Source organism: Tympanuchus pallidicinctus, unplaced genomic scaffold, assembly GCF_026119805.1.
Source record: "Tympanuchus pallidicinctus isolate F22 unplaced genomic scaffold, pur_lepc_1.0 scaffold2, whole genome shotgun sequence".
NCBI lineage: Eukaryota > Metazoa > Chordata > Aves > Galliformes > Phasianidae > Tympanuchus > Tympanuchus pallidicinctus.
Window position 1 is genome coordinate 16,204,229 of NW_026294721.1, and position 139,068 is coordinate 16,343,296.

The 139,068-nt window shown below is 36.9% G+C and overlaps 2 long non-coding RNA genes across 2 annotated transcripts; one reads left to right on the plus strand and one right to left on the minus strand.

The window, feature by feature from the left end:
* The first annotated feature begins 73,222 nt into the window (after window positions 1-73,222).
* On the plus strand, window positions 73,223-87,488 carry LOC128080425 (uncharacterized). The gene is made up of 4 exons (XR_008206673.1): window positions 73,223-73,267; window positions 73,589-73,643; window positions 83,812-83,918; window positions 85,733-87,488. It is a non-coding gene; the product is annotated as an uncharacterized LOC128080425 (long non-coding RNA).
* Window positions 87,489-96,835: 9,347 nt separating this feature from the next.
* On the minus strand, window positions 96,836-119,562 carry LOC128080436 (uncharacterized). The gene is made up of 4 exons (XR_008206677.1): window positions 119,509-119,562; window positions 116,020-116,137; window positions 114,072-114,194; window positions 96,836-97,586 (listed from the first exon to the last, which is right to left on the minus strand). It is a non-coding gene; the product is annotated as an uncharacterized LOC128080436 (long non-coding RNA).
* Between the last annotated feature and the right edge of the window lie 19,506 nt (window positions 119,563-139,068).

Below are 139,068 nucleotides of genomic sequence, written 5' to 3' on the forward strand. Positions count from 1 at the left end.
GCAGAAAAGGCACTTAAGCATTTTTGCAGCTAGATATGAGACAAAACTGGAAGAAAGTGGCAATAGGAAGGAGGAAAAGGTGAATTAGGTTTATGTTGTGTTAAATGATGCAACATAACCTAATGCCATGCATGGATTGTGTTACTTCAGAGACTTAAACAGATGCTGCTCACTTTTTCTTAGGGCTGACTGGTCAGCTAGCCAAGCTTTCTTATTGCTACGCCAAGTATGATAAAGTTATTTTCACAAAATGAATGTGATCATCTGTGACAAATTCTACCCTTCTTCTCTATCTACAGTCATCTCAAATGTTCTGAACTTTGGAGCAGCTCCATACCTGAGGCTGAGAGGAAGGCATGCTGACAGAAATGTGCATTCAAACCTATTTAGTAGCTGATGAAATAAATAGTAGTCCTGGTGTCTGTCAGTCTGTCTGTTCCAAAGACTCTGAAATGCTATTCCACAGAGCTTGACATAAATGTGAAAGACGAAGTTGTAGCTGTCAGCATCTTTGTCTCCTGATACAGTTTTCTGGGAGCCAAGGAGTGGTGCATGGGAAGGATTCATCTTTTTTCATCTGGATCCAAGGCCCAATTTAATTCTCCCCATGCACAAAACAGTGCATCTGTCTTCCTTCTCTGCTTCTCATAGCCCCACCAACATAATTATTTGCACTGGAAACACTGAGGAGAGATTTTGTGTGCATCCAGCTCTGCTGTCCCTGCCTGAAGGGCTCATGCAGAACTGATGAGTAGAGACAGATGGAAAAAGACAGGTAAACCCTGAGACATCCCCAGCTCCCTCTCACCAGACAGTGGTTTTGTCTTGCCGACTACCCAACTGTGGAAGCATATTGTGAGTGCCAGAGGCTGTGGTCACTCAGAAAGAGACTTTGATTAGTTTTCAGGAGGTATAACAAGAATCTGGCACTCCTTTCTTTCTGAAAATATCCTGCCATCCTAATAACAGCTGAAGGGAGAGAAATATTTACAGAGAATACTCCAAAAATAATGCATTTAATTTTATTATGTTGGCCCATGACGTCAAAGGCAGGTGTCAGTGATATGGCAGTAGATAGAGACTGGACTTTCCCATCATCATTTTGGTATGTTACTTTGCCATGTGACAGATAGCAGCAGAGGGGTAGTCTGATAGAATGTCATCTGATATGGAAGCACTGATGAAGCAAATGTGCGTCATTTAATCCCTCCAAGTGGAAAAAATGGTACCCATTAACACCTGCTGCATATTTCTGGAGAACAAACAGTGGGTGTGAGCAGAGTGAGGAAGTGGGTAGTGTGTTTCAGTAGAGGTGACAGTGATCATCATGGCTAGTGCAAATTTTTATGAGAATGGTGTGTAGGCCACTGGTGGTAAATGGTCACTGGTACCAGTGTGCAGCAGAATTGCCAGGTCATAGCCTGAACCAACAGTTGAGCACCAGGCTCAGAAGGCATGGCTAACCCAGGGAGCTCAGGTGCAAGCAGTGCACCTGAGTAACTGGAAGTAGTGAGCCTGGATGTACCCCTCCTCACCCTCATTTCAGGGTTAGCAGCTGAGGGAGCAATGTCTCTTAAGATAGAGACTGCACTCCTCTCAAGCTGTTGCTGGTTGTTGGTAGGGGGTGAGCCAATTTCCCTTCTTTGTTGCCTGTTATTGCTCTATAGTGCCTGTATCCTATTAAAAGGTATACTGTCATTGCATTCTTTTGCTATACGTGGTGACTATGTTGAAAAACAATTTTTGTAGCTGAGAATTTGATTTAATGGTGTTATTGTTTGTATTTGTTGTACTTTCTGTGAAAATAAATAGAAGCTGTTATTTCTCAGCCTGGAGAAGAGAAGGCTGCGGGGTGACCTCAATTGCAGCCTATCAGTACCTGAAGGGAACCTACACCCAGGAGGGGAGTAAACTCTTCAAAAGGGCTGACAATAGCAGGACTAGGGGAAATGGATCCAAGTTGAGGGAGGGAAGATTTAGGTTGGATGTTAGGGGGAAGTTCTTTACAAGGAGAGTGGTTAGGCCCTGGAACGGGCTGCCCAGGGAGGTTGTGGATGCCCCGTCCATGGACATGTTCAAGGCCAGGTTGGACGGGGTCCTGGGCAACCTGATCTGAATGTGTACGTTTGGTGGCCCTGCTAGGCAGGGGGGTTGGAACTACATGATCCTTGAGGTCCCTTCCAACCCGGGTGTTTCTGTGATTCTGTGATTCCACTGAGACCTAGGTGAGTGTAAGTACAAAAGCATGCTTGGTCCTGGACAATGCTGAGAGTAACCCATGTGTGCTAGAGGAGTAGTTCTAATGTGTTAGTTGGTGAGAGAGAATTTCAGTCAAAAGTATTACCCCTGAAATATCTCTTATTTTTATTTGTCAGTTTCTAAAACAACTCTTGGCTTTATGAAATAACGTGATTCAGCTAAGACTTGTAATTTAGATAACATTAAAAAGACAAAATAAACAGAGGCAAAGGCATTTAGCTGATACTTTCTTCACAGTTTACAAACCCACATTAAAATAATCTCTTACTAGTTTCATGCACATCCCAAAGTGGAAGCGAAGGCAGGCTATTCAAAACCAAAGGTCTGAATTTTACTCCTGGTTCCCAGTTCACCCAGCTACAGAGCCTTACGTAGCCATTCAGCTAGAAGGTCATTTGGGAGGTGGGGGTGGGATGCTAGATGCCATCTTCTCTTCAATGTGGAAGATGATATTTATGGAAGAAGTATTTTTCTCTCAGATGTATCTCAAATATCGATTTTACCTTTCCAAGATCTCTCTTATATTAGCAAACTTTTTGATGGAATAGTCTTTTTGTGTAATAGGAGATGAACTGTGTTGAAGAGATAAGCAAACAAATAGTGATATTTTGCTTTGCCTGTTTGCCTCAGTGAGAATAAGATTCCTACAGTCGTGTAAAAATGTGCTGGTGCTGCATTAATGGTTCTACGTTCAAATTTTATTTAGCTCCAAAAAGATCAAAAGAAGGGTATAAAAGTCCTAGAAGTGGGTTAATAATTGAAATAGGACATTCAGCTTCTGTTGCTAGAAGGGATACTTGAGCTGTGGATCCACTGGGACCTGAGGGCAAGAGTTGAAATATATACTTGTAACCCTTCATCTGAAATAACAGAATGCAAAAGCCTAGGGATTATCTAATGTTTCACAGAACTATCTCGAGTTCCTGTTTAGAACCCCAAAGAGATGAAATACAGCTATGGGATCCTAGGAATGTCCTACTTCCCATTACAGGAAACATTGCTTGTAAATGCCTTGTCCTCCAAAGAAAGTTACAGTTAGACCTTACTTCAAATAAACTTGAAAAATCAGGATGGATGTCAAAGGAGATGTTACAGCTTTTACCTGGAAAAGGAATAATAATGAGTGAGTAATGACCTTGTGTATATTTTAATCTCCCAACTCCAATATGTTTTGGAACTAAATCCCTAAACTTTAAATGCATAGTTTGCTTTCCCACTCACTTGACATTCAGTGGCTCCCAATGCAGCCACTTCTCCTGTAAGCATGTCAGTTGCTTTACTATTTCATCTAGCAATTGAGATGTTTGCTTAACCACCAGCCTGACTTTCAATGGAAAGTCTAAAATTTCAGCTGTTAAAAATTCAAACAGGACTTGTCTTATTCACTCTTTTCTATTGATCACTGTGAATATGATCCCACGTTTCATATTGATGCTATCAGAATTGACTTTGGCTTTGTTTACCTGGAGTTTTGAAGCAACTCTGGACCAATCTTCTCCGTGTTCAATGCCAGGTGTCAATAGGTGTCACCTTTTCACCACTGCAAGCTACAGGAATTAGATAAGCAACAAACAGAGTCATTAGAAGCTTTATGTAATTGCATATACCAGTTTAAGGTTCTATGAATGAATGGCTACTACGTTAAAATGGTCTTGGCAGACTGCCTGAGAGGACATATGCAGAGGAGACTGTAGCAGATCTAATTTAATTTGCTTTTTTAAACAATCCTTTGTTTTTTCAGTTGTTGCTGATTCCATCCCAACAGATTTTGTTTTTATGAAACTGAAAAGCTGTTATAATGATTTGGAAACCAACATCACCTTCTTCCAGGGAAATTCCTTGCAGAATTTGAAAAGATAAGATGATAGAGCTGCCATTTCTGGGTTGTTTGTTTGTTTGTTTGTTTGTTTGTTTTTTCTAAAGGGATGTGAAACCTTGTCTAAAGTGACCCATTTAAAAAAGGAAAGAAAACAGGGACACTGCACCTCTGTTAGGGACATCTGGTCCCCTCATTTGTTACCAAAGGAGTATCTTCAGCATATGATATCTCTAAATACAGGAGATTTTATTATTTCCAATGATTACTTTCCAATGAGAGCAAAACAGTCTTTTAGTTAAATGCAGCTAAGGAATTAGCTCTAATTTTTTATTTTTTTTGAACTCTCAAAACAGATATAATAATATTTCTTGTATTTTTAATAATTGCATATTCATATGCCTAAGGCACACATTAACATAACGAGCGTCTTAATAAATACTCAGTTATGCCAAGTCTCTTCATCATTAGCTCTGTGCACTTCCCAGCTAACTACATACCATATTCAAACCTGTTCAAAAATCCATACAAGAGGTTTATTTAGTAGTGTGTTGGAATAAAGTGTTTCAGAGGCAGAGAGGAGATCCTTTGGATAGGCCATACATAATAAAGCACAGATATGTTTCATGTCCTCATCATTAACATAATCATATAAACTCTGAAGGAGAATGTCATTACGATCAGATATATCAGATTCGCATGTACTGCAGGTGCTTGAAAGATAAAGCTGGCATCTGAAAACTGTCTGAATTTTGGTGTACAAGAAGAGATTATTCTTTTACATTTGAACTTCTGGAAATGTTTAAAATGTGTTTGGAGAAAGCCATTTATCATTGAAATCATGATTTGAGCTGGCTTTATTACTGTTATGGAAGATTCCAAATTTAAGCGTATCTGCTGTTACATTGGACATCACCATACACCTGATTGTTAGGGGCATGGTACATATGACATTGTTTCCCAGCTTCATCAAGTACCTAATGAGCTCCATAATGTTGCATCTTAGGAACAACCTTTATTACTTCTCAAGTTCTATTTTAGTGAGGTCATCTGAGATCTGGTCAACTATAAATATTACTGATTTCTTGAATGATGAGCCTTGCAGTTCTTTGATCAGGCTTGTTGCTATAAAGAGATTGTCACCATTTTGCAACTTCCCTGTGAAACAGCATTAGTTTCTGTGGTACCTTGCCTCATTTGCCAATTTTGACTTCCTTTGATGTGCTGCAGCAAACACACCTAGATATCCAGAGGTTATTTCTCTGATGTCTTAGCAGTTCATTGCATCATTCTCCCTTTTTCTCCCATCTTTTCTTGGTACTCAAAACCCACATCCAGCTCATTCTTCACAATCTCTAGCTGTTTTTGTATTTCCTTTACAGTCTAAGCCTTTTCGTGCTAAGTAAGAATTTGAATTTTGTTAATGTGTATGTAGGCATTCTTGTATAATCAAGACAACAGTGATTTCAGGTGATACTCTACACTTTGATTCACTTTGGTAGGTGAGCCATACAGTTTTGCTAACTGGCTTACTGAACTACTATATTTTCTTTGCTTTCAAAAGTTTCGTCAGAGCTCTGCTAGTACATGACATAGCAGTCAAATCTGGGACAGCCTGTGTTCAACCTCTAATACTTATTTAGCCTGTGATCAGGTAGATGGATGTACTGTTTTTCATGTTTGTACTGATTGTGATAGTAAAGCTGCAAACAGTTATGAAAGTCAATGACCAAAGTTAGCAAAGTAGTCTTTAGAATGAAATCTTGATTTTATTAGCTTAAGAGCAGTGTGGGATTTGAGCCACACTGAGATAACATCGCATGGTAGGTCACACCTAAGGGCTGACATTATCTCTCATGAACACACACTCCTGGGGTGATTTATTAATTATGTTTAATTGCATGAAAATTAATGATCTTTTTCGATGACTACTGGACTACTCCACAGCTGCGCTTTAGCTTATGTTTCTTGGTATTTGAGCAGTTAAATGCTTTCACTTTATCTTCATTGACTCTCTACTCTCCTAGTATATAGCTAATTTAATATTGTTTATCAGCACCATTGCTTTATGCTTTCAGTAAGATTTTTTTTCTGCTGTTTTTATTGCATTTACAATCTGTGGGCAAAATGGCAAATAGGCCTCATTTCCCTTAAAATATCCCTTTATTTGAGAAAGGTTTAGAAATCATTCCCCATATGAATATCTAAGGGGCAACAACTATAACTGTTAGTATTCTGCTTAGTCTCTTGTAATTAGATAATATCAAGACAGCCAAGAAGTCTATAATCAGAAAGTGAAACAGACTAAAAATGTTGCTGGAAAACAAACTTCAAAACTGGTGTTAAATAGCTGTACTGAAAACCTACTACTTCCTAAACACTAAAGCACTAATATTAGGGAAGATAAGCTACAGAAGGCCAGAAGTGAAACCCTGAAATAAGAATCTGTACTTCTGTAAGTGTTTCCTAGCCTGAGGTCATAAATCCTTGTGTTGTTGTTTTTGAGGTTTTTTGTTTGTTTGTTTGGTGTTTGTTTTTTTTTGTTTGGCTTGACAGATCTTAGTTCCTTTTGGATATTTCTGTACTATATATGATAAATTCATGTACTCCATATTCATAGACCTGTGATACTTACTAAACAAATTTAACATTCAAGACATTTCTGTTTTTGATAACCTTTTTGTTGAATATAGCATGTGGCTGATTTTATGGAGTAACTGTAAAAAGCTGGAAGACGTGATGAATGAATCAAGGAAAACGTGCTTTGAAGGAAAAGGGATGATGCTGTGCTCACTGCTGAGCGTTATTCATTATACTCTATAAGAACGGCTGCAGAATATTTAGTGATGAACAATTCTCAATTCCAGTATATCTACAGAGAATGAGTTTGAGCCTTAAATATTTTTTTTTGTTAATTTTTTAGCACAAACTGCACATTTTTCCAATCAGACAATCAAGCTTCTTCAGAAATACCCTTTTCTCAACAATTCAAAATATTTCCATCATGAATCCCACTTTTAAAATCACTATCTCTTATGGTAAACACAATACTGAACACCTGAATGATGCAGTGCAGCCTATGTACCTCTAGCATTTATTCTTTGTAATAGCATGTTGTTAAAGCTGTGACTCATAAGATAATTCAATTGAAAATATAAAAATTTTATATGAGTGTAGAAAAAATGAATTTAAGACTTCAACTGCTTTTTTGTTGTGGTTGTATAACATTCTGCATTCCTTTTAAAAACAGCTGGAAGCTTGATGCAGAAGTAAGAGTGGGGAAAAAAATATAACAGAGTTCAGGTCACTTGAATTAATGATTATGTGTATACCTGTACTTAATGATAAACTTTTTTTGGTTTAAAACAGCATAAAAATATGAGGAGCAAAAATTCTTATAAAGCTTTCAGTTTATTACTCCTTCATTTCAAAATGGCTATTTAAAGCTTATCTCTTCAGCTATTTAGGAGGTGACTTAATCAAGTACCTACATGTAGCAGTCTTATTTGATAGCAGACAGCTCTTTAACCTATCAAAGACATTAGGAAGTCAAATGACTAGAAGCTGAATGTTGTCCAAAATGTCTTACGCTTTCTTTGTCGTGGTGGAGTCTCCATTTGTAGAAATCGTTACATCAATATAGAATATCTTCTTTTAAGAACTTGTGTACTCAAAACAGTTGCTGACTAAATGCAAGAATTTTGATGCTCCTTAGCCTATGTCAGCTCTGAAGTCAAACTAGTATATTTTATGAGCCTCTCATGGGGTTAGAATCTATTAATTTATATATTTTGGCCTACTGCAAAGGAAAGTTTTATTAAATACACTTTTTCTCTGGTAATTTTTAATACTTAATTATGGCTTCATCATTCTAGGCCACTGGATGCTAGTGAACCGCCTAATGATAAATTATTTCCTGCTTACTAAATTAGCTGTGGCACACTCTTCAGAAAGTCAATAAATTTACCATGGATGTAAAATGTCTTATTGGAGTCCCCTTTCACAATACAGCAGCATGTCTAACTTCTCATGTGCAGATCTAGAAAATATGGACTTGAATTGCTTTATCTAAGCAGCACCTAAATTACATGTAAGGCTCTTTTCTTCTAGTCAATGATGGAAGATAAGATTTGAATTACTTTCCATTGATAACTATCTTTTTTTGGATTGGAGTGATTTTATTTCTGCATCTTATTGGATACATAAATTAGGATTAAATTAAGACTTTAAGTTAAACTACACCACTAGCTGTGAAACGGAAATCAAGAAAGGAATAGATAATGTTTCATCAAACATGTTTCTCTGCTGTCCTATGCAATTTTGCTTCTCTCTCAGTCAGCTATTATTTACATCTATAGAGAAGATGAATTCTTAATCTCAAAGAATGTCTGTTTCTATATCCTAAATCTGAATTCATTTTCTGTCAGATGTCACAAAATCTATCACCTTAACTGTTTTCCAGAAATTTGTTTCACCCTGAAGCTTAGCTTTTTGAATGAAAGGCTTTAATTTTCCCTCCACAGCCTCAGGGACAGATGCACAGTGTTTATAAAATCAGACTCACCTAGGTTGGAAAAGACCTCTAAAATCATCCAGTCCAACTGTCCATATAGCACCAATATTTCCCACATCCCTCAGTACAATAAACCAATAAACCACATCCCTCAGTACAACATTTAAATGTTTCTTGAACACCTCAGGGCATAGTGAGTCCACCATCTTCTTGGGAAGCCCATTCCAGCATCTGACCACTCTCTTGGAAAACTATTTCAGCTTGAATCTCCCCTAATGGAACTTCAGGCTGTTCCCTCTAGTCCAATCACTAGTTACATAAGAGAAGAAGCTGAACCTCAACTCACCCCACCACAACCTCCTTTCAGGTAGTTGTAGAGAGCAATATGGTCACCACTGAGCATCCTTTTCTCCAGACTGAACGATCTCAGCTGCTCCTCAAAAGATTTGTGTTCCAGACCCCCCATCAACTTTATTGCTCTTCTCTTAACACTTATATTTATGTTTCATTTGTATTTATATTATCCCTTCCCTTTTATCAGTGTGAGTCTCATGTTTCAGAGTTATCAAAGTGTAGGTTAAGATTGGTCCATAAGGATTGTATTTTACATATCACATGACTTAATGTGACCTATAACAGATGTATGCATCTTTTTTAATACAGACTACAACAAAAGGCATTCCTTTACTCATTATGTTTGGAACAACTAATGATTTTAAAATGATTTTGACCAGACACTGTGTATGATGTACTGGGGAATGGTAATACTCAGATTCCATCCATAACAAAGAGCTATGCTTTTCAATCATGTGATCTTCACAAGGCAGAGTTTTGGGATGTCACTGATATGTACTGGCTGTCAGGGCATGCTGAAGTTAGTGAAATTTTTTCCATCAGGCAAAACTAACTGGTTCTTTGGTGAGTATTATAGGATTTTCTGACTGCTAAAACCTGCAATCAAATGTTTCCCTACTCTGTGTTGCACAATAGAGCATTGTTCTGAACGTTCTCACACCAAGCTAGACATAAAACCTGGCTGAAAGTGTTTTATTTTCTCCTGCATCCTGTACACTCTAATTAAATATGGACAAATTCTAAACATTATATTTCTGTTCTGCAATGGACACAATTTCTCAGATAATATGCTAGAGAGACATCCTAAATGGAAAGTGCAAGATGCATTTTGAATTATTGCTGAAAAAAGTACTCAGAATTTCATCCTAACATATTAATTAGGTTGGATTTTTTTTGGACAAAATTCATCTGTTAAGAGAAAATGTACTGACATAAAAAGAACCTTTAGGAGCAGGTCTGCCTCATTACAAAACTTTTTGATTAAAAGATATAATTGAAGAAATATTTAGGTTATACGCAAGTTAAATCCTAAAACTATTCTTCACAAATCATTTTCATGTATTAGTGACCCCATCACTACCTGATAGAAGGACCACTTCATGGAGACGTCCTTGGACGTGTTCAAGGCCAGGTTGGATGGGGTCCTGGGCAACCTGATCTGAATGTGTATGTTTGGTGGCCCTGCTAGGCAGGGGGGTTGGAACTACATGATCCTTGAGGTCCCTTCCAACCCGGGAGATTCTGTGATTCTGTGATTCTGTGTGATCTGAGATGCAGCTCTTCTTGGTGACAGTATCTATAACCATCTATCTATGACATATGGTATTCTATGACAGTGCTGAAATTGCCTTTTACTTCCTTAAACTGTCATTGTATTGAACCATGTAACCAGAAAATCACAATGTAGTGATCTTTCTGTATGCTAATCTGTCTTTGAGAGCTTAATGACTTGTCTGTTCATCTTGGAGATAATAAACTTCACAATGGAAGGAATAGCTGTCTCAATGACTTTGCATAAATCATTATTTGTAAAAGTGAAGGAAAACCTATACACTGGAGCGAAGCAATGAGATTGCTCACCTTTTTGATATCAACTCTGATAATTGGCTTTAAAGCATCTGTAATGTAGGGAAGAAATAGATACAGAACAAAAAAATAAATATTATCCAAAGATGTAATCAATAAGATCTCCTACGTAGTCAGTAAAATCGTTGAGTATCTCAGAATGATTGACCTTTCCTAAGGAAAGCCATACTGTGTGCTTGTAAATAACAGTATTTTGTTGAAAGACCAGAGATTATTTCTTTCTACTATGTATTGCATAGAGTTCAACAATTCAATAACTGATTACTGAGTTAATCACAATTACTGAGGTAATTGTTAAACTTTGTTACAGGAAAATATGAAGGATCTGAGTCTTTTTAAGTAGGAGAGTTGTACATTGTGTTGTGATTTACAGTGTCTGCAGAAAATAGTGCTTAGGATATCTTCCAGAGAAAACACATCTGTAATTAATTGAACAAATGCAGCAGAAAGCATACCTACTATGACTGTTACTAAGAAAGCACAGGCTTTAGAGAAAATTACCCCGATGTGTATGAGTTGTGATATTTGAACACCCATTCAACCTGAATTTGAACAGCAAATAAATAAAATTAGTAATTTTAAATCCAAATGAGAATTAAAAGGCTCCGTTCTTTTTCTTTATATACTGACTGATTTACTTTTGCATTCCTGCCATTAATCAAATAGATTCCAGTTTTGTTCTTGTGTACCTTTATTTTTTAAAAATTGAGGCAGTGATATTCCCCAAACTGTGAACACAGTTAGCAATGCATATGTGTGTTTCAAATGGGTCTTGCCTTAGCCATACCTTGTTCCACATTGTCTGTTATTCTCTCATTGGAGCTTGTCTTGAGGAGTTTATGTTCAGCATTAGGGCTGTATCTTTACTAGTGATTACACAGAGCCAAGGGTAGAAAGTTCAGCTTCTGAAGTCAAAGCAGTTTCTGGATGTCTGATTGCATTTAGTCCATTAGCAGAGACTCAACTCAAGTGAAGTGCTTCAGACATCTTTGCCAATATCTTTAAACTGTTTTGAGCCATATTGGAGTATAAGTCATCTTCCCTTTAATGCCAAAGATTCCACGAGTTATTTGGGTTTTGGTATGCTCCACACAAGACATTCTGAAAAACTTTAAGCATTCTCCAGGGAACAAAACGCCCCATAGTGTATAGTGTGTTTCCTGACAGAAAAGTCTGCAATAACCTTTTTTTTTTAACTGCTATGCACAAAAAACTGTATGTTCAGAGGCAGAACAGAAGAGCATTATTTTTAGTTATTACTAGAAGAGAGAGGATCACATCTGACTTTTGAATAATAATTTTGAGCAATGAATATACAGTCTTTATTTTCCCCTCAACATGTCTGTATAGTTCCACTTTATGTTAATGCACTTTACACATAGGCTGAATGAACTCCTTAGTAAATAAAAAGCACTGGGCCTTCTCATCAGTAGCAAGTGGTAATGAACTCTAGGAGTGCTTTTGTATAAAATGCCTAAGCAGTACCCTGGTTATCTCATATTTTCTTAGAATTTGTAAAAGGTTATTTTACACTGATGGTAATAGTTAAAAAGCTTTTTTAAATTAGCTAATTGCTTTGAGCAATTAATAGTTTAAAAGTCGAATACATCCTGTGGATACTCACACTCTGATTCTGAAACCCATTTTAGTTTCATGAGGATATAGTATTCAAAGGCAAAATTTATATCCAAACAATTTAGTTATCCAAAATGACTTTATTTTCCTCATTTATATTGTCATGCATTTGAAGTGTGCCGCGCTGTCATGAAAAAGTTATGGAGGAAATATCCTCTCCATAAAATCTGCAATCAAAAGCATTTATCCTGCAGGCTGCTCTTCATGGGAGGACCTTTATTCCCCCAGTGGAATTCCCCCCAGTCTTTTTAAACATGTCCCTGGAATAAGGAATTTATTTTTTTTTTAATAAAAAAATGAAGAAAGCTGAAGGAACAGGAAGCATAAATAAGAAAGATTGTTTAATTCAGTGATCCTCTAGAATTCATCACCACACTCTGAGATGCAAGACAGATTATAAATATCTTCAAATATATATATAAAAAAATCAAAATATAACCACCTATTTCTAATTATTATAATTACCTCAAAAAGCACAAATTTAAGAAGAAGTTATCTGTGGTGCCAAACTAAGCTCAGAAATGCCAGATGTAATCATCTATGTGGTGTTAATTATGCCCTACCTCTGTGCTTACGTGGACCTGAAAGAGGAAGGAGTTCTCTGCATAGGGTTTTGCTCTCAAAGCATGTGAATAAGACCTTCTTCAAGATGCCTGGCAAACATAAATAGATGTTCCTAATCCTCCTAGGGATTCCCCATTATAAATAAATGGTGGTCTTTTAACATCAATCTGGCAAAAAGTTTTGTTTTAAATTCTCAATGCGCGCAACCACAATGTATTTCTTGTACATCATTAACTGTTGCATCACAGATGTGAAGTTTGGAAACTGGCATACTGGTGTTAAATCAATCAGCTGCCAATGGAAAGTAACTCCTACTACAGTGGTAGAGAGAATTATCAGAAAAAAAGGCCAGCCAAGTTTCAACTGCATGTCTGTCATTCCTAAGCAAGTGCCTAAGTACCTAAGTAAATACTATGTCTGATATATACCTAACGTTGTGTTGGTTACAGCCTCGGTCCAGACCTTCAAAATGTGCACTGTCAACACATCTGCAGAAAGCTAAATATTCCTTTAAAAAACAGGTGATGAAAAATGAGAAATTGATACTTCAGTTAAACACAAATGGAATTTTAAGAGACAAAGGAAAGGTAATTCTATAGTTCAAGACCTTGTTTATTGCTGCGTTTTAAGTACTTGCTACAAAGAATACAAGTGATAGCATTCTTAAGAAAACTTATTTTTCTTAGCAAAATCTTTTATAATAAAAGTATTGAGAAATATATAAATGAGTTACTGCTCTCTTTCAAAGCTACCGGACTTTGCAACCCAAGTAACACTTTTCTCAATGTAGAGTTTTTGTGGTAACTCTAATAAGCAGTCACATAAGGATTTGGAAAAATGTCAGCAATTCACCTTTCTTATCTATTTGAAGATACTTACCTTTGATTTTGTGTTACAACATATTCACAGCATCCGTCTATTAACACATGACTTCTAGAAGCTTACCAGTTTTTACAGTAATAGAAAAACTGTTGGTTTTATTTCCAGCTGCAATCATAATTTTAAGCTTAGTCTGGCTGCTTCTTTCTTCTAAGCCTCATTTTTTTCCAAAATGCAAAGTGTCATACTAACTCTCCTTTACAGTCGCCAGTAACAGCTGTAGGTGAGAATGCTGTACAAAAAACTGTATTTTCCTGGTGCTGTTCTCATTTTCCTACTTTCTAATGGGCATCATCATCTGCCTATACATAGATGCAGTGAGTAGTCCTCACACCACACTGCTGATAGGAGCCTGGTTTCTGCTTCCATTTTTGTTTTATGTGTAAAATAAGATAGTAAATGTTTCTTTAGGAAAGTGCCATGGCCTTTAATGCAGCATTTTGTGTTTCTCTGGCAACTTTCAGTCATTATTTTATATTATAAGACCTCAAGTGAGAACTATTTAAGATTTTAAAGTAAACATTCAAAGAGAAAAAAGTGTATTCAGACTGATCCTTGGTCACGAAGTGCTGCTCCACCACTGCACTGCAAGTTTTTCAGAGATGCCTTGTAGTCAGCAGTGCACAGAGGAACTGATATTTAATAAGTTCATTGTAGATACCTTTTCAGCAGCCATCTCTAGGACCACATCATCAACTGTATTTGTTTGCATTTGTTTTTATACTAACAATTCTTGAAAACATTGACAAACTAGGAAAATACATGCAAGTAAAAAGACTTATTTTTCTGGGTCATATGAGATCAATTTCAAAAGAAAATACTGTGGAGTATTAAGTACCTAAATTTACCAAGGCTTGTTTTTTTCCAAGCTATAATCAAGTGACTCTTCACAAGCTTCTGAGAGAGGCAAAATGCATTGCTGAGTCCACACCAAATTGGCCTGGGATGGAGATGTTTTATGACATTGTTCAGGGTCCCTCAAGCAGGAAGGGAAAATGATGAAAGCAGCTGGATATATTCAGTCCCCATGCAAGTAGTTACATTTTCAAGGATTTTAGGTTGCATTGGCTAGTAATTATTCTCTAAATCTTTATAAATTACAGTAAAGAATGCATATGTCCTATGCCTGCCAAAAATAAGCTGAAAAGAGGTCTTAAAATGTAAAGTGGATGTCCTTTTCCACTTATTCCACTAGAAAGGTTTGCATTTAAGTTTCAGACATTTAATTCCACATTCTAAAATGCCAATATGTTACTCTGGAAACTTCAGCTTGAAGCAATTATTTTTGGTGTTTTGATCACTGAATTTAATTTTTTTTTTTTTTTCCTAATGATAAAGAATATCCATATATGACTGTTCAGAAATCTGAAAGAAACCGTAAGTTACAGGAAATATGAATTAGGTCCACATTTTCCAAGATGAGCTTAAAACATAAGATTAATGATTGTACAAACTTGTTAAATTGTTCTTTGCATTTTTGTATGGATCCCATTATTCCTTGAAAAAATTTAAGGACATTTTAGTTTTTGTCAGAACTAATGCAACCTCTCTTATCAATGAGGCTGGGGTTCCCAGCTGTTGGATAGAGGATGTGCTTTTCTTATTACTCTCATCTGGTACTAAATGATAAGAGGGACAACACACTCCATTTTAAAACTAGCTATTGCAATGAAAATCTCCTATTGTTACATGGGGCAATGTTAGTTGTTAATATTAATCTTTATGAATCTAATAACCTAATGAAATCATTTGCATCATGACTTATTCCATATGCTGTTGCTTGCATTACATTGCCAGTAACGTGAAGAAAGGGCTTATTTTTCACAATTTAAGCGTCTTGTAGTTTAAGAGTATTCAGCAGATGCAAATGAATTGCTTTAAACAGTGAGAAATATCATGCCTCCTGCAAATGAATTGATTTAGACAATGAGAAATACAGCACTTCTTGAATGAGTCAATTTGAAAAGTACTGCAAAATTCTCAAGTGCTAATATTTTTAATGAGTCTCATGTTGTTTGTATAGGAATGTCTAGAAGATGAAGCAAACCAATTCTCACAGCAATTTTTCCTTTTCTACTCAACCTTTTATAAATACTGAATACCCATTGTCAAGCTAGTTATCAGATGATGAAAATCCAGTCCATTATCTTGGAGGTTGTGTTGCAACTGTGGTGGTTTGGATTAACCCAGACAAAAAAACTGTCAACTCTAATGCTAACTTGCTAATTGTAGTGCTGCCCACAATCCTCTCCTTAAATAATCCACAGTTCCTCTAATCCTGAATTTCCACTTAAGGCAAGCTCAGAACTGGACTGTGCACTCCTGCTATATCTCATCAGGGCTGGGTAGAGGGAAGGATCATCTCCCCCAGTCTACTCTCCCTGACTCAGCCCAGAAGGCTGTTGGCCACTGTTTGCTAGAAGGGCACATTGCTGGCTCATATTTATAGAGATGTTTTATTTTTTCTACATTCATGATAGTGCTTGCAAAAACTGGAGCATAAATGTTGTAGTAAAAAGTTGATCTATAAAAACTATTCACTAACACCAAAATACTATAAGAAGGGAACTCTAGTTTTTCAGGACATATGATCTTCACTAGGTAATGAGAAGCTGTCCTGTTCATTGAACTGAGCCAGCTGCACATTTGTGCTTACTATTTGTACAGTGAGCATTCCTTATCCATGGGGAGATGTTGGGTGACAGCACACAAGTACAGATACTAAATTTTGAAGACCATCCTCTGAGACTCTGATTTGTAGGTTACAACACTGGCTTAGTTCTTGGGTGAGAGCTCAGGTCTGCTCTCCTTGACATGAGGATCAGGTGCTATACTTCTGTTGATGTTGATAGATAATTTGTAAATTGCGTTGTCAACACAACAGTTAATCTGCTCCAGACAGCTCATAAACAGTTCCATGATTAATTCTTCCAGTCTGTGTCTTCTGGATAGGATTTACAGCGTTCTACTTGTTTGGATGAAAAATAGAGAGAGACAAGCTGTCACCACTGAGAAAAAGAGTATTTTTTTCCTTTGCTTTGTAGCTTAAGAGTCATTTTATCATGACTTTACTGTATGAAAATGGCAGAAGATTTAAATTTGTGACTGATGATGCAGAAGCTGTAAAACTTGATGGACTCAAGAGTGTTCATACCATATTACCACAAGCTACACATATTTTAGGCTGGGAACATCCAGTTCACAATGCAATAGCAATTTGGAAGTGTTAGTGCATGATCAATGCATAGGATGATGTTAGCCAATGACATTTGAAAGAGCTGTTTATTTATAGCCTCGGCTGAATATTGCAACACAGCTGGAGGAAAAATGAGTAATTTCAAAGACAATTCAGGAGATATGTTGTGGGTGAGGGGCCGGGGGGCACTGAATTTACTGTGTCCAGATACTGAATAGCATTAAAACAAAAAATCCGAAGGAGTAAGGCTTGCTTTACTGACCTTGTCTTTGGTTATCATATTAAATTTAACTTACAGCTTGGAGGATCGTGTTACTTTGGCACTGGAATATTTTTCATTTATATGTACCTTTGAATCAGCACACTACTACTGTTCATTCAGTTCAGCCAAGACATGAGCATAATTCTGGAGCTCTTTTGACATAAGGTTCTTATATCATCCCAAGCACAATTACTGACCGATAACTAGAATTTGAAAATTAGAAACTCAATGCCACTAAAGTAAAACTCAATTCCTATCAGAATGATTGATATAAAACATATACAAGCAGTTTGTGACTGATATGGGAAGATTAAAGCAAATAGCTATCTATTAATTTCAGGAGTATCAGAAATGTAAATAAGAACCTTACTCACCAATTCCTTTTTGAATGCTAGCTAATTTCTGCAATCCAGCTCTCTTGAATGAAATACATTTTTTGAAATCTGCATTTTCAAGTTTGCATATCTACAGCTTTAACGTCAACTTTGTTCTACTTTTTCCTTTCTCTTTATTTTCTCCACTTTCTAAAACATCTGGAACATAATAAAAAAAAAACGAAAATTACTTTTAAAAAATTTTATTTTGCTACATGTATGGATGTTCATAATGTAAAGTAAGAAAGTTTGTTCCTAAGAAAGGATAGCAGTAGACTGGTGCTTGTATATAGTCTGCATATAACACCTAGGGTAATGCTAATCTAAATATAGAAAGTAATTAGACTGACCTTGATACCTTGATATTTCTCATCATTATCTTGCTTATAGCACAAATGTTTTGCTGAAGATGTCATCAAACCTGTAGTTTTAGATCTACTAAGAAGCTCCCTCTAATCATTGCTCTACAAATATTGTGGTTTAAACAATACCAAAGAATCAGTGTATCTAATAGCCATAGTTGTTCCAAGAGAGAATTAAGATGAACCTCCTTCACAGACTTCATTCCAATGACTTTCATGTACTTCTTCCAGTGTCAAAGCATTTAAAAACAGTGTTTTATAGAAGATTATCTTGTACCTGGGGAAGAAGAAAGAACAGAAAGAACGATTTTATGGAGTTAAAAAACCTGAAGTGCACTTCATTCTTTCACAGAAACAGATGTCAGAAATTGACAAAATGCCCTAATGTTTCCCAACTTGTAAGAAACATTTCTGATATACAAGGTACATGCCAACAGCATAGCTAAACACAGCACTAGCCCCTGAGAAACAAGGGGCTCATTCATCCACACAAAGAGAATATAATACACAGTGATTTTCAATCTTCTAAGAATGGCAGTGGACTATTGGGCTTATTCCATGATTATAAAGGCCTCATAATCTATGACTGCTGCAAGCAGAAGTGATTTATTGGAGTACTCTCACATATATGAGATAAACCTATAACTTGCTGGCAGCTATTTTTTTAAAGGAGAGTATTAAAAGAAAGGCGAGCAGCTTGCTTACTTTGTAGCCTCAGAAAGCAATGATTTGCATCTCCAAAATATCAGTTTTGATGAATGGTTTTAGTAAAATTATAACTGCTGTTATACAAAGAGATAAACTTTCACCTCCATGAGGAAAATATAGATTACAAAAACTGATTGTAAACAATCGATGCTTTACATTCCTTTTTCGTTACTGAGCAATTTTTGAATTTATGCCAGTCCAAGAAAAGCATTAATAATGCTTAGCCACTAGGTATCTGTGAAAGAGATTGGAAATTGTTTTTAATTTGTTAGTCTGGTGAGGCGATAACAGGCTGATTCAAGAAGGAGGAGGAATTGGTATTACGTGTTTGCTATTTGCATGCATAAATATAGAAACACACATATAAATGTATGTCCTCCTTCACGTATACTCACTCTTCTGCACAAAAGAAGATAAGTATAGTGAATACAGGAAGGAAAGTCATAATCAGTTTCTGAAAGATAAGAAAGGAAAGTAACTCAAAAGCAGAGGAATCTCCAATGAGTTATGAAACTTATTTCCTATGTATTACGGACATTTTCAACATTCCTTTTATATTTGATATATAGTTTAAATTAGACTTATTTTATCTTCTTATTGAGTCTTCTTCTGTTATCTCATCTGTAAAATATAGTGCAAAGCATACAGCCTATTTGCTCTATATAATCTATGGGATAAGATCTGCAAGGGAAATTTATTATAAATAATGGAGTTATATGCATTTTAAAAGCCTTGTCCTATTCAACTGAAGTTCTTCCCTCTGATTTCAAAATCAGTGAAAGGTACAGAACAAAGAAGTGAGTAATAAAAGAAAGAAAATCAGTACTACAGCTGGAGTGCAACTCTCAGTTTTGTCAAGACCAAATTCAAGAAGCAATGTGTTAAAATACTCAGATGAGAATCACAAAAATTCTTCATGCAGAAAATTTTACATGCTTTGAGATGCCTTCTTTTAGTGTAAATAAATCTGTGCTCTCACATTTAGGAATTCTTTTTGCCAATTTAGTTCATTTCAGCATCAAAAAAGGGAGATATCACATCTCTGTGGAGCACAGGTGATCTGAGGCCTGGAATTAAACAAAGCATATTTTAGAACTGAGTCCCCACAGATTTTGTAGTCTCTTTGAAATTAAAGATGGATGAGTACTGAAAAAAAATAGAAGGCCAAGGAAGAGCCCCGGGTAAGGCTAACATATTGGAATGAAGTATTTAAATAATCTTATACATGGGATAGACGAGTTATACACACAGAAAAATTAATCTGCATTACAATAGGATGTGCACTGGCAACAAAGCAAGTCTTTGTGCAGAAACATTTAGAGCTTGTTAAGTGTGAGGTAAGTTTCACAGGTTCCAAGGCTGGGCAAGGTTTTGCTGCCTTCTTAATAGGAAAAGAGAAAAAAAAAAAAAAAAGGTTTCTTCCTCTCTTTTCCCTTTCACCACAGCCTTCCAAAACCTTCAGAACGTGTGTTTACTTGATAGATTTGCCATGATTCCTTTATAGATAAGTATAAGGTAGATCCTACACTGTAGAATATATAATATCTATTTCGTCCTTGATACTGTATTCCAAATACAATGTCTAGAAGTGACTCACCTGCCTGAACAGGAGAGTCTCACACCATTTGACATGTCCTGGGTCACCTTTGTGGAGCTGGCAGGTGTGACCCAAAATCCTGCACCTTTCTGGACTGGCAGTTAGGAATCATATATCATCATTGTACACCTAGGTTAGCACAGCTGAATTGTGCCTCTAATTCTACATTAATACAATTGAAAATAATAAGCCTTTTCTTTTTTTTTTTTCAAGTGTGTTTGAGATGGCCTAGATTCACTCTTCCTGTTGCGCCTTCTACATGGCGGATTTCAAATTCACCTCATCCTTCCCAGAGGTGTCCTTCTCGGGTTTGGACCATGAGATATTAGGGACAGGAGATTCACAAAGCTTCCTGTTATTCTATATACAGAAACTTTGAGATTCAAAATTTTACATTATGAGGGAGCAGTGAGAGGGTGTCTGAGGGCAAGTGGAGTCCTTTCTGCCAGTGCAAAGCATGTCACTGCAAATTACAAAAACATTTGCTCCCAGGAGTAATATCTGCATCCACAGAGCTTCAGTTACTTCCATCTGCTTCCCTTGGGTGCATATCTCTTACTGCTTCAATCTGTGCAGTCAGTATTTACCAAGAAGAAGAAAGCAAAAGAGGGAGAAGCAATTTTACAACCTGCTTTTATCACTTCTTAATGAATTTTCTGACAAATATTTTGTGTTGAGAAAGTCTGGTTCAGAAAAATACTTTTTGTGTGTGTGTGTGTGAATGTATCATTGAAGCACTCATTCTTTGTGGAAAAATTCCTCAAACATAGGTGGACATTTCTGGTATAAGCTAATGTGTCCTATAACAGGGAATTACTTAGTGAAAATAATTTGATTAATTGCAGGATGGATTGGAATTTCTGCATTACAATCTCTAGGACAATACCTTATCTATGAAGACAATAGTTCTTCTGATACTGGTGTTTTTAGGCTTCTTCCAGATGACACTTCACCTTTTAGGAATGATTGAGCTTCCATTGTGAAGGAAGGACTGGCTCTAGTTTTGACCGTAGAACACTGGGGCACTAAAACTAAACCTTCTTTTCCATATCAGGAAGATTGGAGAACTTCCTCAGACTGAGGTTGCATGTGTGCTCTGGTAAGTTATTCCAGGTCATATTGGCCCTTGATATTTTGAAGGACATTTGAAATGATTTTGTTTTGTCTGAATTGAGAATTTGACATGTTTTCAAAATTCTTGTGGATTTCTGTTTGAACAAATCGTACATTTCAAATTATGGATATGTGAAAATTATTATATATTGTACATGTATTAAAGCTTTCAGGTTACTTCATAACAGAATTTCCGTAGCTCTACCAAAATAAAATAGCAATAAGGAAAAGATAAATTTGGAATCTTTCATAGTTGTAGTCTTACTTTGTACATACACCAAAAGAAAGTAATTAATTTTAATAATGATTCTGACCAAACAAATTACTTAATGGAGGGAGGGGGGAAAGGAAGGGAAAACTGAATGAAAAATTGAGAGGGACTGAATTTTTAAAATGTTTCACAAGTCTGATCAGTTTTTATCTTCAGTCTGATTTACTATTTGATGCATTTTAAAATTGTTTGTAACTTTATTATTGTAAATTGTACTGTTCTGTCATCTAGTTTCAAAGCTGTTATGACTTCCAAATAAATTATTTTGAAATTGTTTAATCACAGACAAACTAAATAAAACATTTGTTACTTCTTTCTTGTTTTGTACTCAGATGCTTTGGCTGGATTTTTATCAAAGCACAGGATCATATCCTATGAACAGACAGTCCCTCACAGCCATCAACTGCCCTTTTTTGGTCAGGAAACAAAAATAAGATTAATTATGTAATCTTTCAAAGAGAGATTTCCAGTTACACTTTAAATGAAATGCTCCCCCCTTAAAAGGATTTAAATCTGATTTAATGAGAAAGTTATTGTATGTTAATTAAATACAAACTGATTATTATGAATATTTATTGAAGTGTAACAATAATTTGCATGAAGATAGATGTTGAACAACTGAATTTCAGTAAATAGTTATTTAACATTCACTAAATTATGCAACTAAATGATTTTTGACGAAGATATTGAGTATTGATTATATATTATATGCCCAATTTTATCATTACCTACACAGGTGCAATCCCATTTAATTAAAACGGAAGTTGTTACATAGCTGAAGGCAAGATGTAATCATATATACCAGCTGATTACTAGACATATTTAATTATATTGAACAGCGGTACTGAGATCTAAAGAAATCATTCTATTGATTTATTTTAAAAAACTCATGAAAACTAAACTGAATGACCCAGCCAGAACCTCTCATTTCTAATATACCATATAACCATATGATCATAGGCACCATATAACCAAGCCTAGCCTTAGGATCCTCACTACCCATGGAGTTTCTCACCTACTCATTCATGTATCTGTTTTTTAAAGTTTTGACACCTACATAGTCATGCATATATCCAACTGTACTATTCTACCAAGGCTCACAAAAAATATCATGCAGAAAAATCCTACCTTGATTCCTCTCTTCTGCTGTTTTTGTAACAGTGAAATTGTGTTCACAACTAATCTAATTTACCTATATAAAATACTGAAAGCCAATTTTGGATATTACTAGTCTCTCTTCTAGGTGCAATATGAATTACAAATAATACTATGGCCCCTTGTTTGAGTGATTCTCGTGAATAATTTAGGAAGTATAAAGATTAAACATAAAGGAGAACCCATTTTCTGTAGGTCAGTGGTGAAAACATACATCTGGGACCAGAGAGCTTCTCCACCTCCACCTATTTATGAAATTCAATCAGTGTCTCTTAAATGTTTATTTCAAATAATCAGAACAGAGGTTCCCCACCCTTAGGCTTGCTTGTAAACAATGGAGATGTTACAGATTTTTTCCAGGAATAGTTTAATTTAGGCTAGTTTCAGAGCTTGCTACATACAACTAATATTTAAAATCTCAAAGGGAATCAAACAGGACAGAGAGAATAGACCCTGCAGTTATGCCTTTTGCACTTATTTGTTAGTCCACTTCTATATTTATTTCTCATGCTACATTGTTTGAATCAGCACACTGTCATAACTTTTCTTCCTCACATATGGCAGTGAAGCATTGGGATGGGTATTGGGATTTGCATGCTCACTGCACATCCAGTGCACTTCAGCTAGAAGTAGAAAGGAGACTGAAAGGTAAGATGTGCTTCTAAAAGAAAAATCTGTCAGTCATGGTGCAATTGTCATCCATCTCATTCCTTTCTATCTGTCAGTGCTACAAGATATGTGGAAATAGATTGTGTCTTTGAAATTTCAAGGACTTTATAAGAGCTACTAGAACACTGAAGGTTCCTATCCTTGGAAGAAAGTCCATCTGGAATTTTCTGCATCCACTGCCAAATTCCCTAAACATTCTTTAAATTACCATTATGAAACCTTATTTTGGTACTTACATGTGTCATGAAATCACCTCGCTTTCTGCCTTTATAATATAATTTATATTATACATATATATAGTATAGTATAATTTTTAGAAAACTAAAAAATGGAAAACACAGGTCTGAGAAGTTTTCTTAGTACAGCACTAAACTGTGTACATTTGTAGGGACAGCCCTGTAATTTAAGAAAGCTAATGACATTATCAGCTGAATGGAAAGTATAATTATGAAATGGGTTGCATAATAATGTTACCTCTGTTTAATAAGCTTTCTAAAAATTAAGATTTGATAACATCATCAATGTAGATGATATATTTTTATATATTTTTATATATCTGGTGAGTGGTGTTTGTGTGCAATTAAAACTTGAAATCCTGAAGTAAACCAGATATGACACTTAAGGATACTTAAGAGAGTACGTCTTTGTGGTCTTATTTTTTGTCATTAGCACTAGGCTATTTCATTCTTTCTGATGGCAGTAATCTATAAGCAAAATTTTAAGTATAAACACTGACAAAAAGCTGAGGTAGGCCTTGTCTCCCACTGCACTTTAATGAACAATTTTAATAATAAAGGATGTTAATCATAAGCTGATGTCAGTGGCTATAAGCTTTTCATTTTTTTTAATCAAATGGTTAGGGATAAACCTAGCAAAAGAACCCAGTTATTCAGTTAGATGCTGCCTGACCCGAGAGTCAACAGCTTTCCTGACCTCATGTAGTCAAGAGTTATGAGATGAATATGAAGAAGCCAGGAGCAACTAGAAACTCTGTCGGTTTTTCTTGCTGTTACCACGTTAACTGTATTTCCCACAAACTATGTTCTCAATACAGGTATCTTTGACAACCTTTCTGTTTTTAGATATATGAATCTTAGCACTTTTTCTGACACAAAGCAAAACGCTTGACTGTTCCTAGCCATGAGGTTGAAAGGTGTCACAGTTTCCAGTCAAGAGTTCCCAGAAGGGTTATTAGCTAATGTCCACTTCCATTACCTCCACAACTTCAAATCCTCAGGTGTAAAATTACTTTCAAATCAAGATCATGCAGCTTTTCTAGTGCTTATAAGAATATCCCCATTGTTGATAATTGCTAGAGTAAGGCGTTTTCAGTGCTTCCTTTTATAAGCATTTGTACAGGATTGGTTCTGTAACAAATGTTATTTCAGAAGGGAAGTATTACTGCCAGTGCTCCCTCAGCATTGCTTCCTTCAGTCTACAAGTGGTGAATGAAGGAAAGAGGGAAGAAAGGCATAGTCAAGAAATGAAAAGTTTGAGTTGCTCTACCATCCTTCATTTTCTATCCATTTTTCCTTTTTGTTTGGGATTCATAGACAAGGTAGTCCCATAAAACCTCTGTATGGTGACTGATAAGATCTCTCTTCTTGGAAACAAGTACATTTCTCAGAGGCAAATAATGCCCTAGTGTAAGGCGCTATGATCACATATCTCCTGCAGTGGTCTTAGGAGGTCAGGCTACCAAGGAGTGTCTCAGCAAAGGGAAGGCAAATATTCCAAGCTTTCCTAGTTTTGAAATAAACAATTGGACAATTTTTATATTGCTATTTACAAGCATGTGAACAAATGGAATGGCCTCAAAGGGCGTTGTACCATAGAATATTGAAAGAGGAATGGAGGTATTAAGCTCTTCCTAGGTATTCTCATTTGTCTCTTCAGTGAAACAGAAACAAGGAAAAAAATGATGAAAAATTACTAAACTGGTGAATTCAAGAAATATCAGATCTGATTTTTTTTTTTTTTTTTTTTTTTCCTTCTTCTTCTTCCTTTAATTCTCTTGAACTGTTATAATATAGAAAGATGGTGGGGAGGAATTTCCTTGCCAACACTAGTTCTTATATTTGTCTTCATTCAGGAAAGAGCACCAAACTTTGAATCCCTGTGGAAGGACCTATAGCTTTAAGCAAGGTTAGTCAAGAGCTAACTCTCTCCCCTGTGTACTGAAGTCTTCTGAAGAGAATGCAGGCACATAAATCCTTTTATGGATTTGGCCTTAACCTTGTCAAGTTCTGCATCTTGTTTTTTGTCAGCTCCCAGACAAAGAGGACATGTTTAGATGTGTTTATTTTCTTATTATCTGTTTTCTCTGTAAGGCTTCTGTTCTAAATCAAACTTCTTTTGGAGATCATTATTTCATGCTGTCATTTCCTGGAGGGAAGAGTGTAGATGCTTACCTGACACCAGGCTTGCTAAGTTGTCAAAGTGAATAGAAAGATCCCATGTCCTTATCAATTTTTGTCACTAATCTGGAGAGCAGACCTAGAAGCATCTAGGGCAAAGTGCTGCTCCCAGAAGGCTGATGGCCAGGTGTCTAAGAATGATCTGAAAAACCTTACTGCAGTCAAAAACAGGGTCAAAGGTGCAATTAACTTAGAAACTGCTGTAATTTGTATTTCATCATTATTTGTAAATCAATACAAATAGTCTTGCCAGACACAGTCAATTGCTTTTTTAATAAAAGAAAATTAGTAATGAAAGAGTATGCAGTATGTGGAATAAATACGTATGCAATAAAAACTTTTCATATTGATTCCTATGAAACCTTACTCTTAACATAACTTACCAAAAAAAACAGAAAAAAGAACAATAAGGCTCTGGCTTCAACACTAATTACCTGATGTGTGTACTGATTAATAGGTTTTAATTGTAACAAGATATTCCTAGTGTGCACCAGGCTTCATGAACATATGGAGAAGAAAAGAATCAGTGCTGATAAGAGCAATTAATAGAAGACCCCAGAAGAGTCAGATCATGGCTATCCCAAACTCATAAAGTACACACTGAGAAAGAGGGAAGAAAAGGTAAGCAGGTGGAAGGAACATCCATTTAGGCTCTGTCTGACTTCCAGGATCAGAACCTCAGCCCACAGGAATCAGAGGGTACTTTCTTACACAGCTGTCATCAATCATTTTGTCCAAAAAGCAGCTGGTAATGAACCAAGAATTTGCTCATAACATTAGATTGTAAATGTCCATGTTTATGAAGTAGTGTCACACAAAGTACTAGTCCTCATAAAATATTCTTGTCTTTTATTATTTTAAAATGACCACTTATATTCAAAATGAAAGAGACAATCATTTTAATTGCTTGCCACTTCCCGCCCTTTTGATATTGATCTCTGTTGCTACCTTAGCACGTTGTTTCAAAGTGCTGCTCTGGCTGTAACACAGCCAAGGCAGCTCACAGGTGAGCTTCTGCTGAAATTTCTCCACTGAAATGCTCATGTACCATGGAAGGAGAACTCACCCAACGTGGCCCTGAAAAGCTGTCATACAGAGGTGCTCTAGAAGTGGTAGTGAACACCTTAGTACTGTAGATAACCAAAAAGAAGTTAGAGATGAGACAGTTAAGATCATTGTATCTGTAAGGATCCCAGACAGTGATAAAGCAATTTGAAACTGTGGCTTTGCCTTCAAAAATTACAGAAGATATTTTGTGTTTTTCTTTTCCTTGATGTCTGCATGCATAAAAGTAACTGAAAGTCACCTTTGCCTTCTCTTTATCCTGTTTTAAATTCATCATTCCAAGAGATTTTTTTTTCTCTTCAATGTAGAAAAGAGACATTTCTGAGATGCTGAAATAAGTTTGTAAACACAGTGTTGATATTTATTCATATACACTGGAAAAACACACAGAATTTGCTACTACCACCATGAAAGACATCTCTCTACTGTTATCTCAGCTTTATGATATCATGTTTTGCGTGGGTTGAGACTTTGTGCATATATTAAAAGAAACAAAGACAGTAATTATTGAATCAGCACACCAAGAGCAAGAGTGGTTCTTTAATCACTCTCTATTCCATGAATACTGAGCAGAATACTACAGTAAAAAAGTAGCACTCATAACACTGCTTTTATGGGGTCATATTTCTGTCTAAGATATATTAGTAGATTGTGCCAAGATTTAGGTTGTGCAGCTGCAGGAACTTGAAAAGTTGCCTCTAGTGTATCAGATACAAAATACGCAACATTAAATTTTGTGAACTATAACACTCAGTTAAGTGCATGATGTCTCTTTAAGAAAAGAGATTCCAGTCTGATTCCATCTAGGGCCCACTGAAACAAATGTGGATTTTGCTTGTAAAATGACTAGAGCTCCAGGTCTTGAGCAGAAAAATGACAAGTTACATCACTTGATATCAGTTCCCAGCTGCTCCTTGGAGAGACAGTGCCACAGAAAACTGACCTCTATCCAAAGGGAATTAACAGGATAGAAACCTATTAAGGGTCTAGATATCAGTTGTTGATACCAATTCCATTACGTATAGTAAAACGGATTATTAAGGAGTAAAGAAAGAAAAGGATTATGTGGAATTTTAAACAGATATTCTAAAAAGCTGATTAACTCAACTTCGCATTTTGTTGTTTTATTTCTGTATCTGTTGATAGTTAATTCAGGATCTCAACAGAGATGCACTATGATACACAATTTAAAATGCCCCTATACTTTCTGTGTTTCTTTGATTTTAAACTGAGAACAAGGATTGTAAAAATTAGCTCTGCATACTGTAAGAAGTCATTCTATTATTTTAAAGTTTTACCAATAGCATTCATTACTGTTTTATTTAATGGTCTCAGATGCATGTTTGGAGAGTAATACACAGAAAAATAAGTCCAAAATGGCGTGCAGAAGGTAAGTAGCAGAGTTCCAGTGATATTTGTGGAATGCTTCTTCCTAAACTGTTTCAAAAGTAGATATGCAGAATCTCCTCAAAAATGTGGTATAATTATTATTGTTATTATATGTTCTAATATCCATTGTCAAATGTGTTCAAATTAGAGGGCCTTTCCAATTGCTTTCCTAATGCAGAATGTAAAATATATTAATTCTCTTTGCTTATAATCACTCAGATGAAGCCTTCCTCTTGCACACACACAGTGCAAGGAATCTCAGCACATAGCATTGTGGCATCCATAGTTTTCTGAGGGTGATTCCTAAGAAATCACTGGAGCCAGAATATCCTGAAAACTGGAGTAAAAATGGGAGTAGGTGAAAAATGGTCAATCAGTTAATAAGAAGATATTTGGGGAAATAATAAACCATTTTATTCAAGTGCAACTTCATTCTCTGGAAAGATTATGTTAAATTAATCAATAGAAGACAATCTGGAAAATAGAGAGTGAAGATTTCCTTGTTACTGAACTGATGGATGTAAAATATTTTGTTTATTCAGGATAAACACAAAGTGCAGTTAATATCTGTGGAGAAGCCTACGATCAGAACACAGATGGAGACCTGTGAATTTTTAAATGGGCTGAATAAACACATAAAAGGGCAGAGTTTTAATTTGTATTTTGTAGCCAATGATTGGTAGCCCTTGGCTACAGCAGTAGGCAGTAGAAGAAAGCTTCTTAGAGGGGTGTGATAGGAGCATGAACTGTCTTTCCAGTAGAGCCCTTCTGGAAGGCTAGGTGGAGAATCCTAGGTATGAAATCAGTCATCCTCCATTCTTGCTTTCTTTGGGGAAATCAGAGAGAGTGTACATTGCTTGCAAAAAACAGGATCCATTTTTAAAAGTCCTATTTCTTTCATCTAGCTCCTTTTTCTACTACATTCAAACAGTTCAGCCACCATCAAATTTTGGCAATCTGTTCTGGGCTCAAGCAGATAAAATGGTTGAGAACATACTACACAATCACAGTACCCTCCAGAGAGCAATGGTATCTCTGAACGTTGTAAATAATGCAGAAAGGGCATAAGATGCAGAGAGGAGGTAAATATTTAGTCTGAGATTGTCAAAGAAGCATGAGGGAATTAGACTTCTAAATCCTAATAAAATTCAGCAGGAGTTGGAAACTTTAATTCCCTTAGTCTCCTTTGAAAATCCCATTTGTAATTTCATATTTAAGGAGGAACACTGGCTCTACATAATATCAATTTCACTTAGAAGGCACCAGTCTATTTTCAACATATTTCATATCAAAAGACTTGATTTTCAGCATTGTAAATGTAACCAATCTAGCTGAGGTTTATGGGTCAAAACTAGACCCAAAGTGTGGGGTTACTTTCTGTACTGATTTATGCAGTGGATACTATAATATTTTTCATTTTGCTTTAGTTAACAGCTATACCACTGTATTTAGAATATTCCCCTGGTGTTTCCTACTCAAGCACTTTAATTATGAGATAAAGACTTACTGTTTCCTGCTTTGATAGGAATTGCTCACCTCTCTTGTAAGCTGAAGTTAACATTTTTTTCTCTTTTTTTTCACATTAGGCTTCCTTTATTAATTCCTTGCTTTAGTGCATTTCAGTGCAGTGAAAAAATAAAATGAAATATAGTCAATTATACTAAACTAATACAAAATCAATCATTATTATGTAGCATACCCATGATTTTTTTTTCTCCTTGAAAGACACATACTTTGTATAGTAGCATTTACTGTATTTTCTTCTTTGAACCCTTCAATTTTCTGATCTATCAAGTAAGCAATTATATTAGTTTTAACTAAAAATATTTAACAAATATCAGTGCTTGCATAAAGAACTCCATCTTTCTTCTCCTACCTGCCATATTTGTTTTCATTTCCATTTTCTGGATTGTTTCTCTCAGCTCTGTGTACCACAGAAAGCAATAGTGTGTACTTGTTGGCTCTGTTATTCACATGTGCAACAAGTGAGGCTGTGGAAAATCAACCCCTCCAGCCTGCACCTTCTCTCTATATGTTTTTACACATCACTGCAAGTCAAAACCCAGTTCTATTAAACAATACTTTTGGGGATGCAGCTGTGTACTAATTACCTTTTCAGCCAACCAGCAAAGAAAAAATGAAAGCAATATAGTGTAGTCCATTAATTTTACAAACGCTGGGGCAGATCTTCAACTGATATACGTGGACAATGCTGCAGTGACTTTATCTGATAGATTTATTCCTGCTGGGGATAAAGCCTCCTTTATTGACTTTTCAAAGCATTTCCAGATTTCAGGCCAAGCTCTGCAGTACAGTTTGATTAATTTCTTTTAGCTCATGTAGATCTAGCCCATCTTGTCTTCTGTGCAGATTATTCTCATCCTGCATCGGAAGTGTAAGATTACTACTGTATTTTATTTGCTGTGTTCTGCAAAGCTTCTCACTGATTTTTTAATCCATGGATCACTCCTATTCAGCACTACAAGTAGATTTACTGTATCTTAGAGAAATAGCTTATTTTTATTTTAGACCATATCAAATAACCTTAGATTTTGTTACAATGAGCAGAAGTTTTTGAGCTGCTAAGAACACTGACCGGCTATTGGATATATTCAAACCATTTCTTATTCTTTTTCTGCACTGGAATGGGCTGCCCAGGGAGGTGGTAGAGTCATCGACCCTAAAGGTGTTCAAGGAACATTTGGACATTGTGTTGAGGGACATGGGTTAGTGAGAACTGTTGATGATCAGTGGATAGTTGGACTGGGTGATCCTGTGGGTCTTTTCCAACCTTGGTGATTCTATGATTCTCTGATTCTCTTTCTTTCAGCTGTAATGAGCTAATCCACCTACATGAATACAAAGCAAGTATGAGGAAGAAAGTCTGTAGAAAGAAAGGGGCCGATATTCATTCATGTTTGTTTGGAGTTGAGTGAAATCCATAACTTGAAAATGCTTTTTAAAATGTACTAAATTGAACGTGTTTCTCAAAGAGAAGTTGAAATTAAAAGGATCCTGGACCAACAAGGATCTTGCTTTGTGGAGGAGGATTGGATAGTCTCATCTTTTGAAGTCTCTGTGGTAAGAGTTATGCCTGGCATTTCTCATCTATGTGTAAATTCAGTCTTAGTTCAGACCAGAGAGTTTGTGTGTTTTTATTGTATGAGGCCACAAGTAGAATCTAGACGGGACTCTTTGGGTGTGGCAGAGCTGGAGCTGACATGTGATGGCAGCACATACCCATGGCTGTCCACATATGCCCTCTGCTCTGAAATGGAACTGATCCAAAATGACTGGGAATTCCATTTTCCCAAGGAAAATCACTTGAATCCTTCCAAACCATGCCCCAGGGGCATCTTTTTTTTAAGGAGCATGGGCAAGTATCATTTGGCCTAAAGATCAGCCTAGGGGAGAGATGGTGATTCCTGTCTTACTTATCAATAGTTTTTCTACCAAAAAAAGTATAAAGTAAAATCATTAAAAAACAAATCTCCCACTTCATTTTTGATCCTAATTTCCCAAGAAGTAGAGAACAGGACAGTCTATGCCTAGTACTGTTACTGCTGGGTTTGTATCTGGAAATTCCACAGAAAAGGCAAAGCTCAGTTCTTAGATTGCTCCTTTTCCTTTTTTTTTTTTTTTTTTTTCCCTGAGGGGGGAGGAGAAAATGAAAATTCATTTAAACAGATAACATTCATTAGATATCCAAAACAAATACACTGCCTAATCAAGATGAAAGAACAAGAATACTTCTGATGTTTTAATCTGGAAAATAAACAATTTGGTATATTGATAGGACTTAATTATGTCCTTTCTTACTTAAATGACTTTCTGTATTAAGACTGTAGATATTAAATTATGCTAAAGTAAAATAATCCTTATCATTATTTAATGTTTCTTTTATACTTGTGAAACTTTTGTGAGGTTAGTCTATAAATCCACATCAAATATTTTAATACAAAGGATGTTGACTTAAACTCATCATCTGCTTAATCAACATTTTTAATTTATTATCAGAAAGAATCAGTAACCTTGATGCACTTCATCTTAATTTATGCTTTCATCAAATAGAGAGAGGGAACTAAATAATAAGTGATCACATTAGAAATGCATTGCAAAGTGTGCACCAGGAAAATAATTCAGCAACATTTGGCAGCAAATATCTTCATGCAACCAAACACTGACAATACAGGAACACATTCCTTATCAGAGTGCATTTCTGTTATGGGGCTGAGAACATCTATTACATTCTAAATTATGAGTATAGTTTTACCTGCAATAGCACTAGGTTATACTTGACTGTTAAAATTAGTTCTATCATCCTGATGAATGTTTTCTTAAAATTAATCTTTCCAGATTCTTTCTGATTCCTTGTATACGGTGACAGCAAGACAGTCCTTGAGGTGTTCTCCGGCACTTCAATTCTATGAACTTAAGGGCAAACTCAAGCTGAGATTGCCATGTCTGAAAAAAGCACTCTTGTGCCAGCAGCAGGCAGGTGTTGAGGGCCAAAAAAAAAAAAAAAAAAATAGGACTCCCCTACTATCATGCTGTCATGTAATAAAAAAGTATTGAACACTCACTTGGGTTTTGTTTGTTTGTTTTTAGCATAGCTTCAGTCTTCTAAAACATTGCTGAAAGCTTTAAAAGGGAATACTGCAACGAGCATTTGCCTATCTTCTGCTGTGCTTTCCTTGAAGTTAAAATACATATCCAAATGATGAACTCGAGAGGCATGTGCTTTTCTTTCATTTACAATAACTTGTTTGTCCATTTCTAATCTATTGTCTGTCCAAATGAAACACTGAATATACCACAAACTCAAAGACCAACATGGCGTAGTGACACTGGCTCTCGGTCACAGGGTTTCTGACAGGAGCAAAACCTGGGGCATGGTTTGTAGTTGAAGTCTCAGCAGCTTTGTATGTTTTAAAAGCCAGTTCTCATACAAGTGGCTCAAAGGCTCAAGTATTTCAAACAAAGCATTTAAAACTTACATATGGGGTTCATCCTCAGAGTAATAATAATTGATAATTAGTTCCAAGGAAAGAATTTAAACAAAAGACTGTATTTTTCAGAAAGTATCAGTTGTTAATTGCTTCTTCCATGCTGAACATTTTCAAGAACTCATTACTTCCTTTCTGACATCTTGTAGTTGCTGAGAATGCTTTGCCATAAATAAATGTTCTCAATGGCAACCCTGCACATAGTAGGGGAGTTGATCAAACTAGATGATCATTATGGTTCTTTTCAACCCAGGCTATTCTATAATTCTATGATTTCATCTATCAATCATGCTTCTTTATGCTTTCCTTTTCCCTAATGTATTTTTATTTTCTCATATCAGATTCCACGACGAAAGAAAATATTTGTTTATGACAAATGAAACTATTAACTTGGTTGCATAAAAACGGCATGAATTCAAGGACGGATTTAAATAAGGTAGATCTACCAAATCTCAAAGTAGAAGGAAAGATTAGACTTTGTGCTGGACTCAAACATTTATTTGTGAGAGCCAGGGGTGATGTTTGTTTTCAATAAAATCAATTTTCAAGTGCATAAACATAGCAGACCCCTAAATTTTTCAGCCAGAAATGATCTTCTAAAGACTTGTTTGATAAAATTTTTGGGAGATTATATATGTTCCTACTCATTTCAGCCAAACTGGAGTGCAGGTAATATGAATTCATACAACAGTCTACATGGATAGATGTAATCAGATGCTGCCCGAGCCATCAGCTGAGGCTGCTTATGCTTTTTATGAGAGAAAAGCCAATGGAAAATCTTAGTCAAAGTTTATTGATGTTCAAGCCATACAAAATCACTGTCAGGGCTGGAAGAAATAAATGGATACAGAACCCCATTCAATTGACTCTCTCCCATTAGATATATGTAAGTACTGGTAAAATCTGGATTAGTGAACTTAGTGACTATGAACAGATTATTAGTTTTTTTCTTTTTATCCCAGAAGGATGAAGTGAGGCTTTATTTTTTCATGTGTTCTACTTGATGAATGTGTTTTTCTCAATGTTATTATCTGTCTGTACTGAGAACATTTTCAGTAAAAATCTTGTTTAGGAACCACATGAAACTGACACAAAGCATATGCATCCCCAGATTTATTTGTCTTTTTGCAAAGTGTGTTTCGATTACTACATATACCCTTTTAAAAGCTGCTGAAGTATAAAGGCTTTTACCATTTGGTGGAGTAGCTATTTTACATTACTACTTTATGGAGTCACATTGTAATCTGTCAAGCACCCCTTTGTAATTATTAGTGAATCTTAAATGACAGAGTTCATTCCTTGACACCTTGTATGACAGTGAAAAATAAGATTTTTCATGTAAATCGCTTGCAATGTAGACTAATTGGCACACTAATTGACTTTTACTATAATTTTAGTTTATTGTTTATTGCTTTTAGATTGTTAGCTGACATGCATTTTTCTACTAGAACACAGTAGATATTGTTTTCGTAAAGACAAATGTGCTTTAATTGCACTGTAACAGTGAGATGTCTGGATTTTCTGTTTGAATAACCTATGTACCTCAGGTGTTTGTTTTTTGTTTTTTGTTTTTTTTTTTTCAGGGACTTTATCTCCAGTAAAGTTCAAATTGTATTTTAACCTGGTTTGTGAGCAACAGAGTATGTTGGCATTACATATGTAAAGAAATTAGGATAAACCAGACCTCAGCCGTACTGTTTGAAGTTCAAGCTCACCCGGTCTAACATTATTCAAGTACTAGGAACATTTACCATCCAATTAGTTTAGGTCAATCAGCTGTATGGTTTATTGGTCTCCAGATAATCCTTAACAGGTTATTTAAATCCATTAAATCCAAAAGTAAGTTTAAGTAACATTAAGAACTTTTCATAGGCCCAGAAATAGAAAAAAGTTCCAGATCAAATTTCAAGCATTCCTTTGTAGATATGCAGGAGGGAAAAAGACTTGATAGTATGAATTAGTCTCAGATTTAAATCTATATTTCTAGATTTTATAATGCCAATGTCAACCACTGATGCATTTTATTAAAATCAACTTAACAGCTGTGATTTATGTATATAGTATGTCAAGGGATCTAGCTGATAAATTCCAGTTCCTAAAAAAAGTAAGACCGTTTTTCGCTTGACATAATAAATCTCAGGATGGAGTACTGACCAATGCCTAGACTCTGTTCAGATTTTTCATCAGGAAAAACATCCTTTTTTATTTTATTTTATTTTATTTTATTTTATTTTATTTTATTTTATTTTATTTTATTTTATTTATTTATTTTTTAACATCATCAATAAAATCGGCCTGTTTCATTTAAAGCATAGTTTATTTTTTACTGTATACAAATATTACATCATCTTTATTTTTAAGCATCTATTCACAGTAATGTTGTTACCCATAAGTTTCATACTGGTAGTGCTGAGAATACTGAGAATTGTTTTCCCTTCATCCACACAGACAAGTTAAGTTAATTTTCTCATACTGCAGTCCACTTTTAACACCATATAGAATACTTAGACACATGTTTAACTGTGATGCGAATTATGGTGCCTAACAAAATAAATTACAATGACTATCTAGTACAAGGAGCTCACATTCTAAAACTCTGTTACAGCCCTTTAAAGCTCTGCTTAGAAAACTGGTTTGTCCTTATTATTGACTGGGGAGATAGATACAGGTCTATTTTTCTTCAGGGTTAACTGAGCCACACAAAATGATCAGTTAGAACTTGCGCAAGTGTGGCAGAGGTGGGAGTACAACTCCAATTTCTCCAAAAATAAAACTTCACTGCTTCTTGTGGATAAAATGTAGTTGTTTACAAATAATTTCACAACCTGTGGAGAATTTAAGTGTGGCAAATGAAAATACACGTGTAAATTCAGAGAGTGGCAAATAAAAGGATGCACACAACTTTTTAGTGGAAGCTTAGATATTTGAATATGAAACCAAGTATTCATTACAAATGGGGGAAGTTTAACTTGCTAGTTATTATTTTGAGCACTAACATTCAAAGTTCTTATTGTGGAAAAAGATTCAAAGCACTGATGGGCAGAGTACTTTCTAAAGATTAACTTCATGGAATAATTGACACAAAGAAATTAGAGACTCAGATATTTTATCATCTAGTTAAATTCTGGGAAAGCAGAAGGCAAATACTGAAAACTATGATGAAATTCCCAGTATAATTCCCACGTTTTTTTTTCAGTGAAGTACGTAGTCTGAAGAAAACAGAGCAAGATGAAAACCTGACTGCAGTAGCTTTTGAGCTATTACATGACTTTCAGTGACAAACAAAGCCTATTAAGCAGAATAAAATGAATGGATGAGTAAAGTAGTAAAAGTAGTACTTTCCTACTACAGGAAAAGAAGAACAAAGATATGGACAATTTATTCAGAGACAAGAGGAAATGGCTTTAAACTGAAAGAGTGTAGATTTCGACTGGATATTAAGCAAAAATTTTTCACTATGAGAGTGGTGAGACACTGGAACAGGTTGCCCACCAAGGTTGTGGACACTCCCGCCCTGGAGGCCAGGCTGGATGGGGCTTTGAGCAACTTGGTCTAGTGGAAGGTGTCCCTGCCTGTATCAGGGGGGGTGGAACTAGGTGATCTTAAAGGTCTCTTTCAACCCAAACCATTCTATGATTCTGTTCAAGAAGATTCATAACAAATACTGAGATTTGTATAGATTGTGAAAAAAGGAGAAAGAAATGTGTCTGACAAGTGCCAAGTACCTGTCACAACAAGTGCAGCATCAGACAAACAGAGAAACAGAGAGCTGGAGAAACAGAGAGCAACACTACAAAGCCAACCTGCTGAACTTTTCAGAGATGAAGATGTAAGTGTGGTTTCCTGAGTGCTCCTGTTGGAAAGAGACATGCACAGAAATCATTACTATAACAATATCATTAATAATTCCATTCAACATCATCATTAAGTGTCCACATATTTAATTTGCTTCTGGTGCTCAAGATGTTTTTCCAACCCTGGAAGTTCAAGGAAGATGGAACCTCCTATTGTGGTTGAGTTCAGTAGACTGTTTTTCAAGAAGACCATTTACATTCTGGTGAAGCTACTAGCATAAATCAGCCTTTCAATTTGATTAATTAAGCAGTGTGTTGGATTTACTCTTAAAACTGCTCAGACTAGAAGCCTGTATTTTTCTCAGTGCTGCTTCAAACCAGGGGATAAAAAAAATCATAATTTAAAAAAAAAAAAAAAAAAATTTAATGGAAGTGCTTTTATATCATCAAAGACATGCAGAACTTCAAGAATTTTAAATAAAATGAAAGGCTATCTGTAATATTTTCTGTTGTGTCAAAACACTTTCTGTTGTGTCAGAGAATGTGATACTTGAGAGAACGTATTTTATATCAGCTGTGTATATGGGACACTATTTTCTCCTGTACAGCCTCATGAGTTCAGCTCATGCTCTACTCTGAAAACGTTCACTCTGACCTAGGATGAATGCCTTTCCCACTGTGGTCTAGAATGGGAATTACCTGGCTTATCAGATAGGGTGCTAAGCTGTTGGGAAGCAGAAGGATGCCAGCACACAGATACATCTCATGGTTTTCCATGATACCTAATATCTCCTTGGGAATTCCAGTGGGTATTTGAGACAAAAACAAAATACACAGATGAAGTGCTTTGTGGCAGTGGAGGAACAGAAGAAGGCCAAGTGCTGGCTGATATGTCCTGTGTTGAAGCAAGGCCCTCTCCCAAGTGTGGAAGACTACCTCGAGCAAGAGGTTAAAGACAGGGATGTTCCAATGGTGGAAAAGTTGTTGGACCTGAAAGCAGAAAGAATTGAATTCCAGGTGAACAGGAGAGAGAAAACACTTCATATTCCTCTAAGACAAAGCTACAGATGGGTAGATGGAGGCTGAGGGGTAGGAGGAAGAGCTGAAAGGCAGATTCACAGGATAATAGGGTAGATGGCGTACATGGGCATCAGGAGGACCAAAATGAAAGCCAAGAAGCGCTGAATAGCAGCAAGAAAGTATAATCAGAGTGAAGCAGTGGTTGAAATTGACTTTTTAAGACCAAGCAAAGGATATTTGAACAGGGAGAAGATTGGCTGTCGTTCAGGAGGAAGGATGAAAGAACAGGATTGGAGGCCAGAGGAGATACAAATAGATAGAGAAAATTCTGAGGAAGAAAAGAATGCTGACTGTATCAAAATGAGAAACAGCGATAGAGGAAGGACTTTTGAAAGGGTAAGAGAATGGAAATCTCCAGAGCAGAAGGGGACGTTGTAAGTGAATGAAAAATAATGCTGATATGGCTGATGAATCTTCATAAAGGCATCTCTTCTATTCAAATAAATAGAAAATTACCTGCTGATTTCAGTGAGGATATCAATTCAGCTGTAAGGATGTGGAGACTGTAAAGTTTTGAACAGGGGCAGCACAGACTACACACTTGTCCAACAATTATGTACTGTTTTAAAATCATTTATTGGGGTCCTATTCCAAGTTTGGTAAAAATAATTCACTTGGGAATATGTGTGTATGTGTGTGTGAGAAGTTCTTCAGTTGTGTGTGACCCTAAGTGGACTATAACTGCTCCAATTTTAACACCTCAGTTACAGCAGATGATAATTCTTTACATACCCATCTGTCCAATAGCAGATGCCTGTGGCAAGATTTAAAATTTACCTCTAAAAATTGCCTTTTGGTCTAATAACATAGGCCTTGTTAATGTTAATTGATGTTTGCTATCTGAATCCTTGGAAAGCCACTACAAAGCTTACTTTCAGCCTTCAGTCTGTATCCTAACTTATCTTTAAACTCTCTGTGAAAGTATTTCTGGTTGTCAAGCAAATACTGTTTCTAATTAATTTAACTTTAAAAATTCTCTTTCCTTATATAAGCAGAGGAATATTTAGTTAGTGTAATGCCCCACATGTGAAACATTGAGTATCAACTACACAATAACTTTGCTCTGGGAAAACATTCTGGAGTGGTCTGTGTGTCAACTTTCATTATTTCTCATTAACCTTTTAGCACTCAACTTTCTATTTCCAGTATCAGAGAGCAGTATCTGCATCAGCCAGTAGTTCCTCCTGCCATTGGACACTAATACACACCGAGGAAACGTGTATTTTTTCATTCCTTTTAGACCACACACATTCGTTTATGACAACAACTGAAATTCTTGGAGAATTGCTACGGCTTTTTTTTTTCTCTGAAATGAATTCTTCCCTGAAGCATAATGCATGCTGCTACTTTGCTGAATCGTTTTTCTGCTAATTCTTTTTTCCTCCAGCACAAACTATATGTCTGCAACTTTTCAGTACTTGCAGTGTGCTATATTTTAAAATTCTTGGGACTGTTGATCATTTTTTCTGTCATTTCTCATCTATCTTGTACAATTTCCCTCACTTTATTCTGCTAAGTCTTACTCTTGCTACATCATATTACAGATTTTCAGTCTTTTTTACCCTCAACATCCTTGGTATTGAGTTGAATGAACTTCTTGCAGGCTTTTTGGAGGATAGTATTGTCAGCTGAAAGACTTCTAAGACTTCTGTGAATTGCCAGGTACCATTTATGTTTGCCCACATTAGTCATGGCTCTGGATTTTCATATTCTGTCTTCTGAGTTGCAGTCTCCTCTCTGACATGCTCTGTCTGAATCATCTCTATTGGTCTTGTGGGCTTTTTTTTTGTTTGTTTTTTCACTTTTGTCCCAGTAATTTGTTTTAAAAGAATAATTACTAGCAGGGCAGCTCCTACTGTAGTGGTAGTATGCTTTTATAATATTCTAAATTGTTCAACTTTGGATGTATTTTGTTAGTATCACACTCCTCTGAGTGGCTCACATTAACTATGTAACTGCTGTGCAATGTAAATACTCTTCTTATAAGAAATTTCATACAACTGCCAGGTTAGCCATGGCAACATTTTAGTGTTCTTGAAATTGTACCTGTGTTCTACCAATTTTAGTAAAAAATGCTTTTGAAATTGAATCAGTATGAATGTCTCATACTGATGTTTCATATTCATGTTTCACTGACTAGAAATGGTGAGCCATGCATCACAAATGCTACCCAGGCATTCTGTAATCTACTCACAGGTTGTGGTATGCAAAACAAGCATTTCAAATACCCACCATATATATTCCAAAAGTATATAGCTGAAGAAAATAATACCATGATATCTAGTATAAAATGACTTTCTCATTGGTTCCATTATATTATTAATCTTTGTAGCTGGTATTCATGGCGTATTTTCCTTTTTATTGCCTTCTATGCATTTTTTTATAGTTCACCTCAATGATATTCAGTTTTTATAATACCCAAAGTCTTGAATATGCCATATTCAAAATGTCTGCTCTTAGTTTCCAGGGTCCTGCCAACAAAATAATTTAACCTACACATTCATTTCACACTGCTGAGCCTTGGCTTTGCAGCTTTAGCAGTCGCTCTTCTGTCTGAACACATCTCCTCAGTTCCACCTTTTCATCATTTTTTTCTCCCTGTCCCACTTAATTTGTGCTCATTTCATGAGGCATAGCATATCTCGTAATGCAGTATATATTCTTCTGCCCTGACTTGTTTTACAGTAAGCATGCAAATGCACAGGTTTTGGTAAGCCTTGCTGATATCTTTTCTGAAACTATCCATGTGGCTGTAATTCTAGTCATTTTATAATTGCAATAATTAAAATGCTGAAAGTATACAAAACTTCTGGTTATTTTGTAATTTTATATGTTTATAATTTTATGAAGATGGGAAAATTATGTATATCAACACTATCACAGATTCTGTTTTATTTCTTTACCAAAGACAGTCATTTTCCACTAGGATATATTTTGTGGTCATATTATTTTGGCACACAAAGACTATCCTAATGCCACAGACAGCATTTGTAGTAACCCTTCTTAACCATTTATCAAATTATATGTATTTTAATGCATTTTGATAAAATTATCTTCTTTTTTTTGGTCACTGATAGAGAATGTGTGCATTCTCTTAATCTTAAAAATGTGCCTTCTTTAAAACGCAGCTTTTGTGATTTAGATTTACAGAGGGTCAATTATTAGATGAGTACTGCCATTTGACTGGAGTAGAATAAGAGTTACACACTCTCTTTCTTCAAATAGTGTATGTGTTTCTCCATGCTATCATTTCCCTTTTAATATTTTAATAACTTGTTTTTTGCACTTTCTTCTAGGCATAGCTGTTTACCCACAACCTTGCTTTCTTTCAGGTTCTGATCCACTTCCTCATCTTCTGTAAGCTACGAACTTCTAAATTCAGTTTGTAACAAACCTGCTACAAACTTTTCTAAATGTTCACTTGTCCCTCAGGAATTCAGCTTTCGTTTTATTTTCTCTAATACACATTGAACACCTTGTCACTTTGGTTCCATTATGTCCTGTCATTTATATTATAATAAGTCATTCCTGAGTTAATCAACATCTCTTCTACAATGCTTATTAATATGACGCATTGCGATGATCCTTCTTCTGTGACCATTAAATTTTAAAAGCGTTCCTATCTCTCTTTGAAAGGGATTTCTAAATTTTACTATTTGTTTTTCATTATTTTCCCCACCCTCCATGCTGTTCTAATTTCCTTTGTCTTACATACCCTTGTCAAATGAGCTATTTTTCTTTGCCTAGTTTTTCTGCTTTTTTGAGGGGGTAGGTGGGGGAAATAATTTTCTCGGATCATTTATCCTAATGGTACCAATAATTATTCATATGAAAGTAAAACCCATGAGACCCAGTAAGGTGAGCTCCTATTATCCTGAGTGCTATACAAACAGAGTTATTGCCAGAGGTCAACAGGACACAAAGTTTTGTATTTTGGTTGCACACAATGTAAGAGAAGGTGCATTAAGGGATCATAACAGAGCAAGATAAGGAGAGCATTAGATACACTTGGGCCTGAACTCATTAATTTTCAGCACCTGCACCTAGTTGAATCTAGTTACCCTGAGGCCCCACAGAGTCTACAAATACAGCTGGAATGAAGCACTTTGGCAATAGGAGTCTGCTGGCTACCAAAGTGACTTGATGTTTTAGTCCCTCGGAAGACCTGTAAATTCTGGAAAGCTACGCTCAGACTTGACATAATATAGCTTTTCAATGCAGGCAAATCCTTGCATTAAGTAATTTTCAAAAATTTTTTGTATGGCCGGTGTTCATTGCCATTTGTAAAATTCTTTGGCAGTATAAATCTGATAAATCTGGCATGAGGAAAGGAAACCTTAATTACTCAGCATTTTAAAACTCTTGATTGAGGTATCAGAGGAGAAAAGTAAGTGTTTTTATCATGTTTTCTTCATTCTTACAGTATGCTATTGTATTCTAGGTCAGTTTATGCAAGTTTAAAGGCAAATCAAGGGTCTTTTTATCATTGCTTTTGTATGCTCTTTGTCAGAGACGTTTTCTGACATGGAACGTTTATCTGAATTGTCTTATGAACAAATATAACTATAGAGTCTACCTCTTAAAATAAATTTTCCACTCTTCTTTCACAGATGTCCTTCAAATATTGGCAGAATGTCAACCCAACCTCTCTTCTTTACACTTTACTGCCTTATCTGAGTATGCAAAAGACACTTAGTGAACTTTGCAGTCATAGTAATGCCTGTATTTATACCTTTGTTCTGCAGAACAGGAAAACAGAACAAGTTTCTTTGCTTCAAATTCCATTCAACCTGTCTTTTAAACCACGCTGCATACCACACTGGAAACCCAGTCTGGGGAAAGTAGCATTCCATTATCATTTCTACTTAGCTTCTTCTTCACAGGCCAGTAGGCCCAAGCTCTCAGTAATTTTGTTGCTTATCACTGAGCTGCCAGCAACTTAATGACATGTATTTTATAATGCAATGCTTACAAATAAATATCATATTTCAGAGGTTATTGCATCAGAATCCAACTTGCAAAGTCAAAAATTGCATTTGATTTTTCATTGACTTATACTGTAGACTTGTATCTGCAGGTCAGGTCTGTACCTGAATGTTATGGTGCTATAATTTGGATGATGATTATGCTATTTAAAAATAGTGTGCACCTTAAAGTGAAAATGTAAGTATAGGGTACTTCAGATGGAAATTGCTTAATTCTGTTCCTGTGTTGAATATCTATATTGTTATGTAGCACGTTGGTTTTTGTAGGATAATGAACACTTGAGGAGGGTAGTACAGCTTTAAATATATATCATATATTTAAAGTGGGAGAACATGCACTTTAAGACAAGCTTCTTTGGTTTCTCTAATCACTCAGACTTTTCCAACCCTAAAAACTTCCAAGTTTTCACTTCTAGTTAAATATTTGAACTGCAGATCATTTTTTTTCTGAGGTATATTAGCTTTCATTTTTCCCATGTTAAATCTCATGGGCAGTTAGCCAGCTTCTTTATTACTCCTCCTATAATCTTTTAACCCTCCCTTCATTTTCTGCTTTCTGAACCCTTTATGCTAGAATCAAAGTGATTTCTGGAACATATGTGCACACAGCTACATCCATTTAAAATTGCTAAATGTACCTCTTTCCTTGAAGAATGGAATGGATTTGTATTCTTTGTAGCTTTGCACTGATGTAATGTCACTGGTTTCTAAAACACTGCTTAATGTGAGAGAAGAGTCAGGCAGCATGGTCCTGATTTGAAGCCTACTGTTGAAAAGACCCTTATTGAATTCAGTAGGCTTGAGATTTAGACATAAATCTGTGAAGCCAAATGATAGGGTCAATGGCTTAGTACTCTATAAATTTCATTTAATAAATGAATGCAAAATTTGATCCAAAATGTCTCCATAAATTTATACTCTCTTTTCACATCCTTTAAATCAATATGGATGCAACACAATGAATGTATCAGTGTCAAACTTCCAATAGCTCTGCCACTGTTGTCTTTTGTTTTACATGCCGTTTCTTTTAAAGATAGGAAAACAAGCACCTCTATGTTGTTCATTTTTAATAACTGTATAAATTCAAATTCTGAGTGACTTCTGGGGTTTTATTTCAATTATGTTTTAAAAAAAATTATTGTACAAATATTGTACAAATACACTCTAAGAAAAAAATAAAAAAATTTAACCCCTTGTAATGTATCTTAATGAAACAACTGTTAGAAATCTAGGAAATAAAAGCCTGTAATAGCAGCAATGACAGTGTTAATAATGCTATTGCATCATACAGAGCCTGCAGAGGGCATTTAGGCCTTCTTCAGAAAGTTATGGGAGGATGTTGATGTATCTCATAAAGCTGACAGGTCGTCGCTATCCATTGTCTCACAGAACAGATTAATAGATTCATTGGTTCTTACTGGACAAAAATTCACAGCAGATAGAATTTATCCTGAAAAGTTGCTGCATTCTGCTTGCTGGTACAAAATGCTCTTTAGCTTTCCATCTTTCAATTGTTGGCAGGTACTTAAATAAGAAACACAGAGAACCAGTTTACAGTTATGGGTCTCTGTCCTCACTCATAATTATGGTTCTTAGATAGATTTTTAAAAGCATTTTTGTCCAGAATAGAACATTACATAGACCCCGGGGGCGCAATTAATCATTCTCCAGATATGTCAACAGTGTGATACAAGAGTTGGAAAATTTCATGCTTTTTTTTCTTTTTTCTGATGTGTTGAATGGAAATTAAAAAAAAAAAAAAAAAAATTATTTGGCAGTACACCTCAGATCATTACAAAATAGTCTACTGTGGCACTCCAACCTTGACAGCCACAGATCAGGTCTGGAGAAAACTTACAGAGCCAAAGGGGACTGGTAAAGCCAAACTGATCTTCATTCTCTTATCCTAAATACTTTCATCTGAGGCACTTCAATATATTTGTTATAAAGAGGGGTGAAAAAGAGGAAAAAACTGATGTATTTACAGTGAAAAAAATAGAGAAGTGGTTTAATGCCTACTAACGTTGATAAAGATTTAGCATTTGTATGAGTGTTACTTCTGATGGGACCAAGTAATGAATGGCTCATCAAGGCCAAGTGTAGGATTCATAACCTGGTTCTATATCATCTTGGAGCTGATCTGAAAACTGTTTCATCATAGTCTCTGTGTCCAATGCTTTTCAAACCATGTATAAAAAAATTACAAAACCTCAGATGAGAGCAAGCATTGCTAGTTTATTCCCTGCCATTATAAAATAAATGCTATATATGTGGACTCACAACTTACTGGTTTTTACAACTGTAATCTTCTATTACATCACTCATTCCTGAATACTGGGAAATGTTTCGCAATAACTCTTACATGATATTACCAGTCTCACAGTGTTATTTGAAATAATGTCTTAGGTAGGCTTGATTACTGATTGCTTCTAGTTTTCTCTCTATGTATCTCTGTTTTCTTTTATTTAACTGAAGTGTGTTTGGAATTTAACTAAACTGCTTCCATGGAGGATTTTTGATCCCTGACTAGCTGGAGCACTAGTATTGGCTTAAATATCCTCTTTTCAATTCCATAGCCAAATCCTACTGAGTCATGAAAACAGCCTTCGTTAAAAAGAAGCCAAAGCAATGCAAGACATATTTCATTGCCTTTATTACCCTGCACGTAGCAGGTGGGTTGAAAGTAGATGATCATTATGGTCCTTTTCAACCCAGGCCTTTTTATGATTCTATGGCAGTGTATAGGTTACAGAATTTAGAAAGGTCTTGTCACAAAGTTATTTCTTCAATGCTAGTGAGTGTGTGGATCTTCTAAAAAGAGAACATTCATCTTTAATTATCCTCAGGCTATTGGGAAGTAACTAGCTAACTGGTTGTAAACTAGGGTGAAAAATATATTCTCTGAAGGTAAAGGATGCTTTTGGTGTTCTATTTTGATGCCTAACAGTGATACAGCAATTTTTAAATGCTATTTATTTTTTGGTGGAAGATCATGGTCAAACTAAGGCCATGGATCAATGAATTGGAATACAGTTTATGAAATTTATGAAGACAGAAAATGTTCAGGCTGTCTTCTGCTATTCTCTTGATTGTTGGCTGTGATGAAAACAGGATGTCCTCAATGTTAAGGAGTTGAGCTAGAGTTTAGAGTATCATCACTGAATACCTACTTTTCTCATACATTTTTTATACTGGCTTACATGTACTGTATGAAAACTAGGATAAAATATTCCTCTGATGTATAGCTTTGTACTTCAAAACTAAATTATGATTCTCAAATGCATTGAAATGTTGTACAGGTAGAAGTCAAATTAATGGTAACAAGTTGAGGGAATGGGGTATAATTTCTAAGTGATGTATTTTAACTAAAGTTTTAGGTCAAGCAGGCTCCAGTAAACACATACTCTCCAGCCTGCCAGTTCTAACCAGTGTGTGTTCTCATCAAAACATTCAGTGGCATGGATAGTCAGAGCTTCTAGGGCTTACCTGAGGCTCTAGTGCTATTTTTTACTTCTAGTGCTGCATCTTGCTCTCCGCCTTTAGGAAAAGTGAATATATGGTAATCATTTTGCTATTTCAGAATTACAGGAAAAAAGAGGAGGGAGGACTATACCTTCGGGTTCTTTAGTTCCTTCTGTTACCCTGAAACACTCCAATCTTTAAAACAAATACAAAAAAATGGAGTTTCTACTCATTGAGGGCAGCAACTCACAAAAAACCATTTGTTATTTAGCAAGCTTTTGACAAAAGCCTACATTTAAAAAAAAAAAAAGTAATATCTCCTTCTTCCTGCACTCCAGCCTTCAAATTGCCATCTGATAGTTCAATTCCACATAAGAGTTCCAGGTGGTTTATAGGAATCTAATTGCTCTTTGGGTAGTCTGTCCATCAACAGGGCTAAATACCTCCACCTCAGTAAATTCGGGTTCAGGGAATTAGAATAGCTCATTCGCCAGATCTGGCTAGGTTTGTGACTCTTCAGTCTGCACCTGATGATGTCTCTGAAAGGTGTAGCCAGAGATGTACTCTGGCTGTACTGTAAAATGTGTGCTGGAAGAAGGCTTTTAGTGATCCAAGCTTGTCTATCTTATCTCTTCTGCCAGAAAAATATTCCCTTTGGAATCCACAGCTTATGGCCTTCTTTCTAACCCATTTCAGTTACAGCAAGTCAGATAAGTGAGCCCTGTAATTTAAATAGGTTGAGCCAACCTGGCTCATCTTCAGAGAAACATGTTAGGGAATGATTATATGAGCAATTGTCAGGAGATAGGAAGCTGAGCTTGGGCAAGAGAGGAGGAGGAATAACCCCTAAGAGAAGGTCAGTGGTGAACAACTGTTGGGCACTGCAGAAGGGAATTGGTTGCACTAGCACATCTGGGTCTGGAAGACAACAGCTGCCCATACCTCAGAGGATGCTGTTCTAGGGGCTGAAGAACCAAAGATGTAGAATGTGTACCAAGAGATACCAAAAAGAATAACTGCATCACTAGTTTTAATGCCAGGTGATTCTGGAAAGTTTCTTAAGCATTCTTTTACATGGCTAGTAAGAACATGCTTACAGCAGGCAGCACACATGGCAAGGATGCCCTCTTGAATAAGAACAACAAGAGGCAGTTTTATCTGCTTTCTTCACTGCCCGTTCTTTGTGCTCTGGTGGAAAGTCCACGGCTCCCACAATCGACTGGAGAAAATGAATGTTAAGCATAATACTTGATGCATCTTGCCAACAAAAATGTCATGTAAGCCAAATGGATTGACTTTACACTGAAAGATGAAAGAAATGCTCATGCAGTCATGACTGCTGTTTCTATTATGGGGGTTGTATTCTTCTTTGTAAAGTGATAACTGGAGGTGACATTTTATATGCCCTAAATGTTGGTTTTGTTTTCCTTTTGTTCCAGTGAGCAGCTGACTAAAGGCTGACCCGTTTGTTTCTAAAACACTTCCCTGTCACTGATGCAGTTTCAGTGTGATCAGCTCTTTCATGAAGTCAAAACCTAAAGTAGTCTTTAGGGCTTTTACTGATGCACAGCACAGTAGGCTTTTCCTGGAAAGAACCAGAATGCAACTGGAATGCTGGCGGATTTGCCAACATCATGCGAAATATACTATTACAGAGAGTGATGTGACGTGAAAACATTTCCATAGAGAAGATGCATTTCTGTTCTGTGTTTCTTAGTGCCAAATGTTAAGGAAATGTGTTGAAAGCCTGGGCCTAGACCCAGGCACATGGAGGCAACAGAGCGATTCTTTGGTTCAATTTCAACATTCTTGAGTCACAAACAAGGTGTTGCAATGGCAGAGGTACAGCTGTGCTGGGCTGATGTTTGAGACTTTTTTTTTTTTTTAAAAGACTGAACCAAAGGAAATGTTAGTTCTTTCATTCTCTTTGTGTCTCTCTTTTTTAAGAGTTAAGAAACACTGTAACGTCACTGTGTTAAAGTATTTGCATTTCTTATCTAATTTTCTTCAAAATTTCCCAAATCTATGCTCTGTTATTAGTATCTCCTTTGCTTCCTAGATCTGTTTCATAAGCCTCTTTCACTTTATTCTTCCCTCTACTGCTTGTGTCTAATGGATACCTTCCTTTTCTTACTATTTAAAATTCTAGTTTTCCATAATTTTTTTCATGTTAGAGTATTTTATAGATGCAGATATTTAAGGAAAAACACATGAAGTTAAAATGAAGTTCTTCAGAACTGAAGCATGTAGTCACCTTCCTTCAACATTAAGTCAGTGTTAGCTAGCAGAACACCTAATAGTAATCCTTCCTTTATAAAAGAATTAATGAATTTTAATAAAAAACAAATTATCCTTATTATATTCCTTACGAATTTTCTTTTTCCTACTGCTTAGGGGAGTTAACTTGAAAATTGTATAATATGTATTCAGAAAGTGTCCAATGACACAACAGTAAACATGCAAACCATGCATCTGTGAAACCTTACTTGATCAGTACATTTAGAGTGCCAAAACATCCATTGTCTACCCTGCTACAGTACCCTCTGTTCAGGAATTTATTCATATCACCTGTTTATGAAATGCATTCAAAACAGAAACATCATAATTAGGCCTTTATGCCAGAGTTTCAAGAGAATTAAAATTCAGCTCTTCTCTATAATTTTAATCTGGCTAAAATCAGAGGCAATTGCAGAGCCAAAAGAGCTTATTTTGTTCCCAGGATCTGGTTTAGATGAACCCTTTGATAACATCATGCAAGAAGAGTTGATGCAAAGAGATTTCCGACATAGAACTGATAGTGACAGTGATAGGCAGTTGGAATTACCCATGATAGATGGACAGATAGGTAGGATAAGCATTTTTTAAACATTTTTTTTGTAGGAAATGAAATTTTCTCTCCAAGGATCTCCAGAGTAGTTTAATTTAGTTTCCCCTGAGCAACGCTTCTATCCCTTTGCTCCATGAATACAGCCAGTACTTTCACAGGAAGAAGTGGCTCCCTCACAATTTACCTCTGCAGAAGCTCCCTGATGCCCCTGTTGGGCTCCCTTTGGCTCTAGCCCCATGCCATCTCTCAAGGCTCCCACTGCCTCACAGCACATCCTGCCTTGCTGCCACATCCTCAACAGTGGGCAATTTCCTTTCAGACAGCCATCCCTTTCAGGTGCTGCCAGGTGCTGCTGAGCAGCTTCCCAGGCTGCAGCAGGACATGAGAAGAGTCTGTGCCAGAGCAAATGTCACACTGCGCTAGGACTTGACCCCAGGGTTTTCTGTAGTATAACGATAGTCGGGCTTCAAAAGTTCAGCGAGAAAATTGAAGATGAACTAAAATGGAAGGTGGGACAAATCTCTCATCCTGCTCTCTACTTTTATCTAACACACTTAGTTTGTTTTCACGCGATGACTTCAGTGTTTTCATTCCCCATGTGGAAAGTGTCATGATCTCATTTCTAAGATAATGATTCAAGGCAAAGGTGCACCTTTACAAAGGCTACTCCTACCCTGCAAAAGGCATCTGTCAGTCCCTTGGCAGCAGGCTAAGTGGCAGTCTGATTCATGTTCACATTGTTCAGGTTTAACCCTCTCCACAACAGACTGAATGCATCCACAATGACTAGCCAATGGCCCTGCACATCCTCTTGGTTCACAGTGATGGTCTGAACACATACATCTTTTTCACGTGCCTTTTATACTTAAAAATGCCTGAGAACTGTCTGAGAAATCTGAGAACTGTCACAGCCCACTAAAGTGATGCTTTTGACATGTTCCCAGGGATTCTGTTGTTATAGATAAAATAATAGATTCAGTTTGCCATAGATTTATCACCTTGGATATTTTACAGAAATACATTTGAAAAATTTTGTAAAACACGATGAGACAACTCTGGTAGTCTTCTCTATATCTGTTACTAGAGGGAACTTTCCCCAGATCTCACCCAAATTAGATCTGGGAGAGATCAAAATGAATTATTCCTGAGGAGTAATCCATGGACAAAGTAACATGCACACATATTGTTAATGATCAGTGGGCCAGAACCTGGGAATGAACTGGAAAGACAAGTTACTTGAGAGTGTAGCTACACTGCAGACAATAAGACTTTAATTTCTACCATCCTCAATAGCAGGCCAAACCTAATGCAGGATATGGATCTAATTGCTTGTCTAAAGGGCAAGTTAACCTACTCTAAACCACCAAAATATGCTTCAAAGGCCTGCAAAGTTACTAGCTACTGAAAATCATCTTATGCTTGTATTCAAATTATTTGGCAACATAGAATAAAAACTCCAGATGAGAATAGTGGAGTTTCACATGAAGCTTCACAATTCTAAAGCTAGTTAGAATGTGAGGCATGAGCCAAAACACTCTTGAACAAACTCTATCCACAAGAACGTCTGCAAATAGCAACCTCTACCATTTCTCTCAGATGCTTGCAAGGGACTCCTTGTTTTTCCTCTTTTTCTTTTCTTATTCCGTCTACCTGAAGTGAAAACAGACCAGGACAAACAAAGCAGATTAGCACTAGAGTACTGTCTCTCATCTTCCTGGGTTGATACACTGTAGGGAAGATAATGTTGGGCTTTCACTCATGATTCTTAGTCCCATAACGATGTAGAATTTAAGTTCAGTCCCTAAAAGAAATATTCTCTAAAAGCAAAATCTGCTAGAAAATCTGAATTTTAAGCATATCTGAAATCAATAAAAAGCACCAGGGAAAGTATATGCATGAATGTGAAACCAAACATAAGTGGGCTGGCCTGAGGATATCATTATTTATTGGAACAGATTTTTCTTTTCCTTATGGTTTTAGAAACAAATGGCAGGTGCAAACAAAGAATCAAATCAGTCATAATTAGTTTGTAGACTATCTTGAATCACACAGATGAGGTCTGGGCAAATAATTCACATTTTACTCAGTAAATCTAAAACCCAAATCCATTTAAGAGGGCTGCTCCGAAATTTATGCCTCTTATTTTATTATGTTGGCCCACAATGTCAGAGGCAGAAGTTGGTGGCATAGCAGCAGAGACTGAACTTTCCTACCACGTAATATTCCATTACATGTTGTTGCCGTGTGGCAGATGGAGCAGAGGGGCAGACTGACAGAACAGTGCCTGACATGGAAGAGCAGATGAAGGAAAGATGTGTCATTGAATTCCTCCAAGAGGAAGAAATGGCATCCACTCACATTCACTGACGCTTGCTGAATGTTTGTGGAGACCAAACAGTGGATGTGAGCACAGTGAGGCAGTGGGTGGTGCTCTACAGCAGCAGTGACAGCAATTATGATCACCTCTTCTGGTGTAGATTTTTATGAGCACAACGTGCAGTCTACTGTTGAAAATGCATAGCTAATGGTTGTGACTATATTGGAAAATAGTGTTTTGATGCTGAGAATTTTCTCTATAAAATCGTGTTATTGTGCTTTTTGTAGCTGTTGCAGTTTCCATGGAAATAAATAGGAGGCATTACTTTTGAGTAATCTATGTATTCTCAGGTTAACAGGTTGTGTCAATTAGCAAAATTATCTTACAACTATGGCAACCTTAATCATTTGCTATGTTCCTGTTCTTAAGTACAGTAGCATTTCTTCATTAGAATATTTATGTAAATGACAAGGTGAGTTTAGGCAAGTTTCTCTTTAAGGTCAGTAAAGTTTCTGGATTCCCTAGCCTATCTTTCCTCATACCTGCATAGTACTTGTGACATAACAGCACCAAATGCTGCCTCAAAAATCATAACCAAGTTTTCAGCATTTTGACAAACTTCCATTGCAATTTTTTGCAAACTGTTGACGAATTCTACTCCTCAACCTCATAGTCATTTATTGTCTTTCAGTCTGTAGGCAGAAGCTCTGACTTGATACAGGCATGTTTCTTTATATGCTCCAAAAGCGATGGGAACAATCTCACTGAGTAATTCCTCATGAAAAAACATGTGCTGGGGAAGATGTTGATTAAGGTAACTGAGCTATCTAAAGGAACCAAATGAATTGCTGAGCTGCTGAGGCAAAGCAGCTTGATGGCAGCTTAAGCCACTGGCAGAACCAAACAGCTGTATGCTGTTTAGTTATTAATTAAAATGTAGTAACTCACAATCACTCATGGTAATAAATGGATTCACATACCAACAATTTCACTTGGTAAATTTTTCACAGAGCCACCAGCTTCCTTTTACCAGGAAAGGTACTCTTGGTTTTAAAGCTTCAGGTGAAGTAAATCAACTTGGGGGGAGCACAGAAGAAAAAAATCTTCCTAAAAGCAGACCTCAGGCTTAATCCCTTTTGCTTCTAGTCCTAGCCTAACTTTGCATGACATTTCCTGCCCTATTTTGAGAAATCAAGAAACTTCTCCTTTAAAATATTTGTGGAACACCGTTATGTTGTCTGTTTGTTCAAATGTAGAAAGTAGACCAGGCTTCCTAAATACTCCGCTAATTACTCTGTACTTCAGATAATGGAAAAAAAAATTCCAAACTCTTTTTAGTGTTTGTCTCAGCCTCTTTATCCCCCTGGATGACTGGGCCCAGGAACCAAAGTATTCACAACAACAGGATAAGTAATTAATGATATATTAGCTAGCAATAGAACTCCATATTGCCAGCTATTCTAATCCTCCTTATCCAAAAAGCATATCCTTAGCAACTTGCATATCCTCATCAGTTTTACTTCCACCATCAAACCATCTCCTGGAGATTTTACCAGTGCAGTACAAGCTGCAGATAATTGATAAATATAGAGAATAGCACTAGAATGAACAGGAGAGTGGTCTTCAAATATGTATCTTTATATGCTTGTGTACTTAAACAGGCTATGGGATTTTGGGTGAATAATAGACCAGTAAGCTTTATGGGGGAACCTAATAAATTACATGAAATAATAACTTAAATCCAAGTAACAATGCACTGCGCTGGGGAGACTACAGCCAAACAAGGGCCAATCAGCACCATTTCTGCAGAGGGAAATATTGTTGTGTTAATATCTCCTAGAACTCCTTCAATATGTTAATAAAGAAGAGCAGCTAGCATAATTTATTCTAACCTCTCTGGGCCACTGACAAAATTCTTTGCGAGAAGCTACGAAGGAAGCTAAGTAGTGATGGATCAAGAAGCAGTGGGGGGAAAAGAGGTGAAGGGCAGAATTAAATGGTCAATTTCATCATGTCAAAGGATAACAGCAGTGAGCCCCAAGGTTCCTGCTCATCTGCTTATTTATTAATCATCTAGGAAGTGGGAAGAGCTGTGAGGCAGCAATTTGCAAGGAATAAAAAATAGTTCAGTTAAAGTTCAGAGATGATTGTGTGCAACTTCTGAAACAAAAAAAAAAAAACTGTGTGACCTACTCACTCTGACAAATGAATTATCAACAAAAGCAAAGGAAGGTACACCAGGTGGAAAAAATATGAATTACTCAACACCTCACAGAGCTCTAAATTAGCGTACCGGCTTTAGAAAGGGACCTAGTTATCCTTGTAAATTACTTCAGTAAAGACTTCTGCTTAATGTGCAGCTGTACTAGATAAGCAAACATATTAAGATGCATAAAGAATGGGAACTAATAGAGAAAGGATTAAACTGCCAATACCATAGACTGATCTGAAATACTGTGTGCAGTACCAGTGACTCCATCTTATAAACAATAATGCTGATTTAAGAGGGTTCAGTGAAGGACAATGGGAATGATCATTAAAAAGTTCTCTTCTAAAAAAAAAAAAAAATCAAAGACGCTAGGTCTGCTGACCATGAAAAAAGGGATGTCACATTTACAAGTGCTAATGAAGGATATAGGGAAGGTGTGTCTTACACATGCACACACATAAGGAAAGGCAATTAGAAAGGGTAAAATGGAAAAGTAAATATTTTCTCACACAATTTGCATTAGATTCTGAAACTGAGGAAATCACTGAGGTAAAGAACATATAAGCATTCACAAAGAGACTGCTTGACAGGTATATGGATGCCCAGGATTTTCAGAGGGAACAACAGATAGGACAGGCTTTTATTTGAGTCAAACTGAATTAGGGACGGCTACTGTGGTACAAATCATCTCATATCCCTGCTGTTGGGTTTCTCTGAGCACCTCTCTCTGAATCATCCCGTGTGTTGTAGAAGACAGAGTATTAGATAAGACCAATTTGAGATTGTTCCTACAGTCGCTATGAATCAAATGCTTTCACTTTACAGTGGAACCCACTTCCAATTCCTAATTGTGATTTATTCATTAGCAGATTTTTAACCTATTTCATTATTTTTTTATAGTGATCTTCACTGAGTCTGTGCAATGCTATTTTTTAAAATCACATTGTAACAGAAGTGCTAAAATTCATCACAGAGAGCTAAGTATATTATATTAAGACTTTAATCTTTATCACCCAGACTTAGATGATCTTATGAAGAAATGGCAACAGATTTCCTTGATAAGAAGTATTTTCCATAAAATCAAATTAACTGGCATAAACTACACTAAAATCTGAATTTTTTACTAATTGTGCTCCATACAAGCCCTTCCATAGCTTTAAGAGCAACTAATATCAGACGAGGTAGCCTGTAACTCCTTGTATCATCTCATTTCACTTTTTTAAAAGTAGTAACAATCGTTATTAGTTCTCTGGATCTCTTCTGTTTTTCACAAATCAAAATGTTCAAAACCAACATTAATATTCAGAGTGATCTTAAGCCAATTTTTTAATACTACTGGCTGCAAGTTATCGGGCACAGTAGATGTTAAAATGCTTAATGTTTTTTGTTTCACATCCTCCCCAGTTACTAATGGAATAGAAAGTATTTAATTAATCACTGTAAGAGATGAATACATCATGCTAATGATGAATACTTCTGTTTTTCCTGCATAGTGATTGACAATTTTACAATCGTGGTCAAGTACTGGATCTATGCCATTTCTAGGATTTCATTTGTTTCTGATTTAGTTAAAACATTCCTTCTCAACCCTTCTAGTCAGAAACTCTTTTTACATGCCTTTCAGCTTTCTTTGTTAATTGCCAGCTATTTCTGACTGCTACTATGGGCTCACTGTGATGAGTCTCCCTGTATATCCCTTTTTCTCCATGTGCTACTGCTCTTGTGGCAGCTGCTTCATTTTTCCTCTTAGCCAGAATGTTTTCTTACCCAGAGATGACTTTGGTGATGATTGTAGAAGTGCAGTGATGGAACCAGGACCTCAGACTCCTCCAAGGTGGAGACGTCAGAATTGCAAAGAAAGAAAAAGACTTTCTTTATATCCACAGAGATTTCAGTAGTCTCCTGAATGCATGAAGAGGAACAAGTGGTGCAATTGAAACAGATCTGTAAAGAGAAGCGGTGGGTGCTGGGCATCTGGCATTCAGATTGCATTTCTCAGGGCTCTTTCCTTAGGACCAGCTCCAGCCACAGTTGCTGCATGGAATGAGGTATATCTAGGTTTAGTGATTGGGGATCATCCAAAGACTCACTTCAGGAACACATTCATGACCTGAGCTGAAATACTAACGTAAAGGCTTCTTTTAATAAATAAAATCCTGACATGATCCAGATTTTTTTAAATATCTGCTGTTTCCAAATAATCCCAAAACCCACAAGTAATGATCTTTTTGGGGATTGCAAAATTGGTGAAAATCATCTTACTATTTCTTTTGACGATCTCTATTTATTCTTACACAATGAACCACCACTATTGACTCCAACAGAAAATACAAGCATCAGCTAAAACAAAGGGACAAAGACATGACCAAAGGCAATCTGCAAAAAAAAATCCTTCAAAATTGCAGATTTTAAAAAATTATTTATTTATTGGAGTTAAGATGGCTGAGAATTATCAAATGGGTCTAAATACAGAGAAGTCTGAAAGGGTTATAATAGGCAGATCTTGAGTTAGAGGTAGCAAAACATTAAGTAAATTTCTAATCAGGATAATTTTTAAATGACCTCTAAATCAAAAATAGTTTGATTATACACTGTTTGAAGAAAATTAATTATCCTTTTTTTTCTTCAAAGTATGGAAATTTTCAGGCCAAACCAATTTCCAAGCAAAAGTTAAAGAAGGGCGAAAATAGGACTTTAAAATCTGGCTGCAACCTTAACAACAGGGAGAATACTTTTTTTCCATAATAAAGAGAAGGTTGATGTGACAAAACTGCCTTAGAGGGCTATAGATTTTATAATAACAGGGGGTGAACAAAAACTTTAATAAAATTTAAAAAACTTAATAAAATCCAGCACCTACAGAGTTTAGCTGAAACTTCTTTCATGTGTGGTGTTGAATAGTCTGAAATGGGAGTAACACAGGTAGCTAGCTGCTCCTGGGATAAAGTTTATTTCCCAAAGGAAACTCTTCAAATGCTATGAGTGAAAATGGACATCCCAAAATGGGGTACTGCATTTCTTCCGCTCTGAAACATTACTCTGCAAGTAGAACAGAAAGCTGAATGTTTTCTGCTCCTATAAATTCAGCAATGCAAAGCTTGTTTCACACATGGAGCCCCTGCTTCTCATTCCAGTATCTTAAGTTCTTCTGTCAGTTGGTGGTGGACCTGTTGGATACAGATAAGATGAAGAAGATTCAGCCCAGGTGAAATAGCATGTTGCAGCTTAACTCAGACTTCCCTGATAGCATCAAGGCTGAACTTGACTGTTGGTTGCACTTTATGGATATAGTGATGAAATGCAGTCATTGAATTATCTTGACTCACCCATTCGCTGGGCAGTTCAAGTTTCTAAAAAACTTGATTATATATCTAAATACTGGGGAAGGTCATATATTAGCAACAGAGCTGGATGAATGGTAATTCATTTGTGGTTATTGGGCTTTTCTCTTCATTTTTTATTTGTCAACTTTGCGTGTGATTATTTGAATTTTTTTTGGTAGAATAATTTCTATAAATATATTTGGTATGCAGGTTATTGTAAGGCAATTTAACCAAACTATCTGATATTAGACATTCATAAGGGGATGCGATTGGACATATCAATCACATGTTTATTTTCTAATTGGATGAGAATAACTCTCAGAATCTTCCTGCTTGTAAAAATAATAGTAATTACAAATGCAAAGTCATTGCTGCACTGAATACTCTTGCCAATAAAACTGATATGCTGGAATATTTGTGGAAAGCAAACACAAAAAGGATGTGAATAGTAAATTACAGCTCATTCATTTGAACTATTTGCAAAAAATGCTTGGGAATATTCTGCCAAATGTTATGTGCTATAGTTATTGCTATCGTCTTCCTTCTCTTGTCTCTGAGCCTCCTCATTGGTTGAAGGACTGATGGTGGGAAGCAGCTGACCTTTCAGGACTCATCAAAACAACACAGTCATTGTGAAACCTAAGGTGAAGATATTTAAGTCAAACTTTTTGACGATGGTTTTTATTTCCCTGCATACACTATTTGCTTGTAAAAAAATATTTTAAAGGCATGTAAAATATATTTAACTAATTTCTACAAGATACATTTCACTCAGGATGGGTTTTCCCCACTCCTTATAGGAATTACAAAAACTGAAGTGTGATTTATAACAAATTGTCTCATAATTTGGAAATCCCAGCAGAATACATATGTCCCTTTATTTCATGGCTCTTCTGATCCTCTTTACAGATGATTTCTAGTTTAGCACATGGCCTAATTCAGAGAGTTACTCACTTCTATTCACTCATTAAAGTAGAACTGGGAGAAAACTACTTGATCTCCATCCATATCCAAACGCTTCTGCCTCGCAAGCAAGAATTCACTGATTCCTTCTGGATAACTATATCATAGGCCTAACTACATGGGCATCAAAAAAGCTGAAGATACAATCTGCATAAAATTTACACATATTTGCATACATATGCCTGGTCAGAAAATACAGCAATTCACATTTCCACATCATAAGAGGAGTAATGGAACTACTCTCTGTTCTTTTGGTGTGCCTTTCACTGTTTTTTTTTTATTATTTTTTATTTTATATTTTTTATTTTAAAGGCATCTGTTTCACTCACAATCTTTCAAAGTCACACCTATGCCCCATGATTAGAGATCAATTGTTTTCAGTTTTGTCCTTTACCTGACTACATCCACTTTACCCAACTTCTTTGTCCTAGCAGGATTCTTTGAAAAAGTCTTCATTCAGTACTATTTATGTATTTGAAACATTTTCTGCTTGTGGCATAGTTCCCCAACTTCACCCTTCACCATCTTAGATCTCTCCATTACTGCCTCCACAGCTCTCACAAGTTTTACTTCTGCTGTCGAACAGAAGAGCAGGATGAGAAAAATAGTGCTGTACTTAGGCTGTTGTCATTGAGGTAATTTTAGTGGCTTCCCTCTTTTTTGCTAGGATAATGCAGATGTCACAGATGGTGTGCTCGATGATATTCAGCTACCATCCTAGGTTTATTGGCTTGACTGTAAAACCTACAGAACGTATTGGAAAAATACTGAAGATGAAAAGAGAGGTTCAGAGGGACGGTAGTTAAACACACTTGGTGTAATCTTAATTTCTTCAATTTCCTGCAGTCTGGTCAGTTGAAGAGATTGTTTGATGAGAAGTCACCATAAAGACTAGCATATTAGAAAGAAGAAAAGGTAAGGGAAAGGGAAAGAGAAAGAGAATAAGGGAAAAAAGCTCCTTCTTAAAAACAAATTCAGAAAAAAAGCCATGACTTGGATATCACTGAAGTCTGCTTCATGTGCAGTCTATGCTAAAATATAAACGAAGTGACAGTGATAACTGTAGTCTTCATAGCAACAGAAAAACAAAAAATTGCATCTTAGCCTTTCCCCTTGGACTCCAAATCACATTGCAATAGATTCCCTTATTTCTGTAAGGACATCCATACCACAGCTATAGATGTGCTCTAAGATAGGACAACAGCAGCAGTATTCTTTAAGGGAATCTGTTTTCTTATGCAGACTTTCAGTTGAGTCTAACTGCCAAAGCTAATCATGTTGTTTTTCCCCTGGAGCCCTGATTCAGTCAATTCTGGGGCAAAGATTTTGTATAGAATTTCTTCCCCAATTAGAGATTTCCAGAGTCTGGTTTCAAGTGGCTAATGAAAATGTGCAGGGATTATAAACACACTTTCTTCTGGGTATTTTGGGTATGATTAATCCTGTTTCCTGAATTCAAAACACTAATGTGTATATAATGAATTCTTTCTACTGTTGTTCCCATTTTCTTTGGACTTCAGGTATGAAAAAAGGGGTTAAAAAAAAGGAATTTGATTAGAATTGCTTTTAGTATGAAACAATTGAGCTGGAGCTAGGAAGATAGTTTTGAACGGATTTTTCTGCCACTGTTTTCTACTAAAAGTAGGTTTATATATTCCATTTTGTCATACTCTCACTGAAAGACAATGACTGTATTCTTGCACTAACAGTTTAAATGTAGATTGAAGTACACTTTAAGAGTACTTATCAAGGTTACTGTTAAGTAGATCATTGCTTCTAACTGTGAAAAGAAGGTTGTGCATGTACAGTGTTCACTGAGTTTTTGGTTAATCGTAGAATCGTTTGAGTAGGACCTTTAAAGGTCATCTAGTCCAACTCCCATGCAATCTACAAGTGGATCAGCTTGGTCAGAGCCCCATGCAGCCTGACCTTGAATGTTTCCAGGGATAAGGTATTCACCAACTCCCTGGGCAACCTGTTCCAGTGCCTTACCACCCTTATTGTAAAAAACTTCTTCATTTCATTCAATCTAAATCTCCCCTCATTTAGTTGGAAAATATTTTCTCTTGTCCTATCAAAACATAAACTGCTGAAGAGCCTGTCTACTTCTTTCCTATAGCCCTCCTTTAAATACTGACAGGCTGCTCACGGGTCTCCCTGGAGCCTACTTTTCTCCAGGCTGAACAGCCCCAGCTCTCTCAGCCTGTCTTTGTAGGAGAAGCGTTCCATCCCTTGGTGCATTTTTGTGGCCCTTCTCTGGACTCGCTCCAACAGATCCATGTCTCTCCTGTACTGAGGACTCCACATCTGTATGCAGTAGTCCAGGTGAGATCTCACCAGTGCAGAGTAGAGGAGCAGGATCATGCTTCTTTTGATGCAGCCCAGGATACAGTTGGCTTTCTGGGCTGTGAGGGCACATGCTGGCTCACATCCAGCTTCCCGTCTACAAAAGCCCCCAAGTTTCTTTTGTCACAGCTTTGCTTTATCCTTTCATCCTCCAGCTTGTATTGTCAGGGGGGATTGCCATGACCCAGGTTCAAGATGTTGCACTGGTCTTTGTGGAACCTCATGAGGTTCACCTGGGTCTGTTACTTGAGCATGTCTTGATCTCTGGAGTATCAACAGCACCACACAGCTTGGAGTCATCTCCAAACTTTCTGAGGGGATGCTTGATATTTTCCAATGAATTAACTGTTTTGGGAAAATCTAACAGAAGAATCCTGTACCTTATCTTCACGTAAAGAACTCAAAACTTGTAAACTCATTCCTATTGCTAGAGCAGTACCTCTGAGTGAAAAATGACTGTGAAGTAAGTGAACAGTGCATAATGGGTTAACTATCAAACAGAATTATTATATGAATGTAATGTATTCTACTAGTGAATGTATCAAATCATATACCTATCGAGGAACAGATAAAAGATGGATTTCAAGTGCCTATGTATAAAGTGGTTGGCTTTCTTAAGGATGATTTAGAAGGAAGTGTGTAGGATTTTAGAAGATGTTTTACTTTCATGAAATGCATTGGGGCTCTTCTTTACATTCTTGTTGCTTTGGAATTAAAAGCACATTTAAAGCATTAATCTCCTACAAATACCTATTAAGAAAATGTGCTAAGATTAAACCTTTAGGAATAGAGGCAGTGAATCCTATCCTGTAGGAAAGGAATCAGTGACTCCTATCAAGACTATTAGATGTACTGTGTTGCAAACAATTAAGCCAATGTTCAACAATAATCACTTCACTGAAAATTGATGTGTCTCAGGTAAAAGACCAGCTTGGCTTTAACATCATCAGATGGTGTCACCAGTTCCATATGTGCAGCATATTTATGCTGTATAAACTTGTCCTATGTGACACTTGTATGTGTACTTGCTAGGAACTGCATTTGTTTTTGTATGTAGATTTTCTTGATAATTAGTATTATGGGAAATAATTTTCTTAAAAAGTTAATTTTAGAAGTTATGGACATGTATCTTGAGCCAAAACAAGAGAAGGTTTCCTGACACATATTCTACCTGATTATTTTTCCTCCCAGATGTAAAATCAGTTAATATCACGTTCCAGTGTGTAATCAGGAGTGAGTGAAAAAGGCAAAGGCTGTAAAATGGCTTATTAGCTGTAGGTGTTAGCTTTTGTTCAAAGCATTAGATCTAAGCCTTCAAGAACAACTGTACTGGTTTTGTGTGCATATGCTTATATTTTCCTCTCCATGCTCAATGAGACACTTTCCTCACTTACTGTCACTTGAAAAAGTTCAACTGAATCCATGGATCTACTCCAATTTTTTGAGCCCTAAAACTGTCATCTACTGCCTAAATTGTATACTCTACCTAAAAGGAGTAGCTTTTTATGAGTTCCATTACGCAGTGATTCACATCCATCTTCAGAGAAACACAGTGAGAGAATTTAACTGATTGCAGAGGTTAATTTGGTCTATATACTTTGTCAATAGTAGGTCTGAGGAAAATTAGCACCAATAATTATAATACTGGTGTAAGTCATGAATCTTATTAGAGTGATTTTTAGCAATTTAAGGACTAAAGGGTCACAAATGTCAGGACTTCAGTAATATCCTTGGCTTTCAATAAATGGCAAACGTTGTTAGAATTTAGGCTCCTTTTTCTTGCGAGCTTAATCAGTATCCAAGAACACAGAAGATAAAATTATCAATTTGAAACCAGTGTTACAAAGCTAAGAGAGTCAAGCCAAATTGGACATGGATATTATTAGACTGTGTTAATTGCAAAAGGGAAATACTTACTGATTTTTTCGACTAACATCAATCAGGAATAATTTTTCCTTTTGAGTGACTGTATACACAACTAAGAAACTGGGATTTCTCTGTGAGCACCTCATACAGGCCCACACAGAAGAACTTTGGTTTTTCGAGCAAGTAAACACCACATCATCAATAAAACTAAAATTCAAACACGAGACTTCAAACCGAATAATAATAATTTAAAAAAATGAATTTAGGTTAGAAAGTAGCGTAAGTGTAAAAATGCAGCACAAGTTTATTGGCAGAAATGAGAACAGCAAGGAAACAAACCAAAATGCACTTGATTAGACACATCTGCTTTAAGAAGACAGGATTCTGAGAGCATAATAGGTGAGCTACTCATTTGAAATTACAAGAACACAGTAAATTTACCACAGTTTTTCAGTTTTGCTTGGTGTCTTCTCTAGATATTTCCAGTGATACATAGGTCACTCTGAAAGTAATGGCTCCTACTTATTTCCATGGAAACTACAACAGATACAAACACAATAACACTGTTTGATAGACCAAATTCTCAGCTACAAAGCACTGTTTTCCAGTTCTCAAACATAGGTACCACCATTACGTATGCATTTTCACCAGTGATGAATAAGAACCTGGATGCTACAGTTGTAAAAAACTGTATGGCCATCTGGAACATGGCTTGTCTTTCACACTGCTATCACCATTGCTGAAACACACCATCCACTGCCTCACTGTGCTCACATCCACTGTTTGGTCCCCATAAACATTCAGCAAGCATTGATGAATGTCAGTGGGTGCCATTTTTTCCCAAACTGAAGAATTCAATGACACATCTTTGCTTCATACACATTTCAGCGTCAGACACCATTTTGTCATACTACCCCTCTGCTGCGATCTGTCACACAGCAACAAAATGTAATGGAATATTGATGGGAAGGTTCTACCTCTGCTGCCATTGAGCCAACATCCACCTCTGATGTCATAAGCCAATATCATAAATCTGGAGGCATTGCTTTCAGAGCAGTCCTCATAAAAGTATCCATAGCATTTATCTAAATGCTAGATTGATAATTTTCAATCATATGCATCTGATAAATTTCATCTATGAAAAAAAAAAAAAAAAAAAAAAGGCTAATGAAAACTTGAACCCATTAACAATCATACCTGAAAGTGTGGAAACCTGAAAGCAATGGATACAGGAAGGGTTGGAGATGTCCTTGCTAAAATATATAAATATTTTGTCTGTCTAATGAAAGAGAGAAAAAAGAGGAGTAATCCCCAAAGAGAGTGTAATAATTTAATAAATTTTAATAACCTGAATGAAAAACAGAATTTTCTTAAACCTGATGGAAATTTCACAAAACCATAGCACAACAACTGTACTTCTATCTACAAGAAAATAGAAGCCATGTAGGTAGGAAAGAGGATAAGCTATATGATTTATTTTAACTGAGTCTATCAAAATATGACAAGTTTTGTATAAGCAAATTAAGAAAATGTGCTCTAGACTGGAACAGTTAGAAGGCCATATTGGAAGGAGGAAATCACGATGGCTTTTTGCCATATTTGTGTTACGCTCCTACAAAGGTTTGTCCTCAGTCTAGCACCTATTCATACTTCCATTATTAGTGACCATAAATCTAGAAAAAAATATTATCACATTTTTATCACACCGACTGGGGCAAGACTTCCAGCATAGTGATGACCTGCTTAGAATCCAAACGTTCTGAACAAATCTCAAACTTTTTATGAAACCAATTTTCACAAAAATGAAGTGATGGAGTTGCCACCACCGTAAGTTCTTATGAGTGTATTAGAATTGCATCTGCCCGTAATGAGTTAGATACCAGTGATGTTCCAATCCAGTGACAAAATAGCCTCATGAATTCTTTTTCAGGTATGTACTTTGTTATAGTCTCAGACGTGGATTATGAATATGTAAATGGGGTAAAGGCACTATGTTCCTCTTCCTATGCCAGCAAAATTGTTGCAGGCATTGTAGAGTTCTTCTAAATGTAATAAACAACTTTAAGTTTTCCAGCATCAGCCTTTCAGGCACAAATGGTTCATTAGTATACCAGCATTTACCTTCATCAGACAAGTATGGTGCCTGCCTACACCGCACATCAGGGCCCTTGTATTTCTCCTACCCTGCCAGCATTTCAATCTGTTAGAGGCTAACCATACTGATTTATTTTTATTCTGAGTTTGAGGCCTCTATCTTACTGGCTTCTCTAGCTTACTGTTCCAATTTATAAATGAATTTGCTGCTTCTAAACGCACAAGAAACACTTCTGTAGAGACACAGATGCCTAATGTTTGCAACTACGTGTGATGTCAAACACTGACTTTGATTTGTCCGTAACAGATGGATTTCCTAGTTTCATTTTCACGTACATTATTTACAATAATACTTTTGCCCTACCTATAAGTCCTATATTCCTACTACTGTAAGCTTGATTTAATGTTGTGCTTGCATTTCTTCTTACTTTTCTTTTTTTAATAATTCAACTCTTTGAATACATGCTGAAGTCAAATCTTTCTGCCTAATATTGTCTCACCTGTTATGATATATATAGTACTTTTCTGGTATACAGACACTAAATTTTTGTTCTTGACTTGGAATACCTCTTGTATTCTCTTAATCTTATGGGATTTGAGCTTATCTAATTTACACCTGCTCTTCAAGGATTTCTATTTCTTTTATTTCCTGACACAAATTTGATGTTATCTCTAATTTGATCTTGGACTGATGTCAGATCTTTTCTCAACAGCTGTAGAACATATATACAGTCACTACAGCTAAGAGCTATCTCTCACAGATAAGACATTGAATTCTTTGGCTCTGTGATTTGACTGGACCCAAGAGTGTTTCAGTAACATATTTAGTTTTAGTGTGATTTCTTGAAACAAAAAGCATTCCTCAGAGAGAAAAACCAGACTGCACTGGTGTTCAGATATTTGGTGCAGTTACTGTGGGAAATGCAGAAGAAAAAAAAAAAAAAAAAAAAAAAGAAGAAGAAGACAATAAATCATCTGGCTTGAATCCACAATATAGCCAGCATCAGACAAAAATATTTTAAACCCTCTCCTTCTATTGGTTTCTCTTTTGCTTGCAAATAATACAATTTGCCCCACACTCACTGATCTTTTTTTAAAGTGTTCCCTATGAGAGACCTGCACATGTACTGGAGAAATCACTTGTACTGAATTTCTATATGAGTATTAATGCTTAATTTTGGCAGATTTCAATTTAAAAGTAATGGGTAATGTGGGGATAATGGCAGTCCTGAAGTTCATAAGTTAATGAAGGAAAGGAAAGACAAATGGGAAGAGAAAAGGAAAGAGGAAAGGGATATGATCCTCTGATAATATAGAGTTGCTGTCCTTGACTGTTCTGCCATTAAGACTTCCATTTAGATCTCCCAAAATACTTCTTAGCATTTCATACTGTGATGTCTTAAAAGGCGTCATTATTGTCTAACATGTTGTGAGCTGTATAACAATACCATCTTACAGACATTTCTATAGAAATAATAATGACATTAGTGTCAATGGGAAAATCACAGACCATGCATGCATGTATACACTGGCATTTAAAAGAAAAAAAAAAAGAAAAAAGAAAAGAAAAACTTCAGGACAAAATGAGATGAGGGGCATAGAAGTGGTTAAGTGGACTCAGATATATATAAACATGCATTCTCAACTGATTTTTTTTTTTTTGTAATTGTCTACTGATAAGGAGGCCATCTCAGAACTCTTTTGTGTATGCATATGTGTATGTTCACATACATCTGCAGTAGGGAGAAAGGATCATAGATATCTGGGATGAACCAGACCTGCTGATCACTAAACTTCTGTTCCCTGTCTTGTTCACAAGCTACGTGTTACAAAACTGAGGCATCCTCTTTAATGAGCACTGACTGTTTTCTGGAGCACTAAACTGACCGTAGTAACATTAACTGATATTACACCTAAGCTTAGTCTTAAAAGCATGTGCCAACTCACTGCACTTTTTGGACATATATTTTTAAAGAAACGTTACAGTCTTAAGGAGCAACAAATAGTTGCTCCTTAGTAGGCACAAATGCCCGGCAGAGACGTGTTTTTTGACTAGCCAAAAAAACAACTTTGGAAACCCATGGACTGTTCTACTGAATGGTTACTGATCTGTGTTTTGGAGATGGCTGTGTATGTTTGCCTGCAGTGAGAAACGTTCTCTCTTTTTTTTTTTTTTACCATATACCTTTTAAGCCAGTGATGTTAGTGCCTCGAGCCCTACAAAATGCCAAAGAAGATGTTGCAAGAAGGCAAAATGAAAAGCATGATACAGCAGTTCAAATGTTGAAGGATGTAGGCAAAGCCAATGGTGACAGATAAACAAAGGAGGAGTTCCAGGAAGGAACAGAATGAAAGAGCTTTTTGAAAAGGGCAAGGGCATGTGTGTTCTGTGCATGTGATTTGCACTTCCTTCATTCTATTCATTTCTGTGTTTTCTACTTTTATGGAAAAGTACTCCAAACCATTGCCTCAGACAATAAGCGTTATAAAAACTTTCATGCAAAATTATCCTTTATTATTGTTGAATTTCATTAAATACTTTTAAATTATTTCTCAATCATTAACTATTTGAATCTTAACAATTTATGAGGTAAAATGTAAATAAGATATATTCAACTCAAAGAGAGCTTGTAGGGGGCTCAGAAGAAGCTAACTGAAAAAAGCGTTTGTTGCCAAAGGGTCCAAATTTGTCATACAGCAACTTCCACTTGAAAATATTTTGGGATCTGCAGAAGAAAAGATGAAAACTGTTGATGTAAATGATACCAGAAGCATTAGCAATTTTGTATGGTTAGGGGCATATCCTTTTTACTTAGTATTTCAGGTTCCTTGTGAAGTGCCAATAGCTGCACTTGGCATTGTATAATATTCATGCAGCTTCCAGAGAAAAGAGAGTGCACTGAAAAGGAGACAGTCACAAAATAGACATATGCCTTGAGAAGCACAAAGGATGTTATAAGTAGGAGGGTTGACATTTTTCTCTTCTTTTATCTTTCCTGGACATCGTCAAGAAAAGGAGGCCTTCATATTGAAGGTTTATAATAGGGCATTTTTTTAAAAGGTGGATCCATGTTGTGACACTGTGCAAACAGGTCACAGCATTACAGGTTTGTAAAAACCTTTGGCTCTATTTGCATTGCTAATTTCAAGTACCCATAAACAGATAACTGCAGTACATTGTTGATTCCACTAGAGGGGTCAATTGTTCCTATATGATAAATGCTTATCCAGAAGACTGGTAAGTGAGCAGCCTCTCAATAATACCTGCTGGTTGCCACTTCTTCCCAATCTCTAACAGGCAAACACAAGTTATTATTTGCCTTAATAGACAGCTACTGGACTTCTGTATGCACTGTTTGCTTTACAAAGGCCATACGAAGGAATGTTTTAAGTCTTATGGCTTCTACTCTCATTCAGTGGTAACTACTGCCTTAGCTGAAGGTATGTGATAAGCTTGTAGCTTCTTCCTTCTTTGGAGCTGAATTCTTTGCTATTGGAGTAACTCAGGTCTGCTGAAAGGATTGGGATACTAAAGGCAAGATTTGGAGATTGGCCCTCTAAATGGAATATATCTGGCTTCAGGAGAAGTTCTGCAGAAATCAAGATGAAGGATGTCAGCCCAACAGTCCGGCTGAAAACAAGTACATGTAGTAGCTAGCCAGGAGGTCACAGTCTTAAAATACTTCTGATCATTTTTAACTTACAGAATTTAAAGTGCAGTTATTTGCCTTCAGAAAGCTATCAAATAACCCCGAGTTCATAATTACAGCTTTGCTTTGCAAAGCAAACTGCTATAAAACAGCTCAGGTAGATGCAGGCATGCAAAGATTCCATGTCTTTGTCTTCAAGAAGAAGTGGAAAATGGGCTCAGATTTCCTCTACTTATTCCCTCTTTTCCTAATCTGCTCTTCAACTGCAGCAGATGAGAAAGCACTGGAGAAAGAGGAAATGGAAATGCTGCAGTACAAAGCATGGTTAATAATATTTATTAATGCATGCGGAGAACTATTAAATTAAAAAAATTAATGGAGGTCAAAAGCCAGCTTCTAATTCTCTTCAGGCAAAGAAAGAATTTATTAAAAAGCAGAAAAGGTATCCACAGAGAAACTTTCCCCATTTGCTTTATGTGCATGAAATATAGACATCATCTTGACATTCAACTGATGAAAGAGAAGAAAAGAAAGTAAAATTAATGTTCAGGCAGTTAACGTTAGCCTCACTGGGAGGGGGGACACGGAACCCAGCACGCTCCATTTGACACGGGATGTTCTGGAGATCTGTTAAAGTTTGCAAAGTGCCATTTCTTAAGGAATCTTTTTTCAGAACCAGCTTTCATCACACAGTATCTTCAGCACAGATAATCTTGGCTGGCGTCATTTTACACAGTGTAGCAAGCTGAAAATCCAAAGAAAGTATATCCAGATCTTCTGGCTGTGTGGATCTGACACAAAAAATTGGAGCACAGAGCAAAAGAGTCATGAGCATGCATCAAACATGCTTTTTATTACTGGAGGCATTCTTCTCTGCTGGCAAAAATATTTGTTTAAATTTCCACATCAAGAGAAGATTCAGGTGTAGTTGATCAAATAACCTAAAGCTGCCTGGTAACTAAAATAAATTCTCAGGAAGCATCACTGGTATTTTTTAATTTTCTTTGTGCTGGAAACATGATTCTCAGTATGGTTCCCCTGCAGAATCTGCTTGAGGAGAGAAAAAGAAAGACGGTTTGAACCAACTGCTACGGAGACAGTATTGTGGGAAAAATATAAAAGAGAATGTTTTAAAAATGTCACAGTTCTGCTGCCACCAAAGCCAGTTGCAAACCTCCATAGTTTTCTCACAGAAACAAAATCTATACATGTGTCTAAGGAAATACAATGGCTGGTGCTGCCTGGATCTTGCTGAAGGTCTCAGAATAAAGGATTTATAGAGGCTTTGGGCAGGACCCTCTGCACAGAGGTGAATTTCTCCCTGGCAGCAAATCAGGACTACACAGGATATTTTTATATATTTTTCTTCGCTTAGTCTTCCTGGATTAAACAGTTTGTGCTTCATCAGTCTTGTTAAAATCTGACTTTATTTCCCTTTGATATTAACCCCCAATGTATCATTTACTCAAGACTGTTCAAGGTTTCATCTTGGGAGTAGGATTTTTCCTTTATCTATTTCCTTATAACTATCATTGATGCTCAGCTGAACATGAGCCAGCAGTGCCCAAGTGGCCAAGAAGGCCAATGGCATCCTGGCTTGCATCAGAAACAGTGTTACAAGCAGGAACAGGGAAGTGATTGTCCCCCTGTAATCAGCTCTGGTGAGGCTGCACCTTGAGTACTGTGTCCACCCGAATTTGGACCCCTCACTGCAAGAAAGATATTGAGGCCCTGGAACGGGTTCAAAGAAGGGCAACAAAGCTGGTGCTGGAGCACAGCCTTATGAAGAGTGGCTGAAGGATCTGGGATTGATCAGTCTGGAGAAGAGGAGGCTCAGAGGAGACCTCATTGCTCTCTATAACTAGTTGAAGGGAGGTTGCAGTGAGCTGGGTATCAGCCTCTTCTGTCGTGTAACTGATGTTAGGATGAGAGGGAACGGCTTCAAGCTGTGCCAGGGGAGATTCAGGCTGGACATCAGGAAATACCACTTCTCTGATAGAGTGGTCAGGCACTGGAATGGGCTGCCCAGGGAGGTGGGGGATTCACCAACCCTGGAGGTGTTCAAGGAACATTTGGACATTGTGTTGAGGGACAAGGGTTAGTGAGAACTATTGGTAATCACTGGATGGTTGGACTGGGTGATCTTGTGGGTCTTTTCCAACCTTAGTGATTCTATGATTCTGTGATTCCATGATCATTTTGTAGGAGTTTGCTGTGATCAGAAGTGTTCCTGAATTCATGAACACACCAGAAGATGGGGATTTTGCACAGTATTTATAATTGTGAACAATTAAATGTGGGGCCTGAGACTGGGAGCAGACCTTTAAGAGCTGAGAAATAGTGCTGGCAAGAAATACAAGGAACTGCAAGGAGCGGTCCAAGTTCAGTCATGTTCAAAATTTACCATACAATAGAAGGGCAGGTCTATCATTTTCACTGTCAGCCTTGGCTTGTATTATGTTAAAAGTAGTAGTTTGAATCCAGAAGGATCAGGCATGCCTTCATCACCTTCCACCATTCTTTGCAGGACCATGTGTCCCCAGTTTAGCATGCAGACATCTCATGCAGGTATATGGATTTCCCCCTCCCTGCTCTTCAGACTCCGAAAAACTTCACCCCAAAATACTGGACTGAAGGCAAGCATCAGCAAATGAAAGTTTTTCCACAAAAATTATCTGAAGGGGTATTCACAGCAAGCTCCCTGCAAATGTGCTAATCCAGTCTGTTGTGTAAATATTACGTCTGGGACTGAGACTGTGCGTGTACAGCACAAGACGAAAAACCTGGGGCGTCAGTCTGCATATGCACAGCAGTACATGCAATAGAACCCTTGGACAAGGGCAGTGGGAAACTATGAATGTCACCAATGATGTCACAGGCATCTCAGGGCACAAGGAACACTCTGAAATCATGCCTCCATGGCATTCCTTGGACAAACTTTAAATGCTGGTCTTCTCTGGAAGCTTTGTGCAGAAGCAGAAAGAAATCAGAAAATCTCTTGTACTTCATTTATATGAATTGAGTGCTGTTTCATCAACAAAGTGTGTTTGAGCACCCACAACTTAACAGGATTTAGAGATGTTGCATCAGAAAATTAAACATCCCAGTCAAGTTGTCTTTATTTCACGTCTATTTTCACAGAACCTCAGTGTGACTGAGGCTGGCAGGGACCTTTGGGTCCATCTGGTCCCACACCTGCACAGGTTTCTCAGGCTCATGTCCAGGCATCTTCTGAAAATCCAACCTCTGAAAATAATCAGAGTCAGGCATTCCAATAAATGCAGTATATCTCAACAGTAAAGCTCATTATTATTTTTTGAATATTTTGCTTGGGTTTGTGTAGTGTCAGAAAGCAATGGCCAACTCCTGCCCCTTGGATTCCAGACAAATTCTCCTCCTTACAAGATACATGAGGTGGCAAGAAAGATAGGTCTGGGAACAAATAATTCACCAGCAAAAAAAAAAATCTGCTGTAGAGGGTTGCCCTTAATGGTTCTCTCTGTCCTACTTGTGTGGGATTTTTCCATTACTGTACAAGAGAAGACATATGAGACACTGTCTGGCCTCAGAGATGCCACCACAGTTCATTACCTCCTGCTTCAACTTTACAGTCTCTCAGCTGTGTGTTTGTTTCTTCAACAGTTCTCCAACAAGTATGCAAAAGCGATATCGTAACCATCCTAAATATTAGCACGGCACCCAAACAAGGATTATTCCAGTGCGAAGCAATATGTGAGAAAATAGAGAACCCACGTGAAATCTTTTAATGTCCAAATGTGTTAACAAGTCACAAATATACAGACACACACATACAAAACTGCATGAAAGAAAAAAAAACCAACCTACCACTTTGAATTTTTGCTTTCCAAAAGATTGAAATATCATAGCGTGGCCACTGCGTATTTTCTTTTACCAACTGCTTTACATCTTTGTCACTGTTCCCTGCTCGCAATAGGGTAAATTACATAATTTTTAAAGTATTTGTCATCATATTCTGGAATAAAGCAAACTGAAAGTAAAGGTTTTTCTCTGTAAAGCTGTATTAAGTGTGTATGCATATATATATATATACATATATATATATATTCCAAAACTAACATTAGCTGTCATTTTTTTTCTAAATACCTTACATTTCTTTTGAGGTTATGCTTGGGAAATATTCTGAATTACCTGCCAGGAAATTCACATTTTTCTATCCAAAGCCTCCAGGCTGCAGTTTCATTCTTCCCTTTGTTGAACCATCTTTGTCCATAACACCTCCCTGGCAGCACCTTGCTGCCCAAAGGGCAGGTTCCACCTGTGGCACTTCCCAACAGCCCTTGTTCAGGGGAGGAGTGGCAGGGACAGCTCCCTTCCAGGTTTTAGTTCCTGGAAAACATTTATGTACACCCCTGGTCTATCCTTCTCGATTTTCTTTTTAGTTGTTTAGAGTTCGCCAGACTGGGAAGAGTTTCACAATCAGACTAAAAAAATCCCCAGATCTCACCTTTAATTCTCTCCCTCAATGGTTTCACATTTAGTATTTTTCTATATAGTTTTGTAACCCTATATATATTCTTTAAAGTCATGTTTACCACCCAATGTTTATAAGGAATTTCAGCATTGTTTAGTTGTTTAATTGTTTGTTTGCTTGAATAACAAAATACATGCATTTAAGCATTATTATATATATATTACATATATATTTATTATTATTATAACATTATTATATTATACATTAATTTAAGCATTATTGACTTTTCTGACTATATCTTTATGCTCCATAATAAAACCCATCTCTTTAAGACCTCTAGCCACTCACACATCCATTCACACTCCTTACCTGCAACCTTTTCTTCATGTCACTAATTACTAGATGGTTTGGTTGTTTCTGTTTGCTTTTCAAACCTGTTATTGGTAAGTGAATGTGAACTTTTCTTTGTATTGAACTGCTTATGACAATAGACTCATGTATCACAACTATTGAGTCACGGCCTGAACCAGTGATTGATCGCCCGAGGCAAGCATTGAGTCAGCCATGGGAGCACAGGTGAAGGCAATTCAGCCATGTGACCAGAAGGAGTGGAGCCTGGCTGCACCTCTCCTAGACCCCATTTAAGGGCTGATTGTTAGTGGGGAAGGGTCTCTTTCTGGAGATTCCTCCTTTTGGAGTTTTCTACTGTAAGCCTAGGATGTGGGTGAGCATTTCATTTTTGATTGTTTCTTTCTACCATGGTAATATTTCTAACTATAACCCTGTAAAATACCATCCTAAGCATGCCACTCTTCTAACTGTACATTTGTTAATTGTGCTCTCATAGAAATTTCTTCTGTCACATTTCCTTTTTGTGATAGAGTCCTCTATCAAATTAGCACCTCTCCATACACAGGGAACAATTTACAGTTTAATCAGATAATTCTGTTGTGAAGATTTAGCTATCTATGTCTGTTTTTCAAGCATTGCCAGATAAGTGGCTTGGACATCCTCTTTTTATTCTCCAGAATTATACTTCTGCATTTTCTCCTGGTGCCACTCTGCATTTCTGGAACTTGGCAGGTAGGCACCTGAGAAGGGCGTATGTCTGTATTCAATAAAATGTTTTTGTGATGTCCTTTGCATTCCTCTGGAAAAAAAAAAAAAAGTCTGTGTAGAGTTACGTGCCACTGATGTTAATGTAACTGGAGTTACATCACTCTAGCACTTGCATAAATGGCCTAATTTAATAATAATTATTATTGTTGTTGAATATCTAATATCTTCTCACTGATTTGAATGAATTTGAATTCTCAGATCAAACAAATTACATAAAAACTCCAAGGTGAACTCTAGAATATATAATTAAATCTAATCAGAAACCCAAGATGTAACTTTTTATTTAGCAACACTTTATCAAGGTCTGTTATTTTATTATTCATGTCCATCCCAAGCAAAGTATGAGATGATGTAGCTGCAACTTTTGTCTGTGTCATTGTACAATGATATGTAATTTGCACTCAGCACGTTAAAATTTATTAAACAAAATTGAAATTACTTCCATTATAAAGATGTAGCAACAATGTTTCAACTTGCTTCATTTTTTTAATTAGTATTTTAATAGGTCATTTTTCCCACTATTTTCCCAGCTCTGTTTCAGATTTGAAAAAGTACTTGTGATGAGCATCACTTGTCTGAAGGTGACGAATATAAACAAGCATAAAAGCGATGCTGGATAATAAACTATGGGATGCTTTCCCTATATGTCTTTTTGTGAAACATTTGTTGAATAACGTTTGTTTATCCTGTTGGATTTGTTTATGCATTTTTTTCATAGAAAATGGCTAAAATTTCAGCAGGAAAAATAAGAACAGACTTTAATAAATCGCATTGTTCAAATGTAATCTTACAGGCAAAGTCCTCTAAGGTATTTAATAAAGTAGGCCAGAGAACTCTCCTTTGTGGATAAAACTCTGTTGCAACTTCCAAGTTGTTGGTGAGATAGATCTATTACATTATTAGCTCTGGGGTAAGGTTTCCCAGTGCTGCTAAAATATGCTCAATTTAAATTCTATATTATATCACCCTGTCTGAATAATTTTATATCTATATTTTACTTTTAAATGCTTAGCTGACTCATGTATTTTAAAGAATTCCAAACATATTTTAAAAAATAATATACATCTTCATGTTACCTTTCTTTTTTATTACATTTAACTAGAATGTAAGGAGGATCAAGGCCAAGGTTAAAACTGGAGGTTGCACTATATTTACATTTTGCTCAATACCAGCACTTAAGAACAGAGGCCAGGCATTTAAAAATAGGCTGAAGGGGATGAAGAGATTTAGAGGGGAATGCCTGGCTGTCTCAGAAAATATCAGGTGAGTCACAGCTCTGCCACTGCAATGAGCTCTGGTCAGGGAAATTTGTACAGTTTAGCTCAGAAAAGGAAGGCAGCAAAAATACAGAAACAAAGCAGGGCTTTCTTTCCATAGTGTTAAGAAATCCTCCATTTAGACCTGCATCTGCAGAGCCTCCCAGCAAATCCATGCACATCAGCACAGGACTCTGGCACCAGGTTCTGTCAAGGGTGGATCTGGTCAGTAGCTCAGGATGCTGCCTTCCGGTCATCCATCTGTGCCTCTTCTGTGCCAGAGGCTATGGACAAGGCACGTATGTTCCTATACCCTCAAAGACTGCTTATTTGTACTCTAAGAAACCAAGAAGAAAGTTGTTTATGTTACTTGTCTCTAAAAAGGCAACAGGGAAGGCATATACAGTTGTGTCAAAGAATCCTAGATCTAAGGCTAATTCAGAAATTATTAGGAATGGATCTGGGAAATTTTCAAAAGTGAAATATTTTTGTTTGCTTTTCAGCTAAGATAAATTTAAAGTGGTGTTAGATCTGAAAGAGGAAGATTTCTTCCTCCAAAGCCCCCAACACACCACTGTAAATTATTCTAACAGAGGTTTCAATAAAACTCCAATATGTGTAAACTTCTCATAAGGAAAGGCTATATATAAACTCAACATCCTGGCCAAAGTTCAGCTCAGGTAATAAAACTGCTTTCTTATCCAAGCTAACTCACTTACAAAGAATGTACTTCTCTAGTTTTGTACTAAATCATTCCAGATTAGTGCCCAAAGGTGACTCTACTTTCATTAAAAATGACAACAGCAAAGAAAACAATTAAAATACTTGAAAATATATTGTTCAGATTGGACCAGGTAAAAGGCAAAAAGAAGAAAAATAAAATAAAAAGCAATGAAGGGAAAGAGGAGAGAAAGGAGAGAAAAGAGAATCTCAACAGTTAGTTTTAAATCTCAGCTCTTTGTTAAACAGTTGCCTTATAGCCAGGCTCTTGACTCATGATAAATGTGAGTTCCTTCAGGATTGCCACTAACCTAGAAGTCCAAAATGACCCCTGCTTTCTAAATCTATATCAAGTGGAATAAATGCCTTCTTCCACTTGGGTAGAAATAACTTCTCTCTGTGCTTTAGACTTCACATTGTTAGCACATAATTTTTTTTTTTTTCACTTCCTGGGGCTACTAGTGGCTAATGCCATTTTTTCCACCCTTTTTCTTTTTTCCCTTTGTTTCAGTAGTTCATTCCCTATAGGCAATGCCAGTATCAAGTCAAAATGTGATTCAAGCCCACAAAGTGGTGCATTATCAGCTGGGAGGTGGGGCTGATCATCTAATTACCTTCTGACACTTCCATGGTCTCTTTTTCATCCAGGTACAATAAGTAGAGTATTTCAATATCAGTTCATCCTCAATTTAGGCCTGTTTTGAAAATACAAAAGAATCTTAAGTGGTCTGTCCACATCATTGAAATACCAACCTTAGTGGGTACTTTGAAAACTCAAAGGCTTTACAAGATGAATAGCAAACTGTGGATGACAGCTCCCGTGGAGCCATTATTGAATTGCAGCAGTGATGACTGCATTGCTTTGGATTTAGATAAAAGACTCCATACAAGACAAATGGTAGGAGGACATCAAACAAGACTGTGTCCATGCAGTGACAGAAGCAATCCAATTGAAGAAGCTGTTGATTTCCCCAAGGCAACTTACTATTTCTTCTTGAGTAATTTATATTAAGCAACTAAAGATTGTATATTCATCTTCTATTTACACTTTTCTCTAAAAATACTGCTTCTAGTTGTCAAATAAGAGATTTACTTAAAGCATTAACTGGAAAGGAAATACCAGAATTGGAACTTGTTATATTTTTGCATCTGTGTTTTATTTAACCTCAGTATCGCTGTCTAAAGGTTATAGACTGGGAGTAACAATCAATTCTGATCACATAAAAAGATTAGTCAGCAAATCAATTACATACATGGTAACAGGAAGCACCATGCACTCAAGACAAGAATGAATACAAAGGGTACAGATAAACATCGTCACCTTTATTTAGATGAAAGCTGATTCTAGAGCAATTCCAGTATCTCTTTAATAATGCATGAACCTTCTGGAGTCTTAGTTTGCTACACAAGTGTAATGTAGATCTTGAATAAGTTTCAAAATGTGACCTGTTTGTACATAAAGTAACTTTATACAAAAATGTCATGACTGGGGTTTGCTAACAGTTGTGCAAGCTGTGTCATGGAAAAAATACTAACTGCTTGTGTAACTTTAAAAAAAAAAAAGTCTACATTAGTATTTGAGTCTTCCTTTCACTCCCACATACCGTGCCTTGCTCATTCACAACATGGATTGAGTTTGGCTCACACAAACCAGCTTGTTTCCTAACAAATTATGGATATCTGGTAAGCAAGCACACATTACAAACTGCAGCTGGGAATGGCATTCAAACTGCAGGGCTGGTCTGCAACTTTTCCTGGGCAGAAGTGCGTGAAATGCCTATAATACTTACTGATTTGCTACATGGATCCCCTTTTATTTGTCCATCATAATTGCTAAAAGAAACAAAGACTTGTTTTTCTTGTAGTAGAAGTACAGATGAGGGTTAGTATTTAGTTTACTGTCATTTCTTAAAGGTATATATTAGCATTTTGCAGATAAATTTTCTTTTGTGGGCGTTAAGAGACATATATATAAAACAGGTGTACATAAAAGCATCTAAAAATGAATTACTACACTGCTTATATATGGTTTCCTTGTATCCTATTTTTCAAAACTTACTATGCTTGCTTTCTGCTTAAAATCAGTTCTAGTTGCCATCCACTTATTTTCTTCTTTTCCCTGATGTGTCTTGGCATGTGGCCCTGGCAGCTCATTATTTAGACAGGTATACTCTTCACTGAGTGAAAAACTGACTTGATGGCTGGACCCAAAGAGTAGTGGTGAGTGGAGTTAAATCCACTTAGTAATCAGTTACTAGCGATGTTCCTCACGGGTCAGTAGTGTGCCCAGGTGGCCAAAAAGGCCAATGGAACTCTGGCTTGTATCAGAAATAGTGTACTCAGCAGGACAAGGGAGGTGATCATCTCCCAGCATTCAGCTCTGCTTAGGCCATGCTTCATGTACTGCGTTCCTCACTACAGGAAAGACACTGAGGCCCTGGAGCATGCCCAAAGAAGGGTAATGATTCTGTGAAGGGTCTGGAACACAAGTCTTGTGAGGAGCAGATGAGGGAACTGAGATTGCTTATTCTGGAGAATATGAGGCTCACGGGAGATCTTACTGCTCTCTACAACTATTTGAAAGGAGGTTGTGGCGAAGTGGGGAACAATTTCTTCTCCCAGTTAACTAGCAATAGTTTGAGAAATAATGACCTTAACTTGTGCCAGGGGAGGTTCATGTTGAATATTAGGACAACTTTCTTCACTGAAAAAGGCACTGGAGCAAGCTGCCCAGGGAAGTGGTGTAGTCATCATCCTTGGACATTTTCAAAAAAAGTGTAGATGTGGCACTGAGGGACACGGTTTACTGGGAAATGGTGTGATTGTTTGACAGTTGAATTAGATTACTTCAGAGGTCTTTTCCAACCTTAATGATTCTATCATTCTATATTTCTCTCTACCTGCTTTCCTCCTCTTCTCTTCTAACTTCTCCTTTCCCAGATCCTTCCTATTAAACCTAGGTCTCGGTGAATTAAAATAGCCCTCAAAGAATATATACTTTTTTTTCCAATCCTTCCATTTCTCCCTCTCCCACTAACTACTTCACAGAAAGAGCATAGTCAGCTGTCGTCAAAAATTTTATTTGGGAAGCCACCCTGCCAGGATGCGTGGTTCAAAATCCCTGCTCACTCTGATGCAGTAGTTATCTTTCTTGCTGAAAGCTTAACCTAAATGCCCAGGATTGTTAAAATCATATCCATTTTCAAATGACATTAGAGCAGAATGAGTGTTTAGCCTGTCATATCCTTGTAATGAGAAAAAGACTCCCAAATCTGAAGAGTTTGGGGAGCAGCAAATTTTTCACATAATCAAGAAACAGATCCACTCCACCCTGTCTTCAAATGTTTGACTAATTTAATGTGTGCACATGAGTCTCTGAACTCCTTGCAATGATCTTGGTCCCAAGAGGAATTATTCGCATCTGCTCCTTTCCTTTCAGCGTACTATGGGCAATATACTGAAGAATCTAAAGTCTAAGTTTGTTCTGAGCAGCTTCGTTGAAAAGAACAGGTCTCAATAAGTTAAACTTTAAAATAGCTTCAATAGTGTCTAATCTATTATTTCTGCTTGGCACTGTTACTTAGAACTAAAAACAAAAACAAACAAAAAAAAATTCAATTGATATCAGCAAAAACAGTTTTGTTTTGTTCTCTTGAAACTACCCTCATAATTCTACTTTGCATGATTACTTGCAGTATTTTTCCATCTTTTTTTTCTTTATTTACTTTTCAGAATTTTTGAGTTTTTCTAAGACACAAGTAAGTGGCAAGTGCAATTGTCAGCCTAGGGATAAGATCCAAACAAAATTATTCTCACTTTCTTTCTCCACTCAAATCCTAATGGGAGCAAGGCTACCATTCTCATTACATAATTTTTTCTTTTAATTAGCTCTTTCTACTTGCTGACACCTGCAATGCTTGGCCCCTGATTGGCAGGCACTGAGCACCTTCCCAGTTCTGCACTGGAGAATGAGGAACTGAACCACCTCTCATATCTGAAAAAGTACCACGGATACATATGGCTCCCTTGACTTCATCTGTATTTATGGCTGCCCAGCATCTCGAAAAAACCAACCGCTACAGTGGCGTTTATGTCTTGTAGACAAAAGCCAGAGAACTCCAGGCTGTTTAGCCCCCTCCAGGAGATCATAAATGCAGAACAGCATCTGTGGGTAATCATGTCCTTTTTTCCTGAGTAGCCATACATGTGCTGCTGCTTGAACTGGAAGAAATGTGAAGAGAACTGAATCAGCTACCTCTGAATCCTTTTTCAAACAAACATTTCAAAAACAGACAATTATGTTTTATTTCTTGTTGCAGAGGAAATAAAACTCTTCCAATATGAAGAACAGAATATAAACTCACTGGTGGTGATTGGGGGAAATTCCTGTGCAGTCTCTTTCAGAAAAAAATGAAGGAAGAAAAGGAAGAGCAAGAAAGAGAGAAAAGAAGAGAAAAAGCAAAAGAAAAAAAAGAGAGAGAAAAAGAGAGGAGGAAAGAGAGAGTGAAAGAAGAAAAGAAAAAGAGACAACAAGAAAGAGAGAGAAGGAAAGAGAAAGAAGACAGGAAAGAGAAAGGAAGGAAGAACTCAAAGCCAGCGTCAAATGCAGGTCTCCAAAGCATATGTTGATTTTACTCTACAAAGTCACTTTTAATCCCCTAGTCCCTCGTTTCTACTCCCCAAGAGGAATCAAACCGAACAGAGAACAGCTTACATTGTCAAGACCTGGGAGCTCGTTGTAAGAATAACTAGTTCTTGACATTTGAAATTACTCTGGTTCAAACATTTTTTGATCTTTCCTATTAGCCCTGTGTCTCGAGAAATAAAAATATGATAATCAGAAAGTACATAATTGGGTTCAGGGAATTCTGTGGACCCTCACTGGCTCTGGAGATAAAGGCACTTTGAAAGATTATGCAGAGATACCTAGAATTTATTCTGCACAGACTATGAAATGACAGATCTTTTTTCTTAATTATACTGGCTATATCAGACTAACACCTGTAATTAACCATTCTGTCCTGAGGAATCTCTTTTGATATGCTTTATTGTTCCACCAGAGATATGGCAAAGCAGCACATGAATATAAGGATATTTATTACTGCAAACTCGAAGGCTAATGCTTGTCACCATGCTGATTCTTGGTCTCCACCACATCTCCACCACCCCTGGGCTTTGAGGCACTATCCATAGGAGATGCCGCTGCACTTTGAAGCAGTACGGACTGGAAGCTGCAGTTTTACAAGGTACTGGACCCAATTACATGTGCATTAGCCAACCCACGCAACTTCTAATAAGACATTTTTGGGAGGGTCAGTCATGTGCACTCTACAGCTCTCAGCACTGCCACTTGAAAGCCGCTCCCGTTCCCGACTGCCCACCTACCACTAGCTCCTCTTCAGACCTCTACGAGTACCCTTGCTGCTGCAATGAATCACGCTGCAGAGGGCTTTCCACCAGCCAGGTTTATTGAGCTTTATTATAGGAAAATATATCTCAGATGGCCCAGCTGCAGCCAAAACAATCTGTCACTTTTAATTCTTTCTGTCACCTCATTTGTAGTACAGCTAGAATGACAGTAATAAATAAATAAATAAATAAAAAACAAAGCAAGAACAACAAAAAAATAATAGCTACAGCAAAACCCAAAGTACATTTCCTCAGCTCCTGATTAGATTTTAACATAAACACCAACACCAAAAGATTCATTGACAAAACATACGTGACTCAGTGTCGTATACAACAGAGTGACATGTAGAATGGTCTCAGTAGGCATATAAAGCAATTAAAAATAACTGTGCTTCAAAGCATTGTATTATAGCATAAAAGGTCATCCCTATAAACATGGAAAGGATGATTGTGTTTTTTCCAGCAAACAGGCAAACAAATGCTTAACTAGAGGTTCCATTCTCACAAGGGATTCTTTAAAAATCTCTGAAAATATGATATATCCTGTATCATTCTCCCTCAGTCTACGTCTGAAAGTAGTTAATATTTTAGATGAATGTAATCGGAAATAATATCAAGGCTAATGACACGTTAGAAAACAATACTGTACTAAATACAAAATATTTGCCCTGTGCATACATACGACAGAAAAGGAAACCCTGGATAATCATCTGTGAAAATGAAACGTCTATTTTTAACTCCTAAAGCTTGCTTGTTTTCATATTAATGCATTGAAGTTGTATTCCAATGGAAGCTGCATAGAGTACATTTTGAGGATTCTGATAATTTTTGCAGTAACACTCTGAGTTTGTGATAATAATATTTATGCACAGATGTAAGGAATGTGCTGACAGATTAAAAAGGAGTCAGTCAGTGTTTGCACGGCATTCATTTTTATGAAAGGGAAAAAAAAAAAGGAATACTACATCTGGCTATTGAACAAACATCTTTTTCAGAAGAGGAGATAGTTCACTGTGTATTGCAACTCCCTAAGCTCCCTGGACTAATTAAAAAAAAAATTTCAATGGATAGGTAAATCAGAGTATCACGAGCTTTTATTTTTGTGGCAATAGAGTTTTCTTTAAATAACTGTCATACTAATACTAAAAGGAACCTTAGTCCAGACAGCAGTGTTTTAAAGTAAGGATGTGTTCAAAAATGTACATTTGTTGCAGAGACAATCCTTGCTATGGAGACATTTTATTCTCCTGTGTTTAGACTGTATTCACATTATTTCTCAATTTGGAATGCTGTGATGTCCCCAAGGGTACACTGAATGATAATAAAAGTACAAATGTAGCATATGACATGCTTTTTTAAAATATGCATCTATGGTATTTGACGGCTAATTCATGTCCTGAAACTTCATATTTTACAATGCCACAGGATGGTTAGAGGTTACAGATAATGTCATTTGCTCTCTGACTGATGAGAGAAACTGCCCTGATCAAATACGTACAGAATTATGTAGCATCTCCACTTGGAGAAAACATACTGATTTGGATAGCAAAAAAAGGAAACAGTCATGAAGAAAACCAAAGCAGTGAAATATTCAAATTGGAGGAAACATTTATTTGGAAAGTTGAAGTGTGCAAAAACTTGCAACTTCACAACAGACTCTTCAGCGGCAGCAGGTAACCACAAGCAGTGCCTCCCTCTTTTGAAGAATTCACCTTTCAACCTAATTAGAGCAGGAGCAGAAAGATCAGATGTTCCTTGTTACTTTTCAAAAGTGACTGGGAAAAATCCACGTAATCAGGAGGTATTTATGATTTCCATTGACTTTCAATTTTCTTGGTTCATCTGTTCCCTTTCAGACCGTTTGATGCTAGTCTATTCTAAACTGTACGTTGAATTTGCTTTAATCAGGTGTCTTTGTAACAGGCATTAGGTCATTTACTGTTTGATTTTTTTTCTGTGAAAATACAGGTTTTCTTAGTTTCAAAAGTCTCCTTTGAAGAAGCCTGTAATACTCCAGGCAGAAAAAAAAAAAAAAGAAAAAAAGAAAAAAAAAAAAAAAAAAAAAGGATCAAGGAGGGAAGTAGGGAGCAGTCCTCTAAATCTGTTCTTTTCCCACAGTAATTGTGGGAATTGTGCTCTGATGCTGAGTGGAACCCTTTTTACCCACCGCTGTCCCCCATCTTGCTTTCTCCTATGATACAGGCTTATTCACTCATGCCAGTTAATACAACTATAACTTAATATTGCAGCAGAAAATTGTGTACAATGATTAGTGGTACATCACCTAAATGCCTCCTATTTCTGGAGCCTCCTCACACCTGTTTCCCTGGAACTCACAGTTCTCTTTTCCCTATAGCATATTTGAGTTTAGAGTCCCCGCCTTAATGGCACCTTATCTCCAGCTCCAAATTTCAGTTCCTTATCCAATCCCAACTATCTGCTGGCCATTGCAGCCACCTGAAATCCCCCTGTCTCAAGCTCTCTGCATTAAACTAAAAGTCCTGCTATTTACACAGATATATTACAAAGAGGGGTCTTAAGATGTTACTGCTTGGAAGTTAGAAACAATAAATGGTGTACTGTCAACAGAAAAGGTACTGAAGTAGCTGGTAGTTGACAGAGTTAATGAAGTATGTAAAGCAGGTACAATATAGATGAAGTTGTCCCCTGCAGGATGATTGGCCACTAGGGAAATAATGTGACAGTTGTCTTTGTATAAAAATAATGTGGTTCTCCTTCTTTGCCAGATCCTATCTACAGCAAGAGATGAAAGAGATCTTGCAAGGGTACCCGGGTGTTCCTATTGCAAATGCTGTGCTTGGAGCTTACAAATAAAGGACAAGGAAAAGAAAAGGTAAGGAATGTAATGGTTATTTGTAAAGCAGTTAAGTCTATTTCCTACAACCCACACATAAATTATTACTACTATAAGTCATAAGTTTACACTGCTTTCCATAATCCACTTTCATCTATTACAATACATTGTGGTGCTGACTGGGGATGACTAAGAGAAGAATCTGGCTGGCCAGTTTTCTGGAATTTGATTATTTTTAGATATTGTTTTAATAATTAACTAAGTATCTCTTAAGCAATACAATGGATTTAGACAGCAAAGGATATTTTTGAGAGCAATACAGTTTTTGTATTATTACCTCTGTCTCTTTTATGTCAATATCACCATTGAAACAGCAGGGAAAATATATCAAATGGAAACAATTTCTCAATTATAGCAAGCTATGTGGTCAGTACTTGTTCCAAAAGAGGTGTGTAGAATATGGAGTAACAAAAAACCACTGATAGCATCAGTTTGGTGTCTAACTAGTCTGATGTGATATCCCTACATTTTTCTTATTAAAAACACCTCAGAAGAGTCTGTCTTGGCCATCAGATCTCAAAACACTCTTCAGCTTTCCTGAATCTGTCAGAGATCAACAGTATTGTTCACGTCGTGGACAGATGAACATTATACATTTTTTAATTATTGAAGTTTTGGCTGCTGACATTTTCTTGGTTCAATATTTATCAGTTCATAATTCAAGTTCGTTAGTTACTAAATATTGGACTTTTTTTTTTTTTTTGCTGCCATTTTATCTTCATCGGCATCATTTAACTCATGAAAAAAAGGAAAAGTGTTTTACCCAAAATATCTTTTTAAACATGTCCTTCAAATAGGCAGCAGAGGAGATTAACGAAGTGTTCGTGGTGTCCTTAAAGGTAATGTTATTTACAGAGAAGCAATTTTTAGCAAACATCTGAGAACAAAAACAATTTCTAAGCATCAGATGGCAATCCACCCTTTGATTTCCATAGTATTTGGGAAAGACAGTAAATGGAAACACTTCTTCATTGTAGGACTTATGCTTTCTACAATCATGTTCTCTTTTTCTAAGGTTTCTTGTGGTTGTAAGAGTTGTAAAGGCATTTATTATTATGTTTGCAAGAATAACAGCAGAACTTCTTACTGTAGGGATTTGAAAATCATTCCCTTACAATTTATTAGGGACCACAGTTTAAAACATTTTTTTGTACCCAAAGAATCTCAGGTGATGCTATTAAAACAGTGTAAAATACCACAAAATACCAGGAGATCAAACCAAGTAGCAATTATCTAAAGTGTTTTTCTGGTATCTACCCAGATTTGCCTTTTGGGAGTGCTAACTTAGTAAATAATCACTATACATAAACAAAGCATTGGCTATAACTCTCAAAAGATCTTAAAATCTTCTTCCAGTGTTTTTCTTTGTTTGACAGAATACTCTTTGGGGATGTACTAATGGACAAAGCTAAAGATCCAAAGAAAGGGAACTTGATCCATTTGAAAGAGAAGGCTGAAGGAAGTAAATGTAAAAATATGCTGGTACTCACTCAAAAAGTGCTGACTTCCTCCTGTAGGTCATCTCACCAGTCCGCCTTTTACCACAAAGAGCATAATTAAAAAGTGCTGATGTTCTCTGTTGGCAAGGCTTGTCTTTTTTTTTTTTTTTTTTCCTCAACTTGTTTTGGACTTAATAACAAGGCAGTGTAAGTTATATGCAAGATTGTGAGTTTGTATCTTACAGACTGTTTTAAAATGAAAAGGTTTCTACAATTCCACAAAATCAAACGAGCCAAAGTAGTCCTAATCCATTAGCAATTAATAAACTTTGAAATTGTGTTTTATATCGCAAGGCTTTGAACAAAAATTCACATGATGTAGCTGTCATTAACTGCTGCAAGTACTTGCAGAACGCATGTGCAAGAATGAGATGATACCCACTTTCTCAGACAGACAGGATATCCTATACAATCCAAGAAATCGTCCAGGATAAAGGCTATTTTACAAATATCTAGCGAGAAAAAGACTAATAATCTCTTTCTCCTTTACATCTTCCTGTTAACTAAACTCTACCTTTTCAAACCTCTGAGCAAGTATCTGAAGGACATCAAGCCTGGGCCAGTTGTGAGGAATTAATAGAACATACAAAGGGATTGTGCTGTGTACAACATCACAATTAACTTACTCATTAAATAGGTAATAGCACTTGACTGTTAAATGGTGAAGGAATGTGTTTGCTAAATGAATTTTGCTACTTGTTTAAAGGATATGGTTTAGGGTCTCATTAAATAATGATGTTTCCAGGAAAGGCTGATTGCAAATCCTGCCCTTTCTCCTGGCTCAGAGACCTTCATCTCACAGAATCAAAGAATCTCATTCCCAGAGAATTTGAATGAGAACATGTATTTTCTCAGATTTGATGCACTGTTGGCCACAGCTATGCAGAGAATAAGCCATCCACAACCAGATGAAATCTGCAAGTATGATATCCTAAGAAATCAAGGAAAGGTGTTTTCTTTCACTCTCCAGTAAATAAAGTTTCAGATCTCTTTAAACAATTTGAGATATCAAACATACTTCTCAGAAGAATCAACAGAAGCATCATGTTCCTCAAAGTCATACTTTGTTTGTTCTTCCATTCCAGAAGTTTCCTTAACAACAAGGATAATCAAGCTTTGACAGGATTGTGCTCTGAAATGTCAGTGCTGTTTATTTTTTGCTCTTGACTTCAACAGTATGATCTAAATTATCAGATCTTGATCTATGGGAATCATAAATCATAGGAAACAGGTACCTAAAGAATTGAATAGTAAGTTTCACTTTGTTTTCAAGGTAGTCTAGTATTAGATATGGAGGTTGGTGGCCCTGCCTGCAGCAGGGCAGGTTGGAGCTTGTTGACCCTTGAGGGCCCTTCCAACCCAAGCCATTCTATGATTCTGTGAAATTTGAGTCTATAGCTCCACAAGTTTTTTGTCCAGTCAAATTATTGTTCTGTTTTGTTTGGTTTTGCTTTAATATTCTTTTTAATTGCTTAAAATGAAACACTGCAATATCTGATTTTCCCCAAAGTTTGAAGACAAGATATTCTGATCTGAAGTTCTGCTGAGGAATGTGTCTAATTTTAATTAAAGCAAACTATTACAGAATGTAAACGCTGCAAGTTTCTGTTCAATTCTCCCTTGGTACAGGCCATCTTATAAATACAGTGTCATCTCTTTGAAAGTGAGACAGACTCTCTAACCTCTTGCAGGATGCATAAAATCCTGCCCATATGTCATGTGGCTGCCACCTTAACTTCTCATGAGACAGGAAATCCTGGCAACCATTTCAGAACTTGAAAAAGCACTTTTTAAGAAGTTTGTTTGTTCTTGTTGTTGTTTTTAATATAAAAGCAAAGCTTCATGTTGTCTAAACCATCATTGAGTTTCTTCTTATAGGATAAACCCTTTCCTCAGTGCTTAGCTCATGGCTTTCAGCTGGATACTGGGGAGCTAAGTGGAAGAAAAGGAAGAAATATTTTCTTCATAAATTCCAAGCAAGATGTTGTTCTTTCTAAAGAAATTACATTGTTTCAGTGGCTTCAGCCTATTTCCAGCTTTCAGTCCTGTGAAAAACTGGCCCAAAATCTTATAATCAAAGAAAGCAAGATTTGGGAAAGTACTCCATCTACAAGACCCTGAGTGGATGAGATGTGTACTGATTTCCTCCAACATCAAGGTGTTTGATTTCTCTTACTTTGACAAACTTTTCAAAAACAGCCACTATTGACAGGTTCCAATGAACATAAGATCTTTGTAGAAAAGTCTGTGCTAATCCAAGAAAATTGATGTAAAGAATCACCTCCAACTGCTGATTGGTTGCACCATGAGAAAGGTGGAGGTGCCTTTCTTGAGTTTCTGATGTCAGCTGGGAAGAGTCTGGGACTAAATTACTTCTCTACATACTCTACCCACAATCAGATGAATATTTTTTAGAAGAAAGAAGGAATAAAATCATATCCTGCAAATAGCTTTTAATATTGTTCATCTTGTTTGCATAAGTTTGTTTAGTAATTTCTAAAGGTACTGATGCCATCAGCATCAGCAGTATCTAAATATCAGTATCTAAATATCTGGCTACCATTCATGTGCATGGGTTTCAATAAAATGAATTCAGCTAAGAATAAAAAATACCTTTTATACAATATATAGCAATTTTTTAGCAATGCATTGATTTAATGTACTTAGTTCAGTGAAAAAACTTTAAGTTATCTGCCATTAATTTCAATTAAAATATATTGATCTGAGTAAATGTTGGTTAGATTAAGTGTTGCCTGACTGTGAAAAACTATTTGTTTAAGCAAAAATGCTACGAGTATTTAGACATGTATTTTAGATGGGGGACTTTTCTAGCATCAGTAAAACTGGTTAGATATCAATAAATTTCTTTAAGCATAAATGAAAATATCCTTTCTGAAATGACAAAGGTGATTACAGTAACACTGGGACCATGCATGCTAATTCAAGTAAATTTCTTTTCTAATAAAGGCATTCAGATGAGAACACTGTAACAAGAAAATACTGGGTAGCTAAGCTCCTTTTGACGGGAAATTAGGCTTCCCAGAAAAGGTATTCTTTTTCAACCACAAGACTGAGATCACCTGGTATCCTCCAGTATCTTTTTTGGTTAATAAAATATCTGGAGGAGGACAACACAGATGCAGGATAGGTCATTGACGTTAACTACATTATTCATGGGATTAATTTTGACTCAGAACATCTAAAATACGTATGGAAATAAAAAGTCTGTAAGCAAGAGGGCTAATACACTGGTCCTTTACTAGTTCCACAAAGACTGGGAGCCCTTGGGACTCTGATCCACAAGCATCAGAAAACTCTCACCTGGCGATAAAAGCTGGAATTGCCTGCCTGCCACTGCCCTCAGCTGTGGCCCTTGCACCAGGTGATAACTCCTGGGCACCATCAGGCAGTGAGCAGCCTGGATTTATCCCACAGTATTCTGCTTGCAGCCATGAAGCAGCGTGGCACCAGGAGAAAAGTCTAGAGACCTGGACTGATTGTTGGATGTTTACACTTTGCAGACTTTCATTTGCATTGTTTACACTGGAATTGATTATTATAGACATGCATTTTTTATTTTATTATTGTATATTTAAGTAAAACATATGACTCCAGGTAGAAACTAATAGTGTTGTGGGTTTTTTTTTTATCTTCACAAGGTTGTTTGAGTGAGAGTTGCTGCCTAGTCTTCCTCTTTTCCTATATGGAGATGTATACAGTGAAGAAATGTTACATTTGTAGGTTTTGTACTTGCCACATGCCCTATAGTACAGTAGCATACTTTGTGTTACAGAACTGTACTGCGTGTGACAGTGCATCTGTATACAATCTCTATTCACTAACATCCATAGGCAGACAATTAAAAGCAACAGAGTAAAATGTTTTCTGGATGTCACAGGGAACAGCCAGCACCAGAAAAGCTCAAGTGTTCAGGCAACTCAGACAGGCACACACTATGCAATTCTGAGGGTCCAAGAGGAAAGGACATGTACATAGAATACATTTGAGGCAAATTTTTAGTGCTGTGCATATAAAGTACAGCCACATCCCCCATACTATGCTACAAATGTCCCTTTTGAATGGCAAGAAGGCACAGCAATGGATTGGTACCAGGTTCTGAATTAAAGAAGCAACAAGTTATGACTGAAGTTACAGAACCACTCCCCAAACAAGAAGAATTACTAACACCAACTGAAATGAAGCAAAATTTGCTCACTGTCTTCCAGAAAGTTTTGTTTAAATCCTACAATAATTAGGAGTAGTTACACTCCTCTACCATGTCCTTACATAGCAGAAATAAAAATTAATACCTGAGCATGTGACGTATTAAATTTTGCACTGGGACAGGCCTCTCAGATTGTATGTCACATCTTAGCAATTATAAGAGCCATTATCACCCAAAAGGAAAAACTAAGGAAGTGTGAAAATGAGAGAAGAAATCTGGATGCATTCCTATAAAGGAATGTATAGATCAGTGAGCAAGTCTTGGGGCAAGACAAGGCATGAAAATCAGCCAGAGCACTGAGCAACCAATATCCCACAAAGCGCTTGGTCAACTGTTAAGCAAAAAGTAAGATGTGAGCTTCAGGGAAAAAAAAAAAAAAAAACACAGATAAAAGACTGATTCTCAGTCATTGTATAGTCTAGGGCTGGGACATTCGCACAGTTCTATGTTATTTCCTTTAGCACAGAGTAAAAAAGGGAAGGAAGTCTCAATTCTTCTCCTTGATGTTCACATTTGCTTGCATTTATTAATGTTCTCAATAGTCTACACGTTGCTGATCTTGCTAAATTGCAGATAAATTTACAGTGCTAGCACAAATCTTGACTGGCTTCTTAACACAAGAATGTTAAGAGATTGCTACATGCCCATCCAAAGCAGTTATTTACCCCGAGTGACTTAACACTGTAAAAACAGAGAACTATCTACTAACCAGGAAATTGTGACGTAAGGTTAGAATATAGTCATCACTACCACCACCATGCTTTTCTTTTTTGGAGTGGGAGTTTCTGCCTGAATAATTAGAGACAAAGTTATCTTCAGAGGTGAAGAATTGAGGCTGCTTTTGAGGCAATGAGATAATGGGTACTTGAACACTCGGAGAACAAAGCTGCTTACTGCATGATCCCAGTCACTTAGGGAGTGAGTCTGAGACACGGAAGCCCCCTTAATGAAAGCCAGCCCCAGAAACCACAATCTCAGCAGAATACAGATGATAGAGAATAGAGAAAAGAAGGAATACTTATATTATAGGATTTACTTTAATCCATATCATAAAACTAGGTCAGATGATTATCTAAGCAGGTAAGGATTAAATAAAGAACAATAAATGCAACAAATAGGAAAGAAAAGAACCCATAGAAGATGATAGGGTAAAAGAGCAAGGCAAACAGAAGAGATTGTACCAAGCTGGAGCAGCAAAACATGCAGATTTGCTTACAGCTTAGGCAGAATTACATATATGTGTAGAAGCCGAAGGAAAAGATTCCAAAAGGTGACAGAGATTTTCAGTTTAACTAGTTTAAAATATTATCATTTACTGTTCACAGCAATAATACGTTGATGCCATCTATACCAGTTTGTAGCAGGAGTACCATATTCCTTTATTCTTTTGATATTTCATTGATTTTGTTTTGCCCAGGTAGCTGAGGTGATGTAGAATGACTTGATGTTAACTTCATGAGCCCAGGTTAGGGCGCCTGAGTCCTGCAAGCAAGGTTTGTTGCCTTTGGGATCATTCAGTCTTTGTTCATGAAGATATGTGTTTTACTAGAAGGCAAGATTTTCTTCATTTGCACATGTTCTTGTTTTATCTTTCCTAATTTTTCTAGTTTCAGTAAAGTTTTTCTAAAGATGAAGAGACCAGAATGTGGGCAAACATTCATGAGAAATGAAAAAAACTATTTACAGAGAAGCTGAGCTCAGAGAAGTGACTATTCTAATAAATGTCTGACTTTTCTCCCTTACTTTCAGGAGAGAGATTTAGGGTTAAGAAATAAAATGACTCAATTAAGCAGCTTAATAATTTCTGCATTTAATCTGAATTGGTAGCTTGTGGGAGTGCTTAAGGTTTACGCTAGAAATTCCCTTGCATCCCAGGGATCAGGAGAGAAAGCTGATAAGATAACATGAGGCACGGGAACAGCATGTCTCACTCCACTGGCTCTGCCTTCAGAGAACATTAGCAGCTGGAATGAGGATGAGTGTAGCCTTGTTTCGAAAGTATAAAAGAATAAAAGTGAGATAGCAACAGAGTACTGCCTATAGTTACTACTACACACTCCCCTGAACACAGGAACTCATTTCTAATCCTTCAATATTCTTTTTCAGATTTCTTCACTACACTGTGGTGTACTCATTGTCAGGTGAAAGGGAAGGAAAAAGCCTTTGTCTTAATTACCGTCAAGTATCATAAAGTAACATACCTACAATGGAGTCAAAGAACCCACAGCGAGAGCGGTGAGGATCCTAAAGGCTGGCTAGAGCCAGCTTCAGGGGATACAGGCATGGGTTTGGTCCTTCTGACTTTCTGTACTCGCTCCTCCCGCTTAGTAGAAACAAAAAAGGGTCAGTCAGTACTGAATCATGGAATCATAGAAAGCCTTGGGTTGAAAAGGACTACAACTGTCACCCAGTTTTAACACCCCTGCTCTGTGCAGGGTTGCCAACCACCAGACCAGGCTGCCCAGAGCCACATCCAGCCCGGCCTTGAATGCCTCCTGGGATGGGGCATCCACAACCTCTTTGGGCAACCTGTTCCAGTGCATGACCACCCTCTGTGTGAAAAACCTCCTCCTAATATCCAACCTAAACCGCCCTTGTCTTAGATTAATACCATTCCCCCTTGTCCTATCACTATCCGCCCTCATAAACAGTCTTTCTCCCTCCTGTTGTGTTTGAAGTAACATAGTGGGCTCTGGAGATGGTGCCTCCACTATGCAGGCCCCAGCATAAGCATCTGCCCTACTGAAAGTGCCTTTTCTGAGGGCAGAATTCCACCCTTCTGTGATGTTACCTCATTGTGATCTCTAATTTGCATAACATAAAATTGTTGACTCATTTCATTCTTGACATCTGTTATAATCCCTAAATCCTTTCTGAAAAATCAGGCAAATGAGAAACCCCTGCAACCATGTCTTCTTTCTTAAGAGGGGCTGGAGGTTCGTTTCATTCTAGAAAAAAAAACAATGTGTGGGAAAAATTGTATACTGTGGATGGAAAGGGTTGATCAGAATGGTTTAACAGCTCAAATTATGAATGTATTTTTATCTTCCCATTACCACAAAATGTTTGAGAAGGAGCTGTGTGTCAGATTTTTTTTGTAGCCAAAACTTACTCTAATAGTTGAAAAGATGCGTCAGGAGAATGAGATAAAAAGGTGAGGCAAGAGGAGCAAAGGCAGCAGCACATGTTGGAAAAAATGTCATCCAAGAAGACTGAAACAAAGCAAACAACAACTCTCAAGAGTGACTAATGTCAAAAATCAAGCTGTGGCATGTAGCTAATAAAGTCTCAGGTCAAAAGGCTGCAGACCTTCTAATGATGGCTATCTCTGTCTCTCAGTTTCCTGCGTTTTGGCCTTATGCTCCATTTCTTTCACCAGCTCTCATGTTAAGTGCCTAGCCGATGGCAGTTCTGCTCAGCCTCAGAGAAAGGTAACCCTAGCCAGCATTTCTGTGGTTTCTGTTTCCTGTGTCAGCAAATAACTCTGAGTAACTAATGCATTCAGGAAAATCAGGGTCTGTTCCTGGACAATTTGCAAACATAAAGAGATTCAAAAATTCAATGAATAACTGACTTGTTATGAATTATTATCTCCACCTCTTCTGCTCGCAGCTCAGTGACTGTGGGCAGCAAGATGAGCCAATGCACACCCTCAAAAACATGAGACAAGTCACTTCTGACCTTGTTCTTCCTGTGACCTTACAGCTCTGGCTTGCGTATACAAATATCTATCTTGGCGTAACTTCAAGAGCAGTTCAGTAAGTAGTTCACAACTGTTGACCATCTGGCTGTTCGATCTAAGAGGGAACTGTTAATGTTAGAGCTAGAACATTGCCAAGCTGCAACAAAAGCTGCGTGGCAGAAGTGCGTATGAGACCTTTTTAATAGCCCTGATAGAAATTATTGCAATTGTTTTATCTTCCCATTTGCTCAAGTAATGTCACATTATTTCTGGTGCCACCACAGCCAGAAGCACTACTGAGGAAGAAGGTCCATTGCTCAACTATTAGACACGGCTCCCAAAAGTTTACAAACTAAGGTTATATCTCCATAGCATACTGGAAAAAAGACAAATTTCTGTGTACTCTCTTGGTCCTTCCTTTTAAAAAGCAGTGAGAAAGGCATAGCCTCAGTTAGCATAGAGTTAACCTGGGGTTAAAAGGCAAGGTAGTTTAAATGGGTTTCTGCCCTGTAGTATGACTACATTGCTCCCTCTCAGTTTAAAGCCTGATAGCCATCCAGAAGTATACTAACAATATTTGATAAGAAAAACAAAAACAAAAACAAAAGCAAAAACAAAAAAGAAGAGGAAGATATAAGAATGAATGTGGTTTATGGGTCAATTTATGTGGTATCATGAGGGCTGATGCACAGAATCTATGTTTGGACATCTCTCCACATTTCTATTTCATTGGTGTCACAGAAGAAAAGCTCCCAAGGGATTTGGCAGTAACAACGTATAATCTTACATGTCATGTAGGAAGGTCTTTTCATTCTGTGGGAGCAAAGAGAAAAAAAACTATGAGAAGAATAAAATCTCTACTGTACTGGAATTCTTGTTACCAGTTTTACCAAACACTAAGTTATCATGAAAACAACAAAAAGTGATAATAAATTCTACATTGTATTCAGACTATGAAAGTCATCTAAATACTCATGCTTTCCTTGATTTAAGTGTATTTAGGATGTGCACTGACTTTCAGCCCCAAGATTGAAAGGTGTTTTCTAGACATTTTCTTATTTTTCCCATAGGGCTGATTGGTCTAACTTAAAATACATCCTCAAAGCACTTTTCCCTCTTACGTATGTTTCCAGTGAGCTTCTCAGTCTATGAAGTTTAGGGATTTGATCTGATTTGAATCTTTACATAAACCTTTTGAGACTTGCCCATCATTGCTTACATTGCTGTTTTTGAAAAATAACCTCAAGGCTATTTAATTAATTGTTCATTGTTTTAATCTCCAAACCCAGGTAGATTAATACCTACGCTGACCACAGATCAATGATTTCTGGAGTCTTCTACAGATTAGCACATCTGTAGTTAAAAGGCATTTTGCCTGAGAAGGAAAGAAAGAATGAATGAATGAACGAAAGAAGGAAAGAACAAACATATTCCCAGGAGGAACTTTTCAGGGATCAATTCACAAGCAAAGGAAAACATGCTATTCTCAGCAACGAAACAATGTACTTTATGTCTGCCACAGTGATTAATAACATGCTATAGTATTTAAAGGGCTCCATCAATTTTAGGCCAAAAGCTGACCCACTTTAAATCCTTAAAATATGACGAGAAATGCTCTAACAACTTTTTCAGACTTGAAGAAGCAAATATACGCTGTTGAATTGCTACCAATGTTTTTCTCCACAAGAAAACCATTACTGTGAAGAGCACCCAAAAATTATGGCAGAGGTTTAGCAGTTCAGCACTCAATAAAATCTTAAAGCTCTAGAGCAAACAGAACAAAAATTTACAAAACTCAAGGCAGAAGGGAACTGTAAGTTATCCTGTTGCTAAATTTTATGCACACAGCAGTTCAAAAGAGGAAGGATTTTTTCCCAGCCCAAATTCGATCTCTCAGGTGAAGTTCTGCCTTTCTTCTGACTTCAAGTGACATAAATACAGAGCTGGAAAATGAGTTTTGTCTGCCTATTATGTCTAAGAGAGATGGTAAATTCATTCTAGAAACAACGAGATAATGTTGATGTTTATAAGCATTCAGGAGCAGAAAGACAACATCCTCAGTTACACTTACTAGAAGCAGTCCTCAGCCTTGAACTTTCCTTCCACTGAGCTGGAAGTGAATGTTGTGATGGCGTTCGAGAGCCCTCAAACCCATGCTTGTTACCTTTGAGGATCAGACCCTTGAGATCTCCTCCAGCAGAGCACACATATAGCTACTCAGAGAGTGAGAAATGATGATTTCAGCAGAACTAGGCAGATACAAAGTCACATTGAGATTTTATTGGTCAGGAGTCTTTGGGAAATAAATAAATTCAAAAACCCTCAAAGCATGATGAGGTTGAAAAATTAAATTTTTAGAAAATCATCAAAATCTTCAATCAAAATAGATAAAAATCTCATTTTTTATCTACGAAAAAGTACATTTTATTGAAGAGAAAAATGGAATTATTAATATGCAGGCAATAGCGAAACACAAGACAGAGTGTATGCTAATTTCATAGTTCAAATAGGCATTTATTTAGCCTCCTGTTAAAAAAAAAATCTTGGCCAAGCTGTTTAAAACACATCAAACCAGTAAGAGTAAAGCACAAAAAGCTGGGGCAGTGCCATCAGTCTCAGACAGCCAGGCAGCAACAGGGCTGGCAAGCAACACTTTCCATTGTATGAGTAGTGTTCAGTAAGAACAGCAAATTGGTAATTGCTATAAAAATAAATAAATGCTATACCGGCAAAGTTAATAAAAGTGACAAAGTGACAAAATAAAATTCTTGATATGATACGGGGGAGATTAAAAATGTCACAAATTCTTGAGAACTTGATTAAAAATATCCTGCCATGAAAAAGGCCATGAATTAATAGGTTGGCCCATGAGGGTAGCTAACAAGGGCTGCTTCTGTCTGTGCTCCAACATGTCCTGGGGTCTTTGAACCACGAATTGCTCAAATTTGACTCCAACATTTATAAACAAAGATTTTGTTCTTCCTTTGCTTTCTTTTCATGGGAAAATCCTGCAGTGTCATAGATGCCTGGGTACCCTTGAAGGGCAGTTTACAGCAGTTCTATATTGGTCCAGAAGCGTGCAGAAAATTGGGGAGCCTATATGACTCTGAAGTTCAGCCTGGAGAAGAGAAGGCTGCGGGGTGACCTCATTGCAGCCTATCAATACCTGAAGGGAACCTACACCCAGGAGGGGAGTAAACTCTTCAAAAGGGCTGACAATAGCAGGACTAGGGGAAATGGATCCAAGTTGAAGGAGGGAAGATTTAGGTTGGATGTTAGGGGGAAGTTCTTCACAAGGAGAGTAGTTAGGCCCTGGAACGGGCTGCCCAGGGAGGTTGTGGATGCCCCGTCCTTGGACGTGTTCAAGGCCAGGTTGGACGGGGTCCTGGGCAACCTGATCTGAATGTGTACGTTTGGTGGCCCTGCTAGGCAGGGGGGTTGGAACTACATGATCCTTGAGGTCCCTTCCAACCCGGGTGATTCTGTGATTCTGTGATTCTGTGAAGTGTTCCCCAGATCTAGTCCTACCTTAGCAAAATGCACTGAGTTAGCCATATCTACATGTAGTACGTAATGAAATTCATACTTGAATGGCAAGTACTTTGCATGCTTTTTTGTAGTATATTACCAATGATGTATTTTCTCATATAGTTATTACTTATTTCTAAAACCTTCATTACACAAGAAGTTAAAAAATAACTTTCTCTTTTTAAAACGTTGATTTGTTTTTCTTGCAGAGAATGTGCTACAAAATGTCGAGGTAAGCATTAGTTAAAGGGCTACTACACCACGCCAGCAGGAGCAATTTACTTCTTATGCATATATTCCTGAACATTTTGTTCCTTTTCTTTTTGTGAATGGGAGCCACTTTCTTAGAGCAGGCGAGGGCCTTCCTCCCCCCGTTCCAGCCCTTTCTTCATCTGCTCAACAGCAGGGACATGTTGAGGGCATGGGCAGTAGAGGTACACACAGCCTGTCTGTGCATTAACAGATACAGCTGCACCAAATAAATGCAGTCTACAGACATTTCAAGCTGAAAACTCAACATTCTCTGCGTGTTAAAACTGCATTAAGCTGTTTAATTGTTTTGTGATTACCAGAGCACTTACCTTGTGAGGATATTAATTAACTAGGCATAAAGAGACCAAGTTTCTCTGTAAGGAGAGAGACTTTTTTTTTTTTTTTTTTTTTTTTTTAAAGTTATTCCAGTTCCTTTTACTTTCCAGCTAAATAGATCTTGCCTGAGAAAGAGAGAAAAAAAAAAAAAAATGGGTCTAAATGCAAATTAACATTACTGTTTAAATATCACAGACCATTTTCTCTGAGCCCAGTTACAATAACTAGTAATTATAAAAATTGCTTGCCTTGGGCTTCTGGCTAAGCCAATGCTAAACTTGTCCTTTTATTAGATCTGTCAAACTGAGTTAATTATCTTTATGATAATAGATGTGCCTTACCTCAAACAAAACAAATACCCTTATAATTAGCTTTTTAGTTAGAATTTTAATTTATTTATAAAGACTGTTTGTTTTGTTTCTTTTTCTGCTTCACAGAGAAGTTTGATTTTTAACAGGTTACTAGTCAGCTTTGTCATTTTTCAGAGAAAACACTCTCTATTTTGACTGAAAGGATCTGTGGTTAACACTGTATCTCCTCAAGCCACTATTGAGCAATGTGAATCTGTGTGTGTGTGTTGGTGTGAAAGACATGCTAAAGGACAAGGGGAAGAAACAAGGCATATTCTTTTAATCCGGAAAGTTCTCTTTGAGCTGACTTTTGAAACAGCACATTAACTGAATTTAATAGTGAAGAGTGCCAGCAAACACTAATCCTAGCTGCATGTTTTCTTTTGAATTCATGTTCTGAAGTCAGAGCTGAACTTCTCTTCAACTACTGAAAATAGAAAGCATAGCCTGGTTTAATATATCTCTGTCTCCACAAAATCCCTTTCAATCTCTCTCTCTTTCTCTCTTCTTTTTTCCCTTCTTATCTTCCTTGTGTATTCTCTGAACCCATCCTGCAAGCCCTCCAAGCAGAGCTCCCAGTAAGAACTGAGGCATGCAGGATGGGATCTATGCTTTATTCAGGATTTCAGATGTATTTCTTCAATAAAGTAAGAAAAATACATCATGCATCAGCAACAACTATTATTTTCTAAACAGGAAAGAAAAAATAAAAGGAAGAGATAAATACTTTTAAATTTAAGTCTGGTGGAAAATGCAGTCTATAGATTAATAAGTTAAGGAACATGGTTAGGAAAAAAGTGCCTTGTCTGTCGTCTTCGTTCTGTCACACTGATAGGATCAAGTTGGACTTCTCAAATAAAACTTTCGTAAATTTTCCAGATCTGAATGTCCCCAGGTAAGTAATGCAGTCCTATCTGGAAACACTGTCAGACGCTCAGCTCATTTATATTTCTACCAGCATTTGAGATGCAAGCATTTGATGAGGTTAACTAAAACTGCTTTATCATGTCTGATTCCCTCCTACTGAAGTAGTTAAACAGGCTTGATATGCAACAAATGTAAGTGGAATGTGAATAAAAATGTGGTAGCAATTACAGTAGGAGGAGACATTACCAATATTTACAAGTTTTTCAATTAATAAAGTAATTTCAAAAGTAAACAGCTTTGCAACCAGATGAACATAAATGCAGCTGTTTGGTAATGAAAAACATGCCCATTGCTATGCACCTTGTATAAGCGTATGAAAGGGAAAAATGGCTCAGTTAAAATCAACATAGATATATCTTTCCACTCTCTATGCACATAAAAGCCACAAAACTTATAAGCACCTCAGAAGTACAGAAAATAATACGTAACAGTAAATACTCAATATCAGAAAAATGTAGTAGTGATAGCTAATATCAAAACAAAGGCAATATATACAAATTTCTGTCTGCAATTTAAAAAAATCTTCATACATTTTTCATAATTCAAAACTCTCTGGTGAAAAAAAATATTTCTGTGGCCACTAACTAAAATTAACGTGATTGAAGGTTATATATATATTTTCCTTACTTTGCGGGGTCTATTTGGCTGGTCTAAGTCATTGTATTTTTGAAAGATAGCAGGAGAAATGAAAGAGAAGGAGAGAATAAAAAAGAAAAGAAAAAGAAAAAAAAGAAATGGAAAAAGAAATAGAAATGGAAATGGAAACTTGAGGGGACTTATAAGTGGGAGGGGGGGGGGGGGCAGCTTTTTCCACAGTCTAATAGAGGTAGGACAAATGGGAATGGATTTAAAAGAGGGGGAATTTAGGTTGGATGTTAGGAAGTAATTCTTCACTTAAAGTCTGGTGAACTGCTGAAACAGGCTGCCCAAAGAAGTTGTGGATATTCCATCCCTGGAGGCACTCAAGGCCAGGTTGAATGTGGCCCTGTTCAACCTGACCTAGTGGATGGCAATCCTGCCCACAGCAGGGGAATGGAGCTTGATGAGCCATGCCATTCTATGATTCTATGAAAAATTTTAGATGTGAGAGATGAAAAGTAAATGAAATATAATGGTCTTGCAACACTCCATTGTAGAAGAAAATTTTCATACTTATCATACTTGCTTGGGTGCAAAATCTTTTGATTAGGAAGACTGATTTTATAACTACTGAGATCCTTCTGTAGTTTTCCATTAGTTCCCTGTAGGTAGCAGGACTACATGTCTGCTTGTTTTTCTGGCAGTAAAGAAGAGACACTCATGGCACATTCTGCTTTTTGGTGAAGCTTAAGCCCCTGAAGCCCTCATACTGATTGCCTATACCTGTTGGTATCCCAACAGAAAAGGCTTCCACTCATGGGAAATCCTAGTTATCTCTGTTGAAGCAGCCAGTACATGGACTGCACCTAGAAAAAAAACATATTTAGAATGGTAAATAAACCCTCACAACCCTAAAAAATCATACCTAAAACTGGCATATTGCTTTTCACTATAGATGAAAAAGACTGATTGTCCCAGAAAGCCATTTGCTGTTAGAAAAAGAAGGTTGATCTCTATTTTTCTAAGTCAAGGTGCAATACCACAACATAAGCCAAATTAAGCTGAGGCTTCTTCAGTCACCTCTCATACCTAGCTCAAAATTTCTTGGTCCTTTGTGTCTGCACTGGTGCTTGTCTGATATTGTATTGAGCTGGTGCAGGGAGCTGAACAAGCAAGTTTTTTTGTGGTTTTTTTTTTGCCAGATTAGTTTTCTGCTAGCTTCACCCTCTGACCCATCTCACTGTGGTGCCGGATGAATACTAGTTCCCCTACAGATGGGAATACGAGGGTAGAAGGGTGTTTTTAGTGGCTTTTGTTCATGGGACAGCAACCCCAGGCACTGATGCTGCATAGCTAGGGTGCATCAGCTGGGTGGTTTTGAATGATTGCTGACATTCTCTTTAGCCAAGCTATTATTTTATCTTCCTGAGAACATTCTTAAGAAAAACTTTGGATCTACATCTTTGTTAAGCAAAATAACAGAAGAGAAAAAAAAAAAAAAAGACAATACTCTAGATAGATCCCAGCTTTCTGTATATCTCTGTTTTTAAGTTGTCCTGATTAGATGGGGTGATTGTCATGTATAAAGGTAATTTAACTTTGGAGTTAAATCACACTGTTGCCGCTGCTGTTTATGCTCACATTAGAGTAAGAAGTCTGAGTTTACTGTGGGCATATGTGTGCTTTCTCGTACTGAAACATACTGTAACACTTCCTGCTCAAGGAACTGATATTTTACATGGAGATACAATAAACACTCTATTGCTATAAAAACATACTTAAGATGTAGATGTTCCATACATAGTACATAATATTAACAGAGATTAAAATATTGTATGTGATTAATCCTAGGCAACACCAGGTAAATAGTAGAGTTTGTTAGGACTGCTCTCAAGTAATCATTATCTTCTCTCCCTCTAAAATTTTCCAAAATTTGAATTAGTCACAATCACCTATGAAATATATGGGTGATCTGGCACAGGAACAGGCTCCCTGGGGCAATCGTCACAGCCCCAAGATGCTAGAATTCAAGAAGCATTTGGACAATGCTCTCAGACATGGGGTTTGAATTTTTGATTGTCCTATATGGATCTGGACTCAATGATCCTTGTGGGTCCCTTCTAGATCAGGATATTCTGTGATTCCGTGTTACAAAATCCAACTGCAAACTAATGATAATTTCTCTATGAACTAATGCAAAAGACCATAAAAGCATCTATCTTTACAATTATGTGACAAATTGCATAAAAACAGAGACCTGTTAATCACCAAAAGGTTATCTTCAGGAAAGGTCAAAGCAGTACTTGACTCTGCTCTGCTCTGTTAGAGCTCATATAGATCCTATACTCTTCTCACAGTCCAATAAGGACAAATACACCACAAAATGGACTGAACAGTGTTAGTCTTTTTTTTTTTTTTTTAATTTTGAGTGACATTTTCATCCCTTGCTATTTCAAAGTGAACTTCAAAATGAATTACAGAAATTTGTTGCGTATTTTCTCTACAATTGGTCCCCTGTGCACCACCAAATATGAATGTTAACTAAACCAATGGGAGAGAAAGTTATTAAAGTTGCAAAGTCAGATCTTCCAAAATTAGGAAATGTCACATTTAAGGCTACAACTTTAACTCAGTCCTTTTGGGCATATGTATTGTGATGGAAGTTTTAATTAGTTTCCACAGGACTACTACTTTGCAGGATGGAAACACAGCACTCATCACTGCTGCTTGCCCATAAAATTCAAGATTATGAAAAACCCTGCTACGCAGGATAAATGTTGTTTCTGAAACATCTGAGGAAATGTAGTGTATATAAATGTGTATATAAATTCTTTGCATTTCTATGTACTGTACATTATTATGAAAGTTACTCTCCTCATGAGATTAATAGTGTCAATTAGGCTGTCAGGGATGAGTGAGTCTGTCATGTGGGCTTTGACAGAATGCTTGGGTTGATTAGCTTCATGCAGATATCATAGCTTAATATTTACATTTGAGTTACTAATGTTTTCACAAATGCTCTTTGAAAATTTTCTGCTCACAGAACTGTATTAATAAATATGATATCTTATAAAAAATATCATATAATATATCTTATAAAAAACAACTCCACATCACTCAAATATGTTAGTTTACATAGGTTTCAGTCATAATTATCAAATCAAAATTAAATCACCATATTGTATTACTATATGAACAGACCAAAACAAAAAACAAACAAAAAAAAAACCATCATTGAGTGATTTTGTTTATGACTGCTGAAGACAAAGCCAGGTTTCTTATTCCTGTGTTTAATTTCTAGAGTGAGTAATATTTAGTGTTTACACTGCTGCAGAAGGGAAAATCTTCCATCCGTAGAGGGAATACATCAGACAGTGTTTTGCTGGCAGACTACATATCGGACTGTGCAGTTGATCAAGCACCTGCAAGCAGGTGAAGGGGCCATAAACCTCTTGGATTCCTTTTGATGCTTCCTATCTGTATGTCTTCCCATAGTGGATCCCTCTTTTTGATCAGCAGTTTCCCAGCTTCGGAAGAGGACAGAGCTGCTATTACGCCTTGCTGAATACTGAATGGGAGCAGGTAAGAGAATGAAGAGTTGTGTTTTTGATGGGCTAGCAGTATTGCTCCTGCATTGCTCTAAAATGCAAACACAGTTCTCATGTACAGACCAGCAGGACCATGAGTGTTTTGTGTTTTTTTCCCCAATTCATAAAAGAGATCTTAAATTTTTAAGAGGATAGTACAATGTGTCAAAGGCAGATTTCCTTCAGAATATCATATATGGCTCTCAGCAGGGCTTTTAGTTTTCGATGATTTTTGTTATATATACCATCTGCTTTCACTGGTGTCCTGACCAAATCTCCTCTTGGATGCTGTTTCAGGGCTGTATATCTTAGACACTGCAAGGTCAGAATTCCAGGCAAGGTATTATCCCTGTGCCAAAAGGTAAACACCTTCTCAATTTTGTTTGTATTCAAATTAACCTCCCTTTGACTTCTAGTCTGGACTGTGAAATTTGGCCCCCACCAGTAGCTCTAATAAAATGAGTGAAAATAAAGTATGAAAATGAACTTACAAATAAATGTACAAAATCTAAGTAACACAACATTAGAAAATCCTGAATGAAATACGTCTTATCCCACGTATAGCTTCCATGATGCCTACCACACAGACTAGGTTTTCAGCTGTTTAGCATGACTTTTGTCCATTCTGTTTCTCTTTCTGGGTCACATGTGCTCTCCAGTGAGACTGCAGAGAGTTCAGGGAGGATAAACTTTCCTGACAGGTTCTTAGAATCGCAATTCAATCCTTACTACTTCTGTATGGGAACTGCTGAATCACGGCCTGAAACTCTGATTGATCACCTGAGGCGAACAGTAAGTCAGCCCTGGGAGCACAGGTGAAGGCAATTCACCTGTGCTGCCGGAAGAGGTGGAGCCTGACTGCACCTCTCCTAGACCCATTTAAGAGCTGACTACCAGTAGGAAAGGATCTCTTCTGGAGATTCCTCCTCTGGAGTTTTGCAGTGGATCCAGGATACAGGTAAGCCTTCTATCTATTTTCTTTATGTTACTATAATCTGCTTTGCCAAACTCTCTTGTTTATTTCATAATTGTAACATCTTTATTTTCATTCATTATATAACTTCCCTACCTCGATCCATCTGTAGCATAAATAAGAATAGCCAATGGACTGATCTAAATCAAAGTCGTAATAGGTTATTGTCCCCCACACCATGATATTGAAGGATATATCATGGGCTTGCTAAGTGAGGATAGGGAAAGGTCAGGGGCTCCTATGTTGGTATTTCACAACATCAAAACCTGCTGTATCATGGATAATAGATCACTGTTATAGAGTAAGTAACAGTAGAGGAAAAGATAAAAAGGATGGCTCAAGATAAATGTATTTAGAAAGAAGAATTTAAAGAAACACCAAGAAAATGGATGAACGACAGAGGTAATCAGGGAGGTAAAGGAGACTAAGCAAATGGTAAAATGAAAATAGTAAGTGAATGACAGAGAGGAAAAATACAATGAAAGTAAAAATTAACATGTAGGATAAGGTGAGATTGTCAGGAACCTTGGATGTTCAGGTAAATATCTTGACTTCATCATATATATTTGTGTTGCAGTCACGCCAGGAGAAAGACTGTGAGCAGTATGGTGGTGCAAGACAAAACATATCATTTGGAACTGAAGGAAAGGCTATACTTAGCTGGTAGATTTGGGGGGGGGGGGGGGGAAAAGGAGGGAAACAACCAATCAGAGAGTATCTCTGAAAAGCTCTTGAACACACTGTCAGAAATATAAACATAACAGGAATCAAATCAAACCATTTTTTTCACAGAAAACCTCTTTTCATTTCTCAGCTATAGGGTCACTAGACAGATGATGGAGGAGAAAAAGGAAGTGTCACGTTAATTACAGTATTACAATATGAAAGAACAAGAGTCTGTGCTGTGAGACAAGTAGAGAGAGCATATACGGAAAGTGGAAAGATCTGAGAATGGGGCTCAACACTTTCTGCTTCACAAACTCTCAGTCCTTCACAAAACAGTAGCCAAGGCAAAGCTCTAGAGAACTGGAGGCTGTAATTGGGTATAAGAATTGAGGGAGTAGCATTCTCTCTTCTTACTCCTTATTGTCAACCCTTGCGTAAAAGCAGAAGATACACAGAAAGGAAAAGAACTATGGCTGCATTAAACCCCACCTTTTCACCACATTTTGTAGGATGTGCAACCTGATATAGGTACAAAGAATGTATCAGTAGAGGATATGTTAAGATATTACAATACAAAATCCCATCTTCCAAGATGAAGAATTGCCTGCAGATTAGTTGAGTACATCTCTATAGATTGAGGAATTTTTCAAGGAAAATAAATGTGAAGTCACTGGATTATAGTTATTTTGAAGCTGGAGGGAAAAATTGAACAGTAAGCCAGTATATTTATATGTACAGAATTGTGGAGAGCAAACAAAACAAAATAAAAATAAAATACTCCTAAGCAGTCAAAACTGCATTGCAAATAAAACCTTATATTAAGAGATACATTTGCAAACTGGGAAAATTAGATGTGAAACTTACAGTAACTGCACATCAAACCATTAAAGAGTAAAAGGTGGTCTATGAAAATCTTGATAACATGATGATTGAGAAAATAATTAGCAAGGACTTCAAGATTTGACCTAATAGTAAAATTTGAATGTCCAGTTTTAAAAATGAAACCCCATGGAAATCATTTTCTCTTGATACATAGATATTCTTCAGTCGAACAGTAAAGGGAGAAATGTGAACATATTAAGGATAGAATATACCATGTAACTATCCCAAAAGGACTTAACTGAGTTTAATTTAGATTAATAGGATACTATATAAATACTTCTTGCTTGTTAAGCACTTTTTATTAAGATTTAACTACTGCCTAATACTTTTCCATCATTCACACTGTAAAAATGTAGAGAGAATAACAATTTCAAATGCAATAAAATTCCATATTCAGAAACAACTAAAGCACTCAAAGCTGGGTTTGTTTTTAAGAGTGTAGAAGTACCATTCATCTTCTAATCCTAGCTTTTTGAAGAACGGTTTAATCTTGTCATATAATCTAGTTCAAACTAGCTGTCTAGGTTTCCTCTGCAGTCAGTGGAAAGCAATAAATACCTCCAATAGTTCATCCATCGTGGAAGAGAAGCGTAGAGTAGGTGGGTTGTGTCAGTCTTTGAAGATGTTTATCTCTCAATTAAAACAAAATCATATAGATGGCAACCTTACACCATACCTTAACCTTTACACAGCTGTAATGAAGTTAGATGATCTTCCTATCACCAAAGAGTTTTTCAAATCTCCAAAATACTAATTACTTCAGTATTAACAAATAATTGTTTGAGTTGGATCTTTAAAAGTTACCTAGTTCAACTCCCCTACAATGAACAGGGACACTTACAGCTAGATCAGAATGCTCAGTGTCACATCCAGCCTGACCTTGAATGTCTCCAGAGATGGGGGATCCACCAATTCTCTGGACAACATTTCTATTGATGCATCCTAGGTTGGATGGTTGAGTCTGGGGACTTTAGAATCTTTGTGTACATTGCTAGCTCATGTCCAGCTTGCTGTCCACCTGTACCTCCATGTCCTTTTCAGCAGGGCTGTGCTCTATCCTTTTGTCCCCTGGCTTGTACTGATAGTGGGGGTTGCCACAACCCAAGCGTAAGATCTTGCCCTTGGATTTGTTGAATCTCACAAGGTTCACCTGGTCCCACTGCTCAAGTTGCACTTATCCATTCAGCATCTGCAGGTGGGATATCAGCTCTCTTAAGCCATCTAGTTGTTTGAGATGATGCAGTCTCTACAGTTTATCCAAATTATTATACTGAAAATACTATTATTCAATAGAAAAAAATATGTTGTATGTCCTAGACTGAGTTATGAAAATGACTGATCACCTCTTTATTTAGATGAGTTACAAACAGCGGGACCTTATTTTTAAAAGCTTATTTCACTCATGGAAAAACATGAAAAAACAAGATATATGGCAAAATTATGAACTGGAGCAGGCAAGCAATGAAAGCTAGAAAGCAAAACACAACTGTTTCAGTACTGAGAGAAATACAAAGGAAAAATGACTGCTATCGGCAGAAATACTTGCCTGTGCACAACTAACTTCCTCAACTTTTATATCTGAACGTTTTTTGCAAAATTAAAGGATGTATTTCACAACAATATTCTGAGATGAAGAACTATTATTTATATGGAGAAAATTGAAGTTCAGAGTGATTAAAGTCTTGAGTCAGAAAAGTATTCATTAGTGTGCTAGTCTTCGTTGTCAATGGGAGCTATAAGCTTCACACACGCTTCGAACTTAATCCAGACTATAATTCTCTTTTCAGTTCTTTGAAGTAGTTAGCAACTAAGATGGATATAAACTGGTATTTAATTGTGTACACTTTATAGCATTTCCATAGGACTTGATTTATTATGTATATAACCCTATTGATTGCATCTTTATTTAACTCCATTAGAGTGCTACTGAGAGTGAATGAATTCCAAACCAGCTTGTTCTTATATTTAAAGTCCTTGCAAGAATAAACTATTTTAATGGTTTTAAAATATGAAATTAATATCCAAAAATGTTTTTATATACCTATGGCTACTTGTTGTCACTTAGAACAGAAAGAATAACTGAAGACAAACAGTAATCATAATATTTCTTTTACAGCAAAAAGTCAATACTTCATGAATTTTCCAAATTCCCTTGTCCCAGTACATAACAGCTGCCAGTCATACACGGTTCCTATGCAAAACTGAGATAGCAACTTATATTTTGACAAATTTACAAAAACATTGTTTTTCTTCTAATTTTACTTATCTGATATCAAAGTATGCACTAAAGTTTACAACAGTTGGTAGAGAAGCAACAAAATCTTAGTCATGCTAGAAGAAAACATAATTAAAATTTCATGGAACAACTGTGCCTGAATAGCTAGATGGTAAGCTCCAGTATTGCAGAAATGAAACATTTTTCAGAAGATGATCCTCACAATTGAATACCTAAGCAATTTGAAACTACTTCAAGCTTTACGACATTCACCTATTGCTCATTTGTTTACTTTCTAATTATTCTGAGTTAGTATTTTTGAAGAATTTAAAATTCTTCAGGCATAACAGGATCTTCCTTACTAATAGGCTAACAGTAAACAGTTAATGTAAAAAAGACAACTTATTTAGAACATGGAAAAATGGAAATAAAATGGTCACAGGAAGGGAAGAAATGTCCACAAAGCCATGTTAGACCATTGTAATCAACATGAACAAAATGAAAGCCTGTAAGACTTGTACAGCTCCAAAAACCACGGCTATTCTTTTTACATACGTCCATCTATGTTTAGGCATTACCCTATTGTTTATTGTTAAGGTCTGCTTTTATCTGCTGAATTTTGGTTATCTCTTTCTAGTCCTACAAATGTCAGTGAATACAGTGAACAGGAGATGATGAAAGCTCAGAATCTTTTGCAATCTTCAACATCAAAATGTTGTAATCACCATTTTTACTAAGGCTCACTTCTTTGCTCAATACATTAAGGGTGTGTGCTTTAATCTTAGCACTTTTGGTTTGTGACAGAGTTCAGCAAACCACAGTATCCTCAATTCAACACCACCCACCGTTTCTATCCATTTTGTACTGTCAGAAGCACATCAAGAAGCCTCTGAGTGTAATCACATCAAAATCGATTTTCATGGCTGAGAGAAAAATAATGGAAATTTCTCTAATGTAGAAAATGTATGTGTTCCTTTTGGTTAACCAAAATAGACTATATATCAGGACTGTCAAAATTAAGTTTTCTTGATTCAGTGCTCTTCCCCAGACTTGTATACAAATTACAAGATCTCACAGAATGTCTTTAACATAATTTTCTGTTGGACTGTCTCAATGTGCTTCTGAAAAATGAACAGTCTACTGAAGTGATAGAGTGCAGATCATTCCCCAGAACAGATCCACAAGTGAATTACTCCTGAGGTTTCAAACACAATCCCTGAATCTAAACTGAAATGGGCAGCCAGGACTTCATATTTGCATGAAGCCTCATGTTGTTACTGACTCCCAGCTACTGCATGAAGCCTGCTGCAGAATAGAAGTCACACATGAAATTGTGGGTCACCCCTCTGCATGTATTGCCTCTTAAGAAACATGAGACTTTCTCTGCAATATTGTACAAGTTAAGCTCAACAAAATTTTCAAGAACAATTTGGTATGCTGCAGAACAAACGGATCTTCTCAAGTACAATTATTTTTCATTATTTGACCACGTTCTTTCTATAAGACGTTTAGTTGTTTTCTATTTGAAATCTGCTGCTCATATATGATTGGCCTTTATTTCTTTTAGACAGGCCTGAAATGTTGAAGTGAATGTATGTTAGCCCACTTGTAGACATTCTGTGAGGAGCCATAGACACAGGAATTAAATAGTTGATGTTACTTCTGGGGGATTTCTTAGAATTAGGTGCCAGAGAAAAGACTAACAGAAGTAATAGCTAGGTACAGGTTTCTGGGAGATAGCAAAGATATTTTCTGTGGAAATCCATAGGAGTCTTCTGAAGGTAACTACAGATGGCTATAAATATTTATAAACTAAAAACAACTATGGCAGTGACCAACATTCTTAAAATGGGATTAGTTCACTAGTCTTGAAATGTGCTTTTTCTGGTACATACGGAAAAAAAATGGGAGTGGCAGGTTTTGCTTTATAAAGGCCTTGGTTAGTGTTGTTTGTGGGTTTTTTTTGTTTTGTTTTAAGATAATATAGTCTGAATGAAACTACTTGTCACGGATTAAAATTTTGATCAGAAAACTCTACCCAGAATCGGAGAATGATAGAAACATTTCTGCTGAAAAGAACCTTTAAAATCATCAAGTCTAACCAACAACTTGCACTACCAAGTCCACCACTAAACCATGTCCCTAAGCACTACCTATACCCTTTTCTTTAAGGGTATCGGAATGTATCAGCTGAGGTTCTGCAATAGTTGTTCTGGATACTGGAATTCAAACAATAGAGTAGAGAATATGCTTATTAAATTTGCTGCTGACACAAACCAGAGACAGACTGCATACACATTTGGAGACAGAACTAGAAATCAAAATGTTTTTCACAAATTGAAGGAAAAGTCTGAAAAACATATAGCGGCTGTTTAGTAAGTGTGAAGTTTTAATGATAAGTAGGAATTAGCAGCTGCATAATAGAAGAATGAGCAGCTGATTGGCTTAGAAACAGTTCAAGAGGGCATAGGGATCTACAAGCTGAACCTGAGCAGTAACATCAAACTGATATGAAGATGGTTAATAAGATGCACGAGTGCATAAACAAAAATTTAACAGCAAGACACGGGGAATAGTCCTTACTGTCTACCTTGTCCTGGTAAAGTTTAATTAAAATTACATGTCTTGATTTGGATACAGTGCTTCAGCAGAAACTGAATCATTTGGAGAGACTTCCAGAGCACAATGCACAGAGCACTAGGAAATACAGTCTAACAGGGAAGATTGAAAGACTGAGTTATTTAGCTTGAGAAAAACTGTCAGGACATCTGACAAGGCTGTTGCACAGTGGAATGGAACAATAAATACTCTGTGGTAGGTCACAGGTTTAGACAAGATGATCTTAAATTACAACACACGAGATTCAAGTTGCAATTTTAGGAATGATTCTCTAAATATAAGGCGATGAATCACTGAGGAGACGATGGTGCTTCCACTTTTGGGGATCCTTCAGGACAGGCTGAGCAAGAATGGCACAGATTTAGAGATTTCATCTGTAACCAAAGAGGTGGACCAGATTGAGCTTTTTCCAGCTCTATTTTGTATGAGATTATGACTGTGCATTTAAGTGTCTGTGCACAGATTCTTGGACAGGTCTAACCAATTAACTTGATCATGATGGTATGCACCATTTCTTTACGATAGAAGCACCTGAAAAAAAACATCAAGCAGTGTTGTCTGCTCCTGCAGTTCAACATTAGCTCAGCTCCTGAACTTGTACAATGACAAGAAATCCTTTCTTCTCATGTGGAGGAATGAAAGTAAATTTCCAATCTTGCCTTTGTGAAGGAGAATGTGAAAACCTGACTCCAAATGGCTTAAAACATCAGATGACAAAGAAAAAGGGACAATGTTTCTACATCATTAGATTCCCATGGCTTGAGGAGGGGCCTGACTCATGGTTTTTTCAATGGTGTTGGCGTTAATGGTAATAGGCTAATTTGAATAGACAAATTTAGAAATTGATATTCCTGAACTTCCTATTATGGAGAAGGCAATACTGCCTGAACAGCAGGTCTATTTCAGGAAATTAAAACCTCCTCGTATCCTTTCAGATGACTTGATCGTTTCTACATTTCAGTCAATGTTACACAGGGGACATAGCACAATGCTTAACGTAGTAGCAGAAAATTCACCTAGTAGAGAATTGTGAAGGCACAGTGTATCTGCTGAAAGACTCTCCAGCTGGGAGCAGACATAATGGGGGCACAAGGAATTCATTCTTGGGCAATCTCTGTTGGGAAGCTGTTGCCTCAAATTAACAGTATTTCTCCCACAGGGAGATCTAGGTAGAAATTGCATGCAGAAGAACAGCTTTCTACTGCACCAAGCACGACCAGACATCTGCATTTTCAAAGGACTGGCAAGTTGAAATACGTTGTAGAATTTAACATGAGATTTCTTTGATGGAGTTTCTGCCTACAGAAACAAAGAGAACACAAAACTATCTCCAAAATCTCATTCTCCTAAATACTCCTTTATTATAAAACATATTTTCTCTCTTCTACAGTCTATGCCCTTATCGAAACATAGAATGACAGAATTGCAGGGTTTGGAAGGAGTCTTGAGAGATTCATGGATTGAAAAGTTGTAGGTAAGATTTTTATGATTCTGTAGCTTCTGTCTTCCAGCACTTCCCTCATTAGGATCTAGGAGAAATGTCATGCATGTTTTACAAAGCTCTGATGATATTACGGTTGTGGATAAGGTGTACATAAGTGCTATTTAGGCTTGGTTGGCCTTGGTAAGCTTTCAAGAACATCAGAGCTGTTGTATGGGAGATCTTCTCTCCACTTTTGGAAACTTAAGAAGTGGGTAACAGACAACATGGGGATGTCTTGAGTACTGCCATTTCTATGTCCAACACTTGTTTTTCTTCTGTACCTTTAAAAACCTCAATACAATAAAAGTTTTTTATTGTCCTTCTGATAATCCAAACTTCTCCAAGGACCCCAGCTGAGACAACCTTTCCATTTTGCTACTCTTACTCCATCTACTATCAGTATGGCCAGAAGCTTCCCTTGCCAAGCAATAACTCTCCTGCAGCTTCCATAGTGATCGTTTGTTGCTTGAACATCTCAGTTCACCAAAGAGCAAGAGGATCTCTATAGCATTCAGGAAAGAAAGGGAAGGAGAGATGTTTAATGGAGCAAAGAAGTCCTGCATACCTACACTGTCTCTTAGCTTAATACCTTCCAGAAACATCTGTGATTCAAATTCCTGACAGTGAAAGTACAACAGTGGGAGCTTTGGCTCCACAGCTGCAGGGTGAAAAGTTCTTCCTGGAAATCCTTGGAGCACAGTATTGAGCTCCCCAAGCTGGATTTAACCCAGTGAATGTAAGCCCTAAAGTTGTATCTGAAAAGGAGGATCCTCCTTGCAAGTGTTAACAACAGTTATAATGATCCATATGTAAAGAGCAGAGACCACAGAGAAAAATCTATTACTGTTGCTGAAAAAAAAAACCCACCAAAAATAAAAAACATAGCAACTCATGAGAGTTTTACTTTTATTATTCATGTTGCTATTAGGAGTTGCATTATTACTAGATCCTGGCTGGCACAGATGGCTGCTACGCTTTGAGGTCTGCTTTAGTCATGTTTTTAGCTGCTTTTTTCTGCAGATTTTATAGGGTTTTGGTTGATTTTAGCTTCCTTCATTTGCTTGATAATTGTTTTGTTTTTTGTTCTAGTTTTTACTTAATTAGCAGGAATATGTTCATGTTTATAGGGTGCTTTATTCACTCTTTTTGAACTTGTGGTAACCAGAATCAGCAATGCAATTACACCTTCTGTTGTTTGCATGGGCTGGCTCAGGCCAGATGCTTTGATGGTGGCAGCAGTCTTCCTGGAATATCAGTACCAGTTTGTTGGCACTGCTGAACAGTTATTTCTCACCTTTTGGTAACTTTCCCCTTCACAAAGCATCTTTCTCAGCAGCACTTCCATTTGTTGTTAAAAAGCAAGGGGAAACTCTCATGTGAATGATTTTCTTACCCTGAGCTGCTTGTTTAAACCACTGCATAAAAACTGTTGAGGTTTTTTGCTTCCGAGGCTCCTCTTCTTCAGATTCATCTTGGTCATTATCACCACTGCTACTAATTTTTGCTCATCTAACAGATTATCCACATGCAGTATCTTTCCATTTCCTCATGCCTTACAATCACTCCCTTCTTAATAAAGACAAGCAGCAAGAACAGGTTATTTGCACTACTGTACCCAGTCAGCTTTTGTTGTAGATGCGACTGAGAAGAACCAACTGATTTTTACCGTCTATTAGGTAGAAGCTCAGGCTCCATTATAAACAGCCATGTAGTTTACCCCAGCTACATCTTCACAGCACCTTTATAGAAGATGTGAGTGTGTGTTTAAGCAGGGCCTGCTGTCATCTGAATGAAAGAACATGAGGCAGGAGGGGAGGTGCAGTATGGTCCCATATTGATCCTGGTCTGCAGGACCATTACTTGGCCACTGACAGCAGAGACAGACAAGCTATACCTGCTAGATCTGAAGCACACTGCTCAGCCTCCTTACAGGTGTCCACACATTTGCATGCCATACGTTGATTTTCAGTGGTCTCCCTCAGTCCTGCTCTTTAACTGATAAATGGGTGGCCTACTGGTTAAGATGATTCACAAAAAGCATTATGTCCCGCCCATGGTTGCTGCAACTCTTCTCTCCCTTCCTCTAAATATCACCATCCATTTAGGCAAAGAAAAGTTTTGAAATATGTTTTGGGAGGGAAAGCTTCATTTTGCTGAAAAAATGGCTGCTTCTCAGGCATGTTTTAAAAATTTAGTTTTGGAAACCTATGGGTCTCAGGTCTACCACTGCAGGAGGCAAGTAATTAATTAACACTGTCTCAATGCCATAACATAGCTTTCAGTATTATAACCAAAGGGAAAATGTTATGAATAAGATGCACTAACTTACAGGAATTGGCTCCTAATCTTCTGCCATAGGATTTGGGTAAGTGCCTTTAAAGTCCATAAGAGTTGTTTGCATGCTGCAGCAAGGGACCAGGTTCCCCAGCTTTTATCTGCTCTTCACATTAGCCTGAGTGAAAGTCATACAAAATTATAACCCCAGCTCCGGATGCCCCCATAATTTGGATCTGGCTGGGAATGTGGGATCTCAGGCCCATCTCTAATTACAACAGACAAATTATTGGATAATTTCTTCTGCTTTATCTTTGCAATCCACTGGAGCAGTTAATTTCTCCAAAAGCAGGCACTTCCTTTCTTATTAGAAATTCCTTTTTGACTTTTTTAATACAAGTCTGTTATTATTAAACATGCACACACATTCACACACACCCCAAAATTTTTGCTGATTAGGCATTATATAACTGGTACCTAACATAAAGTGAGATGTTTAACAGAAAGTTGGCCTTAGACACTAGAAGGTTTGCCACTTCAAGGAAGCAGTCTTAGCTGATTTCTTCTCCTTATCTTTTTTAAATTTTGTTTTAATAACTACAGCCAAAATTTGAAGAGTAGAACAAGTACAATATCAATCTATATGCTTCTACAGTAAAGAGTCATTGGACAGAAAGCTGAAAGAGGAAAGGAGTGGTGGCAATGTATTTGGATATCCATTTGGGAAGCAAATTACTTGTTCATGCTCTTGCAGCTTTTGTTTCTTTCCTGCTAACAATGAAAGTGAGATACTCAGCAACTACTTAATCAGATATTTATATTAACTTTTCTTCCCTTTTTGGATATTTTTTCCCATCCAGTACATGTCTACTACTAGACACTTTTTTCTATAACCCAACTGAAAGTAATTTCAGCCATCTATTTAGGGTTGTAAAAACAGATCCAGGAGTTACAGAAAGTTTACAGTTCACATAGATGAAATTAAAACAGGAACAGGATTTTCAATAGATGGAAGCTTAGTTTGTGGTTCTGCAGTTACTCAATCATGGCTGGACACAAAGCTCTGGATTCTTGTTTCTTTCCCATATTGCCTTCATGCTCTGGTTCCTCTGTCACACACGCACACACAAGTTGAAATCATATTTTCACAAAAAAATTACATATAATTATCCTTTGGTTTGTATTGATTGAGCATTGCATTATTCAGTTTGAAGTTAGTAACCCCAGGGGATTGCCCTGAGACTTCTAGGTAAGTAACAAATGCACCTACAAATTCTGAAGCTGTTAATTGTAATTCCTGCTACTAAATCAGCAGTATTACTTAGGAAATCCTGGCCTCTTGGATTAGCTGCAGAACAGCATGCTTCTCAGTTGCATAATATTTTGGAAATGTACGCTTCATTGAAGCGTCATTGATTTTCAACTAAAGTGAAGATGCCCTCATTTAATGCTTTCTTAAGAGAATTACAAAGGATGCTGGAGAGGGTTTGGACAAAGTCATTATTAATTGTACATCACAAAATTGGGATTTATATATTTTTAATGCAGAAATTCTTTACAGTTCCTAAATCAAAACACTGTTCTGAAATTATGTCTAATTTTATAAATGGAAAGATTCTATTTTTATTCAAGACTTTTAAATTCCTTTGCTTTGTTCAACAAACCCCTGCACTTTCTGTGAGAGGATTGCTGACTGCTTTGTCAGCAAGACCAATGATATTCAATCTTTGATTTCTGATTCATTTGCTTCTTCCTTCCCTTTGATGAATGGAATAAATGTCTAGCTTTCTCCTCTCCTTTCAAAAAAATTTCTCTCGCCTCTCACTTCCTTAGTAGCGAGACCGTTTCATGTGAAACATTCTGCCTGTCTTTTTAGACTATCTCCTCCTCTTCACTGAGCTCAGAGCTGTGTAAGTACTTTACGATCATGCATTAGAGAAAACATGATTTTCTCTCCCTTCTGTTGTTGGCTCTGGTGTTAGGGAATCAGTTTTGCTTCTGACCTTGATGCCCACTGGCTTTCCCTTGTCTGCTTTTTCATGCATTCATGTTGGCATTGCTCTCGGAGGTGACCAAATCCATCTCCACTCCAGTAGCAAACGAGTAAGAAAGTCAAACATCCTGAAATACATGCATATAAAGGATGCTGTGAGATTATGAAGGTAATTTTGAAATGGACAGTTAGGATCAATTGATCAGGATGTTAGTCTATGAGCTTCAGTGAGCCCTACAGAATCAAGGCACAGCTTAACTACAAGCAGTGACAGACAGCTGACAGGCACCACTCAAATTTGAACAAAGCTAATCAAGAATGGAATGTTCTTTACCCATCTAACTACTGTCCTGAGTTGAAGAGGCAAAGAGCCTACAGATGTTCAGACTTGGCCCCATGACAACCATCTACGTGACTCCAGCTGCCATACTGCACCTGCAACTTTCCTCATGGAATTTTGGATGGGACAAGGGAACTCCTAAGTCACTAACTGCCAGTATTTGGCATTAAAGTGGTACCAAAGGTATCTGAGCCTGCTCAGTTGCCACAATGCCCTTTAGTCTCAAACCCAAGATCCTGAATCTGTGATTTATTAACATTTCAGGAAGTTCCAGCCATACTTTCACACTTGGTATTATACAAACTTCAGAAAAAGGCACATCCTTACTGCCTAAATATAATTTAAACCAAAATAGAGCAAATCACAAATGAAAAAGGATGGACTACTAGAATCCTAGCACATGGCTAAAATATGTTAAAAGTAAAGTTCATCTGAGTATGAGGATTATACTATATTTTGTTTAACTTGATGCTAAAGGTTTAGGTAACAAAGATCTCGGTCCTGTGAAGTCCTGACTAGTATACTTAGTCACTTTGAAAAAGCATGACTGCTTCCTCTGAAATGCAAAGTACAGTCATCTACAACCTACCTCAGTAAGTGTTACCCTCAGTATGAGAAAAAGCTTGCCTCATCTAACTGAAAAGATCTTAAAATCATAGAATCACAAGGTTGGAAAGGACCTACAAGATCATCCAGTCCAACCTTCCTCCCATTACCATTGCTACCACAAGCCAATAAACTATATCTCATAGCTCCTCATCCAGATGCCTCTTGAACACTGCCAGGGACAGCAACTCCACCACCTCTGTGGACAGGTCATTCCAGTGCCTGACCACTCTCTGAGAGAAAAAGTTTTTCCTTATGTCTAATCTAAACCTCCTCTGGTGCAACTTGTAGCCACTTTCTCAGGTCCTATTTGTTGCCAGGGAGAAGATACCAAACCCTTCCTCATCACAACCTCCCTTCAGAAAGTTGTAGAGTGCAATAAGGTCTCCTCTGAGCCTCCTCTTCTCCAGACTAAACAATCCCAGCTCGCTCAGTCTGTCCTTATAAAGGTTGTGTTCCAGACCCCTCACCAATTTCGTTGCCCTTCTCTGGACACATTCCAGGGACTCTTGCCAGATTCAGGTTTTGCACCCTCTCTGAACAAGTGAGAAGTGCAAAGATCTTTTGGGCATGCACTTCACTAGACAATGCAGATAAGTTCCATGCACAGTTTTTGCACTAAGACTCTCTCACTAGTAGGATAGTATCCTTCTGAAAAAACTCTATTTAATTGGGTATACAGAAATGCAAAGGAATATGTACCCAGAGACCTGCAGGTGAAGCCGAGATCACAGGTGTGTCATAACTGTGCAGAAGCTTTTATAAAGATCTCTGCAATGTGAGGAAAAAAAAAAAAAAAAAAAAAAAAATCAAAATATTGATTGCAAGATTTGATCAGTTGCTCTTTTCAGGAGAAATTTCAATCTGATTCCTCATGTTATTGATTTTTTTCTTGCTCTTTGAGTAATTATTTTTAGTTATTCTTAGCTGATTGCCTCACTTTGAACTAGTATCAGATATCAGATTGGAAGAGTTTTATTTAAATGTGAGAAAATATTAGATTTAAGAAGGATTAGAAAGTCAGATCTGAAAGAGAAAGCTGATGCGCGTCCTTCCGAGGAAGAAAAGAAAAAGAAGCACTTTCTAATTCCTAATATGGCAAGGAAGGCCACACAAGGGTGAAAAAAAGTAGAATGGGCTTTATTATGTTCAGAGGTGAAAGATAACTGCCCTGATTTCAGCTGGGACAGAGTTCATTTTCTTCATATTAACTGGTATGATACTATGATTTGGTTTTAGGAAAAAAACAGCATGATAACCTTGATGCAAAGACTAAAGAGTCTTTGCTGAGCAGCACTGTACAGAGTCAAGTAGACATCAGTCTTTCAGCTTCTAAACAATCCTGCCAGCAAGGATCTGGGGGTACAAATAGCTGGGAGCAGACGGAACCAGGACAGCTGATCTAAACTAGCCAAAGGAATCTTCCATACCGTACAACCAAAATCTACCAAGACATACAAAATATACACATACCAAAAACCATAAAAACAGGGAGTAGCCCAGGGGGCTGCAGCTGCTCAAACACTGGTTTAGCATTTGTCAGTGGTGGTGGAACAACTGCTTTGCACATCACTTTCTTTGCATATACATATATATATACATATATACACACACACCCCTAATTATTATTATCATAATTATTATTCCTCTCTTCCTTTTCTCAGTAAACAGTTTTCATCTCAACCCATGTTGAAATTTTTTTTTCCCCAATTCTCTCCCCCATCCCACTGGGAGTGTGCGAGTGAGCAAGAAGTTGTTTAGCTACTTCCTGGGTTAAGCCACAACAATAACTTGTCACATCTTTGATTCATGGTGTGCTTTATAGAGCTACTTACCTAGATATTGTTTCTAAATATAGTCAGAACATTTGTAAATATATAACACATCCTTATTGCAACAGATTTTTTTTTTATGATTCAGCAAAATGTTCAGTAATGTTCCAAGTTCCCAGATATATCAATAAAGGCTGGTAAGTGCACAAACAAGCTTAAATGCTTCCTGATCTTTACTCCGTTAAGAATGACTAAATTCAAAACCTACTGATATCTTCAAAAGCCACTGCAGTTTAGGATCAAGGACACCAAACACAGGTCATTGTTAATTGACTGAAAGCACAAGTACTGCTTTACAAGCAGTGAAATTTCACCTGTGTATATAGTTCTTCTCCCCTTTTCTCCCCTTGTAATAAATTAATATTAGTATTTTTTGAAAGTGATAAAAATCTCAGCTTTTTTTTTTGTTACCCTAGTACTTATGCAGAACTTGTTGACATCACATATAGCTACTTGGATGGATCCAAATAAGCTTTTTTTTCAAACCTCATCCCAAAATACAAAACCAGAAAAACATTGAATGAAATATTCAGCTTCTGCTTAGACAGCCTGTGTGTTTCAGGTACATCACAAACTATTGCAGAGAAGACTTACAATACTATAATGTGACAGAAGGAACAGCATTAATAGTGAAGAAGCACAATCCTAGGCTACAGCAAATAAAAACAAGCCTAAATGAAGGAGTCATACACCCATAAACAAAGCAAGAAAAACTACCCACCTTTAGAAGACCCCCAATAGGCAGGAATCTCCAGTAGATTGCTCTCGTTTCCACTGCCAACCCTTAAATGAGGTCTGGGAAGAGGTGCATCCTGGCTCCACCCCTCCCAGTCACTCAGGTGCATTGCTTGCACCTGAGTTCTGCTGGGTTGATCCTGCCTTCCCACCAGGTGCTCAGTGACTGGTTCAGGCCATGACTTAGCATTTCTGCTACAATGCTCTAGCTTATTTTTTTCCATAGAAAACAATGATATTCATCAAAGAAGTTAATCATATTAAACACATGCATAGGTTTCCTCTTAAGGTAATTGTAGTGTACTACATTTATGGAATATTTGATACCATAAAATAAAGTGGCATGGTTTTAAGACCTCTGGGGTAGTATAGGGAGAAGATCCACTCTTCAAAGAACTTACACATTCATATGTAAAATATTGTTTCATTGCAGAATGTTGTACAAGAAAGCATAAGAAAGATGTGGAGCTGTTGGAATACATCCAGAGGAAGACCACAAAGATTATCAGGGGGTTGAAACAACACTCATATAAGAAAAAACTGAAAGAGCTGGGATTGTTCCAGTTGGACAAGATAAGGCTCTGAGGAGACCCCACTGCGGCCTTCCAGTACTTGAGTGGAGCTATAAGCAGGAAGGGGACTGAAATTTTACAGAGATATATAGTGATAGGACAAGGAGAAATGGCTTGAAACTAAAAGAGAAGAGACTTAGCTTATACATTGGCAAGAAATTCTTTACTCAGAAGGTGATGAGGTACTAGCACAGTCTGCCAGAGAAGCTGTTGATGTCCCATCTCTGAAGGTGTTCAAGACCAGGCTGAATGGTGCCCTGGCCATTCTGATCTGGTGGAAGGTGTCCCTGCCCATGACATAGGAGTTGGAACTAAATGATATTTGGGGTCCCTTCCAACATAAGCTGTTCTGTTCTTCCGTGATTCTATGTAACAGTGAGTAATCCAGATTCACTGCCTAATGTGTACACAAACGGAGGATAATTTCTGTACCTTTTCTTCCCATGTGAAGCATTGAGGTAAAAAGAAACAGAAAGTTGGCAGTAATTAACAAAAAAAATGTAGATTATTTTGATAAATGATAACTTAGTTTCTCAGCAAAAAGGTTGTAGGCAGTTGGTAGAGAAATAGTCTCATAAGTATTTCCAAATATTTATACTTTATCTGCTTAAAACTTTAGGCATTTTTTACATTACTATGAAATTTGAAAATTTCAATGTAGAGATTTTCTGGAATCACGGAATCACAGAAGAAGAGACTGGAATATGACTTCAGAGAAAACCTAGTGCAACTAATAAGGATGGAGTTTCCATAGACTCTCTGATCCTCTGATCAAATTGCTCTAGTAGTTGACAACCGTTCCGAATAAATAGATAAATTCTTTATACCTAATGACAATTTCCCTTTTTGCAGTTTGCATCTAATGCCTTTTGCACCAACTATAGTCCATGAAGAGTCTTCCTCCATCTTCTCGACTCCCTCCCATACTGGCTGAAGAGAGCCCTCTGCATTCTCTTCTTAAGGCCAAACAAACCCAGCTGCCAATCCCTCTGTCAAAAATTCAGTTCCCAGAACAACTTCACTCGAGAACTCTTCCCTTCATGGTTATGAGGACAAAGGATGATGAAGTATTATTTCAGGATGGCACAACTAGAATTTCTTAAATGATGTTACAGAAACTGACAAACACGGCTGTGTTAGAGGAAAAAAAATCTAAGATTATGTTCTTCTGATTAATTACAGAACTGGGAAAAATAGCTCTTTGAAGAAGATTTAAGATATTTGCTTGCAGAAGCATTACTCAGAGCTAGCTTTATTTTTTAAGGACGCAATTCTTCTGTCAGTCTGTAATACGATACTGTGACTAGGTAATATATCTTCAGACTTTACAGACTCCTGACCTGACAACTCTTTGACACAGTAGATCTTAATAGATCCGTCTGCATTAATTCTAACTAATGAGCAGATGAATAGTTAATTAAAAATGCTCCACATAGGCTTTGGCACACTAGACCATTACAGCTTCACTGTGGTTCCTGCTTTCTAATAGATGCAGAGAACTTGCACTTTTTCATTAGAACATAATGGCTCAAAAAGCTCCATTACAGTTTACCAGACCATTCATCTATGAACTAAACAGTATTTAAATATTTCTTCATTTGATTTACTGTGGTGTGTGATCTCCTGTGCCTTCACTGAATTCATATAGAAAGAGCCATTATGTCATTTCTTTAGTCACTGATCTAGCAGATCATTAAGAAGTTTTTTGTACCATAGGCATTAAGCTTAAAGGGCTTGATTTTTTCCTAGTGTTCTGACTGCTGGTTTTCTACAGAGGGGGGAAGCCCTTTGTAATGGATGGTTCTTGAAGTGAAGTATGTGCAGCATGAAGCCATGTGCAGCAGCGCATATCAAGTTAACATGAGGTCTTTTTTATCTAAATAGAATCCTGTTTTTACTTCCTGAATTATACATTCAACAGCTTCTGATGACACTGCACATTTTAAAAGTGCTGGCAGGTGTAGAAGGATGTAAAATGACTGAGTTTTGATTCGTACTATAAAAGAATGTAGTCCTCAACTACTTACTGAACTCTCAGCATGGTTCACTTGTGGGTAAATCTTCTGCTAATGACCCGTGGAAAACAAAGTAAGAACTCAAAATGGTAAGGGCAGCATGACTGGTCTCAAACACCTATAGAATTAAGATTCAACCAAATCAAGTTTTCAGTCATAGTGATATTAATTTCCTTCAACTTAGTATTTATGAGATGTAGTCCTCATAACCCTTGTCATGATCAAGTCTTCATATAGGAATAGACTGATTTTATGTTCCTTCAAAGAAATTCAGAATGTTTGGAGAATAATTGGTGCTCTCATCAATAATGACTGCATCTGGCTTCTTTAAGACAAAAGTATATTATCCCTTTTCCAGCACTTCAAATTTTAGGCTATTTCTTTAGAAAGAAATATTTTGCAAAAGAAATTTCTTTAACTTTTAAAATTTCTGTTTTTGAAAACTGCACAAAAATAAATACTTTTTTTTTCTGTTAGTATTGTATCATGAAAATGCATCAGAACAGTATTCTTGGAACAAAAGACAAGCAAATCACACTGGATCAGATTACTTGCCATTAAGTTGCAAAAAGCAATGGTCAATTCCAATGTTCATTTTTTCACAAAAATTCAGTAAAGCCATTTACCTTCAAAATTTTTTATGGTTAGAAACTAACCAAGTGCTTAAAAGAAACTTGGAGAAAGAACACAGACATGTGATGATGTTACATAAAAAACCTTGCTTAGATAAATTATCTGTCTTAAGCACCTGAATTTACTTATCTTTCGGTTTAAAAATATACCCTATCTAATACTAATATATTTTGTGGGATATCTTTCTATAGTTTGGATGCTTCTCAGTGGAATCAAATATACTGGTTAGATTAGGTGAGAGATTCTTGAGAGATATTTGCTCGATTATAAAAAATAACACTGTAGAGAGAATTACCAAACCAATAGAAATGAGGAAGAAATGAGTCATGGCAATTAAGTTTCTACAGGACTCTCATGTGTCAGAACCTAAATGTTACTCCTTGACAGTTTTAGCTAAGGTATAATATTCTACATATAGTTAATAGTAACAAATGCTCTATTAGCAAAGCAGAACATTTAGAAATATGATAAAGATAATGCTCAAGAGAGCTGAACAGCTATCAGGATTGATTATTGTTCTACTTTCATGTCCAAGTTTAAGGCTACATACTTTGTTATACTCTGCTTTATTTTGGAAGTCATTATTGGGAAAAAAAAAAAACAAAAAGAAGAAAAAAAAAAAAAAACTAGCAAAAAGTATTGTCTTCCTTCCAGTAATATAAGAATTCTACATTGGAAAACTACAGGGACACTGGCCAACGAGCAATAAAAAGAGATCAAGAGAACTTCTGAAACATTAATGATGTCCTTCTGCCAAAGCTTGTAAAAATGTGCTAAAACTTTGAGTATTCATGAATTTGGCAGCTTGAGATTTACCTCACCTCATCAACTCCCTGGGCTAAGTTTTCACTTACCTAATATTTTTCCCAGACGGGATCTCGGTAGGATTATGAGAGATAAGGAGGAAAGACACACATCCCTTAGCCAAGAGATAATTAAACAGACTTATCAAAGCCAGACCTCTGACTGGACCATGAAATCTACTGCCAGATGTTGCAGATACATCTGTCTAAGTACTAACAGGATCCCTCTCATCACAATATCTAAACATTTCACAAATATTAATGTTTTCACTCCAGGAAAACTATATTGTTTCACACTAACCTAGCACCAGGCAGAGCTGGACAAATAACAGGAGCAAAGTAGGTATTTTTTGAATTTTGTTTTCTAACGTTTCTGTACATAAGAGGAAAAAAAAAAACCAAACACCTTAAACTCTCTAAAGCTTGAAAATCTACAGACATATTGCTTCTATGTTGATGAATTTTTGCTCCATAGTCCTGCACCTATTGAACAATAGGTCACTGACAAATGGTGAACCATTTGTTAATGGTTTCCTCTAATATATTTTAGGTCTACAAGTCTGAGTGCAATAGTAGTAACTGCGGCAAAAATATTGCAAGTCTACAAGGCAAACAAAAGATCATATGTGCACTTACACAGATACCTACAAATATTAATATTTTTTTTTAAAAATAAACGTGTATTAAAAAGTGTGAATTTAATATATTTTTATATAACTTGCAACGTGTGTATATGTATTCCTAATTACAAATAGCTATCTTATTTTTCATCTTTTTCATGATGCATAGGGCAACAATTTGAATTGGCCAAATTTCTTGTACTACACTGAAAACAATGTATGGGAGAGAGAAAATTCCACTTTTGAAATTACTTCAGATTCTGTATGATACAGTATATTGCCATCTGCACTGTGCATTGGGACAGAGGTAACGGAAAAGGCAAGATAGGGAAATAGTATCAAATCCTATCCTTTTAGAAAATGGCATCTCATCTGCCAAGTTGCAAATAGACTTTCCTTAGATCTTACAGACTAGTGAAGAAAAACTTGTGTGCATGTATGAAAGAAAAGACACGCTTACATATTGTTCAGCATGAAGTAACAAATAACTAAATGCCACGTGTAAAAGATCACCAAATATAATTGTCCAGGTGTTGCAACAAAACACAAAAGCATCTGTTTAAATGTCTGCAGTTTCATTTCAGTAAAGAAATACATCGTAATTAGAGATTTTAACTGAGATTGTACAGAGGAAATGTGCTAGCAAGTGAGCTGAGAGGTTCATTCTTGTTGACAGTGAAAGATGTGCAGGACACACTGGTTATCACTGTGAATAAAAATATACGTGTTTCCTGTCAGACTCTGTTGTCTAGAAACAAGGTACATTTTCATTCAGTAATCCTGGCTTTACAAAGCAGAATGGACTTGGGCAAACTCTGTCTCAGACACCTGGTCTTACTCTGATGACTTGGGAGGAAACCCAAACAGCCACATGAGGAGTAGGGGACCTTCCTTAAGGCAGTAAAATCTGAATTACAATCTTTCCAGAGAAGAGTTGGGATACACTTTGGGAAGCATGCCAAATGGGTCCTATTTGCATACTCTGCTCAGCTGAGAAATGGATGTGCTGGCTGGAGGCACCTCCCTGCTGACAGCACCAACAGTTGACAGCCTCTACCAGGTCTCACCCTCTGTGCTGCACGCAGAAAGGTCAGTTTACGCTATCTGAAGACTTAGGCTACAGTATATTTATCTATTTTGCAGTTTCCTAAGCATTACTTGCCAAATTCCATGGTAGTATCACATATATCACATGCAGGCACCTGGTACTGATCAGATGGCATTGCTGCTGCAAGCTGAGGGCGGAAACTCACATGCTAATTAATGATGTAACTGCTCCACAAATACTTTTGTTAAAAGAAAACAGATACATTTTATAGAAGATTCTAGATAAAATTTACTGTTACTCATTTGTTAGTTGTATGCTGTAAATTACTGTATACTTTATTAATATATGTCAAGCTCCATATTTTACCACTTTATTTCCACTTGAATAACATTTTTTTTCTTCCCTCATTCTTTTTAAAGAGTTTGGTTAAATCTTGATGATTATCAGAATTTTTTTTTTTGGTAGTAATTTTGAAGTAATTTTGTTTTTTTTTAATACCTGAGCAAAAGTTTACCTTACACTGTACGAGGCACAACCATCATGCAGCCTGCAGGCACCACGTGGCCCAACACACCTCGCACTGCAGCTGTCCCCTGCCCTGTGCCATCATGGTGGTGACTCCGCTCCGCCTGCAGCCCAGCCCACTAATATTCTGCTGCATTTTGTTGCATTGTGGCAGATGGTAGTGCAATCTAACAAAATGGAGCCTGACCTGGAAGTGCATATGAAGAAAAGCAACATCGTTAAATTCTGCCATGCAGAAAAAAATGGCATTTTGTGCCATTCATGACATTCATTGGCACTTGCTGAACCTTAATGGAGACTGAACAGTGGCTCTCAGTACAGTAAGGCTGTGGGTGGTGCATTTCAGCAGTAGTGACAGCGGGTTACCTCTACTGGTACAGATTGTTACAAGCATGGTATGCAGGCACTTGTTCATAGCTGGAAAAAATGAATAGTTAATGGCAGTGAATGTTAAAAAATGTTTTGTAGAGGAAAATTTGCTCTATTAAATAGTATCGTTGTGCTCCTTGTACCAGTTATAATTTCCACGGAAAAAAATAGAAGGCATTTCTTCTAGAGCAACCATTGTAGACACAGCCCTAGACAATTCCTCTTCACTCAAGGTAGCACTGGCAAGGCAAATGATTGGACATTCATGCATTATATTTTACCTTTTAAATACCTTTTTTTAGTTCACTTTAGTAGATGAATTAGATTTTCAACAAGGAAAATATCTCTATAGTTGCTAAGCAGTTCCACAACAAATGGGAAAAAACCTCTTTGAGTCCATTTAGCTGTCAGCAAATTTTGACACTGTCGCTAGAATAACATTGATATCCTTCTGATATTGATATATTTGAAAGGTTCTTTGGACCTCGTGACTTTTAAAAATACACTTCCCAAGATTAGGTAAGTATTTCCTATTATAATATATAATACTGACTCTATGAAGTCCAGGTCTTTTGGGCCCCATGAGGACTTTTAGTAGCCTATGCCCTGCCTCTATGCTCTCTGCTCTTTTCAAGATCAAGAGGAGGAGATGGAGTGTATGTAGAGTTGCATGGGCAGAGAATTACACTATAGCCATGCTCGTTGTACTCCGAGAGGCAAAGGTAAAATTTTGTTTAGTATTTTCAGAAATAGTTGATAATTATTTATTTAGAATTTGTGGTTTGTGCCAGAGAGATTTAAGACTTTGGCTACTAACAAACATTCACCAAAGCAAATACGTAAAACAGAATATATATTGTTTAAAGGACAGGCAATGCTTGAATAGAAATTGAATACGGCTTCCTTTAGTCCTGATAGATTATTTCCAGAGCTGTCCAGTTCCAAGCAGTACAGAAGATTACCTGTACACCAGGCTACGCTTCAGTTACAAGTTGTTTAATTGATGAAAATAATCATACATTCCTAACTGCAGCCCATATTTTAGGACCCATGTTTTCAAGGTTGTATCTAATCCTCCATAATGATCCAACAGCTTCAACCTGTTGCTGTTTCAAGTTTGCCGGAGAATGCACTGTAGGATTTGGACAGCCTCAAACTAAGAGCTGAGCAATATAGATTAGTTTCAGAAAACATACGTGTTACTGTACAATCAATAAGTGTACAGAGGTTATGCTAAGTAGGATTATTGTGGTGGAAAGATAATAAATGAAAAATGCTCACCAATGTTATAGGTTTGCAATAAATTCCACAAGGAGCAATAATCAGAAAGAGATCTTTCCTCAGTGGCAGTCAGCCCTCAAATGGGATCTAGGAGAGGTGGAGGCAAGCTCCAGCCCTTCTGGTAGCACAGATGAATTGCCTTCACCTGTGCTCCCGTCGCTGACTCATTGCTCGCCTCAGGTGGTCAATCAGGGGTTAAGGCTGTGATCAACAGTTCCCATACAGTTACCCACCTTGTTCACTTCTTAACATAATCTTCATTTTTGTGCAGAAGTAACTCAGACAAATCATGGGTTTTTACTAATATTTTCTTCATTAAAAGACTAGAAAATAGAAATAAAAATATATATGTGAGAATATATTAGCTAAATTAGCCTTTACTAGGAGCATATTTCACAAAGAGTGTTCTTCTGTAGTAATCAGACTTCTACCATGTTCTTAGGGAAACTTTCCAACAATTTAGTAAATAATATCATTAATAATATTGTTGTCATTGTCCAGCTTTAGCTTTTGTCAGCACAGCTTCACTCTATTGTGCTTGATTGTATCTTGCACTTTACTAAAAAAATTTTTCTATCTTTTCTCAATATTTCTAAAATCTTTAAAAGTTTGTTAAAAAAGTCATTTTAAAATCCTTTAAAAATAATAGATGTCTCAAGCATTTAATTCTTCTTATATCTTTTCTGTACTAAACACATCTGCTACTTCCTGAGGATGTTTTATTCTTTTTTTTTTTTTTCTTGTTTTCAGATAGAAAACACATTAATTACAGTTAAGAACAGACATCAATAAAAAGTCATTATTCTTATGAAGTTCTTATTAGCTGAGTAACAGGCAACAGAATTGACCAAGAAATGCAGAAACAAGCATACAGAACAAAGCAGTACATCTTTCAGTGTTGACTGTATCAATCCCGGCTGAGTCCCAGGTACAAAGCCTCATTACTTCTGACTGACAAACAAGAGAAATTTAGGTGATCCTCCATCTCTCATTTCAAGCTAACATCCCTCACCACACTGTTTTGTCTCCCTGCTTATTATCTGTCTGTTATTTTAAGAGGTACTGCTTAATTCATGGTAGAAATATAGCAAAGACTGAATGAATTTTTCAACAGCGAGAAAATGTTGTTACTTTCACTGCAATAGAAATCTCTTGTCTGTCCATTCAGTAGGTCGCTGGCTTTTATGTCGTGTTGTTTTGGACTGTGGCCCAGTCTTGAAGAACTCCAGCTGCAGTGTGGTGGTGATCTGTTCCAAGGAGCTGAAGCATTTGTGAGAATCCAGATTTTGCACATGAGCTCAGGTAACAACAGTTGTGCAGCATATATATATCCATGGGATACTGAAAGCTGTATTTACAGACATTGTACACATATAATATCAGCTGCTACAGAAATACAAGAAGGCATTTGTGAGACATGCTTCCAGAACAGCAACCAGCACCCTGCACAGTTAGCAATTTCATATCTAAGGTAGATTCTGTGCCATGGTTTTATCATAGGCTGAGTACTGGCTGTGTATCTAGTATTTACTGGTCTGCTCCACACAGGTACAGAGCAGGCAGCAAGCATGGTCTCATTTATCCATTACTTATAAATTTTCAATTGACTGAATTATAGCCTAGAACACAGCTTACAACCATGATAGCAATCCTTCCACAAATCAAGACACAACCTGCTAATCACAGTTTACCTTTATTCCTTTTGTGTCTCTGAAGATGCTATTAGAAAAACTTTATTCCTCCTTTTCTGTATATGTTCATATCAGAAGCCAAATTAGATCTGAGCTAGCTTTTTCATTCCTAAGCAAAAAGAAACACACAACCTAGCAAAGCTTCCTACTAGGCTACCATCACAAAGTCTTCGACTTGGCAGGAAAAGAGAAATAACAAGAACTGAAGATGCCATTTTTAGGAAACAGATCCAAACCACTTTAAATGTCATTATACAACTCAGTTCATTCACTTTGTTTCCATATGAAATATTTGAACATGTTATTCTCCATCTTATGTGTTTGTGCACTTCTGTATTAGCATCATTAATATGATTCATTATTATTTAACAGCCTAAGCTTGCAGGTATTTTAATGAAATGTCCAATGCCAAAACAACCCTGGGACATAGCTTGCTTATGCTCCCATCTAACAGATAAGGTCATTTTTATATTTTATTCCCCTATTAATAGAAACTGAAATTGGCCTTCCTGGGTAAAAATTTTCATGTACTATTCTACCCATAATTCATTCACTTCTGCCACATAGCAAAACTTCTAATTAACGAGGCCTCTCAGGGGTCTGGTTAACTTCTACTTGCACTACTATACTGCTGAAAACCTTAATATGGTCAACAACCCTCTAAAAAGAAGAAGCTTTGCACTTTCTGGAATGAGAGAAGAAATGATTTTGCATGGATCAGTAAAGATAGCAATAATTGCCATAAGGCTTACTGTAATTTATGCAGAAGTTTCTCAATTGCTCATAGTGGACTGTCAGATGTGAGACAGCATGCAAATGGAGCTGATCATAAAAATAATTTCTAGCCTAGGTTCTAAGAACAAAACTCTTGCAACATTCCTTTATGGCTAAGAAATGCAGGAATAGAAAAAACAATGTGATTGCTATGAAAGTAACAGAATTGCATATTATATTATTCATACTCTTTTACAGAGCTGCAGCAAACTAAATAATACAATTTTCCAAGATTTATGCAAAGGACAAAATGTTCATGTATTGCCAACAGTATATTGGTCTTCTTTCAATTTAGGTAACAATTAAAGTCTTACTTCAAAGGGCCTATCTTTCTCTGTAACCACTTGTGCCTTCAGCCACAAAAATACTGAAAAGTTTCTTGTAGTTGTTGGTTGAATGATACATAAGCATTTTTACATCTGATTAATTTTAAGAAAGCCATGGAAATATATTAGGACTATTTGGAAAAGGAGAAATTAGTAGATGCTATTCTACAAATTTTGCAAAGGAAAATAAATAACGATGACAGCTAATTGTTTAGTTCCTATACTGCATATCTCAGAAGAGTGTTGTGTATATCACATTGAATACAGCATTTCAAACACTTTCAATCATTTGCTGTCACATTCCCAAGGACATCCAGCTTTCTAAGACAAAGTTCACATAGTTAATTTTGAACACATGGAAATACAGAAGCACATTCTCCCAAAATGGCTACCTCCTAACTGCATTTGAAATGATCTTCAAATGTGTTTTTAACTGCACTGTGACTCTGTGATTCTATTATGGTTGATTTTGGGGTGGTCCTGTGTTAGCCGGGAGTTGAACTCCATTATCTTTGTGAGTCTGTTCTACTCAGAACATTCTGTTCTATTATTCTATGATTTTCCTCATTATTTATCTGTACGCATTAGATGTGGGATTCATCCCACCTAAGTTTAATCACATACAATCTATAATGTCTAATCTAAGCTAGATCTCTAAAGTAATCATCTGAGAAGAAAGATAAGAGCTCTCCGAGAAAAGTCTCTTGCTTAGACAGTGTATGACATGGACATGGGTTTGAAGAGGAAGGAAAAACAGCAAGCAAATATTTTGTATGATAAGGAGTAAAAATTGTATTGATGTTATGTTTGAAAATTTCCTGATTCTACTCCTGATATTTTTATAGCAATGCTGTGGCCTTCTCACAGTCTCAACAAGACAAACGTCTATTTTCTATGTCCTTACAGAACAGACTGCATTTACAAATCTATAAACTCAGTACCTTGCTTTGGAATCTGTGTTCTCCATAGACAAAAAGAGAAAAGAAGATTCCATGTGTGTGCCCTGATTTGCTCTGGATGACTGCAGTGATTCTAGACCTCTAACAGCTCAGTGGGATACCTGAACCTGTTGAGAAAAGGCAGATGTTGTCAGTTCTGCTTCTCCTAACAGCACTCTAGTGCACTGTCAAACATGTTCATCAATTAACAAGGAGAATAATACCCCAGATTTTTGTAATGCCCTACTAATGATTAAAATGGAGAATGAAACGATGCTGACTATAAAAAAAGGGGAGAGCTCCACACTGCACATGTGCCAATGTCCTGTATATCTTTTTCTATTAAATATACATTCCTAGCTGGCAGTAGGCATCTGTTTTTCTTTTTCTCTTAGGAAAATACATTGCTTCTTTACCTGTTCTTCATCTTGTTTTATTTTACTTATCTTCAGGAATTATGTCTTGGAGGGATTTTCTGTGCTATTCAGAACTTGACTGCTGAAGATCAGTGGCTTTTACGTTTGCTTGTCAATGGCAGATGTTTGTGTAATCCCATGTTCCATACTCAGAGTGCTGGACGTTACAGCCTTGACATTTGGCCTAAGATTGAGGATTTGCTATTAGTATTTCCCCAGGAAACTGACACTTGATGGACAGTATACATAATCCATGCTCAGATACATTTCTTGGTGAATTGATGTCCTTTGCAAGTCGATGCAGGCAAAGACACAAATGTAGTGGATCACCACCTCTTCCCCACCCACACTCTATTTTAATAAAATGCAACATGCATAGCAGCTTAAGCTATGAAGCATATAAATCTGCAACATGCAGCTTGAAACTTGCTTACAAAACACTATGAGTGCCTTTCACATTTCCCTAGTGTTTATTTACTTATGCAGGAAGCCTAGAAAAGTATTTTGATGTATTGCATGCCATAATTTTTAACATTACTCAAAATGTTTCAAAAGATTTTTAGTGAAAGTTAACCCACATCAATCATAACCGTGACATGAAAAATTACTGACAACCTTTAAATAAAGGAGGAGAGGGAGCAAGGACTCTAATACTCCTGGCTAATGCAGAATTGTTCAAAACATTCAAAGTGTTATGCACATACTCTGTCTACAGTCGAACTATATAAAAGGAAGCCAATCATTTATTACCATGGCAAATGTAATTAAAGATCTTTTATCTTTTCAACTTATAGGATCCCGGAATGTGCACTTTATATAGTGAGAATTATATTTAGTAACTATTGTATTAGTAACTATAGTAACTCTTTCTACTTTAGATTAACATGGATTTCAGTGATTACTCCGGGAGCTTTTCAAAGTTAATAAAAAAGTGCATTCAGGCTGTGACTCTGTAAGATGTGTTGCTCCTTCCACACTGTATATCCTCAGAGGAAGATGTACCTGTTCCCAAACAAAAGATGATACTGGAGTAAACAGGCTGACTGGCTTTCCCAGTATTCTTCTTTGGGATGAAAAAAAAACTACGTGTGAAGACTTAATAGTCTCACAGGATTTGAACACATAAAACTTTCTATTTGGTAAGCACAAACAGCACTGCCTCCAGCTCTGTGCCAAAAACTCATTAATGTGCCTATGAAAGATGGCACGTATCCTGTAATTTGTCAGAGAAAAGTAAACTTCATCAAAATTCTAAGAGTTAGGTCATCATGTCAAATTCCCTGGATATATTGAGAGTTTTGGTCAATTTGATGTCCTGGGGCACAGAAAAAACTATGGTTCAAATAAGGAAATGATTATGTACTCTATTATTATGGAAAAAATTTAGACTTGAAGTATTTCAGCTGTACAATCATCCAGACTGGATGCTTTATAAAACCTTGTTATTACAAATCCAGATTATTGCAAAGGCTTGATCCACAAAGCCTCTTTACATACGGATTTCTGAGGGTTTTTTTTGCAACACATCTAAATCATATCATCTAATTTATTCAAAGTTCTGACTGCACTTCTCAGTCTCTTATAGAATGTCTACAAGTTGTGAAAACCGTGAAATTTTATGAAAACATTACAGCTACCTGAGGATATAGAAATTGCTCTTCTTGTCCATCTAACTTGTAATTCTGCTCTTGCACTAGTCAGATTCACCCATAAACATCACAGTTTTTAACCATTCAGTTCTATACATCATAAGGAAGTAGAAGGCAATATTCTGCTCATGGCGGTAGCTTTATATGCTTAACTCAAACTTTATCTGTCACATGAACTAGAATTATTTCAATTGAGTTAATAAGAGATCTAGGAGTTGCCAGTGTCCTTGAAATAGTTACCTCACAACAAACTACATTTGATTTAAGGAAAATATTTTCCAGAAAATATGCAGAAAACATGAACACCAATCACAAGTAAGAAACTAAGTGTAATCAAAAGCAGATGCAACAAAACTGCCTACAACATAATTGTAAATTTAGTATCCTTCAGTAGTACTAATGAGAAGCTCAAGACCTATTATGAAATTCTGGTACAACTAGTTAAAAGAAAAACCTTGTGAAGGAGAAGATAGAATTTGTGCATACATGCATTTCTCCTTATCTTAATTCTCACCAGCAAGTTGGTTTAACTTAACAATAGCTCGTTCCCAGTGTCTTAAAAGATTGTTCATCTGTAGAGCTCTCTTTTTTCAAAGGAAATCCAATGATTGATAGTACAGATATTTACAGTTCTCAGTCACTCTTAGAGTTGAGCTCCTTTGCTTTAGAAAACTCTAAAGCATTTCGTGAGTTTTAGTTTTGTGGGAGGTGCTGAAAACATCTCCGCTTCTGCTATTTTTAGTAATTGATTTATAATGGCAGGGTGCACTTCAGGAGAATCTATTGGCCATGTTAGATTATGTCTGACCACTGGACTGATGCTCTAAAGGCTTTAACTCATGGGATACTGTGTCATAATTCTTCTTCCACTTCATTTACAATACACTTATTTTTAGCATCAATGTGAGACAGACCCAATTATACCTGAAGTTCACTGGCATATAATAACTGTCTGATTTGACTCTTGAGTTATTCTAATAACCATTTTCACATTCTAACATCATTTTCACAATGCTATTTGGTTTTAAATACTCTGGTCCCAAAGTCACATGTTTAAAATCATGTGTTTTCAAAAAAGATGCATAAATGACAAAGTCAGGTACCCATTAGTGTTGTGAGGATTATATGGAACCTATGAGGTTATATTTTAAACAGTTCCATTAATACTTCTGAGTGTTGGAAACAATAATCCAGAATGAACACGTACTGTATGCTACTGTGGCTGTGGAAATATGAAAAAGCTGCTTTGAAATTTATTCTTCTTTTCCTAGCAGGACTTGAAGTTACTTTAAGTTAATTTTGCTCCCTCTGTCTGTACATCTTTGTATCTTCATGGGCTCCTGTCTATCTAGAGCAATTCCCAGCCCTTTCACAGCCATGTTCCACTTGACTGAGTTGATCATGCTTTACACTCAACTGTCTCCAGCTGTAAATAAGACAGAACCTGGAATCCTGTTTTTATCTGATGTGTTTTCATGCAAACTGTTAGCAACCAGATTTCATTACTGGATCAACGTTTGTCAAACCCTAAGCATCCATCTGAAATCCAGTGTCTTACATATAAGTCTATCAATCTCTGCCTGGATTTCCCAGATAGGAACGTCTTTCTATGTGCAGTAAAGTAAGTTCAGGGACATTTTAAGGTAATTCTGATATTTCCTAAACTGGTTAGATTTATTTTATTGAATATACATAAAGCATATGTGCAGTACAAATACAATTAGTCTCTCTGCAATCCTCTGCAACTTTGCCAATACCTGGTAATGCTATAAGGTTCAATGTTCCTATGTATACACATGAAACTAACCAGGCTCCTAGATATCAGCAAAACTCAAACATTTACTGCAAAAATGCTGATTGGTAAGGAAATGAAGGTATCCACTAATCAGTTTCATGTTACTACATACGTTTGGTCACAAATATTCACAATGATATGAGGGATTAGATATAAAAACAATTGTGTAAAAAAATGAAAAATGTATTTTCATCCATTGCAGGCACGTTTTCTTCCAGTAAGGGATATATCCCAGGAAAATCATAGTAAATCTGTAAATAGTAAAAACATAGTAAAAACATAGTAAATCTGATTAAATATATTAAAAACAAAACAAAAAAAACACCCTCCAAAGTACTGATATATTCATTTGCCTTCAATCAGGCACGATATTATGGAATTGAACAACCTGCAGAATGGGAATGCACAAGTCATGCTTCAGGTAATACTTACAGATAGCACACGTTACAAGGATGTGCATCCTAAAAATAATTGTAGCCCAGAGCATTTTGGATTTCTTTGGATAGGTTTAACTTTGAAGGACTTAACTAAGCCATATCTAGAACTCTAACTAAAACATCCTTCGGGAGATTAAAATGCAGTACTTCTTTCAGGTTTGGATGTAAAAGAAAAAACTTCCGTTACATTATTGTCGCAGAACCTCATAGTAAATTTTGACTTGTGAATACTGCTTTCCACTGTACGCATATATCCCATTAATGTCAGCAGCACATCAGAGATGAGACCTGCTGTGCATATCTGAGAGGAAAATTTTGTTGTTGTGTCTAAAAGATAAAGAATTGTTTGTGCTGAGATTTGGACATTGTTCCCAGAGCTATGTAATTAGTTTTAACTGTTGTAGTTACAATCCTGCCATGGATTTGCATGTGTAACTTTATGTGATTAAAGTGAGATAGGAAGAGCAGAAGTGAGTTTTGTGCTATACAGGAAGCAATGTATGAGCTTGTGCCCATTGAAATCACCAAGAGCATTTTCTTCCCTTTGCTGGGTCAGGATTTTCTCCTGTGTTTGGCTGAGTACTCAGTAGATTCTATTCCTTAACCCCTTTCTGCTGGTTGAATAAGATAAAGGATTTTCAAGAACAAAAACGTAAAAAGAGAGCCCAAATAAATGCATAATTTTTATATCCTACTTCTCCCTGACATAAAAGGAGAAAGAAAGGGTTTGTGCTCCTACCATACTTCTCACTCTAAATCCAATGTAAATACAGAATGAAATGTAAATCCATTGGCTTTTCATGTTGTGAATTTTACAACATTTTTAATATTGATTCAGCTATGTGCAGAAAAGTGTCTTTCATTAAAGAAATCCATAAGCAGTTGAGGAAGGGGTTGAGGTGATGTCTTAGCGTCTGCAAAAGCTTAAACCCCTCTTGTATACAGCCAAGTGCAATCCAGGAGTGGGCGAAGTGATACAAATCACATCCTCCTATGATCTTCAAGATTTTATGACATGCTTACCTTTACTTTTGCAGCTCCTTGGTTATATTTCAATTGAGCTCTCCCTCCCCATGTCACTGTTTTAAGTATTTTTCACTTTTCTAATGTCAAAAGCTCTTCTGTTGAGAGGACTCAACAGGAAGTGGATGCAGGGAGTACAAGCTCTAATGAGATCCTTTAATCCACCCCTAATCCCACTCAATTAAAACTCCATTGATGACAGAAAAATCATTAAGTGCTGAAGAACAGGAAAATGAACGAAAACAACTCTGCATAAGAAATTAGATGCACTGCTTTTAACAGGGATGTCCTGCTCCTTCCTAGCACACCTCCCTTCAGTGCCATTCCTGGAGAGTCAAGCTCTTAACTCTTACAGCTGAGCAGGTAAAAATGTATAATCTAGTTGGCAGTTTAAGTAATGCAGCTCTCACTGCTCAGGGAGAGATACACACGGAATACCTAACATAGCACATTGCACCACAGCTGCGGGAGATAGCAGGAGCTGGAGGCTTATGTGAAGTGTCCGTTCAGAAATTGTTCTGTTCTTCTACAAACTAAAAACATATAGTAGTGCTAAGCTATGCATTCCCTGTCTGTCAATGAATGGCTGCATAACTGTATTTTTGTAATTACTTTTCAGAAGGGGAGTTTGCAGATATACGAGAAAAAACACACACACACAAAATTATTGTGTTTGCAAATCTGCCTTAATTGCATTCCTTCCTTTTTTCTACTGTAAAATGCATTTTATTGTCTGATATCTTTACACTTAACACATTCTTTTTTTTTTTTTTTCACTTTACCTAATGAAATGGGGATGAAACAAAGCCAAGGAATCAATATTTGGAGGTAGCTGCCTCCTTTCTTTGTGCATCTTCTTCCTCTTATACATTCAGATACCTCTTATGTCATAGGAAATTAGGAGGCACAGTAGAGAATGTAGGAAGAGCTCTTTCTAAAGCAGGTCTAAATGGTATTTTCCACTGGAAAATCAAGAAGCCAAATGCTGTAAATGCTTAGTATAGTTAATGCGACTTGAAGCAGCATTAAATCCATTTACACCACATGAGCACCCTCTTCCCAGAGTGCACAGTGGGTCATGGAGCCAAAAGCAGTACAGGGACCAGCTGGACTTTGTTGCTGGTTCTGGTAGTGGACAGAGGAAAGCCTTTGCAAACAGTCTCTTTGTATGTCCCTGCTGAGAATCTACAGCATTGCAGTCTTGATTTCTCATGGATTCCCAGACTTAATTTTCTTCCTTCCCTGACCTGGCATAGCCTTGGTTTTTGTCTCAGATAATCTCACAGGCATGAGGAGGGCATGAAGTAATTCACAGAAACCTCAGACTCGAGCAGTTGCAGACTTCTCAGATTTATTTGTTTCCCCTCTATGGTTTTACACTGGGAAGGTGTATATGTAGATTTCCATCCTTCTTCATCGCTAACTTAAAACAAAAAACAAAAAAAACATACAAAACAAAACCAAAAAAAAAACCCACAAGAATGGCCTGGTACTTTTCCAGGCAATCTGTGTGCACCTATAAACTGAAATGAATCTCATAAACATTAACCGTGTTGAAACAAAATGCTCTCTGTGATTGCATTATAAACAACTTAGATGTAAGACACAATTTGTAGACATCTGTAATGTCATTGCACTGCATAGGGAAACCCAGCCTCCACACCTATAGTACAGAATTATCAGCACCTTCATCTTTTGCCTTGCTTTGGAACAGTATGCGTGATGTCCATATGACGCTGCTTGTAACAAGTTCTTCTTCATCAAACAATGCTTGTAATTCCCTTCTGACCACTTTCACACACATTTTTCATGGTCCTTCTCCCTGTTTCTCCAATACACACTCACTGCTACCTACTGCAAACTGCAGATTGCAGAACTTTCCTTGCTACATGCTTAATGTCTTGTTCAACACCTTGTATTCTAATTCCTATTTCATGTCCTGAGGCAGTGCAGTAAAAATAATAACTCACAGGTCCTGACCCTTGAGATACTCCCTCGTACAAATAATACCCACTAAGACTGGTATGCACATCAGAGAGCAGGCTGATGATTTGTACAGCTGCCAAGCAGAGGTGCAGGAGATTCCCTAGAGGTTTCTCTTGATAAACAGAACATTGCCATGCTTCTGTTTACTGGCATTTATTTTGATATAACAAAATGCTTTTGAAAGATATGCACTTTCCATGGATTGAAGTACATTGCAACCTGCTTACAGATTTCCCTTGGACAGCTCAGATGTCATCCTGCTCTCTCCTCGGCCACCAGTCACAGTCAGTGCCAGTCATCAGCTCCAGCAACAAAACTACAGGACGTGCAAATCCTCCACAACTCCTCTGAGTTCTATTCATAGAAATATACTATGATCTACGCTCAGTGGTGCTGGTGCCAGTGATAATTTTAGAGGGAACTTGGCAGGTTTCTTCTGTCTCCTTTTTTGCGCTATTTTGATAAAGGTAGTGTAAGGTCAGAGTCAAGACCTTGCTGAACAATTTCTCTGTCATATTACACTGCAGACTTCTTGTTTTTAGAACTTACTCAGTGCTGTTTCTGAGCAATCCATTAGGAAACACACACACTTTATATTGTGCATTGTTAAATTAAAAAAGAAAACAACTGTTTTTTGCAGAACTA